General features: G+C 51.3%; 6 protein-coding genes and 1 long non-coding RNA gene across 30 annotated transcripts; 3 read left to right on the forward strand and 4 right to left on the reverse strand.

The window, feature by feature from the left end:
• Window positions 1–27,781: 27,781 nt before the first annotated feature.
• Window positions 27,782–37,177, forward strand: KAT5 (lysine acetyltransferase 5). 5 transcript variants are annotated; one of them, XM_033861080.2, is made up of 14 exons: window positions 27,782–27,980; window positions 28,080–28,146; window positions 28,472–28,540; window positions 28,627–28,763; window positions 29,027–29,209; window positions 29,299–29,373; window positions 29,483–29,557; window positions 29,909–30,157; window positions 30,231–30,320; window positions 32,247–32,387; window positions 32,468–32,561; window positions 34,449–34,608; window positions 34,743–34,824; window positions 34,918–37,177. In XM_033861080.2, the coding sequence occupies exons 1-14, from the start codon at window positions 27,969–27,971 to the stop codon at window positions 35,050–35,052; spliced, it is 1,569 nt and encodes a 522-aa protein (XP_033716971.1). In that variant the 5' UTR covers window positions 27,782–27,968; the 3' UTR covers window positions 35,053–37,177. The 5 variants fall into 5 exon arrangements, with proteins under 5 accessions (XP_033716971.1, XP_033716970.1, XP_033716972.1 ...); XM_033861081.2 differs by having other exon boundaries at window positions 27,785–27,980; window positions 29,054–29,209; XM_033861079.2 differs by having other exon boundaries at window positions 27,783–28,146; window positions 29,054–29,209.
• Window positions 35,544–36,755, reverse strand: RNASEH2C (ribonuclease H2 subunit C). The gene is made up of 4 exons (XM_033861084.2): window positions 36,584–36,755; window positions 36,198–36,394; window positions 35,998–36,117; window positions 35,544–35,675 (listed from the first exon to the last, which is right to left on the reverse strand). The coding sequence occupies exons 1-4, from the start codon at window positions 36,753–36,755 to the stop codon at window positions 35,649–35,651; spliced, it is 516 nt and encodes a 171-aa protein (XP_033716975.1). The 3' UTR covers window positions 35,544–35,648.
• Window positions 37,178–37,309: 132 nt separating the features above from the next.
• AP5B1 (adaptor related protein complex 5 subunit beta 1) lies at window positions 37,310–52,052 on the reverse strand. 4 transcript variants are annotated; one of them, XM_073809160.1, is made up of 4 exons: window positions 44,107–44,237; window positions 43,546–43,713; window positions 40,940–43,441; window positions 37,310–40,413 (listed from the first exon to the last, which is right to left on the reverse strand). In XM_073809160.1, exons 2-3 carry the CDS (start codon window positions 43,693–43,695, stop codon window positions 40,958–40,960), a joined length of 2,634 nt encoding a protein of 877 aa, XP_073665261.1. In that variant the 5' UTR covers window positions 43,696–43,713; window positions 44,107–44,237; the 3' UTR covers window positions 37,310–40,413; window positions 40,940–40,957. The 4 variants fall into 4 exon arrangements, with proteins under 4 accessions (XP_073665261.1, XP_033716976.1, XP_033716978.1 ...); XM_033861085.2 differs by lacking the exons at window positions 37,310–40,413; window positions 44,107–44,237 and adding an exon at window positions 51,935–52,052 and having other exon boundaries at window positions 40,818–43,441; XM_033861087.2 differs by lacking the exons at window positions 37,310–40,413; window positions 44,107–44,237 and adding an exon at window positions 44,311–44,590 and having other exon boundaries at window positions 40,818–43,441.
• A 114-nt stretch (window positions 52,053–52,166) lies between these two features.
• On the forward strand, window positions 52,167–63,323 carry OVOL1 (ovo like transcriptional repressor 1). Of its 4 annotated transcripts, none has more exons than XM_033861092.2 (4): window positions 52,167–52,300; window positions 58,881–59,098; window positions 60,759–60,948; window positions 61,136–63,323. In XM_033861092.2, the coding sequence occupies exons 1-4, from the start codon at window positions 52,201–52,203 to the stop codon at window positions 61,429–61,431; spliced, it is 804 nt and encodes a 267-aa protein (XP_033716983.1). In that variant the 5' UTR covers window positions 52,167–52,200; the 3' UTR covers window positions 61,432–63,323. The 4 variants fall into 4 exon arrangements, with proteins under 4 accessions (XP_033716983.1, XP_033716984.1, XP_073665262.1 ...); XM_033861093.2 differs by lacking the exon at window positions 52,167–52,300 and adding an exon at window positions 52,685–53,946; XM_073809161.1 differs by lacking the exon at window positions 52,167–52,300 and adding an exon at window positions 57,317–58,681.
• A 623-nt stretch (window positions 63,324–63,946) lies between these two features.
• Window positions 63,947–95,409, reverse strand: LOC117313307 (uncharacterized). Of its 4 annotated transcripts, none has more exons than XR_012333602.1 (3): window positions 93,769–95,409; window positions 86,469–86,756; window positions 63,947–64,192 (listed from the first exon to the last, which is right to left on the reverse strand). It is a non-coding gene; the product is annotated as an uncharacterized lncRNA (long non-coding RNA). The 4 variants fall into 4 exon arrangements; XR_012333601.1 differs by lacking the exon at window positions 63,947–64,192 and adding an exon at window positions 70,056–70,370; XR_012333604.1 differs by lacking the exon at window positions 63,947–64,192 and adding an exon at window positions 73,723–74,205.
• Window positions 95,410–95,530: 121 nt separating this feature from the next.
• On the forward strand, window positions 95,531–106,738 carry SNX32 (sorting nexin 32). 11 transcript variants are annotated; one of them, XR_012333606.1, is made up of 14 exons: window positions 95,845–96,010; window positions 100,847–100,951; window positions 101,302–101,412; window positions 101,533–101,654; window positions 101,851–101,974; window positions 102,134–102,238; window positions 102,433–102,538; window positions 102,701–102,776; window positions 102,996–103,035; window positions 103,793–103,879; window positions 103,959–104,144; window positions 104,220–104,305; window positions 104,631–104,848; window positions 105,453–106,738. XR_012333606.1 is itself a non-coding variant. In XM_073809168.1 (13 exons), the coding sequence occupies exons 1-13, from the start codon at window positions 95,975–95,977 to the stop codon at window positions 104,764–104,766; spliced, it is 1,320 nt and encodes a 439-aa protein (XP_073665269.1). In that variant the 5' UTR covers window positions 95,845–95,974; the 3' UTR covers window positions 104,767–104,988. The 11 variants fall into 11 exon arrangements, 9 of the variants coding, with proteins under 9 accessions (XP_073665266.1, XP_073665268.1, XP_073665267.1 ...); XR_012333607.1 differs by having other exon boundaries at window positions 105,551–106,738; XM_073809168.1 differs by lacking the exon at window positions 105,453–106,738 and having other exon boundaries at window positions 104,631–104,988.
• CFL1 (cofilin 1) lies at window positions 106,139–110,044 on the reverse strand. Its single transcript, XM_033861099.2, has 4 exons — window positions 109,580–110,044; window positions 107,368–107,675; window positions 107,031–107,107; window positions 106,139–106,800 (listed from the first exon to the last, which is right to left on the reverse strand). The coding sequence occupies exons 1-4, from the start codon at window positions 110,027–110,029 to the stop codon at window positions 106,688–106,690; spliced, it is 948 nt and encodes a 315-aa protein (XP_033716990.2). The 5' UTR covers window positions 110,030–110,044; the 3' UTR covers window positions 106,139–106,687.
• Window positions 110,045–110,330: the final 286 nt, after the last annotated feature.

Genomic DNA, 110,330 nt, shown 5'->3' on the forward strand with positions numbered 1-110,330 from the left:
TCTACAAGTTGATTCTATAATGTATATGGAAATGCAAAGGACCTATAATAGACAAAACATCTTTGAAAAACAAAGTTGGAGGAATTACATTACTTGATTTCAAATTTTATTTTAAAGCTAAATATTGGAATTTGATTAAAGAAGGTTTTTTTGTTTTTTTGTTTTGTTTTTGTTTTTGGACTTCCCTGGTAGCACAGTGGTTAAGAATCTGCCTGCCAAGGCAGGGGACACGGGCTCAGTCCCTGGTCCGGGAAGATCCTACATGTTGCAGAGTAACTAAGCCCGTGCGTCACAACTACTGAGCCTGCACTCTAGAACCTGCGTGTCACAACTACTGAGCCCGCATGCCACAACTACTGAAGCTCACGGACCTACAGCCTGCATTCCGCAACAAGAGAAGCCACCGCTATAAGAAGCCCACGCACTGCAATGAAGAGTAGCCCCCGCTCGCAGCAACTAGAGAAAACCCGGGCACAACAATGAAGACCCAATGCAGCCAAAAATAAAACAAATAAGTAAATAAATTTTTTTAAAAATAGAAGGGTTTTTTTTGAAGGACTTCCTTGATGGTCCAGTGGTTGAGACTCTGAGCTTCCACTGCAGGGGGTGTGGGTTCGATCCCTGGTAGGTGAACTAAGATCCTGCATGCTGCGTGGTTCAGCCAAAAAAAAAAAGAAGAAGGGTTTTTTGAAGTAAAAAAAAAAAAAAAAATGCTGCAGTAACCAAGAAAGTGGGATATTAGTATAAAAATATAGATAATGATATAAAGATATAGGTAAATGAAGCTAATTAGAGAGACCAGGAAGGGACCTACATATACATGGTCAATTGATTTTTGATGAGGGTACCAAGAAAATTCAATGTGGAAAGGTGAATCTTTTCAAAAAATGGTGCTGGAACAATAGGGAGGGAGAAACAAAACTGAATCCTTACCTCACACCATATACCATAAGTGGTTTCTTGTTTCTGCTGATATTCACTCACAGTAGTTTACTTTCATGTGTTTGGTGGTGGTTGTGAGATCAAACAATCCTGTAGGCTTACTTGGAAAAGCTTCCCTCCATGGAGGGTTTGTTTCTGCTTCTGCTGTTAGTTCAGTGGGGGCGGGAGCCATAGGAGCATTAAGTTCATTTTAGGACTAATTCAGCCTCTCTTGTGGGTTTAGCTCCAAGTGGGAGTCTCCAAATCAGTGTTTTAACCTTGTTCTTGTTCTGAGAATTTTTAGATGTTGGTCTAATGTTAATTATGTTTGCTAAATATTTTAAAACTACAACTTTATTGTCATTGTTGATAAAATTTCTGTTTCTACAGATGATTCACTTTGTATTAACATAGATTTCAATAAAAACCATTTAAATATTATCTACAAAACAATCTAAATATTTCTTTTGTTAGATCTGGTTGTTCTATCAGAGAATAAAACTAGTGCCTGAAACTCCCTGCTTAGGTAAAGCACTTAGAACCAAGTTATCTGTCAGTTCTCTGACATGTATGAGAAATCTCTGCACGAGTTATGGACTTAGTATCTGTTTCTATAACTCTCCTAAAATGACACCTTCCTTACCTCTGAATATCGTCCTTCCAGTGATAACTTTAGTGTATGAATCAAAATTCTATCAAACTAGAAAAGTGCACGCAGATATTTAATGAAGGCACTGTCAGACACTTTTCTGGCCAACCACCAGATGATTTACTTTACATGTGCTCTGTCCTAGTTCACTGGGCCCTGGGCACCAGCTCCCCCTCACTTCACCCGGCCATCTCCGGCACAGTAACAATAGCTAACGTTTGCTGAGCATTGGCTGTGTGCCAGATGTTGAGCTAAATGCTGTATATGGCTGATCCTTTGAATCTAATGCGTATAGCCAGCCTTTGAGGTGAGTGTTTTATCACTAGGATCTCCATATTACAGATTTGGTAATAGGTTCAGAGACATTGGGTAACCTGCCCAAGGTCACACAGCTTAATGGAGGGGCCAGGATTTAAATCCAATTCTGTCTGACTCAAGAGCTGACATCTTGTTGCAGGAACCTACCGCAACGTGACTCGGGAGCCAAGTCCTAGATGCAGTGGCTGGAAAGACCCACAGGGACCCTTCAGTTCTGCCTTGAAGCAAGTCATCTTCCCTTCAGGCCCACCTCTGGCCTCAACGTGGTCACTTCAGGCAACGGTATGCTCACAGCAGCTCTGTTTTTTCAAGGTCCTTTGTGATGTAGGGTCAAAATCTGTCTCCCTTTGGTTTCCATGAGATGGTCAGCCATCTGCCCATAGAGCCTTACAGAAGACACTAGCCTGCTCCCCACCCTAGGAAATCCCCTCAGACCCAATCCCCTTGACCCAAGCAAGGTATTTACTGTGGACCCACAATGTGCCTGGGACAGAACAGTGAGAAAGACAAAGTTCTAGCCCTGGTGGAATTGACATTTTAAAGGGAGAAATAAAAAGTTCCATTTTGACAGTGACACACTCACCCACCCACCCCTTCTAGCCTTTCTGGATCATTGCAGATTTCCAGATTCGAGACCCTTTGGAAATGTGGTCCTTGGTGAGGTAACCACACAAGGGACAGGGCCATGGGGCTGGCTGTGCTGATCCGGCATGAGATGCCCTGACTTGGGGCTTGGAGTGGCCATAGGTCCAGGGCAATCCCAGAGCTTCACTCTGTTCAAATCTTGGCAAAGGAGGAAAGAAAATCCTGCTGCTTCACTGCCATTCACCAAACAAGCAGGCAGCAAGACAGGCTCGATCCACTGCCCTCCCTACCCTCCCCAAACTCCGAGTTCCCCTTTCCCACCCCTGCCAATGTGTCCTGCACCTGCCCCGCCTTCCCTAGCTAGAGCCCACACGCACTTGTGACTAAACTCATGTTCTGCTCTTCTCCAGCCCAAAGTGTGCTTGCCTGTTCTCACTGCACTGGCTCCCCCTGTCCCCACCCCCAACTTCTCAGTTCCTCCCCCACATTCTGGCCTCTTCTACTTCCAAAATCTCTCTCCAGTCCAGCCATGACCCAAAACCAAGTGTTAGTGCCATTCCCTCGGACTGCACCCTTCCTCCTTATAGCTATTTGGAATAGGTGAGCACTTAAGAGAGCATCACAGGTCAAACACACACACACACACACACACACACACACACACACTTCCTTCTATCCGGTGATCCCTCTCTAGTCACAGACTCAGGACACAGTGGAACAGAAGGAGCCACGGTGCTGGTTTCCGGGTCATAAACAATAGATGTGGAAGAACAAATGCTCCGCTATTGAGCCCATCAACTTACCACCCTCCCCAAGGGAGATAATGAAAGGAGAGAAGAGAGGAATAGCAGAGGCTTCAGAAAGGAGCGGAAAAGTTGGGGTGTCCCCAGGAAGAGCCTGTGTCCCAGTCCCCACTGGCCTGCACCCTGGCTGAGGTGTAGAAACGAAAAGAGAACCCTGAGAGATTGAGTTGCTCACAGCCCTGACGCCTGTGTTGTGCTTCTGGGATGGAACCAGGGTCAAGGGTGTTCTCAAGGCTGATGGCCAATGGGAGGCCAAGAGTCAGTCTGAGGGGCTTCAAAGAGTCTCTGGGCATCATCAGGGATTGGGGCACGAGAGATGGGTTCCCCTGGCCACCAAGAGTTGTGTGATCTTGGCATCAAGAGCTGGTCCAACTGGACCAGCTGGAGTGATCCTGCTCTCAGGGTAGCGGAGGCCAAGATGCAATTGAAGGGAACAACTGGGGTTTACATAGGTGCCAGCAGGGACTGGATGGCTCTCCCTCAGTAATATTATCTCGCCTTTGTGGAGTGCTCATAACATGACCCTTCATGTGAATGAATCTCATTTAAATCTCTCAAAACAACCCCGTGAGATACTATGATTCCCATTTTACAGATGAGTGAATTGAGGTACAGAGAAGAGAAGATACCCATTCGAAGACACAGTACAGAAGTGGCAGGGCAGGTATTTTCACTTGTTTTTTTTAAGTCAATTTTATTAAGATATATTTGCCTACAATAAATGCATATGTTTTGAGTGTACAGTTCAACGAGTTTTGTTTCTTGGGTTTTTTGTTTTTTTTTTTTTTTTTGGCTGTGCTGCAGGGCTTGAGGGATCTTAGTTCCCTGACCAGGGATCGAACCCAGGCCCTGAGCAGTGAAAGCGCAGAGTCCTACTTTAGATGAATGTAGGCTGGTTCTTCAAATGTGTGGTATGGTGGAGGGCATCCATTTAGTCACTCTAGATTTGTGGTAGAAGGTCTACTGATAATACTTCTCATTTGGATGTGAATGTTTCTCAGATAATGAAGATTATCAATACGACTGCTGTTAATGAGATGAATGAACCTATTGATGAAATAGTACTTCATGTTGTGTAGGCGTCTGGAGAGTCGGAGTATCGTCGAGACATGCCAGATAAGCCTAGGAAATGTTGTGGGAAGAAGGTTAGGTTGACACCCACGAATATAATCACAGTGAATTTTTGCTCATGTTGAGTTGAGTGTATATCCTGAGAATAGTGGAAATCAGTGTACAAACCCCCCTCTAATAGCGAAAACAGCTCCCACTGAGAGCATGTAGTGAAAGTGTACGACTACATAGTAGGTATCATGAAGGACAATGTCTAATGACGAATTGGCTAGGACAATACCTGTCAGTCCACCGACTGTGAAAAGGAAGAGGAAACCTAAGGCTCACATCAGGGCTGGGGATCATTTAATATTGCCTCCGTGAAGTGTTGTCAGTCAGCTAAATACTTTTACTCCTGTAGGGATAGCAGTAATTATAGTGGCTGATGTAAAGTATGCTTGCGGGTCAACGTCCATACCTACTGTGAATATATGGTGAGCTCATACGATAAAACCTAAGAACCCGATTGATACCATAGCTCATACCATACCTATATATCCGAAAGGTTCTTTTTTTCCTGAGTAGTAAGTTACAATGTGTGAAATTATCCCAAACCCAGGTAGGATTCAAATGTATGCTTCGGGATGTCCAAAGAATCAAAATAAGTGTTGATATAGGACTGGGTCTCCTCCTCCTGCCGGATCAAAGAAAGTTGTATTCAAGTTTCGGTCGGTTAACAGTATGGTAATCCTGGAGGCTAGGACAGGTAAGGACAATAGAAGTAATAGTGCTGTGACTAGGACTGATCATACGAAGAGTGGTGTTTGGTATTGGGTTATGGCGGGTGGTTTTATGTTGATAATAGTAGTAATAAAATTAATGGCCTGGGCTTCTCTGGTGGCGCAAGTGGTTGAGAGTCCGCCCGCCTGCCGATGCAGGGGACACGGGTTCGTGCCCCGGTCCGGGAAGGTCCCACATGCCGCGGAGCGGCTGGGCCGGTGAGCCATGGCCGCTGGGTCTGCGCGTCCGGAGCCTGTGCTCCGCAACGGGAGAGGCCACAGCAGTGAGAGGCCCGCGTACCGCAAAAAAATAAAAAAATAAAAATAAAATAAAATTAAATTAATGGCCCCGAGAATTGAGGATACGCCAGCTAGGTGCAGAGAGAAGATGGTGAGGTCAACTGAAGCTCCCGCATGTGCTAGGTTTCCGGCTAAGGGAGGGTACACAGTTCAGCCTGCCTGCGCCGGCTTCAACTATTGATGATGCTAGTAGTAATAGGAACGAAGGAGGGAGCAATCAGAAACTTATGTTGTTTATACGGGGGAAAGCTATATCGGGTGCCCCAATTATTAAGGGCACTAGTCAGTTTCCAAATCCGCCAATTGTAATGGGTGTGACTATAAAGAAAATTATTACAAACGCGTGGGCTGTTACTAGTACGTTGTAGATTTGGTCGTCTCCGGGCAGTGTGCCGGGTTGGCCCAGTTCAGCGCGAATTAATAAGCTTAGGTCAGTGCCCACTATTCCTGCTCAGGGGCCAAATAGTAGTTATAAGGTGCCAATGTCTTTGTGGTTGGTTGAAAATAATCAGCGATTTATGAACGTAGGTAAAATGACCGAGCAGGCATTAGACTGTAAATCTAAAGACAGAGGTGGAACCCTCTTTTTGCCAAGTCCCCTGGTGAATGATCATTTTGAATTGCAAATTCAGGGAAGCAGCTTCAACCCTGCCAGGACTTCTCCCGCCTTTTTTTTTTTTTTTAAAGGTAATCAAAATTTTTATTGATTAACTTTTCTTCTTACCTGAAAGAGTAACACATGCATGTGATGAAAAATTTAAGTAGTACCAGAAGAGTCACAGTGAAAAGAAATCTTCTTCCCACGTATGATCCCCAGGGTGCTAGTTTATCTCCCCAAAGGCAACTGTGCCATATGCTAGGGTACTAACCTCAAATTAATCTATGGATACACACATATATGTATCTCCTATATTGCATATCTTTTACACAAATAGATACCTGCTATACATGCTGTAGTGCATTTTGCTTAAAATGTGATTTTTTTTAACATCTTTATTGGGGTATAATTGCTTTACAATGGTGTGTTAGTTTCTGCTTTATAACAAAGTGAATCAGTTATACATATACATATGTTCCCATATCTCTTCCCTCTTGCGTCTCCCTCCCTCCCACCCTCCCTATCCCACCCCTCCAGGCGGTCACAAAGCACCGAGCCGATATCCCTGTGCCATGCGGCTGCTTCCCACTAGCTACCTACCTTACGTTTGTTAGTGTATATATGTCCATGACTCTCTCTCGCCCTGTCACAGCTCACCCTTCCCCCTCCCCATATCCTCAAGTCCGTTCTCCAGTAGATCTGTGTCTTTATTCCTGTCTTACCCCTAGGTTCTTCATGACATTTTTTTCCCTTAAATTCCATTTATATGTGTTAGCATACGGTATTTGTCTTTTTCTCCCGCCTTTTTTTCTCGTGGCAGGAGAAGTAGATTGAAGCCAGTTGATTAGGGTATTTAGCTGTTAACTAAAAATTCGTGGGAAATGTATCCCTCCAATCTAGTGAGGATTTAGCTTAATTAAAGTGTTTGATTTGCATTCAATTGATGTAAGATATAGTCTTGCAGTCCTTATTGGGCAGGAATTAAGTAAATTGTACTTGCTTAGGGCTTTGAAGGTCCTTGGTGTGGTCTAACCTAAATTCCTATTCTAGGATTGACAGTATTGCTGTGAGAGGTAGAAGTATTGTGGATATTACGACTATAGTTGGTAGAAGGGTTGTTTGTTTCGTGGAGTCAAATTGTCATTTTATGTTGTTTGTAGAGGGGAATAAAGTTAGTGCTGTGGAGTAAGTGACCCGTATGTAGAAATACAGGTTGAGTAGTGCTGTGATGGCCATGAGTGTGGGTAGAATAATGGTATTATTTTTTGTTATTTCTTGAATAATCATTCATTTAAGCATGAATCCTGATAGCGGTGGGAGCCCTCCTACTGAGAGTAGAGTGAGTATGGTGAGGGTTGTGGTAATAGGTGTTTTGTTTCATGTCTGTGATAGTGATAGTGTGGCGGTAGTTGAGTTTTGAGTAAATAGCTTGAGTGAATGAATATAGTAGTTGAGTTTTGAGTAAATAGCTTGAGTGAATGAATATAGTGAGGATTGTTATGATGTAGATTAGCAGGTTTAGGATGGTTACGGTTGGGTTGTACAGTAAGATGGCCGTTATTCGCCCCACGTGCGCGATTGACGAGTAGGCCATGATTTTTCAGAGTTGTGTTTGGTTTAATCCACCTCAACCTCCGACTAGGATAGAGAGTGTGGATATGGTTACTGTTAGGTATAGATTAACTGATGGTGAGATTTGATAAAGGATTGACAGGGGTGCAAGTTTTTGTCATGATAGTAGGATTAGACCTGCGGTTAAGGGGATGCCTTGTGTTACTTCGGACACTCAAAAGTGGAAGAGGGATAGTCCTAGTTTAATAGCTAGTGCTATTGTTGTTGTTATGGATGCTGTTGGGCTGAATAGCTTTGTGATGGTTCATTGGCCAGAGTGCAGTAGATGAATGATGACTGCTATTATAAGTAATATGGATGCGGTGGCCTGTGTTAGAAACTATTTAGTGGAGGCTTCTATAGCTCGCGGGCTAAAGTTTTTTATTATGATGGGGATGATAGCTATTATGTTTATTTCGAACCCAATTCAGGCTAGCAATCAGTGAGAGCTAGTAATTACGATTGTAGTCCCTAAAATGACAGTTGTTAAGATAATAATAAAGATAACGGGGTTTATTAGTACGGGAAGGATATAAACCAACATTTTCAGGGTATGGGCCCCATAGGTTGTTTAGCTGAACTTACTGTAGATGGTAGTGTGATGTGGTAGCACGAAGAACTTTGAATTCTTAAGGGTAGGTTCAATTCCTATGATTCTAGAAATAAGAGGGCTTAAACCTCTATTATTTACTCTATCAAAGTAACTCTTTTATCAGACATATTTCTTATGTTTGTGGAGGGATACTTGCTGTTATGATGGGTAGTGAGACATGTCATATACACAAGGCTAGTGTCAGAGGTAGGAAGTATTTTCAGAGTAAGTGTATTAGTTGATCGTATCGGAATCGAGGGTAGGATGCTCGAATCCATAGGAAAGATGTTGTTAGTAATAGTGTTTTAACAATGACATTTGCTGTATAGAGTTCTGGTGTGTAGGGGTTGTGGAATGCTCCCAGGAATAGAATAGTTGTGAATATATTTATTATAATGATGTTGGCGTATTCCGCTAAGAAGAAGATGGCGAAAGGGCCTGCTGAGTGTTCTACATTGAAGCTGGATACGAGTTCTGATCTGATTCTCCTTCTGTTAAATCAGATGGGGCTCGGTTGGTTTCTGCTAGGGTAGAGATGAATCATATCATAGCTAACGGTCACGATGGGCAGAATAGCCATAGTTGTTCTTGTGTTGTAGTTAGTGTTGATAGGGTAAAGGATCCATTTATTACGAGTACTCATAGGAGGATGATTGCTAGTGTTACCTCATATGAAATTGTTTGTGCTCCTGCTCATAGAGCTCCAATTAATGCGTATTTTGAGTTGGAGGCCCAGCTGGATCATAGAATGGAATATACGGCTGGGCTTGATATTGCTAGTACGAATACTACTCCTAAGTTTACGTTGATGAGGGGGTATGGTACGGGCAGAGAGATTCACACTGTGAGGGCTAGGGTCAGGGCTAGGATAGGTGCAATGATGAATATAGTGGTGGAGGACGTGGCTGGTCGCAGGGGTTCCTTAGTGAACAGCTTGACTGCGTCGGCAAAGGGTTGGAGCCGGCCATGAGGGCCTACAATGTTTGCTCCTTTTCAGAGTTGCAAGTAGCCTAGGATCTTACGTTGTACTAGTGTCAGGAATGCTGCGGCTACGAGGAGAGGGATGGTGAGCATTAAAATGTTAATGATAAACATTTTTTTCGGGAGAGGGTTTGAACCTCTGAGTATAAAGGTTTAAGTTTTATGCAACTGGCGGCCTCTGCCACCCCAACAAAACCCTGGTCTCGGGTAAATTAGTCTGTGCTTATTAAGTTGAGATTAGAATCATTAATTGCTTTGAAGGCACTTACTTAAAGTGGGCCTTATTTCTCTTGTCCTTTCGTACTGGGAGAAATGCATGATAGATAGAAACCGACCTGGATTGTTCCGGTCTGAACTCAGATCACGTAGGACTTTAATCGTTGAACAAGCGAACACTTACTAGCGGTTACAACATTAGGATGTCCTGATCCAACATCAAGGTCGTAAACCTTATTGTCGATATGGACTCTAGAATAGGATTGCGCTATTATCCCTAGGGTAACTTGTTCCGTTGATCAATTTTTTTGATCAATAAGTGATACGATGCTTTGGCTAGTAGGTCTAGGCATTAATCATTCCCACCAGGGAATTCCCTACTCAATGAGTTTTGACAAACATATACAAACAGCCATGTATACATCCCCACAATCAAGATAAAGAACATTTCCACCACCCCAAAATGCTCCGCTGTGCCTTTTCCCAGTCAATCCCACACCCACCCCATGCCCCAGGCAATCAGTGGTCTGCTTTCTGACACTATTTTCCTTATTATTATTTATTTATTTATTTATTGGCTGTGTGGGGTCTTAGTTGCGGCACACGGGATCTTCGTTGAGGTATGTGGGATCTTTCGTTACGGCACGCCGTCTCTTCATTGCAACGCTCGGGCTTCTCTCTTGTTGTGGTGCGTGGGCTCCAGGGTGCATGGGCTCTGTAGTTTGTGGCACGCGGGTTCTCCAGTTGAGGTCCTCAGTAGCTGTGGCACGCGGGCTTAGTTGCCCCGCAGCATGTGGGACCTTAGTTCCTCGACCAAGGATGGAACCCGCATCCCGTGCACTGGAAGGTGGATTCTTTACCGCTGGACCACCAGGGAAGTCCCCTCTGACACTGAGTATAATTGCTTTACAATGGTGTGTTAGTTTCTGCTTTATAACAAAGAGAATCAGCTATACATATACATATATCCCCATATCGCCTCCTTCTTGCGCCCTCTGACACTATTAATTACATTCTTCTTTCCTAGAATTTCATAAAAATGGAATCATACAATATGTACTCTTTTGTGTCTGGCTTCACATGTCATCTATTGTGAAGTTTCCATTCAAATGTTTTGCTCTTCTTTTTTGTCTTGTTATTGAGTTTTTAGAGTTCTTTATACATCTGGATACCAGTCTTTGACTTTGCAATATGTGTATTGCAAATATTTTTTCTCAGTTTGTGGCTTGCCTTTTCATTTTGCTAATGATGTCTAAGAGTAGATTTTAATTTATTTCATCACTTTTTTTCTTTTATGGTTCATGCTCCTTCTGTCCTATTAAAGAGATCTCTGCTCATCCCAAAGACACAAAAATTTTCTCCTGCGTTTTCATCTAGAGAGCTTTATAGTTTTATAGTTATAGTTTAATAGTTTTAGTTCTACATTTAGGTCTATGATCTATTTTTTTAATTAATTTTTGTCTGTGTTGGGTCTGCGTTGCGGTGCACGGGCTTCTCACTGCCGTGGCTTCTCTGGTTGTGGAGCACGGGCTCTAGGTGCAAGGGCTTCAGTAGTTGTGGCACATGGGCTTAGTTGCTCCGAGGCATGTGGGATCTTCCCGGATCAGGGCTTGAGCCCGTGTCCCCTGCACTGGCAGGCGGATTCATAACCACTGCACCACCAGGGAAGTCCCTATGATCTATTTTGAATTAGTTTTTGTGTGGGGTATGAAGTAAGGATCAAAACCCATTTTTTTCCCAAATGGATATCCAGCTGTCCCAGCTTCATTTGCCTAAAAGGCTATCCTTTTCTCATTGAATTCTCTTGACCCCTTTGTCACAAGTCAATTGACTATATATATGCGGATCTATTTCTAGGCCCTATTCTGTTCCATAGATCTATGTTTTGACATATGTTTCTATTCTTTTTTTTTTTTTTTTTTTGCGGTACGCGGGTCTCTCACTGTTGTGGCCTCTCCTGCTACGGAGCACAGGCTCTGGACGCACAGGCTCAGCGGCCATGGCTTACGGGCCCAGCCGCTCCGCGGCATGTGGGATCTTCCCAGACTGGGGCACGAACCCGTGTCCCCTGCATTGGCAGGCGGACTCTCAACCACTGCGCCACCAGGGAAGCCCCTACGTTTCTATTCTAATGCTAATATGATCCTGTCTTGTAAGTCCTCTGATCGCATTCTTCTTTTTCAAAATTGTATTGGCTATTCCACGTTGTGCTGGTGAGGATATGGAGAAATTGGAACACTTGTGCACTGTTGATGATACCAGGGTAACACCAATCACTTTACAAAGTGAGTTGGGAAGTGTCCCCTCTTCTGTTTTCTCTCACCACATTAAAGATGTTGCTTCATGTCTTCTTGCTTGCATTGTTACCAACAAGGAATCTGTTGTCATCCTTATCTTTATTTCTCTGTATGTAACATGTCTATTTTTTTTTCCTGACTGCTTCTAAGCTTTTCTTTTTACCACTGGTTTTGAACAATATGATAATGATGGGCTTTGATTTTTTTTCATATTTTTTGTGCTTGAGGTAGGTTGAACTTCTTAGATCTGAGGGTTTATAGTTTTCATCAAATTTAGAAAAGTTTTTTGTTGGTGGTGGTGATAGTGGTGGGTATTTTTTAAAATAAATTTATTTATTTTATTTATTTATTTTTGGCTGCATTGGGTCTTCGTTGCTGCACGTGGGCTTTCTCTAGTTGCTGCGAGCAGGGGCTACTCTTCGTTGCGGTGCGCGGGCTTCTCATTGTGGTGGCTTCTCTTGTTGCGGAGCATGGGCTCTAGGGCACGCGGGCTTCAGTAGTTTTGGCACTCGGGCTCAGTAGTTGTGACACACAGGCTCTAGAGCGCAGGGTCAGTAGCTGTGGCTCACGGGCTTAGTTGCTCCGAGGCATGTAGGATCTTCCCAGACCAGGCCTCGAACCTGTGTCCCCTGCATTGGCAGGCAGATTCTTAACCACTAAGCCACCAGGGACGACCCCCCCTTTTTTTTGGCCTCATTGTGCGGCTTGCGGGATCCCCAACAAGGGATCCAACCCATAGCCTCTGCAGTGGAAGCTCGGAGTCCTAACCACTGGACCACCAGGGAATTCCCAGCATCTTTTTTTTTTTTTTTTTTTTTTTTGCGGTACGCGGGCCTCTCACTGTTGGGGCCTCTCCCAGTGCGGAGCACAGGCTCCGGACGCACAGGCTCAGCGGCCATGGCTCACGGGCACAGCCGCTCCACGGCATGTGGGATCTTCCCGGACCGGGGCACGAACCCGTGTCCCCTGCATCGGCAGGTGGACTCTCAACCACTGCGCCACCAGGGAAGCCCCCCAGAATCTTCTTTCTTGACTTCTAAACCACTCTTTCCAGAACGCTCTCAGATTCTCTTGCACACCCTCTTCCAGGCAGGTTTTCCATACTCTGCCCAGCAAAAATCCCTACTCTCTCCTTGATCTCTCCATCTGCTGAGGACCTCAGAAGTTCCATGGCTGTCACAAGGAAGAAAATTTGCATCCTGATCTCGGCCCATCCCTTGGGCAGCTCCCTTTCTGGTCCCCATTATCAGCTATTCCAAACATGAACCTCCATTTTAAAGCCTCTACATCCATCCACACCCTCAACAGAGCACCTGGTCTCCTGCTCCCCCGAAAAATAGAGACCAAGGAAGAGGTTCTCAAACCTCAGGACACCTCAGCAGTGCCAAAGCCCCATGATATCGTAAGATAAACTTGCAGTCTTTGATTCAATAAAATGTATTTTAGTGACTATTTATTGTACACTTACTCTGCTGGGCCCTTTATGTTCAATAGTTATTTATTTCTCACAAACACCAATTAAAAGAGTTGTTGTTATTCGCATTTTATAGATCAGGAAACTGAGATTGAGAGAAGTGAAATTACTTGCCCAATCATATAGCTAGTAAGTGGCAGAGTAAGGATTTTTTCTGGAGCATTAGTTTTATTCAGTGGTATGTTAAAACATTTTTAAGACAGACATAATTTCTTAAAACTTAAAAAATAAAGAAAAGTAAAGAAAAAGCAATGTAAAATAAATTCTACTTATAAAGCAATATTGAAAGAATTGAAAGTACCTCATTCATTACACTAAATGTGAGGGACTGGATACTTGCAATAAAAGGTAAACTGCCAGATAAGGTTAAAAACACCAAAGCAGCCTAAAAATATTATATTATAACCATCAGACTTGCTAAGAGAACTTAATGATTCCAGCCACTAAAAAGAGAGGATAATTATGTAACCTATAGAGGTACTAACTATTGCTACAATGGCAATCATATTATACTACATAAAATTATCAGATTAACATGTTGTACACCTTAAATTTCCACAGTGTTACATGTCAAATATATTTCTTTTTTGGTAGATTTTTATTTTATTTTATTTTTAAATTTTTATTGGAGTATAATTGATTTACAGTGCTGTGTTAGCTTCAGGTAAATATGTTTCAATTTAAAAAAAAAAAGGACCTGCCAAAAACACTGTGATATTGCCGTAACAACAGATATATGGACTAGTGGAATAGAATGGAGACCCCAGAAATAAACCCTCACATTTTGTTTTTGTTTTGTTTTGTTTTGTTTTGTTTTTGCAGTACGCGGGCCTCTCACTGTTGTGGCCTCTCCTGCTGCAGAGCACAGGCTTCGGACGCGCAGGCTCAGCGGCCATGGCTCACGGGCCCAGCCGCTCCGCGGCATGTGGGATCCTCCCGGACCGGGGCACGAACCCGCGTCCCCTGCATCGGCAGGTGGACTCCCAACCACTGCGCCACCAGGGAAGCCCAAACCCTCACATTTACGGTTAACGGATTTTAGACAGGAGTGCCAAGACCATTCCATGGGGAAAGGACAGTCTTTCAACCAATGGTACAGGGAAAACTGGATATTCACATGCAGAAGAATGAAGTTGGACCTTTACCTTACACCAGACACAAAAATTAACTCAAAATGATCAAAGATAAATCTAAATTTATCAAGAAAAGCACAGATCAATATGAACAATCATATTCTCAACATCATATTGAAAGATATTTTAAAAAATGGAACAAATAGAAAGCTATCCCAGGTTTTGGATGGTTAGACATGATAGCATAAAATGGTCCCTTGTCCCCAAATTAGTATATACATTTAATGCAATTTGAATTAGCATTCTAATAAGTTTTCTCTTTTAATTGGTTTAAATGATCGTAATGCCTATCTCAAATAATACAAGTCTAGGAATAGTCAAAATATATGAAAAAGAATAATGAGGGGGGCCTTGCCTTCCAAGAAAGGAACCATTATAAGCACACTGTAATCAAATCAACATGGTATTGGCAAAGAATTAGTTAAACAGATTCATGAAGCCAAATTAAGAATATAAAGCTGGGTCCCAGTCCATTTTAGGATTTCATATATAACACATGTGGAATGTTGATTTAGCAGAAAAGGAGGGCCTTATTACCTAATGAGAGGTGTCAGCACACAGCTCACTACCCATCCAAAAGAAAATACAGTTGGGCCTGTTTCTTACACCAGTCTCCAGAATAAATTCCAGAAGGATCAAATTCTTAAATGTAATGAATAACATAATAACAATCTTGCAAGAAAATTTAAAAGATGAGAAGAGGCCCGTGAGCCATGGCCACTGAGCCTGCGCGTCCGGAGCCTGTGCTCCGCACCGGGAGAGGCCACAACAGTGAGAGGCCCACGTACCGCAAAAAAAAAAAAAAAAAAAAAAAAAAAATGAGAAGACCCTCTTAACCAAGACTGGAAACCCAGAAGTTATGACAGGAAGGATAGGCATATTTGACTAAATAAAAAATTTAAATGTATGTATGCTAAAAGATGCTAGAGAATAGATTTAGGAAAAAATATTTACAAAGCAGAAGACAATAACAGGTTAATATTGCTCTACAAATCAAGGTGGAACAAAGAACACAACAGAAAAATGAACTAAGCATATAAAGAGGCAGTTCACAGAAGGAAAATTCCAAATGGAAAACAAAGGAAAAGATGCTTAAACTGACTGAAAGGTTGGGAAATGCACATTAAAATTATAATGCTATGCCACTTTACTCACTGGTCTGGCAAAAATTTTAAAAGACTCTAGCATCTGTTGGCTGGAGAAGATACAGGGAAACAGGAATTTCCAAGCATTTTTTGTGGAAATGAGATATGTTACTTAAAAAAAAAAACACTCAACTAATATTCAGCAAAATAGAAAATTCTTGTATCTTTCAACACAGCAATCCCACTCATGGGACTCCAACCCTTAGATCCTATAAGAGACTTACTGTAGCAATATTCATGTTGGCATACAACCGAGACCAAAGCAAAGACCCACAGGTAGCTGAATTCCACTTGTAGAATATTATAGCCATTAAAAAAGAGTGAATTAAAGCTGTAACAGTTGACTTGATGAGAGTCCCACGAGGTATTGCTGAGTGAGAAAAGAAAAGTGCATCTGGTACAGCACTTCTAGTAACTAGAAAACCAAACAAAACCCACATCCTGTGTATGTACATTTGCACATATTTACAATTATATGTAGGTTTATTCTTGATTATGAGAGTATTGGTAAAATATGGGAGATTACATAGCAGGGTGTTAATCTGCGTTATGGGGGGGTATTGGTGGTAAACATGGGTGAAGGGAGGGAGAGGTCAAGCAAAAAGGACAAAGGAAAATTAGACTGCATAAAAACATGTATTATGACCATGTATTCATCAGGTTCTCCAGAACCAATAGGGGATATAGATATATATTTACATATATTTTATTATATATATGTCTCTTCCTCCCTTTCTCTCTCTCTATTATAAGAAATTGGCTCACATAATTAGGGTGGCTGGGATGTCCCATCATCTGCAAGCTGGAGGCCCAGGAAAGCTGGTGGTATAGTTCCAGTCCAAATATGAAGGTCTGAGAACCAGAAGAGCGAATGGTGAAAGTTCCAGTCTGAGGCCGAAGACTGATGTTCCAGCTCACACAGTCAGTCAGAGAGCAAATTCTCCTCCTCTGCCTTTTTGTTCTATTCTGGCCCAACAGATTGAATGATGCCCACCCACAGTGGGGAGAGCCAACTTCTTTACTAGGTCTATTGATTCAAATGCTAATCTCATCCAAAAACACCTTCACAGACACACCCAGAAATAATGTTTCATCAAATATCTAGGTGCCCTGGGACTTCCCTGGTGGCTTAGTGGTTAAGAATCCGCCTGCCAATGCAGGGGACACGGGTTCGAGCCCTGGTCTGGGAAGATCCCACATGCCGTGTAGCAACTAAGCCCATGAACCACAAATACTGAGCCTGTGCTCTAGAGCTCGTGAGCCACAGCTACTGAAGCCCGCAGGCCTAGAGCCCGTGCTCCGCAACAAGAGAAGCCCCGGCAATGAGAAGCTTACGCACCACAACGAAGAGTAGCCCCCGCTTGCCGCAACTAGAGAAAGCCCTCACGCAGCAACAAAGACCCAAGACAGCCAAAAATAAATAAATAAAATTAAAAAAAAAAAAGACTAGTAAGTATCTGAAAAAGAATTTATTGCTGGCTCTCTGTAAGTGAATCAAGTGGATGTACAGCAGCAAGTAACACAGCATTGAAAATCAGCTGTACACCATTATAAAAATAAATTACAACAACAAAAAGACAGTGAGAGAGAGAGAAATTCTTACAGAATTCCTTCAGAGGCTGTGATGCAACCTGGACTGACCACATCTAGACCCACAGCTGGATGGGGCCTAAGGCTGGACACTCGTGGGGCTGAGAGGCTTGGGAAATGCAGCCCCTTTAGAGTAATACTGCCTGGCCCCCATTCCATGGGTCCCAAATCTCCAGGTGCAAGGGACCCTTCCTAGAGCTAAAACATGCATGGGACACCCAGAGGATGGTACACCATCTGATCGGGAAGAGTTTGGAAAAGGCACCTCATCTCCTCATCTAGTGGCCATTGGGTTCCCCCCTCTCCAGCCTCTTTCCTAACAATCTCCCCACTTGGGGAAGTCAGCACCTTCAACATCCTGTTTCGCACAGTTTGGAATTTGTCCGGATGATGAAGCGGAAGTGGGGGAACCAATGAGAGACTAGCCCTAGGTGTTTGGACAGGCACATGCCTCTCTAATTTCCAATCAGGAAGAGGAACTGACCAAAGGCTCAGCTTGCCCCAGAACCAGAATAGGGCTTGAAGCAATCCTGCTGTTTTGTGGCCAGTTCCCAAAAAAGCAAGTTGAAAAACGTAGCTCGGGGGCACTGCAATTCACAAACCTGCAGGGTTGTAAAGGATACCTATCCTCGAAAAATGTCTTGAGGTAAGTCATCGAAAAGAACTGTAAGCAAGGCAGAATTGCAGGAAAGGGATTTCAAGAGGTAGATTGGACTCACCCTTAAAGTACATGATAAGCGGGTGAGCCTCCCCAAGGATGCAGTTGGCCAAAAAGGGCGTATGCGTTTTTCCTGAATATATTCAGGAAAATATATTTGGCCAACCAAACAGGTGAACAATGCAAATCAACACTACAAAGAGGTGTCACTTCACATCAAAAAAGTGAAGAAAAGAAAGAAAAAAAAGAAACAAAACAAAAGAACAAAAAAAAAGAAAAAAAAAAGGAAACTGCCAGCCAATGCAAGGGACACAGGTTCAAGCCCTGGTCCGGGAAGATCCCACACGCTGCAGAGCAACTAAGCCTGTGCGCCACAACTACTGAGCCTGTGCTCTAAAGCTCATGAGCCACAACTACTGAGCCCATGTGCTACAACTACTGAAGCCCGCGCGCTTAGAGCCCGTGCTCTGCAACATGAAAAGCCACCGCAATGAGAAGCCTGCACACCGCAACAAAGAGTAGCCCCCGCTCGCCGCAACTAGAGAAAGCCTGCACGCAGCAACAAAAACCCAAAGCAGTCAAAAACAAATAAATTAATTTTTTTTTTCTTTTTTTTGGCGGTACGCGGGCCTGTCACTGCTGTGACCTCTCCCGTTGCGGAGCACAGGCTCTAGACGCGCAGGCTCAGCGGCCATGGCCCACGGGCCCAGCCGCTCCGCGACATGTGGGATCTTCCCGAACCGGGGCACGAACCCGTGTCCCCTGCATCGGCAGGTGAACTCTCAACCACTGCGCCCCCAGGGAAGCCCAAATAAATTAATTTTTTTAAAAATCTACGTGCCCTGTGATCCAGTCAAGTTGACACATAAAACTAACCATCACAGACCGTATATTCATTTATATAAAATTATGTATAAGAGATACATCTAAGAAACATTTCAAATTTAAAAATCTGCCCTCAATTGGAGCCGTCTCACCCCAGGGGCAAAGAGCTCGGTGTTTCTTCCCACTCCTATCAGGCATTGGTTGAGAGGAGCTTCTGAAGGTGTTCGTTTCTCCAACTTCCGGCCTTCACTGTGCGTGGGCTGGATACGTCCCTGTGGTCTGAGGAAGCCTCTATCAGAGCTGCAGGTATATGCAATGAGAGACCTTCCCCGTGTACAGAAGAACGTGGAGGGGAGAGGGGAGGGGCACGATAGCATCTGCTCCAGATATGTTGCGTTTTTGCAACAGCAGGCCTAAGTGGGGTATTGAAAACACTTAACCATGCTAGTTGTGGTTAAGGCCTATTGATTTTTGGATGCTCACCATGTACTGAATATGGTACCTGACCTGCACACACATCATCTGTAGGTGTAACCATTACCGTCCCTGTGATACAGCAACCAGTATCTCTCCACTGCTTCAGCAGAAGCTCTTCTAAAGAGATGGAACGGAGATGGGGTCCTCTGTGCTGGTGACATGCAGAATCGAAGGCAGGTGCCACATGAAGGAGATTGCTCAGCCTGACCAGAGACCCATATCCCCTAGCAAACACTTTATTAACACCTTTCGAGCCCAAATCCTTGAAGCTGATGTTGAAGGGTGGACAATGGCTTTTTTCTCTGCTAGCTACTTTGTATGTGGCCCATAAGGATGGTGACACTGCAGGAGATAGGGCTTTATAATGGTTGTGTCTAATCTGAGAATAGAAATACTTTTAAGCAAAAAAAAAAAAATATATATATATATATATTTGGGGTGAAATAAAAATTCTGAAAAGCCTTCACGAGCCCTCCATCTTCAGGATGGTTCTAGGTAGAGCTCAAGTTAACCCTACAGCTCACAAGACCACCTGACCTGCAAAGTGTGTTTATTAGGACAAATGGAGCAAACACCAATTAATGCTACCTGATAACAACAATGCAAGTCCACTATGGTGAAGTAGAATAAGAAAATGTCACATAACCTTTAAGGTGGCACACAGTTCTTATAGGATCACCTGCTCGGCAGCACTGCTGTAGCCACGCAGACCACGGCCCCAGTCTCTCTGCTGAGGTGCAGTCTGTGCTCCTAGGGTCCCTGCCCCACTGGCTCTGGGTTTCCAGGAGCAGGGCTGGCAGGGGTTTGGATAGTGGATTGGAAGGAAGGGTCTGTGTTTGAATGGTGTCTCTGCTAATGCTTGGCTCCGAGGCTTGGTTAAGTCCTCAGATTTCTGAGCTTTCGTGGTTCACCTGTCAAATGGGTACAGCACCTAACCCATTCACAGGGCGACTGTGGGGTCAGATTCATTCCTCCAGCAAATGTTCACTGAGAGCCTCTTTTGTGCAGGCACCTTTTCGGGCACTGGAGAAATTGGGGGCTTCCCTGGTGGCGCAGTGGTTGAGAGTCTGCCTGCCGATGCAGGGGACACGGGTTCATGCCCCGGTCTGGGAAGATCCCACATGCCGCGGAGCGGCTGGGCCCGTGGGCCATGGCCGCTGAGCCTGCGTGTCCGGAGCCTCTGCTCCACAACGGGAGAGGCCACAACAGTGAGAGGCCCGCGTACCGCAAAAAAAAAAAAAAAAGAAAGAAATATTTAATATTTAGAAGTTATCATTCTTAAAATGACAATGTAAAACATACAAAGCTTTCATTGCCCTGATACTCTTGATAACTGTTTCATAACTAGACCACATGTAAAGACCTTTGTTTCAGTTTGCATTTACCTTGGTCAAAATGGTGTCCACAAACATCTTCAACAATTTGGGTGTATATGTTCCTTTGTAAAAGCTCATCTCATCTTCTTCTTTTTTTTTTTTTTTTTTTTTGGCCATGCAGTTTGCGGGATCTTAGTTCCCCGACAACCAGGGATCGAACCCCTGCTCCCTGCAGTGGAAGCTCGGAGCCCTAACCACTGGACCACCGGGGAAATCCCTCATCTGCTTTCTTAATGAGGAAAATATTTTATCTGCTAGTCCTGATTTTGGTCTTGCTGTTGAAATCAATACTGTTAATTCAGATTTCAGATCAGTTTCTGGTTTCCTGTTGGAGTATTACATAACTTTCACAACTTTTTTTTTTCTCCTCTTAAAGCAGGGGTCCCCAACCTTTTTGGCACCAGGGACCGGTTTCGTGGAAGACAGTTTTTCCACAGATGCGGGGGGAGGGTGGTTTCAGGAAGTTTCAAGCGCATTACAACTATTGTGCATTTTATTTCTATTATTATTACATTGTAATGTATAATGAAATAATTATACGACTCACCATAATGCAGAATCATTATGGGAGCCCATAAGTAGAGCCCAATCACTGGGAGCCCTGAGCTTGTTTTCCTGCAACTAGATGGTTCCATCTGAGGGTGATGGGAGACAGTGACCCCCGAAGTGCATTGCTTATGTCCAATCTACTCTGTAAGATGCAGCTTGTCACTTGCCACTCACTGATAGGGTTTTGATATGAGTCTGCAAGCAATTGATTTATTATGGTCTCTGTGCAGTCAAACCTCTCTGCTAATGATAATCTGTATTTGCAGCCGCTCCCCAGTGCTAGCATCAATGCCTCAGCTCCACTTCAGATCACCAGGCCTTAGATTCTCATAAGGAGCGCACAACCTAGATCCCTCGCATGCGCAGTTCACCGTAGGGTTCGCGCTCCTATGAGAATCTAATGCCGCAGCTGATCTGACAGGAGGCAGAACTCAGGCGGTAATGCCAGTGATGGGGAGCTGCTGTAAATACAGTGAAGCCTTGTTGACTTGCCCGCCACTCATCTCCTGCTGTGTGGCCTGTTTCCTAGCAGGCCACGGACTGGTACTGGTCCATGGCCCAGGGGTTGAGGGCCCCTGTCTTAAAGTATTCACAAAGAACTGTAGCCTATAGTGAATATTTAAAATACTGGAATACTCCTGTGAACATTATTGGGTCGTATTTGAATAATGTAACATTTGAATCTTCCAGCAAGATTAGCAGTACTACACAGAATCCCTTGGTGAAATGACCAATTTAAGAACTTATTTTACTTCCAAAAGGCATTATTTCTTGAACACCATTCACAAACTTTGTATTAAGAATACTTGTATACAAATTTATTAATTTATATTTTAGTTGCCAGAATGACTCATTGATGTGGTACAGCCATGCAATGGAATATTATTCAACCTTAAAGGGGAATGAAATTCTGATACATTCTACAACATGGACAAATCTTAAAAACATTATTCTAAGTGAAATAAGCCATATGCAAAAAGACAGATTTGTATGATCCTATTTGTATGAGGTACCTAAAGCAGTGAAATTCTTAGAGAGAGAAAGTGGAATAGTGGCTACCATGGTCTGGGAGGGCGGGGTGGGGAGTTAGTGTTTTAATAGGTACAGAGTTTATGTTGGGGATGGTGAAACGATTTGGAGATGGATAGTGGAGATGGTTGCACAACACAGTGAATGTACTTACTGCCACTAAACTGTACACTCAAAACTGGTTAAAATGGTAAATTTTATGTTATGTATATTTTACCATAACTTAAAAAAAAAAAGACTGACTCACTGTTATCAGGGCCACAAATGTACACTCACAAAATGGTAACAGCTGCAAGAACCAAGACTAATTTCATCACGATGACTTCTGGCTTTCACAGTCCTATTTCTGCTTTTGCTTTTAACCTGACATCAGTGAGTTCTTTTGAAGCAGTAACGTCTCCACGTGGATTGCTAAGCCTTAACTGTTGAGGGAGAATTATAATCCTTTTTTTCTTGATTTTTTTCAGGATCAGGTCCAGCCATGAAACTTGTGGGGCCTGGTGCAAAATGCATATGCGGGGCCCCGTGTTCAAAAATTAAGAATTTTTAAGATGTCAACAATGGAGCATTAAACTAAGTGCAGGATCCTTCTAAGCTCTGGGCCCTGTGCAACTGCACTGGTCTTACACCCATGAAATCAGCCCTGCTCAGGATTCAGCAAAACACAAATTTATGAGAGATGCCAAGAAGGCGTTTATGCCTGGAAACAGGAGGTGTGAAAGGAGAAGCGTGTGGCCCAGCGGCTGCAGCGGGCACTGGGCCACCCTAAGGGGAATCCCCTTGAAAACAAAGCCAACCGACTGAGCTGGTGTATAAAGATGCCATCTTTGAGCCACAGAGTTGACCAGCTTTGGAGCTGCTCCAGCTCCAGGGAGGTAAGAACTCCAGTTTATTCGGAGTTTATTCTTTGTTTTCTGTTATTTACAACCAAGAATGTCCAACTGATGCATGTCTTATAGAAACGTCCTTCCTCATCCTTGCAGCCCCCTCTGGTTCCCCTCCAATCACTCTTCTTAAAAAAAAAAAAAAAAAAAAGGCTTCCCTGGTGGCGCAGTGGTTGAGAGTCCGCCTGCCGATGCAGGAGACACAGGATTGTGCCCCGGTCCGGGAAGATCCCACATGCTGCGGAGCGCCTGGGCCCGTGAGCCATGGCCGCTGAGCCTGCGTGTCCGGAGCCTGTGCTCCACAACGGGAGAGGCCACAACAGTGAGAGGCCCGCGTACCGCAAAAAAAAAACAACAACAGGGTGGAACTCCCTGGCGGTCTAGTGGTTAGGACATGGCGCTTCCACTGCAGCGGTCTGAGTTCAATCCCTCATCTGAGAACTAGGATCCCAGAAGCTGCGAGGTGTGGCCCCCCCAAAAAAAAGCTAAAAAAAGTTTTTGTTTTCATTTTAACTTTGTTTTTCTTTTTTTAACATCTTTATTGGAGTATAACTGCTTTACAATGGTGTGTTAGTTTCTACTTTATAGCAAAGTGAATCAGTTATACATATACATATATCCCCATATCTCCTCCCTCTTGCGTCTCCCTCCCACCCTCCCTATCCCACCCCTCTAGGTGGTCACAAAGCACCGAGCTGATCTCCCTGTGCTATGTGGCTGCTTCCCACTAGTTATCTATTTTACGTTTGGTAGTGTATATATGTCCATGCCACTCTCTCACTTTGTCCCAGCTTACCCTTCCCCCTCCCCGTGTCCTCAAGTCCATTCTCTAGTAGGTCTGCATCTTTATTCCCGCCTTGCCCCTAGGTTCTTCATGACCATTTTTTTGTTTTGTTTTTTAGATTCCATATGTATGTGTTAGGATACAGTACTTGTTTTACTCTTTCTAACTTCACTCTGCATGACAGACTCTAGGTCCATTCACCTCACTACAAATAACTCAGTTTCGTTCCTTTTTATGGCTGAGTAATAGTCCATTGTATATATGTGCCACATCTTCTTTATCCATTCATCTGTCGATGGACACTTAGGTTGCTTCCATGTCCTGGCTATTGTAAATAGAGCTGCAATGAACATTGTGGTACGTGACTCTTTTTGAATTATGGTTTTCTCAGGGTATATGCCCAGTAGTGGGATTGCTGGGTCGTATGGTAGTTCTAATTTTAGTTTTTTAAGGAACCGCCATTCTCCATAGTGGCTGTATCAATTTACATTCCCACCAACAGTGCAAGAGGGTTCCCTTTTCTCCACATCCTCTCCAGCATTTATTGTTTGTAGATTTTTTGATGATGGCCATTCTGACCGGTGTGAGATGATATCTCATTGTAGTTTCGATTTGCATTTCTCTAATGATTGGTGATGTTGAGCATCCTTTCATGTGTTTGTTGGCAATCTGTATCTCTTCTTTGGAGAAATGTCTATTTAGGTCTTCTGCCCATTTTTGGATTGGGCTGTTTGTTTTTTGATATTGAGCTGCATGAGCTGCTTGTAAATTTTGGAGATTAATCCTTTGTCAGTTGCTTCATTTGCAAATATTTTCTCCCATTCTGAGGGTTGTCTTTTCATCTTGTTTATGGTTTCCTTTGCTGTGCAAAAGCTTTTAAGTTTCATTAGATCCCATTTGTTTATTTTTATTTCCATTTCTCAAGGAGATGGGTCAAAAAGGATTTTGCTGTGATTTATGTCATAGAGTGTTCTGCCTATGTTTTCCTCTAAGAGTCATTTTAACCTTTCACGCAAACTCAAACTACCCTAAAGAATTGTGTATTTGTGCTGCTTCCAGTCCCTCGAGCCCTACAGAGTCTGGCTTTCTCTCACCCCCACCTCTGTGAGAGTGCCCCCTGAAGTCTGGGAGGGCCAGCCAAGTACCTAGCCCAGCGGGCATTTTCTTGCCCTTGCTGCCATCCATGCTGAGGATTCCCAGACCTGGGCCTGCAGCCTTGGACTCTCTGCCAAGCAGTCTTTACCCCCACTTTGATTTTTTGGTTTTTTTTAAAAATTAATTCATTTATTTATTTTTGGCTGTGTTGGGTCTTCGTTTCTGTGCGAGGGCTTTCTCTAGTTGTGGCGAGCGTGGGCCACTCTTCATCGTGGTGCACGGGACTCTCACTGTCGTGGCCTCTCTTGTTGCAGAGCACAGGCTCCAGACGCACAGGCTCAGTAGTTGTGGCTCACGGGCCTAGTTGCTCCGTGGCATGTGGGATCCTCCCAGACCAGAGCTCGAACCCATGTCCCCTGCATTGGCAGGAGACTCTCAACCACTGTGCCACCAGGGAAGCCCTTGGGTTTTTTTTTTAACACAAATAATTTTTTTATTTTTAAAGTTACAACCTACCGAGAAATTAACACCTTGTCAATCCAGAACAACACCGGCAACCATTCCTCATGCACTTCTCTGAGAATAAAAGTCCCCTCGGCTGGTAGGATGAGGCTTACGCTATGGAACCTTCTCTCCCACAGCCACGACCCCCTTCTATGACAGGCCCCTCCTACCCTTGTTCCCCCCACATCCCCACAACAGCATTCACCTGTCCCACCCCAGAAAGTGCCGCTCATGGTAACCGTTTGTAGAAAATGATTTTAATGGGTACAGCAAATACACTTTTTAAAAAGCCCTCTCTGAAAACCAGAGATGATGAAAATGAATTGTGTTCTTGAACTGTTTTTTTTTTAAGCCTTCACTGGGCCGAAAAGGTGTCATTCTGAATATTTGACTTTTGTCTTGGGTACTTGTTTTCCTTTAGATCCCCTGAGATATAAAGGAGAGCACAAGTCCGTTTTCCCAAATGAGTGAGCTGTTGAGCCCAGTGGGGCTCAGCTTCCGGCCCCTTTCCTGGCTCGGGGTCTTTCCTGGGAACCAGTTATTGCTTCCATGACACTGTGACAGGGAATGTTCCACAAAGGTCATGGGCCTGGTCACAGCCCACCTGCAATGACAACCCTGTGCTGAAAAACACACCAGCCCGAGAGCTCTTACCCAGAAGAAACATCTTCAGCCCTCAAGGTCACGGGCACATCATTAGGGCAGTTTAGAGGAAATGCTTGTTTACCCCCACCTTGAATTCAGCCAGCATTTTGATGAATCTGGATCTTTTAAGCACAAACATAGCACATACATTTGGAAAACAGAAGTCCATGTTCCTTCCTTCTTCTTTTTTAAAAATATTTATTTATTTATTTGGCCGCATTGGGTCTTAGTTGTGGCATGCGGGATCTTTCCTTGCGGTGCACAGGCTTCTCTCTAGTTGTGGCATGCAGGGTTTTTTTCCCTTCTCTAGTTGTCGTGCGCAGGTTCCAGAGCACATGGACTCTGTTGTTTGCAGCTCGCAGGCTCTAGTTGAGGCACGCAAACTCAGTAGTTGTGGCATGAGGGCTTAGTTTCCCCACAGCACGTGGGATCTTTGTTCCCTGACCAGGGATCGAACCCGCATCCCCTGCATTGTGAGGCAGATTCTTTACCACTGGACCACCAGGGGAGTCCCAGTTATCCATTTTATTTATTTGTTTGTTTTTTTATGGTTCCATATGGTTATTATGGACCATATGGTTATTTATGGTCTTCGTTGCTGCACGCAGGCTTTCTCTAGTTGCGGCAAGTGGGGGCTACGCGCAGCCTTCTCATTGCGGTGGCTTCTCTTGTTGCAGATCACGGGCTCTAGGTGCGTGGGCTCTAGAGTGCAGGCTCAGTAGTTGTGGCGCACGGGCTTAGTTGTTCCGAGGCACGTGGGACCCTCCCGGACCAGGGCTGGAACCCATGTCTCCTGCGTTGACAGGCGGCTTCTTAACCACTGCGCCAGCAGGGAAGTTCCAATTATTCAGTTTTAATGTGGATGGAGTCATAGACAAAACGTCAATGAATGAGTGTGGCTATGCTCCAACAAAACATTGTTTACAGACCCTGAAATTTGAATTTCATAATTTTCATGTGTCATATTCTTTTGATATTTCCCCAAGCTTTAAAAAATATAAAAACCATTCTTAGCCCACTGGCTGTAGGAAAACTAGCAGAGGGTTGGATTTGGCCTGCACGCCACAGTTTGCCTACCTGCCTATTTCCTTCACCTTGCAGGGTTTTTTTTTTTTTTTTTTTTTTGGTTTCCCAAAACACTTATCACTCTTTTTTTTTTTTTTTTTTTTTTTGCGGTACGCGGGCCTCTCACTGCGGCCCCTCCCGCTGCGGAGCACAGGCTCCGGACTCGCAGGCCCAGCGGCCATGGCTCACGGGCCCAGCCGCTCCGCGGCATGTGGAATCCTCCCGGACCGGGGCACGAACCCGCGTCCCCTGCATCGGCAGGCGGACTCCCAACCACTGCGCCATCAGGGAAGCCCATCACTCTTTAATAGACTAGATAATTTATTTTTTAAATATATTTACTGTTTGTTATCTATACCCCTCTTTTTTTCTTCCCAACCTCCAAGAATGCAAGCTCCAGGAGGAGGAGACTATTTTATTCACTGATGTATTCCAGGCTCCTAGAATAGGGCCTGGCACATGGTAGGCGATAACTAAGCACTTGTTGAATGTATAAATGAAAAATGTTGTAATTACTCTTATAATTAGCAACCTATTATACAAAACAACAAACCCATAAATCTTCCGTGACTCCCAGCCCTAAGGAATGAAGTCCACAACTTAGCGACGCGTTGAGTCCTTCAAGTCCCGGCCACTTCTCCAGACCCGCCCCCCAACTCCCGGCCGAGCACGCGCAGTTCACTCCCCGCGACGCATCGTTACGCCAGTAGGAGACGCCCCAGCCCGGCCTCCCTCAAAGCACTAACACCAGTCCCACGTGACCGGCGTCGCACCCAGTGAGCGTCACGTGACGGACTCAGTTTTCCTCCAATCGTTGTGCACGTTGTGGGGATTCCACCCAGGACCTGGCCTGAGACTTAAAACACACCATTCCCCCAGCAGCCAAACGGGCCGGCTCCGTCAGCAAGCTGGGCGGCGATGTCTCGCAAGTGTCCTCTCGTAAAGCCGCTTCGGGGAAGCCCGGGCCTACAACGTGTTCAGTCCCGGAAGTGACGTCTCCCAGAGGGGCCGGAAGTGGCAGTGGAGGGAGGGAAGATGGCGGAGGTGGTGAGTCCGGTGCCCGGGGCGGGGCGGAGGGAGCCAGGGGAGGTGGGTAGAGCCCGAGGCCCCCCAGTAGCCGACCCTGGCGCCGCGCTGTCTCCCCAGGGGGAGATAATCGAGGGCTGCCGCCTGCCCGTGCTGCGGCGGAACCAAGACAACGAAGATGAGTGGCGTGAGTGACGTCGGGGGGCGGGGCTAAGGAACCTGAGGGCGAGGGGCGGGGGAGAGTCAACCGAACCCAGGGGAGGGGGTGGGGCCTCTAGAATCCTGGAGCGGGCGGGGCGCAGATACTCAGGAGGGGCGTGGCTTTTAGCCGTTTGTGAGGGACCGGGCAGGGCTTGGAGAGGGGATGGCACTTGGTGACTAACGGGGGCTTGAGCGAGCGGTTCCAAGTGCTGGGGCTTAGGAATCGGGCCTCGTGGTGGAGTTCAGGTCGTAGGAGGGTGGAGCCTCATGGCCTGGTCTGTCTAAGGCCCTTGCCTGTGCTGTTCCCACAGCCCTGGCTGAGATACTGAGCGTGAAGGACATCAGTGGCCGGAAGCTTTTCTACGTCCATTACATTGACTGTGAGTTCTGGGCCGGGATGAGGTGGGGCCGCAGGGTTGCGGGGCAGCCTCTGGCACTCCTTCCTGAGCCATCCCCACTGCTGCAGTCAACAAACGCCTGGATGAATGGGTGACCCACGAGCGGCTGGACCTAAAGAAGATCCAGTTCCCCAAGAAAGAGGCCAAGACTCCCACCAAGAACGGACTTCCTGGGTCCCGCCCCGGCTCTCCAGAGAGAGAGGTGGTGAGTAGGTCCCCTGCTTCACCTCCTCTCTCCTGCCTCCTACTTTTCAAATCTCTTGGCCTCAGTGGCTCCTGGATGGGCTTGAGGCTGTGCCCTCCCACCCTGGCATCAGCTTGTGAAGGATGGGGGCCAAATTGCAGATGTAGTTTCCAGAGTCCAGTGGCTGTTCCTGTGTCCTTGAAAGGGCAGAGGGTGGGGTTTGATCACTCCATGCTGAGGGGGCCCTACTCCCCTTCCTGATCCCACCACCAACCCCGCCCCAGAGGAAGACCCTGGACCTATCTCTACAGCCGGCCTCCGCCCAGGCCAGCGGGAAGACCTTGCCAATCCCGGTCCAGATCACACTCCGCTTCAACCTGCCCAAGGAGCGGGAGGCCATTCCCGGCGGCGAGCCCGACCAGCCGCTCTCCTCCAGCTCCTGCCTGCAGCCCAACCACCGCTCAACGGTACCCTCAGCAATTCCAGGGACCTTGCTTTCCTCTCAGGTCCCACCTTCTCTACCTTCTGACCCACCTGTCCTGGTTTCTTTCTGCAGAAACGGAAGGTGGAGGTGGTTTCACCAGCGACCCCAGTGCCCAGCGAGACAGCCCCAGCCTCAGTTTTTCCCCAGGTGAGTCCCCCAAACCATCTCTTCTTCCCTCCCCTTCTTCTAACCTCTGGTAGCCCCTTTTGGGCTCATTTCACAGCTATGTTTTCTGTTCCTACTTTTTCATCTGCAGAATGGATCAGCCCGTAGGGCAGTGGCAGCTCAGCCAGGGCGGAAGCGAAAATCGAATTGCTTGGGCACTGATGAGGTAGGTCTGAGGAAGAGGGAAGCTGGGTGAAAAGGAGGGGACATAGGCAGGGCAGAGACTTTAGGGACTAGTTTAAAAATGAACAAGGGGTGCTGAGCAGAGATGGCGTTGGTGGGACTGGGAGTGAGGCGGAGCTGGTTCAGATCAGGCATTGGGTGATTTTTTTCTACATTCCAAATGAAAACTTTCCAAGTCTTGGTTTCTTTAACTGGAAAGTGGGGATTTTAGTACCTCCCCCAATAGGTTTGCTGTTAGGTTTGAACAAGGAAACCTGTGGAAAGGCTGTGAGCTGTAAAGTGCCCTGCTTGAATTGTCTCCTGTAACCTGGTGTCTTCCACCGGCCTTGGGCAGGACTCGCAGGACAGCTCAGATGGAATACCGTCAGCTCCTCGCATGACTGGGAGCCTGGTGTCTGACCGGAGCCACGACGACATTGTCACCCGGATGAAGAACATCGAGTGCATCGAGCTGGGCCGGCACCGCCTCAAGCCCTGGTACTTCTCTCCGTACCCACAGGAGCTCACCACACTGCCCGTCCTCTACCTCTGCGAGTTCTGCCTCAAGTACGGCCGAAGCCTCAAGTGTCTGCAGCGTCACTTGGTATGAGGGGTCCCAGGAGGCCATCCTCCTAGCAACCCCCCACCCCCGCCCCTAATTCTCCTCTCTTCCTCAGACCAAGTGTGACCTGCGACATCCTCCAGGCAACGAGATTTACCGAAAGGGCACCATCTCCTTCTTTGAGATCGATGGACGTAAGAACAAGGTCAGTGGCTGAGGGGCAGCGGGGAGTCCTTGTCGCCGGGAGTCTGAGGGAGTCGAGTGAGCAGCTTCTTCCAGCTCAGGAAAACACTGCCCATTGTGGCTAACATCTGTTCACCCCATTTACTGCATTCCTGCTGTAGGGCAGGTGGTGGGAGATACTGTACAAGGTGAATTGGACAAAATCTCTGCTGAGAGCTCACAGGGGAAAACAGACATGCTAATGGCTGCATAGATCCCAGTGTGATACGTGTCATGAAACACAAAGGGTGGGTTATCAGGATCCAGAAGAGGTGGACAGCAAAGCTTCACAGAGGAGGTAACCTTTGAGCCGTGACACAGGCAGTGGGTTCTGAAGGGCAGGAATGGATGCTGACTCCAGACATACTGCGGGTTCAGTTTCAGACCACCACAATCAGGTGAACATCGAAATAAAGCAGTCACACAATATTTTTGGCTTCCCTGAGCATATCAAAGGTACATGTACGCTGTGCTGTAGTCCGTTAAGCGTGCAGTAGCATTGTGTCTAAAAAAACAATTGTAGTGGTAACATTGAGAATCACTGGTCACCATAACAAATATAATAAGGAAAAAGTTTGTAATATTATTGCAAGAATTATAAAAATGTGACACAGACATGAAGTAAGCACATGCTTTTGGAAAAATGGCAGTGATAGACTCAATGCAGGGTTGCCACAAACCTTCAATTTGTAAAAAAAAATGCGTTATCTGTGAAATGCAAAAAAATGTGCAGAGACCGTGTAAAAGGCGAAGATCCTTTCTTCTGGCCGGAGGGCAGACAGGATGCGGCAAGGCTGTCTTACGTGGGACAGAGCTCAGGTGGAGGGCAGACAGGATGAGGCAAGGCTGTCTTACGTGGGACAGAGCTCAGGTGGAGGGCAGACAGGATGAGGCAAGGCTGTCTTACGTGGGACAGAGCTCAGGTGGAGGGCAGACAGGATGCGGCAAGGCTGTCTTACGTGGGACAGAGCTCAGGTGGAGGGCAGACAGGAGGAGGCAAGGCTGTCTTACGTGGGACAGAGCTCAGGGGGTGGGATTGAGGTCAGCTGGGAAGTGGGGACACTACAGGTTTGGGGCTTCAAACCTGCCTTAGTCTGGCTGTGGGGAGGAAGAAGGGCATAACCTGGAGGGACTTTAAAAGTGAAATGCCTCCATTCTTGGGGCCTGGAGGGCGGGGAGGGAGAGGCAGTCACCTAGACTGCCAGGGGACAGCTCTTGCTTGGGTGCTGGGGGGACTTGAGAGGAAGATGCTGCTTTAACCACTGTTAACTGTATTAAGTGTGTGGGCTTGGGTATCCAAATGGCCGTGTCCAGCAGGTGCTTAAAAAGCCAAATCTGAAATGCAGGAAAGTTGTGAGACTAGAAGTAAAGTAGCAAGATTAATAATTTTGCTGGGGCAGCCCTTGAGGCAGTTATTTTGTCAAATTCCGGAATTCTTTACCCCTGTTGTAGAAGAGCAGATCAGTTCTCAAGAGATGTGACTGGGGGTTGCAGAGTGTTGTTTTTTTGACAACCAGTTTCCTAAGACTGTCACACAGACAGAGCTTTTCTCATAATCCTTGGTCAGTCCTTCTTTGTAGGGACACATCAGTTTCTTGACTGGTAACTGGCGGAGGGCAGTGGAGGCTTCCAGGCCAGAGTTAGGTGGGGTATGGAGAGCACGAGTAGACCTGCCCAGCTCACCGGGGGGCGGGTGCTTGAACACCATCACACAGCTGAAACGTGGGCTCCTGGACACTAAGAAGGGCCCGTGCGCCGGACACACTGACCAATGGACTAGGTCAGGCCCCAGGGAGGAAGGCTTCTCACCTGTCAGCCTGGGGGACAAAGAAGCTTCAGGCTGACCCTGGCCCAACGGCCATGCTCAAGGCTGGGTACCCAGGGTGGTGACAGACCTTTTCGTTTGCAGAGTTACTCCCAGAACCTGTGTCTTCTGGCTAAGTGTTTCCTCGACCACAAGACGCTGTACTATGACACAGACCCTTTCCTCTTCTACGTCATGACGGAGTATGACTGCAAGGGCTTCCACATCGTGGGCTACTTCTCCAAGGTGAGTGCTCTTCCAGGCTGTCCTCAGTCCTGCCCTGAGCTAGGTCCCTTCCCTCACACTCACCTGCCTCTCTTTTCCAGGAAAAGGAATCCACAGAAGACTACAACGTGGCCTGCATCCTGACCCTGCCTCCCTACCAGCGCCGGGGCTACGGCAAGCTGCTGATCGAGTTCAGTGAGTACCTGTGCTGCTGGCCGGGGGCTGGGGGCAGGTCCTGGGAGGCCCAGGCCCCATCGCTGTCTCACGCACAGATGCTGCACACAGACATGTCGGGTTGCTGTGTTCTCAGCCCTGGTTGTGCAGTCCAGTCACCAGGGGAACTGGCTAGAAATAAAGATGAGACTCTCCCAAGGTTCTCTCCGTACTGGGGTGACTGCCCTGTTCGTCTGGACTAGGTTTTCAGCCCCTCATAGTTCCTTGGCCAAGGTTCTAAGTACCACTCAACTTTTCCCAATTCTGACTTGTCTGCTCCTGCCCAGGGCACGGGCAGAAGCCGAGTGAGCCACTCCTGCTCAGCTGTCTGGTCCTATGCGGTTATACACGTTCCTGGGCAAGGACCTGTGGTTTATTTTCCTACTTGTTCTCTGAGCCTTGGGGACAGCAGATGTCACGTCAAACGTGACTCACAGGGATCTGGCCTCTGCCCCTCATCAGACGTGAACTGTTCATTAGCCCCCAAGGCCCCCTCTTGCTTCCCAGCCTCTTACCGTCATTCCATTCAACTCACCACTCACTGCACCCTTGGGATAACCAAGCTCTGACCCGGGAGATGAGGGAGGCTTAGCTGTCTGGTGAAGACTTGGAGGCTTGACTTGATCACCGACATGTTCTGAGAAATTTTATTGGTATAGAAACATGCCAAGATGTGGTCACATCCTCAGGAAACCTTCTGCCTGAAGAGCAGAAGGTTGCTGAAAGTCAGTCTAGCCTTGGAGCTCAGCCCTCAGTGGAGATGGGATGTGTGTGGGGCCACCAAGGAAATGTGCTCAGTTGTGCCCGGCAGGAGCAGACAGGGCACTAGAAGCACCATTCCAGGCAGCTCCAGAGGGTGGGTCGGTTGTTGACTGGGAGGGGCTGGGAGCTCCTGCAGCTGAGGAGGCAAGTGTGGCCTCCAGTTGATCTGTCAGGACTCTGCATGCACTCCCCCCAAAGTTGAGTAAGAACTCAAGTGTGCCCCTTCCCTCTTCCATGCTTCCTTCCTCCAAAGCACAAGCCTCTCTGTCCTCCCCACCGGGCTGCTTGGTGAAAGTCACAGGAAGTTGGGCAAGAGGGTCAGACTGGCTGATAAAGATGAATCAAGGGGGAAAGGAGAAAGGGCTACGATCCGACACAAGGCTCGTTATGACTGAGGATAAAGAAGGGCTTCTAGAAGTAGTGGAGACATCTCAGGGCCCTGACGGGGAAATGAATACTGTCCAAGAGATGTGAAACCGCTCAGGGTTTTGCATGGCCTGAGGGTCTCACCAGGAACTGCCTGCCAGTGCCCAGTGGTCAGCAGGGTAGAGGAGGGCACAGCAGTCAGAATGGGAGGGAGAGAGCCACTGGAGAGGTAGCTACTGCTGAGGAATGGCCTCCCTCTGACTTGGGAAGTGCTTTGGCGCCCTTCTTGCTTCCTCCCAGCCATCCAGTCAGGCCAGCCTGGTCTTAGAGCAGCTGATGCTTCTCAGGTCACAGCTGAGGAACTGCAAGCATCCTCAGGCCTGGACCAGAGGTGGGGTCTTCCCCTCTTCTCTCCTCACATATCCAGGCGCAGAGAGTCTGGTATGACTGAGGCAAGTTGGAGGCACGCACTTTCCACAAACCATTTTCGCTGCACTCCCCGCATCCCACCTGTAAGCCCTCACTGGCTTCTAGTTGATTGTAGCTACTTCTCTCAGTGCCCTCAGCACACCGGTGAACCGTACGCTCACTAGTCCTTTACAAGGAAACTGAGGCACAGAACTACCACATGGCAGGCCCAGAATGGAAGCCATGCAGTCTACCTCTGCAACCTGCATTCCTAAACGATGGTTGCATAACGCTGTGATTGCTTACCCACCCCCTCCTGCTCCATTGCTTTAGGCTATGAACTCTCCAAAGTGGAAGGGAAAACGGGGACCCCTGAGAAGCCCCTCTCGGATCTTGGCCTCCTATCCTACCGAAGCTACTGGTCCCAGACCATTCTGGAGATCTTGATGGGGCTGAAGTCAGAGAGCGGGGAGAGGCCGCAGATCACCATCAAGTGAGCCTGGCCCTGCCTGCCCGGGGGTGCATGGCATGACCTGTCTGTTCCCGGGCTTTCTCACTCTTCGGGCTACTGGGGGCCTGGGGTGGAGATGTAGGCCCCCAGGGGACCTGATCTTTGCCCTCCCACAGTGAGATCAGTGAAATTACCAGCATCAAGAAGGAGGATGTCATCTCCACTCTACAGTACCTCAACCTCATCAACTACTACAAGGTAGGGAGGCAGGCAGGGGGAGACACGTGTGTGTAGGGGTGCAGAGAGCAGGCCCCACGTGGGCTGACCTGCCTGGCCCCGTCTCCTGTCCAGGGCCAGTATATCCTCACACTGTCGGAGGACATCGTGGATGGGCACGAACGGGCTATGCTCAAGCGGCTTCTTCGGATCGACTCCAAGTGTCTGCACTTCACTCCCAAGGACTGGAGCAAGAGGGGAAAATGGTGACCAGGCACTGCCCGTGGCAGTGCCAGCAAAGCCAGCAGAACTGCGGCTGACGGCCCATCCCTCCCCCACTGGGGTCTCCAAGAGGCGCGCCAAGGGAGAGAGGGCGGAGGACAACTCCACAAGGAGAGGACAGGCCTGGTAAAGGCCTGCTGGTGCCTAGCACCAGGGCGAGCTCAGGGCTCAGGTCAACTCCAAGGTCGGCTGGCCGCAGGCCCAGGCCTGCTGTGAACCAGGGACCAGAGGGAGCCAGGCAGCTGTGTACAGTGAGATGGGGGGTGCGGGTGGCTTGTATAGAGGACTGGTGGCTGTACAAATTTCTTTTGTAAAGTAGAAGCTGGGGGTGGGGTGGGGTGGGAACTGGCTGCAGAATTCTGGCCTCTCTTGCCCCACTGCCCCCTGGCAATAAATTGTTTCTATAGGTCAGAGCTGTGAAAGGTCCTTGTGGGAAAATGGGCAGTGCTGGATCCAAGGTGCTGGCGAACTTACAGGTGTTCTGTGAAGAGCTCCTTTATTGGGGTGATGGAATCAGGCTCCAAAGTGAAGAAGGGTTTACTGGGGTGAAGGGATCGGTGGCTTTCAGTTTCAAGCTCTGGTTCTCAGTCCTCGGGTACCTGTGCGTGAATCTGCAACAGGAATCACCTCTACTATTGGATTTCTGCAGTATAGTGACTGGGTGGCCCAGATCCTCAGGGGAGAGACCCAGCTGCTCAAAATCATAGCCCTTCTAGAAGGCCAGAGAAGAGTGGTGGGGAAGCCATGCTGCCCCTACCCAGTCTAATCCTCCAGTCAGACCCAGGTTCCATCTGCCCCATTGTTCTCCCCAGCCCCGAAGCCCCCAGATTCACTCAGGGACAAGATTCTGGACAACTTAGGAAACCACCTTGAAGGGGCGGGGGGGGGGGTTGGATGGGGTCTGGGAGGGAGGGGGCCCATCCATGTACTCACCGCTGCAGCGAGGCTGGGCCAGGTCAGGGCCCCACGCACTTTGGCATCGGGACCGGGGATAGTCTCCAGGCCCCACAGGGTGAAGCTGCTGAAACTGGCTGTGGCTCCAATAAAGCGGTCCTGGGGAAGGGGCCCCGGCTCAGCATCGAGGCCGCCGCTCCCACCCGCGCTCCCTTGCAACCCTGTACCCCCGTGCTCACGAAGTCGCGCTCCAGCGCCTCCGGGGGCTCCACGAGTTCCCGCTCCTCTTGCTCGTCATCCTCCAAACCCTCCGAGAAGTCCTGCTTCCCCAGCAACACCTCTCCCTTCTCTTCTGTCATCACATATCCCACGAGGCCGGGCGGCACCACCACCTCCTCGCCGCGTAGACTGCGGCCCCGGAACGACACTTCCAGTCCTGGAGGAGGCAGGCGAAGGGCCCCAGTGAGGGTCTGATCCAGGCCTACCGGAGCAAGCCCGGTAGCCGCCCTCCCGCCACCTTCGGTGGACCACGATCCCCGGGAGCCCTCGCGCCGCTCCTCGCGGAGGAGAGCGCGGCGCCGGCGCGGGGGCTGCCGGGAGCCGTAGTCCAGCCGAGAGCGCTCACCGTCAGGACCCTGGCGGATGGCCGGGGTGAAGAAGAGCCCCACGGGGGCGGGCCGGTTAACCAGAACCTCGCAGGGCAGAAGGTGCAGCAAGATGGGGGCGGGATCGCGCAGCGTAACAGGGCGCAGGTGAACGCGGCGCTTGTCGACGGCTTCCCCGTCGCTGCTTTCCATTGTCCGTCGCGACCCCGTTGCTCGCAGGCTAAGGCCAAAGCTGGCGCGTAAAGCGCGCGGAGCCTGTCGGGAGGCCTGGGGCAGTCAGCGCAGAGCCTCCTGGGAAGCGTAGGCTTCTCTGACGCTCCTCTGCAATACCGCCTGTGTTCGAGCCCCAGATTTTTTTCTTGAAAATTTTTTTCCAATAGTATATTTTTATTGTAAAAAATCAACACGATCCCTAAGAGTTCACTTTTTATATATTGACTGGTAGAGAGTGTTTTGTTTTGTGTTGTGTGTGTGTTTAACTAGGGATATCAACCCTTCCTCAAATGTATTGAAGATACTTTACCCAAGTTTGTCTTACAAACTTCTGTATTGGTCATTTTTATTACAGAGAAGACTTTTATTTTTTGTAGTCAAATATATAAGCCTTTTCGTTTCATGTCTAGTTTTCGCAGTACTCTTTCCCTTTTGACTTCTTAACTCTTCTTTAATGTTTATTTGTCCTGATACCCAACTTAAATAGATTTTGGGAAGTACTCTCATAAAACGAACCCATACGTAACTGGTAATTAACATTAAAATTGCATTTAATTTATAGATTTGAGAAAGAGAAAAGCATCCTCGGACATCCAGGAGCTGGCCTTGGTGTTCTGTTGAACATGAACAATTTCACAGAACATAGACATCAGACAAGGTCACTCTGTGATGTGAAGGATCAAAACAAAAACAAGATCATTCTGTAATCATGTGAACACTGACAAAGACACAAATATTGTCCAACACACAAAAATAATGAAAATCCCTCTATCTTGGATAATATAAGTTTCTGTTGCTACTTTACCAATTGCAGCTTTAGCCTCCGTATAGTTAAGATCTGTTAACATATCCCATCACAGAAATACTCCCACTTGCTGACAGCATCCAATCCAGAGAAAAGTCCTACTTCTTTAAACCCTCCCTCATATCCCCAACACAAGCCCAAATCCTAGAAATCCTTCCTAATCCCTTCTTACTGAGATACCCCACACTGCAAAACTAATAACTACAGATGTGTGCCTGGTGGTCTTTGGCTGGAGGGTATTGACAGATTGAATAGAATTTTGCTTTCATTTTCTACCAAGCATAAGATACATAATACCATTTATTTATGTCTTTTATGTCTTATCCGTACGGTTGTGAGGTTTTCTTCTTTTATACATATTTTAAAGTTTATTCCTAGATAGCTTATATTGTTTCTATTACAAACAAGATCCTTTTTCTCTTTTTTTCCTTGTACATTCTGATTATTATTTATCTATAGCAGAGGTTGGTGAACCTCACATTTGTTCTCTGACACAAGTACTCAGCTTTGTCATTGTAGCCATAGAGGGCTTCCCTGGTGGCACAGTGGTTTAGAGTCTGCCTGCCAATGCCAGGGGACACGGGTTCGTGCCCTGGTCCGGGAAGATCCCACATGCCGCGGAGTGGCTGGGCCCGTGAGCCATGGCCGCCGAGCCTGTGTGTCCAGAGCCTGTGCTCCGCAGCAGGAGAGGCCACAACAGTGAGAGGCCCGCATACCGCAAAAAAAAAAAAACAAAAACAAACAAAAAAAAAAACATAGACAATATGTAAATAAATAAGCATGGCTTATATATATATATAACTTTATTTGCAAAAACACAGTGGGCTGAAAAAAAAAAGTGGACTGGATTTGGCCTGTAGGCCATAGTTTTCAGAAAATCTATTGATTCTTATTTATGGCTGTACTGGGTCTTCGTTTCTGTGCGAGGGCTTTCTATAGTTGCGATGAGCGGGGGCCACTCTTCATCGCGGTGCGCGTGCCTCTCACTATCGCGGCCTCTCTTGTTGCGGAGCACAGGCTCCAGACGCGCAGGCTCAGTAATTGTGGCTCACGGGCCCAGTTGCTCCGCGGCATGTGGGATCCTCCCAGACCAGGGCTTGAACCTGTGTCCCCTGAACTGGCAGGCAGACTCTCAACCACTGCGCCACCAGGGAAGCCCTAAAAGATTTACTTTTACTTTATGTGATTATTTACATTTCCAAAATCAAACTACAAAGTAAGATCTATTTAGAGAAACCTAGTGTCTATTCCTGTTCCTTGCAAACAGTTCTCTCCTGCCCTATGTGATCTTTTAAATATTTTAGTTCATCTTTCCATTGTTTACTCTTTTAAAGTGTTAGCATACATTTATGTATATTGAATTCAATTTCCTAATATTTTTTTGTGGAGGATTTTTGCACCTATGTTCATGAGTGATATTGATCTGTAGTTTCCTTTCTCGTGATGTCTTTATCTGGTGTTGGTATTAGGATAATGCTGGTCTCATAGAATGAATTAGGAAGTGTTCCCTCTGCTTCTATTTTCTGGAAGAGATTGTAAGGAATTGTTATTCTTTCTGAAATGTTTTTTCACAAGAAGAATTCACCAGGGAACCATCTCGGCCTGTTGCTTTTTTTTTTTTTTTTAGGAGATTTTCACTAATTTTTGTTGTTGTTCATTTTAAGAAATTTTTTTTTCAGCTTTACTGAGGTATAACTGACAAATAAAATTGTTAAGATATTTAAAGTGTACATCATGATGATTTGATATATGTGTCACCTCACATTATCTATTATTATGTTAACAATATACAGTATTAACCATTATAACTATTAATTATTGATTCACTTCCTCGAGATAGCTCTATTCAGATTATCTATTTTCCTTTGTGTAAGTTTTGTTACTTTGTGTCGTTCAAGGAATTGGTCCATTTCATTTAAGTTATCAGATTGTGGGCATAGAATTGTTCATAATATTTATTATCCCTTTAACGTCCATGGGCTCAGTAGTGATGACCCCTCTTTTATTTCTGGTATTAATAATTTGTGCTCTCTCTTTTTTTCTTAGTTAGCCTAGCTAGAGGCTTATCAATTTTACTGATATTTTCATAGAACCAGCTTTTGGTTTCGTCGATTTTCTCTGAATTCCTCCTTTCGATTTCACTGATTTCTGCTTTAATTTTTATTTATCTTCCTCTACTTGCTGTAGGCTCATATTACTCTTCTTTCTCTAGTAACCTAAAGTAAAAGGTTAGATTATTGACTTTTATATCTTTCTTCTTTTCTCATATATTCATTTAATGCCACAAACCTCACTCCAAGTATTGCTTTCACTGAATCACACAGATTTTGACAAGTTGCATTTTCATTTGCATTTAGTTCAGGATATTTTAAAATTTCCCATGGGGCTTCTTTGACCCATGTGTTATACAGAAGTATGTTGCTTAATCTCCAAATATTTGGGAATTTTCCAGCTGTCATTCTGTCATGATTTCTACTTTAATTCCATTGTGGTCCAAAAGCAGACTCCTGTTCTTTTAAATTTGTTAAGGTGTGTTTTATGGCCCAAAATGTGGTCTGTCGCAGTGGATGTTCCATGTGCACTTGAGAACATGTATTCTTCTCTTGTTGGATACAATATTCTATAATCTTTTTTTTTTAATGAGTAACGTTCTTTATTTATTTATTGGCTGCGTTGGGTCTTTGTTGCTGCGCGGGCTTTCTCTAGTTGCGATGAGTGGGGGCTACTCTTCATTGTGGTGTGTGGGTTTCTCATCGCGGTGGCTTCTCTTATTGCAGAACGCAGGCTTCAGCAGTTGTGGCACGTGGGCTCGGTAGTTGTGGCTCACGGGCTCTAGAGGAAGGGGCCACCAGGCCACTGCAGCCTCCTCTGTTTCTGCCCATTGGTCCCTCGTCCTATCTAGCCTGAGCTCCCTGTGCAGAGACCCTGCAAACCTCTGGAGTTGAAAAGCACTGGCTCACAGGTCAGGAGGCCCAAGTCCAGCTTCACTCTCATTCCTAAATTGCTGGGTGGCTTTGAGCAAGGCTTTTCCCTCTCTGGGAGGCAAAGATGTGGATATTTTTTCTCCTGCCTCTTGGGCAGGGATTCTAGAGAATCCTAGTATATCCGGGCAGGAAGGAACTTTCATGCCCTGCAGTCTGCGGGTTCCTAGCTTGGAAGCTTTCCTGGAGCCTCTGACCCTCATCCCACTGTGCCTTCCCCCAACCAGGGCCCAAAAGAAAACAAACCAGTGAGGATTCTTAGCAAATATAGGGGGCTTTTTGTTTTGTTTTTACAGAAAGGAGCTACGGGGCTGTATCCTGGCTCTCAGCAGCTCTTCTTGGGCAAGAGCCTGCAAAGGCCGCAGTCCTGCTCCTACCTGTGCCAGCCCTGGGGCTCAGCCAGCCGCTGACAGCCCCCGGAGGTAGTCCCCCACCAGAGGCAGCACGGCCCAGTCATCAGTCCGCAGGGCCACAGGCACTCCGTCTGCCTGGGCTGCTTCCAGCCGCAGCAGCAACCGCGAGTCTGGGGGCAGACGGATGGCTATAAGGTAGCTGGTCGGGGGTTGGGCCACCACCACAAAGGGCTCCAGGTGGCGGGACACCAAGGCCTCCAGCCCATGTGGCCCTAGAGGGCACCACAAGCGACTCTCGGTGCCCTTTGGCAGGCAGGAGTCCCAGAGCTCCTCGAAGAAGCCCAGCTTGGCCCCCTCGGGGGGCTGGGGGAAAGGCAGAAAGAGGTCAGCGAAGTTCACAAGCAGGGGTGGCAGGTGAGCATGGCAGGTGAGGCCGCTGGGTGTGGTGTACAGGGCGCGCACAGCCAGCCTCGCGGGAGCCGGGCGTCGGGGCTGCAGAGGCAGCAGCAGAGGGCGGGTGGGGCGGCCGGGGCACAGGCACGGCACGTGCACAGCCCCCAAGGGTGCATAGAGCTGTCTTTCCACACGGAAGCGCAGTTCCAGAGAATACACCTGCTCCAGCACCTCCACCTGGAGCTGCAGCACTGGGACCGGGCCCTTGGCTCTGTGGGGACCCATGCTTAGCCGAATCGGGGCTGGGGCCTCCTGCACCATCAGCGCTGCAGCAAAGCCCTGGTTCTCGGCCACCAGTGAAGAGGCCAGTGCAGGTGCGGCAAGGGAGGGGCCCAGGGCCACCCCCAGCTTGGGCTCTTCCAGGTGGGCCAGGAGGATGTAGTAGAGGCGCGCGTGGTCCCGCCCATCAGGGTCCTCCAGCTGCCTGGCCAGGGCCTGCAGCAAGTCCGCCAGGCCTCCTCCAACACCTGCCCGCAGCAGGGCCCGGCAGACCTGTAGGAGGGCCTGCTGGAGGCCGCAGTCCGTGCAGCGAGCAGCTGCAGCCTGCAGGAAGCCAAGGGTGGCACTCTGGGCATCCCCATCTGCCACCCTTGCCAGCATCTGCAGGTGCCAACGAAGGGCCTCATCCCTGCCTGGCCTGGACACCACCTCCTGCCGCAAGACCACCTTTAAGGGTTCCCCCAGCTCAGGGCCCACCCGATCCAAGAGATCCACGAAATGGGGAGCCAGTGCAGGCCGGGCTCGGTACAGCTGGGCCAGTCCGTGGGTCAAGGGTGTCAGCACCACAGGTTGCCCGGCCAGGCAGCGAGCAACGAGGTAGGAGGCCTGGAAGCAGAGAGTGGCTAAGGCCCGGGGGCCACCATCCAGGGCTGCCCTCTGCCGCAGGCCAGCCAGTAGCTCCTCCAGGTACTGCCGGGGGCTCTGATCCTGGCCCTTTTCCTCCTTTTCTTCGTCTTCCACACAGAGGAGGCACAGCAGATGCAGGCGGGCCAGCAGGGCCATCGGGTCATGCAGGAGACTGGGCAGGAGGCCACGGCATAGCTGGAACCCCAGCAATAGCGGGGCAGCCTCCTCGCCTGCGGGGCCCAGCGGCCAGTTCTCAGGGAAGTTCAAGAGGCAGTGCAGGTAGAAGAGATGGGCGGGCAGGGGCAGGGCCGGGTGCTGGGCAGCCAAGGTGAGCCGGCGAAGCAGCAAGGCCTCATCCTGGGCTGTGAACAGTGCCTCACCGAAGGCCGCCTTCAGAGCCAGGACGGCGTGCAGCAGCGTCAGCTGTGCTGTGCCCAGCAGCCGTACCAGCTGTGGCTTGAAGAGCACTGGTGGCTGTCCCCGAAGACCCCGCAGGGCCCAGCCCAGCAGCCACAGAAGCTGGGCCTGGGCCACAGGAGTGAGCAGGTAGGAGATGTCCAGAAGCTGGGCCACGGCAGCCCGCAGCTCCCGGGCCTCCTCAGGACTGAGCTCCAGCATGGCAAGGCAACACTCCCCCTCCTCAGCTGCTGGCCAACTGGGTGCCTGGGGCTGAAGGTGGGCATCACCCTCCTCAGCTAGCATCCAGTTCCAGGGACCACCCTCGGTGGGACAGCCCCCAGCCACGAGCAGGCCCTGCAGGCCAGCCCTGGCCCTGGCCTGTATCACCAAGGCGTTTCGTAGGGCAAGTGCCAGCAGCAGGCTGAGTGGCTGTACAGCGGCCTCCTGCCCCAGCAGGCCCCGAAGCAGCCCCAGACAGCCCCCCAGCAGCCCAGGCTTGCAGCTCTCCAGCTCCCGCAGGCACTCCCACGCTGTGGCCTGCAGGGGCCGCTGTTCCGAGGCAGGACCGAAGCTTCTCCCCAAATCGCGGCCCGAGGCCAAGCCCAGCAGCAGGGGCAAGAGCCGGCGGGAGGCTCTTGAGGTGGGGCCCAACGCACCTCCTGCCGCCAAGGCTGTGGTGGCCGCCAGCAGAAGGGGCCGCCGCAGAGCCGAGGGCCGCGGGGGTAGAAGGACCAGGGTATCCAACAAGGAGGTGGCGGCTACTTCGGCCGCAGGAGCGTCCGGCCACAGCTGCGCTGGGTACTCCAAGCTCAGAGCCAGCAAGGAAACCTGGGGATAGGGGATTCTGGGTGGGAATCACGAAGCTGAGGTTCACGTCACGGCAGGCTGAAGGGACCACGTGGGCCAGGACACAGGTCACGCGCAGGGCCTACCTTAGTTGGCTCGCTCAGCTTCTCACTCCTCAGGTCGCTCAGCAGGTGACGACCCAGATCCTCACCCTCAGGACCTGCCATGAAGGCGGACGGGCTGGCCCGGAAGGTGCCCAGGCGCTGGGCCCAGGTTTCCCGGCTCGTGGGTCCCATGGTCAGGCACGCAAGTCCCTGCAGAAGAGCGAGGGAGGATCAGACGTGCGGCCTGGAGACGCGCGGGGCCCCAGGGCCGCCAGAGGGCGCGCGAGCCCCTGCGCCAACCCCGAAGGGGCCACTGTCACCCCAGGGCCGCCTAGCAGATCCAACCGCCCTCGGCCACGCGCAGAGGCCAGCGGGGACCTCGCAGCCGGGTCCCGAGATGAAACCCAGAGGTTTCGGGGGTGACGCTAGGGCGGGCCGCCAGGGTCCCCGGGGTGAGGAGGGCTGGCTAGCAGGGGCGGGGGTGCCGGGCAGGCAGCTAGCGCAGGGGTGCGTGCCGAGAGCTCATTAGGCCGCCTGCCTGCAGCCGGTACCGAAGCCACAGCACCGCCCCAGCGCCCGCGGTAACGGGTTGACCGCTCTCACCCTGCCTGACCCAGCGGCCGCTGGCGATCTGGCCGGCCGGCTACTTCCGGGCTGGCGGCGCTGGGCGGGGTGGGGCGGGGCGCGCGGCGCGTGGGCGGCCGAACTGAGGCGGGTCCCTCTCGGGGGCGGGGCCGTAACGGGGCCACCGCCTCCCCCGCCCTCCGGGCCGCCGCCCCCCCGCCCTCCCTGCTGGCAGGTGAAGACCTGTTGGTTTCGCTGGGGCTAACTGTCCCGCTGTGCGCAGGCCCCCCTTTCCCGGAACCGCCGCAGGCCCAGGCGTTGGCGGTGGAGTTGGGTGGGCCTGGGCTCCCGGATGCCAGGGTCCCCACTGCGTGCGGACTGCAATCTCAGGGCGCTCCGGCGGACAGCGGCCCGGGCCCCGCCCGCGCCTGCCAGACTGCTGAGGATGGCAACCAGCGCGCCCCGCGCCGGCGCCCGGGCGCGGCGCACCCTGCGCCAGCCGCCCGCGGCCCCTGGGGGTGACGCGGATTGGAGTCCTTGGGGCTCCCCTTGTGGCCGCTGGGGGGTGTACAAGGTGCGGTCCCCGGGCGCCCGCAGGAACTGCGCGCCGTGGGCCCGGCTAAACCGGTCGGGCGGGCGCCGCAGGGCTTGGCTTCGCTTCCCCGACGCCGGCCCCGGTTCCCCACCCGCTCGGCTTGGGGGCGCTGAGCCGGCGCCGGGGTCGGGGCAGGCGGAAGCTGCTGACCTTTGGCGGAGGCCGCGCCGACGGTCGGCTAGGGTCGCGGCAGCCAGGCCAGGGTAAAGCTGGCGGGGCCAAGTCCCAAGCTGCGATGAAACCGGAAAACAACGGGATGCAGACGTGAGGACTGGCAGGGTCTGTCCGGTCACGGGGCTCACAGCACGCTTAGCACGGACCGGGAAACTGAGGCCTTGCCGCCGCAGGAGATCTGGGGTCTGCAGTGCCCGAGCCCAGCACTCTTGACTTCCAGAGGGATGGAGCAGGGCTGTTTGGGGGCACTCAGAGGGCTGGGCCTGGGGCTCAGCTAGCAGCCCCTCCTGGGTCTAGGGTCCAGGCTGCAGACGCCCCACTGATCGCAGATTTCCAGGGTACAGAACCGCGGGCGTCCAGACCCCACACCCACAGCCCGCCGATCTGAGTAACGCCTCTGGCTCTCATTAGCCCGCTCTCAAGATGAAACAGGCCTGAGCCCCCATGCCATCGCTGCCAACTAGTTTCTCACCTTTCCCCGGGCTTGGCAGGCCCCTCCCCACCCCCTCCTGCTGCCCTCCAAATGGGAGGTGGTAGGGAGTGGTGAGGTAGAGAGACCTGGAAAAGAGGCTGTGTGCCCAGGGTGCCAAGGGGATGGAGACAGGGATCCACCCCAAGGGACAAGTCCAGCTGGAAAACCCAGTCCCAGCTCCTCTGGGCCCTGGCTCAACAGTTGACTCACAGGCGGCAATCCCAAACTACTTCCCTCTAGGTGCCTCAGTTTCCCCACCTATAAAATGGGAGTGATGACTTCGGCCGGAAAGGCTGTGGAGTGGGGCTGCCTGGCTAATTAAATCTAGGATGAAAGAGGCCAGGATGACAGCAGCCCTGGGAGGGAAGGCAGCTTGGAGGTAACAGGAGCCTGTCTGGTTTCCCTGTCTGAGGCCCAGAGGGTGCTGATAACTGCACATCCCCAGCCCTTATCACTTACAGGGAGGGAGGAATGATTATTAAACCCCTTTTACAGTTGAGGAGACAGGCTTCAAAGGGTCAGAAACTACAATGCTGGCTCCGGCCCCTGTTCAGCCTCTGACAGCCGCCAGCCTTTCTGAGCCTTTGCTCCTTGGGGCCCAGGGTCTGGAGGGAGGGAACCCACGTGTAGTTCTCGATGCTGTGGTGGGAGCATCCACATGGATTCACTGAGGCTTACAGCACCCTGAGGTACCTGAGGATGGGCACCATTCACAGAGAAGGAAAGGGAGGCCCAGCGGGGTGCAGTCACTTGCTCACAGTCACAGAGCTCCTAAAAGGTGGAGCCTGGGCTTCAGGCCACAACCCATTGCTATCCCTGACTTGGCCCTCCACTCACACAGCTGCCCTCAGCCTTCACCTGCCTGCCCAGATGTCTGCTCCCCTGTGGGAGGGTGGTGCTGGTACTGTCCCTGGCACAGGCCAGGCATAACATTGAACTCAGACCACCAGCACTGAATCTGCAGTCAGCAAGCCCACCCGCAAGAGTGACCTCCCAGCCGAGAGGGCCCAGGTGTGGGCTGCAGCAAGTGGCTGAGCAGGGAACTCCCCACTCAATGCCCACAACTCATTTCTTCTCTTTCTGCTGAGTTTCCATCCTCCCCAGGGCATCCCAGTTCTGTGGAGACACTAGGCACACTGAAAAAAGGGAAAGTCAGTTTCCTGAGTCTCAGTTTTCTCATCTGTAAAATGGGAGATACCCATCCTCACAGCACTAGGCACTGGGGATACAGAGATGCTTTAAAAAGAACACATCAATATGCAAATCCATAGAGAGCAGAATAGTGGGTTCCAGGAGCCGGGGGTTGGGAGGAATGGAGAGTGACTGCTAATGGGTACGGTCTTTCTTTTGGGGTGATGAAAATGTTATGGAAGACAGGGGTGGTGGTTGCACAGCTCTGTGAAGATACTAAAAACCACTGAATTGGGAATTCCCTGGCAGTCCAGTGGTTAGGTCTCCATGTTTTCACTGCTGAGGGTGCAGGTTCAATCCCTGGTCAGGGAACTAAGGTCCCACAAGCTGCACAGCACAGCCCAAAACAAAAAAACCCAAAACCAAAACAAAACAGAACACTGAACTGTACACTTTAAAAGGGTGAGTTTTATGGTATGTGAACTGTATCTAAATAAAGCTACTAAAAATGATGTTAAAAGAGGTCCCTTATGTACAGAACTTACACTGGGGAAGAAAGGAACAAACAAGACAAATCAAAATTTCATGGAATAAGAGATTCTGCAGGGACTTCCCTGGTGGCGCAGTGGATAAGACTCTGCGTTCCCAATGCAAGGGGTCCATGTTCGATCCCTGGTTGGGGAACTAGATCCCACATGCATGCCACAATGAAGAGTTTGCATGCCACAACTAAGGAGCCCGCGTGCCACAACTAAGGAGCAGACGAGCCACAACTAAGGAGCCCTGGAGCAGCAACTCAGGAGCCAGCCTGCTGCAACTAAGACCCAGTGCAACCAAATAAATAATAAATAAATAAATATTTTTTTAAAAGAGAGATGCTGCAAAAAAGAATAAGAAAATACGGTAATGGGACAGAAGTGACTGGGGGGACAACGATTTAGCTAGGGCAGTCAGAGAGGACTCTTGGAAGAGGGCACATCTGGCTGAAACCTGAGTAACGAGAGAGCCAGTCATCAAGTGGGGAAAAGCCTTCCGGGCAGAGGGAGCAGCAGAGGAGAGGCGTGAGCTGGGAACAGGATTTGGCCAGTTCAGTGGACGGAGGGCCAGCAGTGTGGCGGGCACACACACAATCAGTGAGACGGAAGAAGCACGGGGTCAGGCCAGCTGGGGCCAGAGCACGCTGGGCCCCAAGGACTTTATTCAGTTGCGAAGGATCAGGGTGGTAAACGTGGAGACGGAGGTGTGGGAAGATTCCAGATGCTTTGGGAGCTGACAGGACAGAACTCAGCAAGAGATGGAGGTGTCAGTGTCACCCACAGCACGTCACAGTTTGTCAGGGGCTTTGCAGCCTCCACGGGGCTACTGTCAAACAGAGCTGGAAAGGCCACTATTTGAGCCAAGCAGAGGCCTCGGTGGCCAGGGGCACTGTCGGCCTGCTTTAAGGCTGAGTCCATTTTCAAGGGCTGCTAGCCTTCTGGGCAAAAGTGAATCAACAGCATCTCTTGACAGCTCTGAGGAGCAGAGCTGGAACTCAGAGCCCCCCGTACAGACGGGGCTTAGCCCAAGTCCCTGGAGACTAAGAGTCCGGGGCAGCCTGACTCTAGGTCCAGTGCTCTGTTCTGCTTGTCCTCTCAGCACAGCTCCCAAAAGCCTTTCTGCCCCGAGCCGCCATGCTTCTAAGCCCCTGCCCCACCCAACCTCATCCCGGCTCTCCCCAGAAGCCTTCTCTGAGAACAGGTAGGAGTTGTTCCAAAACCTCTCCATCCGACTCCTGCCCTAGCTCTCCCTGGGCTGCTTGGGATGGGAGCCGAGCTCTAAAGGCGGCTGCCAGCCACCAGCCTTCGGGGGACATGGGCCTTGCCTGCCTGCTAGGGTTCTGCTTCCTTCACACCCCTGTCCACTGTACCAGCGGCACGGCTACTATGTCACCTGGAATGAGCACTCATGGCTCTGCCTGCAGCTGGCCCAGGCCACCATCCCCTCCTTCTTGGACTATGACGGTAGCCTCCTCACTGGTCTCCCTACTGCCACCCTCAGCACCCCTGCTCTGGCGACACACTCCTCTCCCCATAGCAGATCCAAGGCTTCCCACCACACTGAGCCTCACATGACATGACCGACCTGCCTCTCCAGGGTCAGTTCCTACACCTTCCCATCCCCTCATGATCCAGCCCCCTCGCCTTTCGGTTCATCACACACACACACACACAGGCGCCGCTCACTCCTGCTCTGGGGCCTTGGGGCCGCCTGATGCATTTACGGATCAGCCTCTTCCCTGCCCTGCACAGCTGGCCCCTACCTCTCGTTCAGATCTCAGCGCCCCTCTCACCACCCCATCACTAGTTAAATGTCCTGCAACACACTAATCATTTCCTTATTCTTTGTTTGCCTTGCATCACAGGATACCCAGTGCTAGCACAGAGTAGGTGTTCAATGAATATTTGTTGACTGAATTAAGGAGGGAGAGAACGATATCGAACTGGCACTGCGTGAACAGAGCAGAAGGTGCCTGCCCTCATGGACCTCACAGTTCAGCTCAGTGTTCACCCAAGTTCACACACATTGTCTGGTTCATGAACCACAGGCCACACACTGGCAGCCCACGGGTCCAATCTGTCACACGAATGTATTTTATTTGACTCATTCCATGTTTTAAAAAAAGCTAAGTCAACATTTAAAAACTGGTAGATTTCGGAGAATTCCCTGGTGGTCCAGTGGTTAGGACTCTGCGCTTTCACTGCTGAGGGCCCGGGTTTGATGCCTGGTCAGGGAACTAAGATCCTGCAAGCTGTGCAGTGTGGCCAATAAATAAATAAATTAATTAATTAATTAAAAATTGGTAGATTTCACACATAAATCTGGATTTCTGGTTTCCAAATGGACAAAAGTGGCAACGTTGGGTTTCTGTGCTTGGATGACATGCTTGTCACTGGCCCTTCAGATAGTCGCATTCTCCATGCCCCAGCCCCCATCTCTGAGAGTTAGTTGCCCTTTATCACACTGAACTTGCAGTATAGCTTTCCTCATAAGAAAGAAATTTGCTTCGTATTTATGTCTCTAGCAAATTTGGAGCATAAAAGGCTGAATGGGTCACATGAGTCAAGAAACATAGGATATTCATTCATTCAGCAAATATTTACTGACAACCCACTATGTGCCAGGCACAGCTGTAGATGCTGGAGATATAGCAGTGGGCAGTGTGGACGAATATCCCTCCCTCCTGGGGCCTCGATCTGTACACTGTGTAACTTTCTTTCCACAAGTGGAGACATTTGAGTTGTTCCCCCGATGAGAAAGACTGCCTGTGTCCAGCATCATCTACGAAACTTCATCAGAGTTTCCACGAAGCCCCTACTGTGTCCCAGGCCCTGACAGGGTCTGGTACAAGCAAAGTGCTCAATAAATATTTGTTGGGTGAATGAACTAAATTCACCTCTCTCCAAGGCAGTGTTAGTCAAACTTATTTGCCCAGGATATATTCAAAAGACAAGCAAGGGACTTCCCTGGTGGCGCAGTGGTTGAGAGTCCGCCTGCCGATGCAGGGGACACGGGTTCGTGCCCCGGTCCGGGAAGATCCCACATGCTGCGGAGCGGCTGGGCCCGTGAGCCATGGCTGCTGAGCCTGCGCGTCCGGAGCCTGTGCTCCGCAACGGGAGAGGCCACAACAGTGAGAGGCCCGCGTACCGCAAAAAAAAAAAAAAAAAGACAAGCAAGTAGCAGGTGCTCGCTTAATGTCAACTGAACAGAAGGGTCCAGGGTAAGAGTGGAGGGTTGACAACGGAAGCAGAGCCTGGGAAAGGAAGAGGAAGGGGGCAAACATTAGTGCCCCTGCCAGAGCTCACACCATCCTCACCGTGGACCCAAGAGGTAGATGATGCGATTCTCAGGTGACAGACGAGGATACAGCCTGGAAAGGAAAGCCCCTTGGCCAGACTCACAGGTTCCAGGAAGGAGCAGAGAAGGAGGCCCATCTGCCCCCAAAGTCCACACCTTCCCCACCCACCCAGGGAGTGCTCTACGGAAGTCCAGTGGGGGCACGTAAAGGGCCTCTGGAAGCCTCCCCCTTGAAAAACTACCTTCTTCCACTAGACGCCTGAAAGTCCACCATGAGCAGGCTGCTCCCTTCTGACTCCTGACTTTTGAACTGTGTGAATTCACTTATCAGATTCATTTCCTCCTAATCTGTCCCAGCAAACATTTAATATGTGAGAAAGGTGTATGTGTGGTAGGGACTCCACGGGGGAAGGGGGCGAGCTAAAAAGAGGGAGGGGTCCCATGCCAGCCCTTACTAGTTCAGCCGGTAAGAGAAGCCCAGTGGCTGAAGAGGCACAGTCACTGTGCCTCATGGAGGCCAGCAAGTGCTCCGCAGCTTCTGAGGAGGATGGGGCCTCCGTCCAGGAGGCGGGTCCTGGGCCTGGGCAGAGCGTGATGAATGGCTGGAGTGAGGGGTCCCAGGCTGCGCCTCGGCGAGGGCTGGGCTCTGGGGCCACGACATGAGCTCCCTGACTGCCGTGGCTGCGGCCAGGCAAAGTAAGTTGGTCCTCTGCCCTCGGCTCACCTCCAGTCTTGCTGCACCTGAACTCCGGCCATTTGGGACAAAGATGAGGGCTCGCGGGGGGCGGCGGTGTAAGCCCCAGTGACTAGGCGCTGGGGTCTTTCGGGGTCACGGTGGACTCGGAGCGGTTTAAACGCCCTTTCCTCTACGAAACCTTCCACACTTGCCCGGCCAGAAGGCGGGCTCTCCGCTTTGTATTACGGCCCGGAGAGGCCCGGCCTGCCCGCCCACCGGCCTGCGCGTTCCTGCGGCCCCGCGTGCCTTTCCGAACGGTGCCGGCGACCAACAAATACCTCCCTCTGGGCTGAACCACGAATTGCTCAGCCAGGCGTTTGGGGCCCGGGGCCGCCTGGGCCCGGGCCCGGTTCAACAAGTGTGGGCCGGGCCGCCCAGTCCCGCCCGACGGCTTCACGCCTCCCCAGGCGCCCGGGGCGCGCCGGGCCGGGCCCAGTCTGGCGAGTTCCACTTCATCGCCCTTAGAGCGTGCGAGCGCCGAATAACATTGCCCCTTCCCCTCCCTCCCCTCCTCTGCTCCCTTCGAAACTCCGAAACTCCGGTTGGCGAACGCTAGCACTCCAGCTGGGAGGTCCCCGGCGGGCAGCGGCTGGGCCGGCTGGGCAGCCGTGTGCTGGGGGCCCTGCGCCCGCCCCCTCCCGGCAACCCCGCCCAGCCCGCGAGGCCACCTCACCGGCAGCGGAATAGAAACCGGTTCGACAGGTAACAAATAGGTGGGTTGTCACCGTTATTTCCCAACGCATGCGCCGTCGCTCCCCGGGCCACTCCAAGCTAATTAGCTCAGATCAGCTCCCCCCCCCTCCCCGCCCCAGCCACCAACACACGCCGCTGCGAGCCAATAAAGCGTGAACCCGTCCGTCCTGCTCGCACTTTAAGACTTCCCGAGCGGACGCGAGGGACGCCAGTCGCGCCGGGAGGAGCATACCTGCCGCTTCCCCCGCCGCCCGGTGCATCTGGCTGAAGGGGACCTCGTTCAGACGGAGGACGGCGACAGCTCCGCGGAGTTGAAACGGGCGCGCGCCGTCCCGGGCACGGCCTCCCGGCGCAACGCGGGACGCTTTGGCGACTTCTTCTCCGACCTGCTCCCCCACCCCCCCCACCCCCGTCCGCCTCCAGCCCGGCCAGGGAAAGGTGGGACGGCTCCGGCTCTAGTTACGGAAGCGGCCGGTACCCGGCGAGGAGGGTTCGAAAATGCCTCGTGCGTTTCTAGTGAAGAAGACGTGCGTCTCCACGTGCAGGAGGAACTGGAGCGAGCTCCCCGACGAGGAGCGCGGAGAGATCTATGTGCCAGGTGAGGCGGCCAGTCCACGCGCCCCGAACCCCGCGCCGCCGAGAGGGCGGCGGGGCCCCGTCGAGCGGCCGGCGTGCGGGGCGCAGTGGCGCGGAGCCCGGCGGCCGGCGCAGCTGGGGCGCCCGATTTAATGTTTAAGCGGCCGCTGCCCCGTTAGCCCGCGGCGCGGCCGACCCCGGGCGCGGGGGGAGGGGAGGGCAGGGCCGGCGGAAGGAGCGGCCAGGCGGGGGCGGGGGTGGGCGCGGGGGCTGCCAGGTGGGGGCGACAGCCGTTCCCAGGACCCCGGCGGGGCGTGGGGGCAGGCCTGTCCGAGGCGCGCGGGCCCGCGCGGTGCCGCTCTCCCCTCCACCGGTCCGAGCCGCGGCGCAGGGGAGGCAACGGGGTGTGTCACCGCTCAGGCAACCTTCCACTCTCGTGCAGTAAATCCCGATAGCCGGGACTTTTATGAGGCGGGAGGAGGGCACTGGAGCGGTGCCACTTCAGGGGGCAGGGAGCGAGCTGGAGTTTCTGCTGAGATTTGTGTAAATGTAAGAGAAGACCCAGAGTTGAAGCCACCTTCATTGATCTCTCCCTCTCACCCACAACACTGGCTGCCAGAAGGTCCCCGTGAGGGTCGGGCAGGCAGGAGCTCCGAGCCGTGGGGAGCGCGAGACTGTGGGGAAGGCGCCGAGCTGCACCCCACTAGCCCTGAAGACAAAGGTGGGATCAGCTCTCACCTCTGTTAGAAACGCGCCTCCTTCGACCTTGCAGAGGACACCACTGAGCTGAGAGGGGTTTTAAGGAGCCCACCCCACAGCCAGGGAGCAGCCCCGGGGGAAGCTGGGGCACCCAGTTCATTTTCGGAAGACGCCTTGACAGCGTGGGAGTCAACTTTGGATGAGTAACCCCAGTTGTTTCTTCCTCCAGGAGCATCTTCCACGTTAGCCCCGAGACCTCTTCTGCGCCTTCGGTCCTCCCCCACCCCTAACAGAATCTTTGGTCGGGAGCCAGTTTCCTTCGGAACTCCCCTTCCCCAGGCCTTGGGGGTGGGGCGCGGGATGCGCTGAACACTCTGCCCAGCGCCTCCAACGGGGGAGAGGTTGTAATTAACCAACCGACTTTGACCTTTGATCTGCATGTTCCCCCTGCATCGCCCCGGGCCCTGTAGGAGAGTGGTGAAATAAGGGCGGTGAGGGGCCCTGTGAGGGCTCTTGCCTCGGTTTCTGTCCTGAATAAATTGTTGGAGACTGTGGGTGTAGTGGTGGCCTGACGACCGTCAGGATCCTACGGCCTACAGGGCTGGTGGGGTGTTTCACAGCTTAGCCTTATCTCAAGTGCCTAGGCCCCTATCTACAGCCTCCTTAAAAGGTCGGAATGCACCAGTAGTCCTGATGACCCCAATGGGGAAACTGAGACAGAAAGGGAAGTGCGCTGCCTCCACACCCGGAGGCGGATCAGGGTGTGGGCCCAGGATTCTGTGTATAGTTTCTTGCTTCTCCAAGTTCCCTGGGGAGTTAGTGATCGGTGTTCCACCTCCAGAAGGGCCATGTGAGGGGGTGAGGGACGCGAGCCCCCTTCCTTGCTCCTGCCTCCTCCCTCACCTGTGTCTGACTTGCTGCTTAGCTGCTCCTTGGGATCTGATAAACCGGACTTGGACTGTGTTAAAGGTGAGCGGAGCCTTGCTCGAGACTAGTGTGCTGTTATTTTTAGTTTTACTTCACATCCCAATCAGTAACAGATCATGTGTTGACTTTTACAAAGGACAAAGGAATTCCGTTGGTTCAAATCATTGACTTCCTTGCATCCTAGTGATTTTCCCCAGCACAGTTCTGGTGGCCATAGTGGGAGTGGCGGGGGAGACCTGCACCAGGGGCTGTCCCATCAGGGGCACAGGATGGTCTGTGCCACCTGCCGCTGCTGTCCAGGTGAGGGGAGCCGCTCACTCTGCAGGATCATCCCGGATGTAGGATGGGGTCTAACCTGGAGGTGCAGGTGACGGTTTGCCAGGGAGAGTCCTGTGGGCTCAAGCAAACAGTAGAAGTCAGAGAGCTTACTTTTGCCTCTCAAAGCCATGTGGCCCACTAGAGAGTTTTCCCACAGTTTTTGGAAATGAGAAAGGGAATGTTCTCGGGCCACGCTCGGGTGCCTCAGATGGCTAGAGGGTGGGGAGTGTGTTTTGTGGTGGCCTGTCCCCTGACTGGGCCATTCCATCACCAGCCGACCGTGACCCTAAGAGCCGGCTGGGCACGTTTCCTTCACCCCACCTCACAGACTCAGCACGTTGTGACCAAGTAAGCATTGACCCCATCCGGTCCCACTGGGAGAGGCACCGGGAGGGCTGGGGAATGAAGCGTTTGAGGTCTGACCTTCCCGCCAGGGCCCTCTGAGACCCTTAGAGCAGCAAAGAATGCCTGGAAAGAAAGTGTTTACTGACTGAAGATCCTGGGCCCCGGCCTGGCAGCTCTGACTCCAGGGCCCCAGTCTGACCAGCACTCCAGCCTCTTCTCTGAGGCACAATTCTAGAGGTTTCCCACCCTCAGTCCCCTGGGCCTCACTCTCCTCCCAAAGCTGAGGGAAAAGCCCAGAAGTGGGCACAGGGCCTGGAAGGCTGCAGGGGTGGGCAACGGCACCACTCACGCCGGGAGCACTGAAAGGGTTCATGGTTAAGTTGCCACCTGTTTGGCCCTCGAGCCCCTGCCCTCCATCTCCCCTGGCATTTCTCTTTCGTTGTGTCATTATTGACTGTGGAGTGCAGGGACAGATGCTGGTTTCTTGACGATGAACCCAGGCCCCTGTACCCAGGGGCTAAATTCCATCTCCTGGAACTAAGGGGAAGCTCCAGGAACGGGGAGGAACGGGGAGGAAGCGGGGTTCTCCAGGCCCCTGCTGAGAGGAATCTCAAAAGGCCAGGAAGGCACTGGAGGGCAGACCAGGCCTGGAAGCTGAATGACATGCTCCAGCCATGAGCATCCTGGGGCCTCTTCCCTACCCCCCATCAAAACCGCCCCCCCCACCTCCCCACTTCAGACGGAGCGTCTGCAGTCCGTTCTGCCAGTTCAGCAGCACATGCCTACCCCAGGGGGGCAGCCAGGCTGAGGTGCGCGGGACCGGAGCGTCCTCAGCCTGGCTCTGACTAGGCAGTGTGGGCACCTGGGCAGCTCTTTCTGGGCCGAGTTAGAAAGGCTGAGAAAGTCAGCTTTGGGCCCCAGAGTACACATGTAGGGGCGCGAGGGAGTGGAGTTGGGGAGAGATTATGCCTCTGACGGTGATCATTCTGATTCCTGGGAAGTGCTGGCAGTGAGGGACGCGTCTGCCGAGCTCTCCAGGGCAGCAAGGCTGGGAGGGTAGACAGCCAGCCCACGGATGGGTGCGGTGGGCTAGATGGGACTCCTAGCTGTCCCACAGGGTGCCGTCACCCAAGCTGCCAGGCTGTTTGTCCCTAGCTTGGGTGACCTGAGGCAGAATCCTGCCAGACTGTTTGTCCCAGAAAGAGAGCAGGTGAGGCCGAGTCCTCTGGGCACAGGGAGGACGGGAGCAAAGCACGGCCATTGTTGATGTCAGGCTTCTTCTTTAACTCTCTTCATGCTCAGCAAGTATCGTGTGGCGTCCCACAGGGGTGCCAGCCCCGTGCTGCACGGGGGGGAGGGAAGGAAGGACGCAAACTCAGTACGGCCCCGCCGGTTGCAGCGTCCACCCTGGTGTGAGGCTGAGGTGCACGGGGTTGGTTAACTTCACTGTGGACGCGGTATGAGGAACGGTTGGGAAAGGGGGGAAAGATCCTGCCTGAGAGAAGAACTTGGCGTTCACAGAATGGAAACGACAGGCTGAGAGATGGGCCCGTTGTGTTTCCAGGGCTGCCCAGCTCTGCCAGTTGGCTGGCACTGGCTCCCTTTCAGGCCCCTGTTAGCTGACCTGGGGGCCGGAGGAGACGGGCACAGGGGACCCTGCCCTTCCCGATAAGGGTGCAAGACCGCCTAACGCCAGCCTGGGCTGTGCTGACACACTGGGCTCCCCCGCCGCCCCCCTGCCGCTTCCAGGTCGGCAGCAGCCCCAGCCCGTGGCTAGGTGTCCTCACGTCTGCTTCACCCGCTCTCCCCAGAGAGCCTAGGGCCAGGCCTCGTGCCCAGCCCTGGCCTGAGGCCTTGGATAGGGTAGGACCTGGCACCCTGTCTGGTATTTGGGCCAGGAGCTTTCAATCCAAGAGAGAGGGGACTTGCTGAAGGCCTCGGGTGGGAAGCTGCTCTGGGCCCAATGCCCACAATGTCATCCAGGTGGAGGCATGTTGAGCCGACAGAAAGGGAACCCGTGCAGCCCCTGAGGGGGTAGGGAGAGGGCCTTGCCACACTCCTCAGCTGCGGGCGGGCGATGAGTAGCCACAGCGGCCGCCACCTTGCCGGAAACATCTAATTAGGGGACAGAGAGTAGCACAAGCAGGGCCCAGCCAGTTCTGCTCGCTGCCGCTCGGTGCCGCCCAGGGATAGGCGCGGCGGCAGGACCACGCTCCGGGGGTGGCAGGAAGACGGGTTTGGCGGGGCTGGTGGGATGAGGCAACCGTCCCCACCCTGACGGCCTCACCTGCCCCTCGCTCGGGAAAAGCGGCACAGGGGCAGAGCAGGCAGGCCCGCTCCCTGTCCCCGGTTCCCCAGCACTGTCATCTCAGGGCTTCTGCGGAACGGGAGAGGCAGGCCTGCGAAACAGTTCCCCCCCTAAACCTGCTTAGGTCCTCAGAACCCTCACCATGGACCCCACTCTAGTGGAGGCAGGGAGCCAAGGGTGACAACTCGTTTGAGCGCAAACCGGTTAACCCTCACCTGTTGTCACTCTTCCCTCTGCTGCTCCGGGTGCAGGCTCTGAGGCCCGGCTCCAGCTTTTGGGAGCCTTGATCTCGCTCTCTGATACTGAAAGACAGAAGCGGGTAGAGGTTCCTGTTTGTCTCTACCTGGATTGAGAAATGGAAATTGTCATCCAGTTTTGAATTCTCAGCCAGGATCTCCAATAGCTGGTAATCCGGCATAAACTGAAGCCGCCAACACTCTGACACGCCCACCCTCTGGCAGCCCCCATCCCTGTACACAGACGGCCGTCACTGTGGGAGGATGGGAGCGGGGGAGGGGGGGGGCTCTGAGAGCTCCGGCCTGACGTCCAGCCGTCCAGGGCTTGGAGAGAGGCCAGGCCAGGGCCAGGTGCTGGTGAATCAACTCCCGGAATGAGGTGGCACGTTAGAGTCCCCGGACGGACAGACAGACGGCGCCAGTGCCAGCAGAACGGGTTTGGGTGGCGGGCAGGCGCATTCTTCCCGTCAGAACTTTGTTGTGTTTGAAGGGGGCGAGAGCGGGGGCCTCTCCCGAAACTTGGGTGCCTTCATATTCGCCCTTCCTCCATTGCTGTGTCCTCTGCTTCCAGCCTTGCCCGCTGCATCCTGCTGGGGGCCGCCCCTCCCTGGGACCCCGTCCACTGTCTCACCGGCCGGGGGCTGCAGGCGCAGGGGCCGCCTTCATGGTTCTGAGACCCTAAGTCAACCTGCTAAGTCCCTCTCCCTGAAGCCCACTCATCCTTTCCTTCCTGTGCCCCTCTTGATTTTTCCTTCTGAGGCTTGGAAAATGTTCCTAGCTTAGCCTCTTTGGGAGAAAAATACTGACCAAACCGTAACATTAGATTATTTGCCTCAGCTCTGGGGGTTTGAGACTTGTCTCCTCTGTGTCACTCGGGAGAGCTCCCCTCCTGTCTAGTCAGGACGAGGGCCAAGCCTCTCCAGCCCTGTTTAGCGTGAGGTGTCTGCCGTGGGGAGCAGCGTGTCAAAGGGCTGCCGGTATTGCTGGTATCACTGCAGCTGCCGTGCGAAGGGCGGGAGCCCAGCCCTCAAAGCGCCACAGCGACCAAGCAAGTGAGCGGTCCCTGCTCTGGGGGAGGCTTGCGTAACAGCCGGGCAGGCTGCCCAGGAGACTGTTAGGCTGCATCCACCTGCTGCTCCCTGACCTCCTCCCTGCCCTGCCCCACCCGGCCTGCTCACCTGCTAAGCTGGGCCAGCGGGAGTGGGGAGCCTGGAGCCCCAATGAGCTGCAACGTCAGGGACAGACCACCCGGAAGGAGAGAGGGGTTAGGACCACCCGTTCCCCACGGCCAGCAGCTAAATCTGCCTGGAAGAGAGGCTCGGAGTGGCGCAGACCACCGGGACCCTTCTGGGGCAGGGATGAGTCCCTGGGTCCAGGGCCTCCAGTGGTGCCCTTTGTCCCTGCAGGAGCGTGGATGAGGCCTGGAATCCAGAGGGACTGGCCCAGGTGGGGCAGGCAGACAGCTCGGGAAGAATAATTGGCAGGGCAGCTTCGGTCCTCCCAGTTCCGCTAAGACACAGATTACTCAGCGGGCAGGCCTGTGGGCCGTGGAGCTTGGCTGGCGTCACCTGTAATTACCTTAATGGGGTGGGGGGAGGGAGGTGCGGCATGCAGTGGGCTGGGGGCAGCCCTGCTCTGCCACATGCCTGCAAGGGGTGGGACAGCGGCTCCACGTTCCAGCCAGCTAACCGCCAGGGAACCTTCCGGAAATCCCGCGCAATTCCTTTTTCTCCACCAAGCCCCTCACTTGGCTGTTCTTCTCTTCCCAGTCAGCCTAGGCTTCTGCCCACCACAGCCCTACAGGGAGCCAGAGCCATCAGTGGCCGAACCCCCTTCTTGCCCCCTGGCTTTGGACATGAGCCTTCGGGACTCCAGCTATAGTGTGACCCCAGGACCCTGCGTGGTGGCCCAGCTGCCCTCCGAAGACACGAGCCGCCTGGCAGAGCCACAGAGCAGGGACCATGGCTTCCTGCGCACCAAGATGAAGGTACTGACCCTCACGCTGTCTCCAACGGCCAGGGGCATGTGTATCCTCCTGGGTCCAGCCCACGAGACGTGGCACAAATGAGACTTAAGCAGAGATTGGCCTTGGATCTGGGTCTAGGTTTCTGCAGAGAAGTGAACCTCACTGGAGCACGGACGGGGGTGGCAAAGAAGAGAAGTGGGTCGGAAGTGAGAATGCCCTGCGCTGGGAAGAAGCAGTGAGGTTCCAAAGACGCTTAACTCTTTGGAGTCCTCTCTGGGGGTTGTTTAGCTTCATTTCGGGTCTTGAGGGGAGGCACCTCTTTACACAGAAGTCCTAGGAGAAGCGGGGAAGCGTGAGCCTGGCTCTGCAAGCTGGCCTGGGCCTGCGTCTCCGCCGCCTGAGAGTGAGGTCTGGAGTCTGCTCGGTGGTCGACTCCCTGCGCAGGTGCCCGGCGGCAGTCTCCGCCTCGCCCAAGTGTGTGCTTCCATCCCGGAGCCTTGCGTCTGGGGCGGGGCCTGGTGAGCGCCCCCTGCTCAGCAGCAGAGGCAGGAAGGAGCTCACAGGAATGCCCCTGCTTTCCAGCGTGCGAACAGCAGGGCTGTCTCTGGCTGGGCCTGCATTCCTGAAATCTCCGGGATCTGGAAGCAGTCATCTAGAGGAAGGGCTCCCGTGGAGCTTTCCTATGAGCCAAAAGACTGAAGAAAACTGGCCGTGCAGTGCTGTTCCCGCCTCTCTTAACTGCGGAGGCCACATGTTGTAACCAGAGGGGAATCGCCAAGACATGTGCTGGGCGGTTGGCTGGGGAGCTGACACAGTGCCCCTGATCCCCGAGGGCCCTTCCTCCCACCCCTTAATCCCAGTGGCTAGGGAGCGCGTGGAGAGAGCGAGCAGGGGGCACAGGACAGCAGATGTGCCAGAGGAGCGAGTCCTGACCCCAAAGGGCTTGCTTAGCTAGCAGCAAGGCATTTACCCGGTGCCCGAAGGCATGGGGTGATGGGGTGCGCCCGGTGCCCAGGGAGCTTGGGAGGAGTGGCCAGCGACAAGGCCACCACAAAGCACAAGTAACCTCTGAACATTCACAGAGGTAGGGCGTTGAGGCCACGTCTCCACTTCTGAACAGCTGTTCCATAATTACAAAGAAAATGAAAAATGTTTATAACCAAGAGAGTCATCAGGGTGGCAAAGGGACTCAGACCAGACCACGTCAGGCTCAAGGAAGGCCAGGGGCGGGGCTGGCCTGCGAGGGGACTCCAGGCTCCTAGCGGTGGCCTCAGCCTGGGAAGGCTGCACGGAGACCGCGTCGTGGGCACTCTTCCCTGTCCTAAGGCTTAGAATGGGAACAGAGGGCAGAAACTACAGAGAAAGGTTTGGGCTCAGTGAAGGGAGGACTTTCTAACAGGTAGAGTTACTGAATCGGGCTGTTTCTGTGGGGAGATGGCCACAGATGGTAAGGAAGGGGCTGGGTGGCGGCCCTGCACAGAGACTCAGGAGCCCAACAGGAGGCGGACCTTCCTTCCAGCTCCACCACCAGACCTCTGGGAGGTCTGGGCACAGAGGTGTGGCCTCTGGGGTGGGCACCGCCCTCCTCACGTGGCTGGGGGCTGGTGTGTGTGTCCTCGCAGTCTGCCACCTGCAGCCCCAACTCCTGGGTGTCCGTCACAAACCCCGTCCTCGCCCACAGGTGACTCTGGGGGACACTCCCAGTGGAGACCTGTTCACCTGCCACATCTGCCGGAAGGCCTTCACGTACCAGCGCATGCTGAATCGCCACATGAAGTGTCACAACGACGTCAAGAGGCACCTCTGCACCTACTGCGGGAAGGGCTTCAACGACACCTTTGACCTGAAGAGGCACGTGCGCACCCACACTGGTAAGAGGAGCCCGCCCGGCGGAGGCCGCGGCCTCGTCCGCCGTGCTGCTGTCCTGGGCCCTGGGGGGCCTGGGAGCTCTGGGCAGACGTCCTCCGCGGTTCGCTGGGGAGCTGGAGTCGGGCGGGCCTCCGGGCGCTCCTCTGCCACGGAGTCGGGTCCCTGACGCCGGCACTGCCCTCCCCGCAGGCGTGCGGCCCTACAAATGCAGCCTGTGTGACAAGGCCTTCACGCAGCGCTGCTCTCTGGAGTCTCATCTCAAGAAGATCCACGGCGTGCAGCAGAAGTACGCATACAAGGAGCGGCGGGCCAAGCTGTACGTGTGCGAGGAGTGCGGCTGCACATCTGAGAGCCAGGAGGGCCACGTCCTGCACCTGAAGGAGCGCCACCCTGACAGCCCGCTGCTGCGCAAGACCTCCAAGAAGGTGGCCGTGGCCTTGCAGGACACCGTCACCTCCCTGCTGCAGAGCAGTCACCACCTCTGAGCAGTGGTGCCCTGACTTGGGCAGCCCCGAGAAGGCGAGGGCCGCCTCCCTGCCGCCCGGCCAGCCCGCCCTCTGCGGCCTCCTGCCTGAGCGCCGGTGACCTGGCGTGGAGCCCGTGGGCACGCATGCTCGCTCGGGCCGGTGCTGACCTCTGCTCGCATTTGCGTCGGTGTTTGGGGGGCAGAGGCCACTCTGAGCCCGGGCAGACATGTGTAACTGTGGGGCGGGGCGGGGCGGGGCGGGCCAGGGCTGCCTTCGATTTGAAGCAGCTCGGGTCCAGAGACAGGACTTCCTTCCCAGAGGAGGTACGTGAGGGCGATCCTGTCGTCCTCTGCTTTTGGAGCAGCGGGGGGATAGGGGGCTGCTGGTCCCCCGTGGACGGCAGAGTCAGGCGCCCCGGCAGAGGGCACCCCTGCAAACAACAGCCGTGCAGGAGCTGGCGGCGGCCCGCCCGGCCATGTTCCTCGCGCTCAGGGCTGCAGGGGCGCTGCAGGGCGCTGCTCTTCGACAGGGAGATGCACGCGTGTGCACAGCCGTGGACGTGCGCGCACGCGGGAGGCCTTGCCATATATCACCTCATTTTTAAGAAATCAACTACAAGGTGCCAAGGAGGTTTTATTTCCTTTTTTAAAAGATGACATATGTACAGATAGTAATATATATTTTTGGTGCCAATGGCGACTGTTTTAAGAGAGGGTGGAGCTGGCTTTTCTCCTCCCCACGCAGTTCTATTTATCCTGGACGTTTCACGCCTCCTCTGCGCCTTGGCTCTGGGGTGGCTGCCCTGACCCACCCCTCATACCTCCTGAGATATTTAACCTAAGACTTTCCTCCAGCCCTGCCTGGAGGAGGCTGTACTGCTCTCTGTTCTCCCTCTTCTGCCGGGACAGCCGTCACATCTTCTGCTCTTCCCTCCCCGTGTCTCTGCCTCCCTCCCACATCCTTTGAAGGCAAGTCTCAGGGTGACCGAGAGCCTCCTGATAACAGACCTTTTGCGGAACAACTCACCATTCCGGAGATCCGGGGTGGGGGGTGTCCAGCTGCGGCCGCAGGGGTAAGCCGGTTGGGGTGACGAGTCTGTGATGCGCCCAGAGTCCACTGCCTGAAGTAACAGCAAGAGTGCGGGGCCAGGCTGCGAGGCCTGCTCTTTTCCTGGGAGAGTCAAAAACCCTAGGACGGGAACAAAAAAATTGGGACAGAATAATAACCAGACATGTCAGAAACTTCTGGAGGGAGGACAGTATTAGATGGTTAACAAGTTACATTTGTAGCCCTTTTTCTGAATGTTTGGCAAATGGCGAGGCTGGGTCTTGCGCACCTAAGGAGGGAGCCACCCCTGGGCTGGTTGGCTCCACCTGAGGGACTCTGCCAGGCTCCCTTGGCTGGGCTGGGCTCCCTGCTAAGAACACGAAAGGGGTGTGGGTCGAAAGGGAACGACGGGCAGGGGCTGGAGCCAGCCTGCCGAAGAACGAGAAGGCACACTCGAAAGAGAACACAGAACAGAGCAGGTGAAGCTGCCCCGTGAAGCCAAAGCCCAGGCGGAACCAGCCTTGGCCTCTCCTGCCCGGAAGGAGCAGCGACTGCACAGTCCCCGGATGCAGGGAAGGAGCCTTCTCTGACCTCCCTCAGAACGTGTATGGATTGTTCTGGAAGACTCTCGTTTTAGTTTACTTTAGAGTCTGTGGGAGCTGCTGTATTCTGGAAGGTGTATAGCATGAACTAACATTCTCTGGAAGCCTTGTCTTGTTTACATTTCTGTATCCCTGTGTTCATTGCCTGTTCATTGTTCATCTCTGTGTTCATTGCCTACCTGAGGCAGTCACAAAGCTCTGTGCTGTCTGTTTTATAACTTGCCCCTCAACTATCAAAATAAAGAACTATCATTTTCTGTGTTTCTGCTTTTTTGTTTAATAGACCTCGTTTTTCCACCTGCAGGGAAATTAATCAAAACAATTGATGCATTCTAGTCAAAGCTTTACCCTTTTACAGGTAGCGATGGCCCTGGTCAAGACAAGAGCCTGCTAGATCAAGTGGCCTGCCCACGGTCTGGGCGGTCAGTGCCTGCTGACCCCAAGGCCGCGTGTTCTGCTCTTCACGGTGGCATCAGGCCCTCCCCTGGCTCCTGCAGCCTGACTGACTCATGGCTCTCCTCCAGCGGGTGCAGTTACTTGGGGTCCAGTCTCTTCCCCACACCCTGCCAGGACCACAGGAGGAAGAGCCACATTCCTAAATAGTAGGGCGCAAAATACCCGTCACTTCTGGGCCAGACACCTAGCTGTAGGGATGGTCACACCTGCACAGCACTTGTTCTGGGCCAGGCACACTCGTGTTTCATGCGTATTAGCTCCCTTGAACTTCCAGCCACCCTATGAGATGGGGGCTGCTCCCCACACCCGGCAGAGAGGTTAGGCAGCTGGCCCCAAGTCTCATGACTAACTAGTAGTGGAGCTGGGCTAGAAACCAGACAGCCCGGCTCAGGGTCTGTGCTCAGAAGCACGCGCACGCCGCCAACGGAGAGGCCGGCAGATGGCCTCGCACCTCTAGGCAACTCAAAGTAGAGGGAAACTTAGAGATTACCTGGCTGTGCCCATCACCTACCCAGGATCGCCTGGGGAGACCTGATCACTCTGGGGACCCTGGTCCCTGAGTCCCAGTTCAGCGTTTTTTCGTCATGCCCCCGCCAGGGGTGGAGGAGGGGCTGCCAGGCCTGGGCCCTTGGCAGATGTCCCGGGAGGCGTGAGAAGAGTTGGTAGTCCTGCTGCTCAGGAAAACATTGATCTGACCTCTAAGGCTCCCTGTGTGAAGCCAGAGGACTGGAAAGGGCCCCAACCCCTCCCTATGTCTCTTTAAATAGCTGGACGCAGAGGATTTCTCCTTATCTCCAGAAGCCTCCCAATGTGAAAGGCAAACCAAATCCTATTTTTACATGTCCCAAGATGGGCAGAGCCCATTGTTGGGAACCCAGATGATTAACTGCTATGCAAACTTTAGGGGGAGCAAGCTTTCCAGGAAGCCAGGGATGGGGGTGGGGAGAGAGTCCCCGGGGCTCCCTCTAAGCCACGCCTCAGAAGGGCTCAAGGACCGGACACCACTCAGACGGGGTCAGGCCAGCAGTCACATGTTGAGGGCCCGTAATGATCTCAGGACTCTGCAGGATGGGTGCCGTGAGGGAAACGAGAACGGTGTGGGTACCCTCCGCTGCCTGGGAAATAGGCGGCAGCCCCGCAGAGGGAAGAGATTAGCGCAAGTCAATGGATAACTAAGGGTAAATGGTGTGGCCAGACTACGAAGGCTGTGGAACCCAAAAAGGAGGCTTTTGCATTTGAAAGAATGAAGACTTCTTGGAAGAGGTGGGCTTCAGCTGGGCTGGAAAAATGGGAGAGTCTGAATAGAACAAAAGGGGAGGGGAGGGCTTCCCTTGGTGGCGCAGTGGTTGAGAGTCCGCCTGCCGATGCAGGGGACACGGGTTCGTGCCCCAGTCCGGGAGGATCCCGCATGCCGCGGAGCGGCTGCGCCCGTGGGCCATGGCCGCTGAGCCTGTACGTCGGGAGCCTGTGCTCCGCAACGGGAGAGGCCACAACAGTGATAGGCCCACATACTGCAAAAAAAAAAAAAAAAAAAAAAAAAGGAGGGGAGGTGTTTCAGGGAGGGAAAGAGGAGGATCCGACCCAGAAGAGAGGAGGTGTGGGCTCTGGGGCCGCAGGGGGCCTCACCCGTCCCACCAACAATCCGACAATCCGGATGTTGTCATTCATTCAGCCACACCACTGTGTCTTTTTGAGCCCTGCCCAGGTGCCAACAAGAACTGGTAACAAAATAAAATTCTGAGAGACAGGAGAGCTGGCTGGGACCTAGCAAGACGTCCGGCCTAATGGAGGATGGAAGGAGGGTCCTATTTATACAGCTAAAGGCAAAGCAACCAAGTGCACGGTGGGCGGAACTTTACAGCGTCAGGAAGTGCTGTGAAGGTTTATACTTTATATTTTTATGTATTTTCTAATGTTTTTATAATGAGCATATATAATTTTTACAATCAGAAGAAAATCGAGTTATAAAACAATTCAGGGCTTTTAGTCAACTTGAAGTTCAACACGTCACTGGGGATGGGGCGGCCCAAAGAAGCACTAGTGTGACCCTGGATGACACCAGAAGCGTGGCGTCAACAGCCGAGACTGCCCTCTGCCTGCCTGGGCCCGTCACCAGTCCGTGGGTGGCAGGAAAAGAGCAGTGACGGGGCTTGAGGCGCTGCCCTGTCTGGGGCCATCTGTGTGGCCTTGGGCGAGTGACCTAACTCCCCAGTCTCCTCGTGTATAAAATGAGGTGGGTTCCCAAGTTCAAACACCCCTTCTGTTCTAAAGGCTTCATGTCTCTACGCCCCCATCTCAATAACATCCTTGAAGAAACTCCCTGACAAACTGCAGCAGAGACGAGGAAGTGTAGAAGGCTGAGAAGGTGGCTGAGGGAGTGGGGAGCACCACCCACACGGCTGCCGGCTTGAAGCAGGGAGAGAGGCTCATTCCGGTGGACCCAGCGGGCAGAACCTGGGCGGAGAGGTGAGCATCAGAGGGGCACAGCCTCCACTGCAGGGAGCCCTGGCACAGCTTAACGTGGGGCAGTGGCTTGGGAGGGAGGCGCCCGGGCATTGTCACTGGGGGCTGCTGGCTGGGGCTGGGAAGCCATTCGTTAGGAATTTCTACAGGGACTCAGTAGCGGGGCTGGAGGCTGGACAAAATACAAGACTTTCCAGCCATGAAATTCTAAGGGGTCAGGCAGTGGCCGTGACTTCCAGGCCTAATCCCCATTCCCAAGAAGGCAGAGCCTGGGTGGAAATGCTAGTGAAGAGAATGGAATGGAAAAGGAAACCCTGGAAGGGGTGGACCAGTTGGGAGGCTGGGCTTGGGGGGTGAAGACCTGGTCTTGGAAGGGCTCCCCTGGCCCGTCCTCTGGGGCCACCCAGGACACCCACCACTCCCTCAGGCGGTGGTGGTCTCGCCTCACCCAGGATGTTCCGCCCTCTTCATGTCCAAGACCAATCTGCCCTCCGCTCCTCATGCCAGCCCCCTTCCCCAGTTTCTAGAGTCTGTTTTGATCTTCCATCCCTCACCCCGCAGGCTAACAGCTCCCAGCTTTCTGGTTCCTGTAACCCATCAGTCAGGCCCTCTCAGTCCTCCTCTGGGACGGTCCTCCTTGCCTGGCAGCCCCACCCCCTGGGCGGCAGGCTCGCTGACACGTGGGGACTCAGGTCCGACACCGGCAGGTGTGGAGATTCTGGTCCTGGGCAAGGGTGGTACATTGAGAATTATAATGTGTCTTCCAGGTTCTGTTTCCTGAACGTAAGAGCTCCGTAACAAGGGACTGATTTCCTTTGTTCCTCACTTGTTCTCTCTACATAAAATGAGAATACTTCTACCCTATCAAGCTTTGAAAGTAGAACACAAAGCTGGCGTCTAAAAATGTGTTCAGAGATGTGAGGGGTAGGGAGCCAGCTGCACTGTGTAACCGGCCTAAACCTCAAGCAGGAGTACCCGCCTGTCCTCAGAATTCGCCTGTGACTTAACGCTTGAGGGCGGCTGGCACGCCCCCTTCTCCCACCCCCTCCCACCGCCGCGGAGAGGAAGCCGGGGCAGGGCTGCTCAGGGCAGAGAGCAAGAGAGCTCTGCGTCCAGGCTGCGGGGCCACACGGCCTGTGAGGTGACAGCAGCACGGGCTCGTTCCACAGAGTAAAGGGACCACGGCATTCAGGGTGGGAGACCAAACCGAGAGAGGCTCAGGGCAGTGAGAGATGCCAGGGTCACTTACTGCTAAGCCCCGTGCTCCTGGAGTCGCGTCACTGGCCCTTTATATTATTTATTTATTTTTTAACGTCTTTATTGGAGTATAATTGCTTTACAATGGTGTGTTAGTTTCTGCTGTATAACAAAGTGAATCAGCTATACATACATATATATCCCCATATCTCCTCCCTCTTGCGTCTCCCTCCCTCCCACCCTCCCTAGCCCACCCCTCTAGGTGGTCACCAAGCACCGAGCTGATCTCCCTGTGCTATGGGGCTGCTTCCCGCTAGCTATCTGTTTTACGTTTGGTAGTGTATGTATGTCCATGCCACTCTCTCACTTCGTCCCAGCTTGCCCTTCCCCCTCCCCGTGTCCTCAAGTCCGTTCTCTCCGTCTGCGTCTTTATTCCTGTCCTGCCCCTAGACCCCGGCCCTTTAATAGCAGCTCATCACCGCCTGCATTTACTGAGCTTCTACTACTTGTGGTGGGCAGGCACCAAGCTGCGCTTCCCTCTGACATCACTAATCCCCACAACCACCCTGGGAAGTAGCTATTATTGTTCTTGTTTTTAGACAAAGAAATTGAGGCTCAGGGAGATTAAATGTCTTGCTCAAGGTCACACAGGCTCCAGTCTGAGGACTCTCAGGCTGGGGCTCCCGTGTCTCAACCCTCCGTGATCATGAGATGCGAGAGCCTTTCCCTTCACGAGCACCTACTCTGTGCCAAGCCCCGTGCTGAGGCGTTGGGGATGCAGAGACGAATGGGGTCCCTGCGCTCCGGGGTTTACCTTGTGGTGGGGGAACTGCACTAGTGGGTGAGAGCCGAGGAAGCAGGAAGGGGCCCAGGCTGCCCTGAGCTCTGCCCTGAGCAGAGATCTCTGAAGCTCCCAAACGACCGACCCCACGTCCGCAGAGTTGAGGAAAGAGAAAGGAGGGAGAAACCCTGACACGGACGAGCCCCCACTACCGTCTGTCTGGTGATTTGTGCACTAGCCCCGAGGTCTAGACTCTCCAGATGAGGAAGCGAAGCCTAGACAGGTTAACAAGAGGCCAAGGCCATCGCGGCCACCTGGCAGAGCAACCACTGCGCAGGCACCCGACTGGAGCTCCCCAGGCTCTCACTGACGGGCATCACATGGTCTTCGTGGGAAATGTGTGAAAATACAAGAAAAGAGGGTTCTGGAAACTCCAAAACTCCTCCGCGAGAGACCAAGGGGGCCAAAGGTGTTGGGGTCTAGCTCCTGCCACAGAAATGTTTGTGCCTGTTACTGTCCCAGCCACAGCCAGCTTCCAAACATTCCAAACCTGGAGAAAGGGCGGGAGGGGAGATGCGTGGGGCATGGAGGGTGGACCAGGACATTCCAAACCCATAGGAGCTCGGAAGTGAACTCCCAGCGTCCGCCCCGTGCCCCCCGCCCTTCTCCCTGCAGTCCCAGCTTTCCCAGGAAGTGATCTTGCCGCTAAGAAACTCATCCTGTCCTCACCACCTCGGCCTGTCCAGTCCAGCCGGCTCCTGCCTGGCCCCTCCGGGCCTTTACCGCCTCTGGGGGGACTCCAGGTAACAGGCCCAGGGAACCTCCCCCTCCCCACGCACAGCGGTTAGTTGGTAAAGGAGGCCAGGGGAACTGGTGGGACTGGCGACCCTTCTGCCAGCGGTAATAACGGGGCAACTGAGACTCAGGAAGCGGAGGGAAGGCTGGCGGCAGAGAGCCCTGCATTAGGGCCTTGCTCAGAAGCAAGAGGGGCCCTTGGAGGGTGGGTTCTCTGTTCCTGCTGTGACAGACCCAACCAGTACTTCCTGCCCTACCTGACAAGACAGTCTCCGCTGATGCTAAGACCCCTACATGGTCTCCTCCCCCGTCCTCCCAGGGGTTCTTTTTTTTTTGTTTTAATTACTTAATTTTTTTTTGGCTGCGTTGGGTCTTCGTTGCTGCGTGCGGTTTTTCTCTAGCTGCGGTGAGCGGGGGCTACTCTTCGTTGTGGTGCGCGGGCTTCTCATTGCGGTTGCTTCTCTTGTTGCGGAGCACAGGCTCTAGGTGCGCGGGCTCAGTAGTCGTGGCTCGTGGGCTCTAGAGCACGGGCTCAGTAGTTGGGGCGCATGGGTTTAGTTGCTCCACGGCATGTGGGACCTTCCCAGACCAGGGCTCGAACCCGTGTCCCCTGCATTGGCAGGCAGATTCTTAACCACTGTGCCACCAGGGAAGTCCCTCCCAGGGCTTCTGAGAAGTTCACATTAGGGTTTTCTGATGGAACCTCTGGGAGGCCCACCATCACTCCCAGGGCAGTGGCCTGTGTAAGGGGAGCGGGTGATGAGGTCCTGGAAGTTGGGGTGGAGGGATGGGGGGCTTGGTGCCCAGGGGGAGAGGAATGACATTGCCTAAGGAGGCCAGGGTGCTTCTAGGGGTGAGCATTGGAGGAGGAACCTTCTACAGAGTTTGCTGTGTTTGTGGGGAATTTGTTAAAGAAAAAGTAGAGGAAAAAGAGCAAAGCATCCACGGCCTGGTCGGGAGATTTGGAGGAAAGCAGTGTGCACCCGCATTCAAGATGGTGCACGAACAGGTAGTATCAGGGACTTCCCTGGTGATCCAGGGTTTAAGGATCGGTCTCGCAATGCAGCAGACACCGGTTCGATCCCTGGTCGGGGAACTAACATCCCACATGCCGGGGGGCAACTAAGCCTATGCGCCATAACCAGAGAGAAACTCACAACTAGAGAGAAGCCCGTGCGCTGCAACGAAAAGATCCCTTGTGCTGCAACTAAGAGCTGACGCAGCCAATAAATACATAAATAAATATTAAAAAAAAGAGATGTGGTGTCAAAATTAGATTTTGGCAGATAAAATTTTAGCCTTAATATGAAGAGTTCTTCCATATCAGTAAGGAAAAGAAAACGCGGACCACTGAAAACTGCAAATAGTATGGATGGGCTATTCACGAAAGAGCTTCAAATGATAAAAACCATATAAAAATAAACTTCAGGGCTTCCCTGGTGGCGCAGTGGTTGAGAGTCCGCCTGCCGATGCAGGGGACACGGGTTCGTGCCCCGGTCCGGGAGGATCCCACGTGCCGCGGAGCGGCTAGGCCCGTGAGCCGTGGCCGCTGAGCCTGCGCGTCCGGAGCCTGTGCTCCACAATGGGAGAGGCCACAACAGTGAGAGGCCCGCGTACTGCAAAATAAAATAATAAAATAAAATTTAATAAATAAATAAAATAAACTTCACTCATAATCAAATAAATAAAAATTAAAATCAGATATAGAAGTCTATCATAAAACTGGTTACAACAGTGAAAAAGTAGGAACAATGCAAATGTTTACCTCTAGCGTCCATCCAAAATTATAATGAAATATTGTGTATCCACTAAGTATGATTTTATGAAAGCATTTACTAACAGGAAAATGTTTACAATGTATTAAGTTTAAAAAGCAGATTCTAAAGCAATGTTATGCATAGGCACATTTTCCATTTCTGTAAACACAAGTAGGTCGACATGTACAACATAGAAGTTGTGGAAGACCAGACACCACGACGTGCACAATACTAAGTTATTCTTCAATGGTGGAATTATGACTCTTATTTTCCTCTGTTTCGTTTGTCTATATTTTGTGCTTTTCTACAATGATCCCATATTGCTTTCGTTATGAAAAGAAACCTTCTTGGAGACTTTGAAAGAGTTCTTGGCAGAGGGAATGTAAAAATCGTTGCTTTCTGTATACACTTTTCACCAAGAAACGGAGAGTCTTCTCCCATTTGGTGATCAGAGTGGGGGTGGGATGGGAATGGGTGGGAGGAAGGCTGAGGTCCAAGGTCAGCTGGGGCTGAGGAAACGGATCCAGGAATCCCAACTCTGATGTTGCTCTGAAGCCCCCAGGGGCCCACGACCTTGTATAGAAGGCACAGAGGATTTGAAGTCAGAGAATGTGAGCGGATCCCGGGTCCACCAGTTGACACAAAGGAAGCCACTTTATCTTTCTGAAACTCATTGTCTAGAAAGTGGAAGTAACAGTAATGCAGGATTATTATGAGGATCATATGAGACAATTATTTTCTTTGCAAGGTATAAAGCCCTAATCGGGGACTTCCCTGGTGGTCCAGTGGTTAAGACTCCACGCTCCCACTGCAGGGGGCATGGGTTCGATCCCTAGTCCATGGAATTAAGATTTCAGCACGGCTGAAAAAAAGAAAAGCCCTAAGCAAATGTTAGATGTTGTAGTTAATAACACTGATCAGCCTGGGCAAGAAAGCTGGCCATCTGCTGTCGTCAGGGCTGTGCTGGACATGCGGGAGTTGAGGGGTAAGTTCCCATGTGGTTCAGGAAAACTTGGATTTCCCAGTCCATAGTCATAGCATATAAAAATAAAATAAAAATAAAACGAGCTCGGAGGAAAGTGTTCGGGGACCCACTGTCTGCTCTTTGAGCAAAGACTATGTAGCCAGTGATAAGAGCTCCCTGGTAGTCCTGTGCTGGGCAGTGGAAAGGAGGAGAAAACAGCCCAAAATGCAGAGGTCTCTGACCCCCTTCACCCAGAGTTGTTTACTGATGTTCTGGCAAAATGCTTGGGGGCTAAGGTGGGTGGACCAAGGATGCCACAGTTTGTCATCTAAGGAGACTGGGAGAGGCTGGGTGGCAGTTCCGGTTAGATGGGTCCCCACCCTGCACGAGATGGGGGAAGCCATGGCTTCTGGGTGGAGGTGGCAGGCACACCCATGAATCATAAGCCCCTCTTGTTCAGAACCCGTGAGCTGGTTCTTACAGTGCCGCTCACGGCTTTCACGAGGGATGGGCCCAAAAGTTTCCAAAGAGTACCACTTTCTTCATCCCACTAGATGAACGGGATTTACTGATCAGATGACAAGCTTTCTAATACTGACCACATTCGAAGACTTATTCTTGACTGCCCCTCCCCAGCTCCTCCAAATGAGATGCTTCATCTTCACTCTTCTTCTCTTACGTTTTTGCTCCTTCTACCATGCCTTTCCTTCTGTTTACCCCCCTTTTCTGCTTCGGGGTCATTTTTTAATTTTTTATTTTATTATTTATTTATTTATTTTTGGCTGTGTTGGGTCTTTGTTGCTGTGCACAGGCTTTCTCTAGTTGCGGGGAGCAGGGTTTACTCTTGGTTGCGGTGCGCGGGCTTCTCATTGTGGTGGCTTCTCTTGTTGCAGAGCACAGGCTCTAGGCGCGCAGGCTCCAGTAGTTGTGGCACGTGGACTCTAGAGCGCAGGCTCAGTAGTTGTGGCTCGCGGGCTCTAGAGCGCAGGCTCAGTAGTTGTGGTGCACGGGCTTAGTTGCTCTGCGGCATGTGGGATCTTCCTGGACCAGGGCTTGAACCCGCGTCCCCTGCACTGGCAAGCGGATTCTTAACCACTGCGCCGCCAGGGGAGCCCCTCGGGCTCATTTTATTGCTCCTCCTCTCCTCGCTCCTCCGTTTCCTGCTCCTTCTCCCCGTGTCCATGTCTCTTTGGTTCTGGGTGCAGCCAGCATCTTCACCTGTGCTCTTGATGCCACAGACACTCACCACTCGGAGCCACCCGACGCCAGGGTGTCCTGAGCTACAGCGCAGAGGACAACTGTGTGATGAGGCCACGCAGATGGCCGTTGGTAGTAGCGGGTGGGGGGGGGCTGCCCCCTCCCGCAGGAGCCACCAAGCTGGCAGGTTCATGAGCTTCACTCCTCTCCTCCTCGCTAGTCCCCTCCTCAATTATCCAGCAAGCCTTTTAAAATCTTTCTGTAGCTGAGTTTTTCTCGTGATACTCCTGCCAACCCTACTCCCTGGCCCCCAGGCCCCTCCGCCTTCTGCGGAAGCCTCTGATGTACCCAGGCCTTGCTGGTGCCGACATGCCCTGGACTGAAAGCGCCGCTCGACTGTGGTTTCGCCTGGTTAAGAGTCACAGCCTCCTGCCTCCCCCGGGGCAGCGGGGAGCGGCCAGCAAGGACAGCCCTGCGCTCCCGCTCAGCTTGGCTGCCTCAGCTGCCTCCCTCCCATTCTAGGCTCTTCTAGGCTTTCTTGTTTATCCCCGCTCTCCAGCCAAGTGCCAGGATGGGAGTTTTTCCTGTCTCCTTCATCCCTTGGAAACTCACGCCACTGTATTTTTTCTAATCTGAATCTCTTTTTGAAATCTCCTGCCCAAGGGGTTTCCCAGAGCCTCCCAGTTTTGAATCTGCCTGAGGTTTACAGCACACCCAGATCAGGAATAGAGACGTCAGGGGGCGACCGGATCTGACACTATGCCCTGAAGACACTCCTGTGCCCGCGACAGTCACTGGACTAGTGGCACCTGGACAAACAAATCTATTCCCTCCTTATCTCCCATGAAAAAAGAAACCAAGTAGGCTCCAAGCTGAGAACAAGGACTGGCTGGAAGGCTGACGCCAACTCGGCCATGTTCCTCCCCTGGGGAGACGTGGGGGACTAACCGCAGGTCTGGCCTGCACGCAGGGCGATGCTCTCCAAGCAGCCCCATGGAATTCTCTGCCCCCAAAGTGTCCAGTCCCTCTCAGGGGGCCATTCCTCAGGAATATGCATCGTAGCTCCCCATCCGTGACTGAATGGGGTGGATTTCTGGCCACAGGGATCCTAAGCCACGGGCAGCCTCAAGAACAAACACAGAGAAGTGGGTCAGTGTTTTCTTGAACAAGTGAAAACGGGTTGTTCTCTGCATACAAAGGTGACCCACCACCTGCCTGGTAACCTGAGAGCTCTCTGTCACCAGCAAAGAGGGTCAGCCTGTGGTCCCAGCCACGGGCTATGCTTATTCTCCAGAGGAAGCTGAAGGAAGAGTTCGGGGCTAAATTGGCAACCTGGGTCTCTGCATCATGTTCTAGCTAATTTTATTTTCAAAATCTATTCAAAGCCCCAGTTCTGCCTCTAATTCCCAGAGAGCCAATCCTTTTGTCCAAGTGAGCAGAGTGAGATCCAGACATCAAGCCAGCTTCCAGAGGCTCTCGTCACCCTCTCATTGAAGCGAACGCTGCCAACCGGAACTAAGCCTCTCTCTGCTCCTATAATTTGAGACGAGAAAACATTGATGCCACAGCAAGTTCCTGCTCTTAGCACCTGGTGTCCCTGTTGCTTCACCTTGGTTCAGTGCAAAGCCTTCAATGACTGGTGGCAGTCACACCACAAAGGAGAGAACTCTCTCTCCTTCCCTCCTGCACCCCCCCACCCCACCCAACCCTCGCGGGCCAGGGCAGGAGCCCAGCTCTCCTGGAGGAAGGGTAAGTGTCGGGTAAGGGTAAGGCAGAAGGATGATGGGAGTGCCCCCTGGTGAGGGGCAGGGAGGAGGGGCCTCCTTTCCCAGAGCACGGCCTGGGCGGAACATCAGATCCCAAAACTGTGGGTTGTTGACCTCGCCAACATTTTCTTAAAGCTCAGAATTGCTCAGAAAACGATCACACACATGCACACAAAAACACTAAGGGTCGCTTGACATCACATTGGCACAGTGGCAGGAACACAGGAGCCATCCACTCACGGCTGTGAGGCTTGCCATCTCCCTTCTTTTTTTTTTTTTTCTTGCGGCATCTTAATTCCCTGACCAGGAATTGAACCCAGGCCACTGCAGTGAAAGCACTGAGTCCTAACCACTTGGCGGGAACTCCTCGTCTCCCTCCTTTTTAACACGTTGGCCATCACGCCTTTGTCAATCCCCAGTGCAGGACTTTGCAAATTTTGTCTGCTAAGAACACCTTTTGGCAACCCAATGAATGTTCTATTCCCTTTTAGTGAGTCTAATTAATTAGCATCATTAAACTTCTCCTGTCGTGCTCCATCTCCGCGATCTCTCTCAGCCTCTGCTCTGTCTCTCGTCAAACAGCTGCCAGGCTCCTCTCAGCAAGGATTTAATGAGCTCCCACTGGACTCTGGGCTTACTTCTGCAACCACCCCCCCTTTTTGTCTCTAGAAGATTCCTTTGTCCTTGAGGTTCTCCTGCGGGTGAATAACCCTCATGGGCTCAGTGATTCCTCCTCTGGGGACACAGATCTAATATTCTTCTCATAAGACACGCAACTCCTTCACCACCCACGAGGGAAGGTGGTTCAGGAGAAGCCTGACAGTGACAGACCGCACAGGCTTAGTGGAGACATGACCCGGGGAGCGCTGGCATGGGGAGGGCCACCTGCCCAGCACAGCTGCCCTTCAGCTGCCCTTCAGCCACGCTCCTGCTGCAGCAGGTCACAGTGTCGCCAGCCTGGAAGGGACAACAGTATCTCGCTTACAAAGGCCTGTGGTTACCTTGATGTTGCCCGGTCCCTGGCTGTCTAACTGGCTGTGCTGAGTGAGAGCCCCCAGGAAGGTGGGGCGTCCCTGTGACCTCCTGCCAGAATTGTGACACCTCCACGCACAAGGGAGCGGGGCTCACCATTTCTCTGCCACCCCATCTTTGGAAACATCTTGTAAAAGTGCATCCGAGGAAACAATCTTTTCACTCTACCTCTTATTAGTTCCTGGAACAGGGAACTGTGCAGCCCGGCAAGTCACGCCAGAGATGGCGGAGGGCTCGCATGATGAGGGGACACAAGGGGCCAAACTACCATTTATCCCACTTCCAGGGATGAGACTGTCGACGCCGAGGTCAGGAATGAGCAACACTGACCCACAGTACCATGGGGTGCTGTGTCCACAGCATGTCCTCCTTGCTCTCAGGCACCACCTCTGGGGCTGCCGACGGAAGCCCTAGACTGGAGACTGGTGAACTGACCCAAGTGTAACAGAGAGTCAGGTCGTGCTCTTCTTGAAATACTTCCAAGTACTTTATGACAACGGTCTCATTGACCTGACCAACATCCAAGAAAGGAAAGAAAGAAGGGAAAGGGAAATGGAAGAATAAGCCTTCTCATTTCATCGAAACAAAAGTGAATGGTTGGGGGGACTTCCCTGGTGGTGCAGTGGCTAAGGCTCCACACTCCCAATGCAGGGGGCCCGGGTTTGATCCCTGGTCAGGGAACTAAGATCCCGCGTGCATGCCGCAACTAATAGTCTGCATGTCGTGGCTTCCCTCGTAGCGCAGTGGGTAAGAATCCGCCTGCGCATGCATGGGACACGGGTTCGAGCCCTGGTTCCGGGAAGATCTCACATGCCACAGAGCAGCTAAGCCTGTGCGCCAGAACTACTGAGCCTGCGCTCTAGAGCCAGTGAGCCACAACTACTGAGCCCGCGAGCCACAACTACTGAAGCCCGCATGCCTAGAGCCCGTGCTGTGCAACAAGAGAAGCCACCGCAATGAGAAGCCCATGCACTGCAACGAAGAGTAGCCCCCGCTCGCCGCAACTAGAGAAAGCCCACGCGCAGCAACAAAGACCAAACGCAACCAAAAAAAAGAGTCTGCATGCCACAACTAAGACCTGGCACAGCCAAAATAAATAAATAAATAAGTAAATAAATAAATATATATATATATTTTAAAGTGAATGCGGAGGGGGAGATTTGGGGTGAACCAGCCACTAGTCACCTGGGAACTCAGTGAAGAAGTACAAATGAATTAAAAAACCCTGACCCCAGCCCCATGTTTCCAGCAAATCAGACAGATAGCTGATAACATGCGTGGATGTGTGTGTGTGTGTGTGTGTGTGTGTGTGTGTGTGTGTGTGTGTTTGTGAGAGAGAGAAAGGGAGGGAGGGAGGGAGGGAGGGAGGCAGGGGTCCTCTCTGGTAATCTGCCAGTTCAGACTGACTTTAAAAGATGGGCTGGGGCTTCCCGGGTGGCGCAGTGGTGGAGAGTCCGCCTGCCGATGCAGGGGACAGGGGTTCGTGCCCCGGTCCGGGAAGATCCCACATGCCGTGGAGCGGCTGGGCCCGTGAGCCATGGCTGCTGAGCCTGCGCGTCCGGAGCCTGTGCTCTGCACCGGGAGAGGCCACAACAGTGAGAGGCCCGCGTACCACAAAACAAAACAAAAACAAACAAACAAAAAGATGGGCTGACTTTGACCCCTCTGTGCTGGAAACGGTACCAAAGCACAAATCCCCACCCCCCCCCAACCCCCCTTCCCCAAACTTTATAAATAACAGAGACACTCACTAGAGTAATTAGAAGAAAGAACTGTCAGCCAAGTGGTTTAAGAAGGTGTGGCTGGAAGCATTCTGTGTGTTTTCTCTAAAGCAGGACATGTAGACAGTCAAACACACGAGTTTAATGAGCTTATGAATTTGGAGTGACTCTTCACATCTTACAGTGAGGTCTGGGGTTCAGCTATTTCACCTCTGAAATCAAAGAGGCTGCTCTGGGGTTCTCATCCCTGAACAATGCCTCCAGAGTCTGTGCCGAGGATTTCTTCCTCAGTTTATCTTCTTTTCCAGGGTAACTGACACAAACAATTCAGCCCCCAGTGTTTTTGCAGGGGGAGGTAATAATTCTTGGTATTCAGAGATGTTTTCTGATGTTTTATCTCTTTCCTTCCCTCCTTAGTCTGCCCCGAGCTACCTAAAATACTTCAATCAGCACCGATATCCTTTAGGAACTTACATGCTTCTTATAAGAGACAGGTGCTCGTCCTGGGTAACTCCTACAAATGCGCAAGGTTCTCCAATGCTCAAGTTCCAAGCATTCTAATCTCAGTACTCATTGTTTACTACAGTGCTTTTCTAGCCTTTTCTATCGACAGTATTTCTAAACATTAATTTAATTGAATTTAAAAGACATTGTACATAGTGTGCTACAATTTGGCAAACAAATAATGTCAATGGTGTCCTGCTGACAGGGTGAGTCTAAGGCGGGAAACAATGCTGTCAGCAGTATTGTCTCACATATGACTCCAAGCCCAAAACAGCCACAGGGCTCCCGGTGAGGGAGGCACACGTGCGCGATGTCATTCATCTGGGGCCTCGCTGCCCTGGCTGGATCTAAAGGTGATCTCCCGCTCCAGGTGGTTTGTTCTGCAGAATTAACACTTGGGGTGCCACTTCAATATTTTACTCTCTGTCTGGTGCATGCCGGCCTGGACATGAAGACAGAGTAAGCCTGTAGCTGAATACTTTGTTACCTCTTTTTTTCAGAGCCCCAGGACAGCATTGCTAATATTCAGGGCTACACATGACCTTGCTGCCCTCACCATGGAATAATCTGTTAACGAAACAGATAGACAGACAATCTCATAACCAGGGCCACTACATATACTCCGACTTACGCCCTTGGTTCCATTCCTTTCTTTTTATTTATTTATTTATTGGCTGCATTTTGTCTTAGTTGCGGCACGCGGGATCTTTCACCGCGGCCCACGGGCTTCTCTCTAGTTGTGTCGTGCAGGCTCCAGAGCGCGTGGGCTCAGTAGTTGCAGCGCGTGAGCTTAGTTGTCCTGTGGCATGTGGGATCTTAGTTCCCCAATCAGGGATTGAACCCACGTCCCCTGCATTGGAAGGCGGATTCTTAACCACTGGACCACCAGGGAAGTCCCTCCATTCTTTCCTAAGATTATTTAGAGGGAATTGCTCACTGGCCAATAATGCAGAATTGTTCTCCTTACACCCCAAGGTGGACTTTTTGTCCACAGCCACCCTCAAGTATCCCAGAGCTTCTGTCATCTGCCCCAATAGTCTGAGCCTCCTCTGTGCACTTTTGTTTTCCAGACTCTGTCATTCTCATGAGTTTTCCTGTGCTTCTGAGGATATAACCAAGACAAAAGAGATGCCCCAATCCTGTGCACACTGGATGAATGGGTAAAAACTTTAAGATAAGGGAACTGTGGAGAAACCTCGTAACATCCTAAGGATTCTTGGTGCAAAAGTTCCCAATGCCACTCTCCCACTACCAAACCAGCTGGAGACACAGACCTGCCCTTCCCCAGACTGATTTAGCTCGAACAGAGAGCCATCTAAAAGCTGTGCTATCTCCCTCCCAACTGAATCAGTGCACAACCGGTTACCTCCCTGGACTCCTCGGAGACATCACCAAGCAGAAATCCTTTCTAGGGGTGACAGCACCCTTTGGGAAGCCTAGCATCACCCGAGAGTGCCGCCCCAATCCCTCTGCCTTTGGCAGGTTCGTAGGTGGACTCAGAAAGGGTCCTGAGGAGTGTCCTGGGAGGTAGCAGCCCAGGTGCGAGTGAGGAACTGTGCCCAGGGGGCAAGGAGAAGGCCTGAGAATGAAGGAGCTTCCAGAGACGCTGCTGCACAGGTCTGAGCTGGAAGGCTGAGCTAGAAACTGAATGATGAAACAGAAACGCATGCTTAGTGACGATCAAACTCCCAGATTAACTCAGCTTGCTTGCTTTCTTTTTAAATTCATCTCTGTAGCATCTGTTTCCCTCCAGGCACGTGAAACTTTTGCTTTCTCTCTTCTTGTTCAGTCCACTTCCAGAGGCAAGAGGAGTGAGAAGCACTGGCTTCTGATTCTGCGCCAGATTAGGTCACAAGTGGATGTACCGTTCTCCTTACACGCATCAAATCTAACCGATAAACACGTTGATCTGACAGTCACTGAGTGCTCTGAATGAGGAACCACAGCGGCGAGGAGCTGTGAAAGGCAGTCTCTGCTTTGAGGAGCTCCTGTGGGACCGATCAGGCCAGCATGGCCATACCTGGCTTTAGGCACCTGCCCTGAAGTCTGCACAGGTCAGATTTTTCTAAATGGAGGTCTCAGCCCTTACTGCCTCACTGGGTAATCAGACCCTTTGTTTTCATATAAGACTCATCTTCCACTGATAACAACTTTTGATAGTTAGCCTCTGGTTTTTCTGTTCTCCCTGCTACTTACGTGCCCCAGAAAAATTTCATATTTAAATAAGTCTAAGCATGAATCTCTGGTAAAGTGAAGACTGTTTCTGCAAAAAGGGTAAGTCCTCCCAGATTTGTGTGCCTCAGCTGGGACTGGCACAAATCTTTTTTTTTCTAGAATTGGTCTCCATTGCATGTTCCATTTTCTTTTCATCTTTGATTTTTCTTTTTTTAATCAAGAAAGAAGAAGTTGGCCACCTAAACTGAAAAAAAGGTAGATAACCAATTTCTGTCTTGCTGCATCAGAAATTCTTTCAGGTCCTACAAATGCAGGTAATTATTACCAAAAGACTTGCAGTTTTAGGGAGGAGGAGGAATTCAGCATACCCCGACGAGTGCAGGGACTCGGGGCTTCACAGCCTGGGTAAGGTCATTCCTGAGGAGATAACATCTGTCACACTGCTAACAGGCCTCTCCAATGACCACATTTTCAGAACTGAGAATTGGTGGCAGTCTGACGCGTGGCCTGGCAAAAGGCCAGTGTCTTCTGTCTCAGAAGCTGAGATTGTCCCAGAAAGCTGGTGCCACATGGCTGCCCACAGCACAGTGCGAAGAAACCTCTCACTGCTGCACTCAGCTTAGTAGGTGGACCCAGGGATCTCTCAATCGTTTCACCCCTCAGTTCTCTCCCGCTGCCCACTCTCTTGGAGTACGTTCAAACAGTACTCCAAACTGACCTATCCACAATTTTCATTTTTATTTTTTCCCATCAAATCAGCGCCTGTCCCCCCCCCCCCTTTAAAAAGAGATATGTCAGCAGTACATGAACATAACTTCGCCTACTGATTCCCAGCAGGAGGTGTTTCTGCTCTCTATCGGACTGGCTCTTTCCAGATTAAAAAGTAATTCTTCCAAAAGAAGGTTTTATGGTTAAAATTAAACCACAGTCCAAAAGCTATTAGAACCTGGACTTTGGACAAATGCTAAAGACGACAGTCCTGGCCATCTTCCAGACAGAAGAGAAAAGAGACCCACTAGAAGGAAGAAATCTTCAATGATCACATAAAAAGGCTAGGTAAAATGTTGGAACCTGTTCAACCACCTTCAGTTAGAAGGTACTTTTTAACAACATTAGGAAAGCGAAACTAGCTGTGGGTGGGGTGGAAATGCTGCCAGGTCATCCCGCCTCAAGAAACCCCAAGATTGTGCCTACATGATGGACGTGCTGCAGTGGCACCACGGTGGCACCGCTGCACCACGTGGCCATGAGGATCACACTAGCATTTTCTGGACTCCTGCCTGGGGGGCTCTACCAGTGTTTCGGTGATCACTAGCTCATCACTTGAGGTCACTTGGGTTACTAGCCCTGATTTGTTATTCCACAGCATGATTAAGAAACAATCATCTAGGAAAACACAGATGCACACATCAGTGTGCATGAAAAGGCCCGAGGGTGCTGAGAGCTTGCTGGGTCAGGCGTCTCGGTGGGAGGGTGGGAGGGGAGTGGGCAGGAGGGCGGGACCCGGGAAGGTCTGGCGAAATGACTCCGAGGCCAGCCTAGCAGCACCTCCCCTGGAAGGCTGGGAGCACGCCATCTGGGCTGGGTGGATGCCGACCAACCCGGCGCGTGCCTCCACGTCTTCTTCCAACCAGGTGTGCGACTGCCCTCTATTGGACAAAATGCTTTTCCATTTTGCCGGACAGATGGCTGAAGGGAAACATTGGCTATAAGGGCCGCCAGTTGGCATTAGGCAAGGCAGGACCTTCTAAGTCTCAGTTTCCACATCTATAAAATGGGAGTCATGGTAACAGTATCTGTCCTTGAAAGGGTTGTTATCAGGAGGAAATGAATGAAGTACCACTGTTTTCTACCTTTGCCTGCCTGCTCACTCTCTGCCCTGACATCATCCAGGTCCCTTTCCTGAGATGATCTTTCACTCCAGTGTCTCTGAACCAGAGGCACGATGATAAAAACAATATAGTCATGTTATTCTAAGCTCTAATAGCTAGTGGCATCTCACTTCTGGTAGCTTTAATAACTTCACAAATGTTTTAAACGTAATTTTCAAAGCATTTTTTCTTATAAGCATTTATATCATAATTTAAATCAATTTTCTGATAACTTATGTTCATTGTCTAAATCCCCCAGTGGATTATGAGTCCTCCAAATGCAGGGACCTGTGTGTCCTCTGTAACCCCAGGACCTACCTACCTACCTACTGCACAGCAGATGCCTGATAAACAATCTGCTGAATAAACACATAGATGAATCATAAGAACTGGAGAAGGCCAGCCAGGAAGGGTGGTCAGATATGGGGAAAAAAGTCCTTTTTCAAGAGTGGTGACATAAACTAATATTAAAAATGAAAAGGCAGGGTGATGACAAAATTTTGGAACTAAAGAGAGGTAGTCGTTGCACAACAGTGTGAAGGCACTAAACGTCACTGGATCATACACTTTAAAATGGTTAATTACACGTTATATGAATTTCACCTCAATAAAAAAAATGATAGGGCGGAATCGTAATATAATAATTACGATCCATGATGATTGAGACATTCTACAAACACTTGATAAGTCGATATAAAGAGAATAACTTTGATACAGTGCCTGATGGTTTACGTAAATGTTTCCACATAAGTGATTTCATCTGTTCCTCACGACAAGCCCATGGACTTGCGGAGGAGGAAACCGAGAAGTGCAGAGGTCCCGGCAGTGACTTCTGTTCCTCTGACAGGCCAGACGCACTCGCTACTGGGAGGCGCTGTCCGCGAGTCCTCCTGCCTGAAAAGGACTTCCTCCAAAAAGGACTTCCTCCAAAAAGGACTTCCTACTTCTCTCTCACCTCCATCTGGGCCCCACTTGGAGAGTCACCCCAACAGAAAGGCCTTCCCCAACCACCTTATCTAAAAGAGCAGCCCAAACACCCGACTCTTGTCATTCTCTCTCCCTTGCTCTGCTTGGCTTTTCTTCAAAATTCTTAGCTCATATTACATATTGACACGATTTTTCTGTCTCCTGCTTACAGTAGCGTAAGCAACAGAACAGGGATATCTGTCAGTTTTGTTCTCTGTTACAATCGTGACTTCTGGAATAGTGCCTGGCAAATAATAGATGCTTGATAAATATTTGTTAAGGAATGAATAAGGAGTAGAATTTTACCATGAACCTGGCTGGCTCTTCTGGGGAGCCTAGGCTTTTTAAGCCACACCACAAAAATGAAACTGTCATGTGCCTGCGATACAATACCAGTTGTTATAGTGGAAGCAGCTGCATTGCATGGAGGGATCAGCTCGGTGCTTTGTGACCAACTAGAGGGGTGGGATAGGGAGGGTGGGAGGGAGACACAAGAGGGAGGGGATATGGGGATATATGTATACATATAGCTGATTCACTTTGTTATACAGCAGAAACCAACACAACATTGTAACACAATTATACTCCAATAAAGATGGTAAAAATAAATAAATAAACAGAGAAAGGTTAAAAAAAAAAACCAGTTGTTAGAGCACTATGACAAAGTGCTACGTCGTTCAGGAATGAGCCCCTTCGTGCTCCTCTTGTCTCCAAGGGTGGGGCACCTGTCTGTTGTATCTCTGGCTCAGCACAGTGCCAACCACCTAGTATGGGCACTTGTCCATACGATATCAATAAAACATGGTGGATTCTGGGCAATACAGTCGAGAATGGAAGAACTGACCACAACACGCGTCTGGGACCCACCCTGGGAGTGTACACCGGGGAGTCTCTGAGGAGGAGAGGAAGGAGGAAGGAGAACGAGCTAGGCAGGGGGTCAGAGTCCAAGGAGCACCAGGGTACGGCCTCGCAAGCCTTGAGTAATCAGGGTACAAATGGTTCCTGAGACCAAATTGATCTGCAATGCCAACCTTGTACAATTAATTCAGGCTCTCAGGGAAAGCTTGCAGGGCTGGCCTCTTGACAGTTGGGTCAGGGTGGTCTGACAGGATGGGTGACCCTTGTGAGATGGACAATGAACCTCTGAAACCCAGTGGCCATCCCAGAATGGTACCCAGTGGCCTCTGAGAGATTCGTGCCCAGCAGCAGCAGCTGCCTTTCTTCAGCCTCTGAATCAGGCAGCCAGGCATGGTGGAAAACTGTCTGGGCTCACACTGATTAGGGGCCAAACTCCTGAAGCTCTGGTGTCAGCTCTGTTCCTTGCACCTGTTTGAACCTGTGTCTCTAAGTGCAGTTTTCAAATTGCGAACAAACTCACACAAGCATAAAAATCTATCATTTGTCCAAACTGACTGCTGCCATGGGCCTTGTTGCATCTTAAATGGAACAAAATATTTAACATGGACAGATACCTGTTTGCCATCCTGTGCCTCACATTCTAAGTTAATGGTATGGAAACATGTTTTCAACTTTTAGTAAAGTCGTAAAACCTTTTTAAAATGTTCTGGAATTGAATTTCTGCAGAGAATTCCAAGCTATGTAAGCTACGATACACACACACACACACACACACACACACACACACACACATTTTCTCTAGAAGCTTTCTTATAATACGTCCAAAGTACACAGCTCAAAATTCAAGCAAATTATTAATTACAAAACAAATTAAACAAAATAATCACAGCATGATTTGTATAGCTGCCACTACTTTGGCCATTTTCCATGGGATGATTGATATTTCATTTTAATGGGTGCTGGTGTCAGGAACCATGGCCATTCACCTTTAGCCTACACTGCCCGTATGTAACCGTCCTCCCTGTGGGCACTCAAGCATGGGTGGGGATTTAGTTTTTCTCAATTCCCACAGCATGAAAGACAAAACAAACAAAGCAAAACACGTTACTGTTTTTATCTTATATTACCTAACATTCAAAAAGAGTATTTGGTCATCAATGGAGGCCTCAGCTTGACACGAGATCAAATGCACAAGCACAGCTTGGCATCAAACTGGACCAGCAAACTCGGGCACCTGCAAAGGTGGGCAGGGACCCCAGGCAGGCAGACAGGCTCTGGCCAACTGCAGAGCACAGGAATGCAGACAGGCAGCAAGGGTTGCCATATGGGCCCAGGGTGGCCAGATCTTCTTACTTTTCAAGAAAAACCAGAAACCCAGGTTTTAATATGAACTCTAGGGTTTTAAACATTAGCAGTTCATTCTAAAAACTGCTTTAAGAATATTCTATCCAAACACTACACGTCTGTGGTTTGATATGGTGCTTGGGCAGCCTGTTCCTGAATCTGGGGAGTAGTAGGTGGTTCCAGTGGGTTCCAGCCCGAAGCTGCCACTCATTAACGGCTCCCTGGTTGGTTGCTTCACGTTCCTCCCTTGGGTTCAAATCCTTAGGTTCAAAGTGACGTACCTGCCTAGTCACTTTGATTGACCAGTCCAGGTTCCAACTTCCTCATCTATAAAATGCAGATAATAACACAACCCCGCTCCTATGGCGATTATGGGAGTAAAGGGGATCCTGCAGGCAAAGCACCTAACTGCAGAGTAAGCATTTGGTGATAGATATCAGCCACGATTAGCTGTAAGCTTGGTGCCTCCCTCCTCACTGTCACTCACAATTAATCAGCAAATCCCGTTAAATAGGTCTCCTAAAACCCTCTCCAGTCTATCCTCTTGTTTTCATCCCTACTTTCTGTGCCGTAGTTCACAGCCTCGTCCCCTCAACCCTGAACTGTTCCTTACATCGATCTAATGGACACACCTCCTGCTTTACTGAGCAGGGGACTCTGTGCCGGGGAGCTACTTAGTGTCCCACTTTGACCCACCCTCATACTGCACCCAGCTGATTCGATCTCTTGGCTCAGCAAATTACTTAAAGCAAAGATCTGCTGGCGTCATTCTCCCTGTCACCTGCAGAACAAAGGCCAACTTCCTTAGTCCTGCATTCAAGGTTGTCCCCAGGCTCTCCCCCAGCTCACATCCTACCAGTCTCTATAATCCTCTCTCTGCTCCGGCCACACCAAACTACTTTTCTCGTCTTTTCCAGAACGAGCCACACGGCTCCTAGTCATCATACATCAGCAACACTATTCTTTCTGCTTAGAATGTTTGTTTCTCTTCTTCTCACCCGTCAATCCCTTCTCACCCTTTGAAGTCCAGCCTTAAATGGTCATCTCCACCATGAAGCCTTCTCTGATCAGCCCCCTAACCAGCCCCCAGAGTCAGGCCCTCCCTCCTCTGCGTTTCCCACCACACTAGTACCTCTGTCCCTTCAAGCCCATCACACAATGTGTGGTAACTGGCTTACTGAGACATCTGTCTCAACGTGAGATAGACAGGAGGCCAAGGGCAAGAACCTGGTCCCTTATATCTGCTGCATTCCCAACTAGCACATGGTGAGTTTTCAGTGCTGGCTGAATGAATTAATGGGACCAAGAGGGCATTTGAACAAAAGCCAAACAATGAGTCACTTTTAACACAACCTGTTGTTAGAAACAGGGATCTTTGGGAATATGCAAAGAAACAATAATAAAAATACATAAACTCACTCAGGAGCTCTCAATTGCCTGTGATGTGTGCATTTTGGTTAAGCTTAGTAAAAAAGGATATTTTATATATATATATATATATATATATATATATATGTAAAGTTGTAACTACCCAGATGATTGAAAATATCTGCACTTACAAAGCGGTGTCACAGTTTCTTGATCTTCACTTTTTCTTTCTGTGGTCTTGGTGGAATGCATCTGATATTCCAGGAGAAAATGTAATCCAGCCAAAGAACAAGTCTGATTATTTGGCTCACAATTTATATACAGCGAGGCGCAATCTGAGAGACAGACCCACACAACCGAAAACTGCTCATCTTGACCTGGTGCCTGTGCAGGCTTCTTACAAGAAAGGCAACAATTTCTCGGTACTCAGATAATCACCAGAGGAGGCCAGCAGTGGATGGTCTTGGGAAGGCAGAGATCTGGGAAAGAAAATAAACATCATTTTTTTTGGCATTTATGTTCGTAAAAACTTGTCTCTGAAGCGTTCATTCAACAAGCATTCACTGGGACTTCCCTGCTGGTCCAGTGGTTAAGAGTCCGCACTTCCACTGCAGGGGGCGAGGGTTCCATCCCTAGTCTGGGAACTAAGATCCTGCACGCCTTGCGGCAGCCAAAAACAAAATTTAAAAAACAAAACAAACAAAAACAACAAACATTCACTCAAGGAATGGAAGGGTGGCTCCACGGCCTCACTCCCCGCCCCCCAAGCAGGATGGCAGACCTCGCTTTGGCAGCCTAGGAGAACAGGTTGTGGGGTTTGGCTAGTAAGAACGGAGGCAGCTCAGCAGAGTGGTTCCCCATGCGGGTCTGGGGTCAGGCTGCCTAGGCTCAGGGCCTGGCCCGGGGAAGTTTCTAGTTGGTAGAGCTGACAGAGTGATAGTTTTATCTCAGAGAGTTTTTGGAAGGAATAGACGATAGAGAACACGTAAAGTGCTCAGCATGGTGCCTATGAGATGATTCTGATTATTATAAGAAGTCAGTAAATGTTAGCAATCCTCATTTGTTAAAAAGATCCTACTAATAGGCTTGAGCCTCTGCAGCTTATCTTTGCAACTCTGCCCACACCTAATATCTCTACTTTATTGTCTTAACTATGAGATCAGAGCTCCTAGAGAATGGAAGAAAGAGCAAGCTATAAACTTCTGGGCGATAACTAAGCAGAAATAATGGAGCCAAGGAGAAGAAAACAGCCCACGTACACTGACCACCTGGTTGTGTACAGTGGCTCAAGCATAGAATAGATCTGGATGCTTGATGGCCATACTTGAAGGGAGATAACGAAGGGGCATGCCTTCGAACTGCTGAAGGAAATTCCTTACCTAGACGAGCCTAGGCAAGTGTGGAGTAAGACATTTTCAGGCATTTGAGCCTTCAAAAAGTCTGAGATATTCTAAGGAACAGCATAAATTATTACAGTAGCTTCTCAATAGATGTTAAATAGTATTGAGACAGGTAAAGTCACTGAATGTGAAGGACTGATTCATACCACAAATACATGCTGAGTGCCTGTGATGTGTTGGTTACACAGTGGACTAGAACAAGTAACCCAACAGACATACGTCATTCCTTCATGGAGCTTACATTCTAGTGGGGAGAGATAGATAGTAAACAACCACAGAAGCGAAACTCCGATTCAGATGAATGCTCCAGAGAAAGAAACTGGGCCAAAAGCCCCAATTTTGGGGTATACCAGAACTATAGCTGATAGAACATCCAGCTAAATGACATCATCTAGACGCAATCAGATAAATCCAGAATGTTGGCCATCTATAAGAATACAGGTCAGAATTCGTTAAAAAGTCAAAGTTGTTAAAAACAAGTGGGAGATTAATGTAGATTAAAGAGTTAACAATCACATTCAACATGTGAGCCTTGATTGGATCCTGGACCACAGGAAAAATTTTATAAAACATATTTTGGGGACAAGGAAGGACATTTGAATATAGATTGAATATTAGATGATATTAGGGAATTATTATTATTTTTTTTTATTTTATTTTTTTTTTTTTGCGGTACACCGGCCTCTCACTGTTGTGGCCTCTCCCATTGCGAAGCACAGGCTCCGGACGCGCAGGCTAAGCGGCCATGGCTCGCGGGCCTAGCGGGATCCTCCCGGACTGGGGCACGAACCCGTGTCCCCTGCATCGGCAGGTGGACTCTCAACCACTGCGCCACCAGGGAAGCCCTATTTTTAATTTTTAATTTATTAAATTTAAAAAAAATTTAATTTGCTTAGGTATTACGGGTATGTAGGAGAATGTCTCTATTCTTAGGAGATATATGCTGAAATATATAGAGATAAAGCAAATAGGGCAAACTGTTACCAACTGCTGAATCTAGAAGAGAATATTTAATTGTCTATTGCTCTAATCTTTCAACGTTTCTATATATATTAAAATGTCCAATATAAAAAATTGGATAGGTCTTCCCTGGTGGCCCAGTGGTTAAGAATCCGCCTGCCGATGCAGGGGACACGGGTTCAAGCCCTGGTCCGGGAAGATCCCACATTCCACGGAGCAACTAAGCCCATGCACCAAAACTACTGAGCCTGTGTTCTAGAGCCCGCGAGCCACAACTACTGAGCCCACACGCCACAACAACTGAAGCCCACACGCCTAGAGCCCGTGGTCCGAAACAAGAGAAGCCACTGCAGTGATAAGCCCACGCACCGCAACGAAGGGTTGCCCCGGCTCGCCACAACTGGAGAAAAGCCCGTGAGCAGCAACAAAGACCCAACGCAGCCAAAATATATATATATATATATATATATATATACATATAGATATATGTAAAACTGGATAAAAAGGAATGGAGGAGAAGTAAGCATAGATAACTTTTTGGAGGAATTTAGCTGTGAAGGGAGTGTATTAATTTCCTAGAGCTGCTGTAACAGATTACCACAAACTCGGTGGCTTAAAAGGACAGAAATTTATTCTCTCACAGTTCTAGAGGCCCAAATCAAGGTATTGGGAGAGGCCACACTCCCTGCAGAGGCTCTAGGGAAGAACCTATTGTGTGCTTTCCAACCTCTCATGGCTATTAACATTTCTTGACTTGTGGCTGCATCACTCCGGTCTCTGCCTCTGGGGTCACACTGCCTCCTCCTCTTCTGTGTGTGTCTGATCTCCTTCTGTCCCACTCCTTATAAGGACACCTGTGCTGGCATATTGGGCTCACCCAGATTACCCAGAATAAGCTCCTTCTCTCAAGGTCTTTAACTTAATCACATCTTTTACCATGTAAAGTAACATTCACTCTTCTGCCACAGGGGTAATATTCACAGGTTCCTGGGATTAGGAAAGGAATATATCTTTTCGGGTCACTTCTGTGCCTAGCACAGGGAGGAAGAAAAATGGGACAGTAACTAGAGGGGAACATGCGGCCAGAAAAGGTTTTGTTTTGTTTTGTTTTAAGATATGAGAAATTATAGCATATTTGCAATAACTGATATGGAACAGTTTGTTGTACACTGCAGTAGCAGTACAATAATACAATTTATTTGTTCATCGTGTTAGCCACTTGCACACAGGAAAATTCATAAAGAAAATAGCAAGGCCATCATCAAAAAGCCTACAAATAATAAATGCTGGAGAGGGTGTGGAGAAAAGGAACCCTCATACATTGCTGGTGGGAATGCAAATTGGTACAACCACTATAGAGAACAGTAGGGAGGTTTCTTAAAAAACTGAAAATAGAGTTACCATATGATTCTGCAATCCCACTCCTGGGCATATATCTGAAGAAAACTATAATTCAAAACCATACATGCACCCCAATGTTCACTGCAACACTATTTACAATAGCCAAGACATGGAACCTAAATGTCCATTGACAAATAAATGGATAAAGAAGATGTGGTATGTGTGTGTATGTATGTGTATGTGTGTGTGTGTGTGTGTGTGTGTGTGTGTGTAATGGAATATTACTCAGCCATAAAAAAGAATGAAATAATGCCATTTACAACAACATGGATGGACCTAGAGATTATCATACTAAGTGAAGTAAGCCAGACAGAGAAAGACAAATTTCATATGATAATGCTTATATGTGGAGTCTTAAGAAAAAGAAGAAGAGGGCTTCCCTGGTGGCACAGTGGTTGAGAGTCCGCCTGCCAATGCAGGGGACACGGGTTCGTGCCCCGGTCCGGGAAGATCTCACATGCCATGAAGTGGCTGGGCCCGTGAGCCACGGCCGCTGAGCCTGCACGTCCGAGCCTGTACTCCGCAACGGGAGAGGCCACAAGAGTGAGAGGCCTGCGTACCGCAAGATGAAAATAACAGTTACTCTTTGAGAATTTGATTAAGAGCAATGAAAAGGTAACAGAGGAGAACTTTTGTCAAACATGGCAGATTGAACAAATATATATGTTTATCTCCAAACCCCACCAAGATGAAAATAAAGGAATAGATATGGTATAAAACCACAAAGACAAAAGGAGCAGGAGAGCAGACAACAGTGGATCAGAGAGGTCAACAAAATTTTGGAGATGGAGGGGGAACTAACTTAGCAGAGTGTGGGAAACTGGGACTTAAAGAGGAGAATACAAACCAAAAGAGTAACAGTTCACTCTACTTGTCCCCCCAAAAGTTCAGGACCTGAAGGGACCAGATACTTCAGGTGGAAGGAGAAAGTCATGGAGCTGAAAACAGGGAAATTGATTAGAAGTCTGTATATAAATCAGTTAAACTCACAAATCCCCTCTTCAGGCCTTTTTAGCCTGGCAATGACCCCTTGCGGGGTATCAGAGGGTTTATTCTTTGGAGAAATTGAGTCTTCAAAACATTGACTCAGGGCCACCAGGCACAGCTGAAGGTGGTGGTGAGCACTGAGCTGAAAACAAAAGGACTGGGTGAGAATAGGCACGCTGAATGTTGGATCCAAAACCCTATCCCCCTTGCCCTGCTGCCAGAACCTCAGCAGTGGTGGCCATGCAAATGATCCCCAGACAGGAGACTGGAGAACCTTCTCCGGAGAAACTGAAGAGTTCCTGCAATGTGATCTACAGATTCTGACATTTGAGGGTACCCACTAAAAAACCCAATTCTCCAGTCACCTTAGAATGAAGTGCATCAATTAACAAGCCCCATCTGTGCACCTAGAGTTTCCAATTAGCTCTGCTCAGCGTCCTGTTCTTAAATATTAATAGACAAATATCAAACATTTGAGGAAAACCTCCAACAACACACACACACACACACACACACACACTCACACACCAGAAAGGGTCGAAGGGAATTCAGAGCAAACAATGTGAAAACCAGAAGAAAACTTAAAACCAGGAAAATTCCTCAGAGAGCTAAGAGCACATGTACATGAAACAAAAACAGAAATGCTATATGTAAAATAAGAAGCAATCACTGAACAAGAGAGTTAAAATTAAAAATCCAATAGAAAGGATAAGACAAAGTTAATAACATTTTCTATCCAGAGAGTAGAAGAAAAAGAGGGTGACATAAGTAGAAAAAAAAAATGAGTATAATGCAGGCTCCCACACCCTGAAAATCACAGAACATGGGGTGAGAGTGCAGGATGGGCCGTGGCGTGGTAGAAAACAGGTAATTTACATATGAAAGGAAAACAGATCACATCCATAGAGTTTAAAAAAGAAGAAGAACAAAACTGTACTTTTAAACAGCAGCACTTGGAAGTTAGAAGAGTGTGCCTGTGAAATTCTAAGGGAAAAACATTGCCAACCTAGAATCGCACACCCAGTTAAACTATCAGTCAAATATGAGAGAAGAGTCAATATTTTCAGATGGATAAGTTGTTACAAAGTTTACCTCCCGTGGTTACTTTCTTTGGAAGCTATTAGATGATGTGGTTGACCAAAATGAGGCTGTGAAACAAAAAAGGGGAAGAAGATCTAAGATCCATGCAGTAGGAGAACCAACACAGAAAAACAGAGAGAAGTGTTAAGAAGCTCAGGAAAGCAGCTCTGGAACAAGCCTAGAACGAGCCACCCTACACCAGACCCAGAGGACAAAGGACTCCAAGAAGGAAATTTCCAGGAAAAAAAAAAAAAAGGAATTGATAGATTATCTGTTAGATTTGACTATACGAACAAAATTATGGCACAGAGTTTAACAGCACTTTTGGAGATGGGAAAATTAGGTAGGGGTGTGTAGAAAACTTAACAATTAAAAAACATGAGGCTATTATAAATTTGTGTTATGAGACTTATGATATGATGAAGTTTCTACCCCTTAGAAATTGTATAGACTTTAAAAAGTATGTGGAGGAGAAAGGGTGACGTATTCCTTTCATCCTAAGTATCCATGACTGCTTTTTGCCACCTCTTAGATCCCTACCCAAGAGTCTTGATATTGATGCCTTGACACTAGATACTCAGAGAGTCTTCTCTCTTCCCTGGGGTGACGATGGATGGTGGATGACATGTGGAAGACATCAAAGAAAGCCCCAAAGGAGACAGACACAAGGGGAAAAGTCCATGTGATTAGATGCATCATTAAAAGTCAAAGATGGAAATAATAATAATAATACAAAATAATTGAGACCACTTCAAATTCAAAGTTGATGTGGAGGTAAGGGGAACTTGTGGAAATGGTGATCATGGTGAAGTGATTAAAAAGGTGGAGCCCAGGGACTTCCCTGGTGGTCCAGTGGTTAAGAAACCCAGAAGCGGGTTTGATCCCTGGTCGGGGAACTAAGATCCTACAGGCCGCAGGGCAACTAAGCCCACACGCCTCAACTACTGAGCCCGCATGCTCTAGAGTCTGCGTACCATAACTAGAGAGCCCACGTGCTGCAACGAAGATCCCTGCATGCCACAACTAAGACCCGATGCAGTCAAATAAATAAATAAATAAATATTTTTAAAAAAATAGTAGAGCCCGGGAATTCCCTGGTGGCGTAATGGTTAAGAATCCGCCTGTCAATGCAGGGGACATGGGTTCAATCCCTGGCCCAGGAAGATCCCACATGCCGTGGAGCAACCAAGCCCATGCGCCACAGCTACTGAGCCTGAGCTCTAGAGTCCGTAAGCCGCAACTACTGAGCCTGCATGCCACAACTACTGAAGCTCACGAGCCTAGAGCCCGTGCTCTGCAACAAGAGAAGCCACTGCAATGAGAAACCCATGCACCGCATCGAACAGTAGCCTCCACTTGCTGTAACTAGAGAAAGCCCGCGCACAGCAACGAAGACCCAAGGCAGCCAAAAAAATAAATAAATAAATTTGTATATATAAAAAAAAATAGTGGAGCCCAGCAATTATTCTGGATACAATCTGGGGGCTAGGTAGAGGGAAGATTAGGGAGGCTGGGCTCAGTCCAGATATACAGGGCCCTGCGAGAGGCCTGTCCCATTAAACTGTAAAATTGGCTACATGGGAGAGGAGGGTACAGAAATAGTAAAGGAAATAACTTTAAAATCCAACAAACATAATCACTATTATGGGATTTGGCTTCTTACTTTTTTTCTTCACTTCTTTATTTTCTTATCTCTGCTCTTGCCTTTGTCACTTTGGAGCCCTTCGTTATTCTTTAGGATCCTCTCTCAGAAACTGCACTCCAGCCTGCATCTCTGTCCACAACCTCCATGACCTATCCTTACCCTGCTGTACCTTTCCATTTTTCTCACTGTGCATTCTCCTACGTCTCATAAACCCAATCATGTGTTAAGCTAAATCCTTCTAGCCTAACCTAAATCCATTTCTCAAACATTTCTCTATAAGCTCCTCAGTCACAGTTCTTTTCCAAGAAACCAATGTCCACTCTTCCTCTACCTATCAACACATTAACGAATCTTCTCTTTCTTCTCAAAATGTTCCATTTCCCTCTTTATCACTCTTCTTCACTTCCTTTGGTCCTGGTCTCCGCCTTCATCCCCAGGAGCTCTTCATTCCCACTCTCTCTTCTCTTAGGCAAAGATGCTCTCCTTTCCCTCTCATATTTACCCCTTCAGGGTCAGTAATGTTCTGCTTGTCTCTAATTTCTCCTCTCTGACTTGCAATACTTCCCTTACCTGCTTCTTTCCTTCTTTACCTTAAATCCTTCATCTGCCTCATTCACTGGTACCTTTGTCTATAACCTTTCTCTTCCATAGAAATGGATTCATCAGTATTATCATTCACTTCATCCAAGACATCCTCCTCAACCCTCACCCCTTCCTCAATCTCTTCATTGTTCTCCTCTACCTTTTCAAAAGGAATGTCCATCTCAGCATCAGTAATTTCTATCAATCTTTCATCACCAGTAACTTTCACTCTTTCAATTTTCTCTTCATTTATGCTCCCCATTCTTGAACCGTCCAATTTCTCTCCACTAGTCCCCAGCTTCTGTCCCCTGGATCCCCGCCTTTCCCCGCTGAACACCAGCTTCTCTCTGCTCAACCTCGGCTTCTCTCCACTCGACCTCAGCTTCTCTCCACCTGACCTCAGCTTCTCTCCACTTGACCTCAGCGCCTCCGCATTCTGCCCTAGTTCGTATTCTCTGGATCTCGAGTCCTCTCCACTGGTTCCCACTCCAGTAAACTTCAACCTCTCTTTAAACCCAGGTCCCCCCCTAGACCCCGCTGTAGTCCCTGCATTCTTAGATTCAGCCCCTATTTCGTGTCTGACTTCTTGCTTTCCCCACACCTCCTTGGAGTTGTCTTTCCGCAAACCCGCGGAAGCCTGTAATGCACTTGCTACACTGCGCACTCGTTTCACATCCATCCTTCCCTGACTCCGGCCTGACTTTCCTCTCAAGACTGCCTTTTCCACATCGTCCAGTCTCCGGTCCTCAGACTCAAGCTTCGGGTCCCACATCCTAGGCTTTTGCGTGTTTCTACCCAGGAGCTCCATTCTCTTCCCGATCACGAAGAGCCCGTTCCAGGGCATCCACAATTTTTCTCGCATCGTCTGCGCCCCTCTGCTTCCAGGCTCCAGTTGCGACCGCCCGAGGGTCCGCGCCTGGCCTCGGGCGCCCTGGCCGCGGGCCCTGTCGCGCCCCCTCGCCGCCCGTTGCGGCTTACCCAGCCACTCCCTCATGTCCCAGAGCGGACGTCCAAACGGAACCCCTTTCTCCAAAGACATTAGCCCTTGTCCTCGTCCCTAGTCCGCCCCTCCAAACCAGCTCCCCCTTCCCCTCACCCACCCCACCCTTCCACCCAGCCCTCTGGCCTGCCGCCCCGCCCACCGCCTGGAGGGCACGAGACTAGGGTAGTGCGCACGCGCAGGCCGCGCCAGGCCGTTAGAAGGCGCGGCCCAGAGGGGCGGCGGGCGGGAGTCAGCCAGCCTGGGGCGTGGGCTGACGCGACAATAGACCTCTGCGATCCTAGAGCCCCCCCCCGGCCCCCGACTCCATTCTCCAAGCTGTGGGCTGTTCCCGGCCCTCTCAGTTCCGCGCTGCCCCTTAAAAGCTGGGGCCCAGGCACAGGAACGACAGGCGTTGCAGCCAATGGCGTCCCGCACGGTAAACCTGCTACCCAATCGAAAGGCGCGGCTGCGAGGGAACGGCGTGGAACCACGCCCGGCTCCAGGTGACTCCTTGGTAGGGAGGGGAGAGTGCCTCTGTCAGCTGATAGGATCCCCACTGGGTCCGTTCCTCGGGGCGATTTACCGGGGACCAACCTACGGGAGCGCGCGGGCAGTAACCCGCCGCGGAATTCTTGTGTGCTGTAGTCGAGAACGAGAGTGATGGAGGAGCACCTAGAGGCTGGGAAGGAGAGCAAGGTACAGAAAGGATGCAAACACCCTCCCAACCTTCACCGCACTCCATGATACCCAGTGATGCCCAATCAGGGAATGGTGTGTGTGTGTGTGTGTGTGTGTGTGTGTGTGTGTGTGTGTGTGTGTGTGTGTGTGTGTGTGTGTGTGTGTGTGTGTGTGTGTGTGTGTGTGTGTGTGTGTGTGTGTGTGTTCGTGCCCACGCATGAGCTAGAGAAAGGCGAGACCTGAGCAAGGGGGTGGGGCGCTTCCGTGGCATCAGCATGGGGGCTGGTGAGGATGTCAAAGGAGGCAGGGTTTACCGTGGCCCCGACAGATGGAAAAGGACCCGTCACTCTTACTCATCCCCTTCCCAGGACCGACTCATGCTGGTTTGATGGGGAAGAAGGAAGGATGTTAGGGATTGAGAAGGGGCTGGAGTACCCTCCTCCTTTCCCAAGGTGGGGGAATACTGTTCAGCACTAATGGCTTCACTTGTGTATCTATGTTCATGTAATCATGAGACCATTCATTCTTTCCTCTTGACTTCATTCAACAAATAGTTTCTGAGCATCCTTGTGCCAAGGATGGTTAGGGGTGGGGCATACAGAGGTGCACACTTTTAGGGGTAGGAGGAATGTGCCTAGTGGACTGTGACTGAGGATAAGGATGGAGCAGCTGTGGTTCATCTTTGAAGTCCCATCTCCCTCAAGCAGTTACCAAGCAGGAAGGAGACAGGGGACTTGGGGACCTATTGCACCAATGAGCCAGACTTTGGGGGTGGGGGGCAGTTGGACAGAGGCAGAGCCTGCCATGGGGGTGTCGGAGAAGCCAAGAAGTGAGGAATGGGGATCAGTGGAATTTGAAGAAGTGAGAGGGGTGAGAGACCAAAGTATGGAACAGAAAGCATCTGTTTCAGTGTTTATCTATGTTCATATTCATGGTTAAATTAGTTAACACAGGGACTTCCATGGCGGTCCAGTGGTTAAGACTTTGGCTTCCAATGCAGGGGGTGCAGGTTCTATCCCTGGTGGGGGAGCTAAGATCACACATGCGTTGTGGTCAAAAATCCAAAACATAAAGCAGAAGCAATAATGTAACAAATTCAATAAAGACTTTAAAAATGGTCCACATCAAAAAAAATCTTTAAAAAAATTAGTTAATATATATAAAATGCTTAGACCAATGCCTGGCATATAAGTAGAGCAAATATAAGTGTTAGCTATTATATTACTATTACTGTTACCAGTAATAGTGGATGCTATGTGTTCTAAGGATATACTGGGCTGTCAAACTCATGGGTGCACCCCTAACCTTTGTAGATGCCAGACTCTTTGAAAATCTGTTATTAGACCATGTCCTCCAGAGTAATCATTGGCTTCTTCAAAATTCTCCTATAAATATAGAGAAATGAAAAGAGTAATAAATGAATATGTAAGTAAAAATATAACAGAGAAAATGAAATAACATAAAATACTTGAGTAATCTAACAGAAATCAAGAAAGAAAGAATAAAGCAACTATACTCCAATAAAAATTTATTTTAAAAAAAAGAAAGAAAGAATAAAGGAACAAAAAACAGATGAGATGAAGAGAAAACAAAAAGTAAGATGGCAGGTTTATAGCCTACTATATCAGTAATTACAATAATAATGAATGGAACAAAAAGTACAGTTAAAAAACAAACATCTGGGCTTCCCTGGTGGCGCAGTGGTTAAGAATATGCCTGCCAGGGCTTCCCTGGTGGCGCAGTGGTTGAGAGTCTGCCTGCCGATGCAGGAGACACAGGTTCGTGCCCCGGTCTGGGAAGATGCCACATGCCGCGGAGCGGCTGGGCCCGTGAGCCGTGGCCGCTGAGCCTGTGCGTCCGGAGCCTGTGCTCCGCAACGGGAGAGGCCACAACAGTGAGAGGCCCACGTACCGCAAAACAAACAAACAAACAAAAAAAACCTGCTATAAGGACATAGAAATATTGAAAAACTGATGGAATATGTACACTATGAACACACTAACCAAAAGAAAGCTGGTGTGGCTTTATCAATTTCAGACTGGAAGACAAGAAAGAAGTATTACTAGAAATAAAGAGGAACATTTTATAATGATTAAAGAGTCAATTCAACAGGAAAACACTCCTCAATTTTATGCACCTAATAACAGTTTCAAAATATGCAAAATAAAAAATTACATATGCCGCAGAGCAGCTAAGCCCGTGCGCCACAACTACTGAGCCTGCACTCTAGAGCCTGCGAGCCACAACTACTGAGGCCTGCACACCACAACGAAGAGTAGCCCCCGCTCGCCACAACCAGAGAAAAACCGCACACAGCAACCAAGACCCAACGCAGCCAAAAATAAACAAATAAATAAATTTATATATATATAAAATTACTGAGAAAAATTAAAGAAGACCTAAATCACTGGAAAGATATTCCATGTTCATAGACTGGAAGATTCAATATTGTAAAAACGTCTGTCCTTCTCAATTTGATCTATAGATTCAATGTAATCTCAATCAAATCCCAGAAAGTTCTTTGGGGGTAGAAAATAACAAGCTGATTCTAAAATTTATGTGGAAATGCAAAGGATCTACAATAGCCAAAATGATTTTGAAAAAGAACAAAGTTAATTCTACCTGATTTCAACGTTGCCTGTCAATTACAGTAATCAAGAGAGTGTGATATTATCAAAAATACAGATATATAGATCAGTGGAACAGAACAGAGAATACAGAACTGGTCACACTTATGAGGTCAATTGATTTTCTACCAAAACAAATCAATAGTGAAAAAATAGTGTTTTTAAACAAATAGTGGTAAAATCACTGGCTATTTATAGGGCAAAATTGAATCACAACACATACCTTACACTGCATACAAGATGAATCAAATGGATCATAGACCTAAAACTGTTAATTTCTAGAAGAAAAAAATAGGAGAATATCTTCATGACCTTGGGGTAGGAGTGCTTCTTCAAGAGTACACAAACCACAAAAGATTGATATGTTGAGCTTGTAAAATTATAAGCCATTAAGAGAGTGAAAAGGCAACCCACAGAGTAGGAGATATTGGCAAAACGTAACTGACAAAGGGCTTGTCTCCAGGAGATTTAAAGAGTTCCTACAAATCAATAAGAGAAAGATGATCTGATTTTTAAAAGAGTATGGCAGGGAGGAGCAAAAGACATGAATAGGCACTTTACAAAAGAAGATATCTGAATGTCTAATAGGTACATGAAATGGTGTTCAATATCATTTCTCACCAGGGAATACAAGTTAAAGCCACTATGCACTATTTTTTTAAAAAAAGATGTATTTATTTATTTGGTGGCACTGGTCTTAGTTGTGGCACGTGGGATCTTCGTTGCCGTGCGCGGGATCTTTGTTGTGGCATGTGGGATCTTTTTTTTTTTAGTTGCGGCATGTGGGATCTTTCAGTTGTGGTATGCGGGATCTAGTTCCCTGACCAGGGATTGAACCCGGGCCCCCTGCATTGGGAGCATGGAGTCTTAACCACTGGACCACCAGGGAAGTCCCCACAATGCGGTATTACTGTACCTCCACCAGTAAGGCTAAAATTAAAAGGACTAACAGTTCTAAGTATTGGCAAGGATGTGGTGCAACTGGAACTTTCATTCAACGCTGGAGGGAGTGTGAATTAGTACAGTCACCTTGGAAAACTGTTTGGCAGTATCTATGAAAGCGTTTTAAACACATGCCTACCCTCTGATGAAGCCATTCTCGTACCCAACAGAAATGAGTACTTAGGTCCCTCAAAAGATATATGCAAGAATATTCATGGCAGCTTTATTCATAATAGCCCCAAACTTGAAATAATCCAAAAGACCACCAACAGTAGAATGGATAAACTACGATACGGTCATATGATGGAACACTACACAGCAATGAAAAAGAAACACTGCACTGAATGACATAGATGGGTCTCACTAAAGAACATGGACACAAAATAGTATATACTGTGTAACTGCATTGATATGAGGCTCAAGGCCAGGTAAAATTAATCTATGGTGCTAGAAGTCTAGGAGTGGCCCCACAGTGTCCCAAATAAGTGCCAAAGCCTGTGAGAGGAGAGAGGGAGGCGTCTGGGTGTGAGAGGTGGGCCGGTGTCAGTTTATATACTGGTGAGTAGTACTTGAAGGGAGAGTGGCTTCTGAGCCTCTGCCTCTCTCCCTAGTACCTCTTGGCACAATGGTGTGGACATAGCAGGTGTTCACTAAATGCTTGTTGAGATAGCTCAGTGTAAGGATGAACTAGTAACTTGGTGCCTCAGGGATCTTTTCACTTAGAGAAAAAATACAAGTGCTTGGCCTCCAAGTCAGTGCCTCTTGGTACCAAACGTAGTGAATGGAATGGTCTCAGGAGCCCCTCAAAAGGGGTGGGACCATCTTATCCAGCTCACTTTACACCTGGTGAAAGGTACCTGAGGTAACCAGCTGAGAAGGGGTGGGCCGGTAACTGAGGAAGTGCATGGGGTTTGGAACCGAGAAACTGTTCAAATCTGGCCCTGCTGCTTTGCACCTGTGTGATCTCGGCCAAGTTATTTCACCTCTCTGGTGGTCACAGCTTCCAGGCCTATCAAACAGGGAGAGTTCTGCCTACTTCAGAGGATGGCAGGGTGGGAAAGTGTCATTGTGAATCCCTGAGCAGTGACTTATCAGGATCCCTCGGGGGGTGGGGGGGAACAGCGGGGGGTGGGGGGGAACAGCCGGCGACCCCAGGGCGTGGTGGGAGTAATGCTGCTGAGGTGGGCTCTGCAGGAGGACCAGAAGCCTGCGGCGAGGATGGGCGGGGGGGGGGGGGGGGGGGGGGGCGTGGTCAGTCATGTCAGGGACCTCCCTTCCCCCACAGCCCTCCTCCATGTCCCCGGACCTGCAGGGAGACAGCTCCTTACAGGTGGAGATCTCTGATGCCGTCAGCGAGCGGGACAAGGTGAAATTCACTGTTCAAACCAAGGTGAGGCTGCGCCGGAGCAGGGGGGGTTCAGATGGCTGCTTCAGGAGCCCGGCGCGCGGATGCCCGCGTAGCCTCTGGGCCCGGCTCCTCAGCCTGGCTCTTGGCCCCTGGCCCTCTGAGAAAGAGGGCATCTTGTCTAGTCTCGTACAGCCTTTGCCTGCCTAAGGCCCCAAGTACTACCATCCCCTGTCCACCCTCCTGAGGGTAGTCATGGACGCGTGAGCCCCAACTTGGGCCTCCCCTGGGATGTGGGATTGGGGAGGCCCGAAAGTGGGTGCCCAGGAAGCTTGGTGGGTGTAGGGTTTGGGCAGGGGAGGAAAGACACCTCAGCTAGGTTCCCTGGCTTCCAGAGCTGCGTCCCTCACTTCGCCCGGACCGAGTTCTCAGTCGTGCGACATCATGAGGAGTTCATCTGGCTACACAACGCCTACGTGGAAAACGAGGAGTACGCCGGTCTCATTGTGAGGAGGGGCCGGCCTGGGCACCGGGGGGCGGCCGGGAGGCTGGGCCAGGCTTCGGGGTGCGGGTGACGGCCTTCTCAACGATGAGAGGACTTCCAGCTCTGTCCCTCCTTGGAGCAGATCCCCCCAGCCCCTCCAAGGCCAGACTTTGAGGCTTCAAGGGAAAAACTGCAGAAGTTGGGTGAGGGAGACAGCTCTATCACGCGGGAAGAGCTTGCCAAAATGAAGGAGGAGCTGGAAGCGTGAGTGCCGCCTCCCGTTCCTGTCTGTGACAAAGCCCCAGCCCAGCCTCTCCTGACAGCCCCAGGGTTTCTCCCCTGACTGTCCCCCGTGGACGCTTAGGACCCTGCTCCTCGCTCCAGGCCTGCCGAGGGGGAAGGGGGCAGGAGGGGGGAAGGAGCCAGGGAGGGCCCGCGAGCTGCCTGCCATCCTCTGCAGGGAGTATCTGGCCATCTTTAAGAAGACAGTTGCGATGCATGAAGTCTTTCTGCAGCGCCTGGCGGCCCACCCCACCCTGCGTCGAGATCACAACTTCTTTGTCTTTTTGGAATATGGCCAGGATGTGAGCTGGGCCACAGAGCTGGGGTCCCCCCAGGGGTGGGGGGCAAGGCTCTAAGTGGGCTCAGGCCTCTTATCTCACCAGCTCGGCAAGTGGTATATGACCGGGGTGGGAGGTGCAAATGCCCACCCTGACGTCACACCCTCCCCACGTGTGCCTCAGCTGAGTGTCCGAGGAAAGAACAGGAAGGAGCTCCTTGGGGGGTTTCTGAGGAATATTGTGAAGTCTGCAGATGAAGCCCTCATCACTGGCATGTCAGGGCTCAAGGTGACTTGGGGGGCCCCCTCTCTGGATTCAACCCAGGGCCTCAAGTCCCCAGCAAGGATTGAGACCCTGGGTCCCTGTGGGAGGGAAGCCACTGATGGGGCCCTGCCTAGAGGGAGATTGTGCCACGCCCAGGAGCCCGAGACTGCACTGCTCCTGGTGACTCGGTGTGAGTGGGTCCTGTCTGGCTCCCTTAGGAGGTGGATGACTTCTTCGAGCATGAGAGGACCTTCCTGCTGGAGTACCACACCCGCATCCGGGACGCCTGCCTTCGGGCAGACAGAGTCATGCACTCTCACAAGTGTACGCAGGGCCCCAGGGGCCCTGGATCCCCCCCAGTGGCCCTACTCCCCAGGGGAGAGTAGAGAGCAGGAAATGCCCTGTGTCTGTCCATGGCCACAAACACCAGGGGTGGGACTTGATGTGCAGACGAAGGGGCTCTGATAGACGGCTCTTCCCCAACAGGCCTGGCAGATGATTATATCCCTATCTCAGCTGCACTGAGCAGTCTGGGAACACAAGAAGTCAACCAGCTAAAGACGTGAGGACTCCCTCTTGCTCCTCTGCCCTCTTTCTTTGCCTGTAATACTGTGTCTGTCCATGAGGGGTCACTCCATGGAAGCCTACTATCAGCTCTAGCGGGAGATGCAGAAGCTCCTCTTGGGCTTTGGGAGAGAAAGAGAGGGAAGGTTCACCAGGGCAGGGAAGCTTTAAGCAATCCCTAAGACCCCTGCCCTAACTCCTCCCCGCCGCCTCCTAGGAGCTTCCTCAAATTGGCAGAGCTCTTTGAACGACTAAGGGTGAGTACTGCCTTCTGTGTTGAAAGGCCACCCGATGATCCTTTGCAGGGAAGAGAGTGTCCCGGGAGAGGGGAAAGCTCCAGGGTCATTTTGGATTGTTCAGTGATAACTTGGACTCACTCTGCAGACTAGTTTAATGAGAGATGGAGTGGAGACAGGGATCCAGCCTCAAGTGTGGGTGTGTGGTGATGGGGGAGGAGGTGGGAAGTGGGCTTGGCGAGGCACTTACAAGGATGTGCCACGTGCCTCTGGCAGACTGTTCTGTGCTGCCAGCATCCTGCCCCAGACACGCTCTTCCTGAACTCCTCTCCAAGAAAGTCACCAGAGTGTGCCCGTCTTCCTAAAATGTCCGTTGGACCCCATCTCTTCCCTGCTCAGGGCCCTTCAGTGACCCTATCCCTCCTTGAAACTATCCAAGACACAAAGCCCCAAGTCCCTAGCTTGCATCTTAAGCCTGTTGTGATCTGGCCCACTGCTGCCCAAGTGCCCCACTGAACTTATGGTTCCCTGAAAACATACCAGGCTTGCACACCTGCAAAGCCTTTGGCTGTCGTCTAAGCCCTGCTCAACCCCCAAGATCCAGATCAGATGCCACCTCCTCTGTGAAGCCTTCCCTGGCCTGCTCCCCTGAACCACAGGGCTTGACATAGCGTGGGTATCAAGTGACCCTACTTGGTATTTAGATGAACAGCAGCACTCCCAGTCCTTAGCTGCCCCCCCACCAGCTCCCTCCCCAGCCTCCACTTTCCTGATTCAGAAACTGGAGGGCCGAGTGGCTTCTGACGAGGACCTGAAGCTGTCGGACATGCTGAGGTACTACTTGCGCGACTCACAGGCAGCCAAGGTGAGAGGTGGCCCCAGAGCAGACCTCAGGGCTGGAGCCACCAGGGAGGGCGGGCAGGTAGGCAAGGGCCGTGGGCCAGGGATCCTGTGCCCCTGCCGGCCCCAGGACCTGCTGTACCGGCGGCTGCGGGCGCTGGCAGACTATGAGAACGCCAACAAGACACTGGACAAGGCGCGCACCAGGAACCGGGAGGTGCGGACCGCCGAGAGCCACCAGCAGCTGTGCTGCCAGCGCTTTGAACGCCTCTCCGACTCAGCCAAGCAGGGTAAGCCCCACGGCCCTGGAGCCCCTGCCACTGCACTGCTGACTCTGCCGGGGTCCCCATTCCTCTCTTCTCCAGAGCTCATGGACTTCAGATCCCGCCGCGTCTCCTCCTTCCGCAAGAACCTCATCGAGCTGGCGGAGCTGGAGCTCAAACACGCTAAGGTGAGCCCTCCAGCCTCACCGAGCCTTCTTGCTGCTTTCCTGGCCTCCCACCGCTGGGCCTCTAGGCCCTTATCAAGTGTCTTGGCGCATGGGGGGTGCGGTGGAGCTCGGGGGGAGGTCAGGCTGCCAGGAGCAGCCCCAGCTGTTCAGGACCACAGTTCCCCATTTTGGATCAGGACCATTCCCTTCTGTCATTGGTAGTGAGGCCTCAATAAATGGTAGCTGTTATTGCTGAGGACAGGGGTGGGGACGGAGGGGCTACCCAAGGTGGGGTAACAGAGGGGGTAGCAGCAGATGGGAGCCATCAAGAACCTCTCCTCTGCAGGCCAGCACCCTGCTTCTCCGGAACACCCTTGTCATCCTCAAGGGGGAACCTTAGAGCCACCAGATTGCCCCCCGACCTCCCACCCCAGCAAGATGCCTCCTTCCCCACCCCAGGAGCCACTCACCATGCCCCGTGACTTCTCAGGGCAAGGCCTACCCCTACCCCAAGGTGCCAGGCCCTGCAAGATAGGGCAGCATGGGCACCACACTTGGCCACAGGTAAGCAGAGCCCTAACCTGGGGAAACCCAGGGGCCCTGACCTCCCTCCCCAGAGGCTATGGGGCAGCCTCAACCCACCTCTGGCCCCTGAGTTCATTTGTCTCCAGCTTGTTCACAAATAAAAAGCCTGGTTCTGTAGCAAGGAGGCTTGCTTGTCCTGACTTCCCAGTTGGAGGGCCCACCAAGTACATCCTCTATCGGGGCACCATGGTAGAAACCAGATCCTGGGGGAACACGGCGGGGGACACCCCTGCAGTGTCTTCAGCCGCTTTTCAGAGTGCCAGTGGTGCTCTCTGTGGGAAGGTACAAGACCCAGAACTTGGAATCCAGGAGCAGTCTTCAAGGCGTGCCACCACCCCCATAAACCCTGGCACAGACCACGCATAAAACGAATTATAAATCCTCTACACCCATTTCCTAATCAGTAAAATGGAACTACCCCTTCCTGCCTCCCTACCAGAGATACTGGCCAGCTCCAAGGCACTAAGGAACCAGCTCTTTAACTCCAGGCTTTTTTTAGTTGATGGCAGGAGGGGGGGAGGGGGCAGGGTATAAATCCTCCATCACCACCACCCCTAGGGCAACACTTCCACCTTACCTGCAGGGCAGGCGAAAACCCAAAGCACAGGGCTGGAAAAGAGCCCACAGCAATGCCAGCAAGAAGCGTGGGGCTCCAGCCAACACTCTCTTGGTTAAACACAGGAAGGTGGAGCCCAAGACACCTGGGTCTGAAGTCCTGGACTCCACCTGGCTGGCCCCACCCTGGCCCCCAGCCACATCTGCAGAAGGCCAAAGACTCAACCTGGCTTTGGACTCACAGCAGCCACTGGACCCAGCCCTTATAAATGAGTCAGCCATCCAGGGGAGAGAGCAGAGCCAAAGACCAAATACTGAAAGTGGAGAAAAAGGTCAAGAAGCAACCAGTAACTTGCAGTCTCGGGGCCCACATCTGGGCAAGACTGCACAGGGGATCACAGAATGGGCCTCACTGTCCTACTGCCCACCTGGGTCAAGGCAACAGAAGAAACCAGTTCAGGGATTAAGCCTCTCTGTTCAAGGAACCCCTGCAGCCAGTAGCAGACACACCCTGGCTCAGCTACCTTCCAGGCTGGTGCCAACTATGACGCCAGGATATAGAGAGAGAACTGTCAGAAAGGAGACTCAGCTAGTCACTGGCGCCAAATGAGGGCGTGTGGGGCTGGCTGGAAGGAGGGTTAGGGAAGAGATGCTACACATCCTCCCAGCCTACCCGCTCCCAAGGTCCCCTGGGCCCCAACCTCCAAACAAACATCCCATTAGTGAGCCTTTTTATTGTTGTGTGTTTTTTTTGTTTTTTTAATTGAGGGTCCCTTACTGGTCCTGCTTCCATGAGTGGCTGTGACCAGGGGCAAGGGGGAGGGGAACCAGGTGGCGCAGGGAGGGGTCATCTCCACAACATTCCATTTATACACAGAACTAAACAGACAAGCACAGAGTCACTATTGTGGTTAGAAGTTGGCAGCATGGGAAAAGGGAGGAACAAGGGGGGAACTGGGGTGTCGTTAAAAAAAATACAGGTCCCCCCCAAACAGGGGTTCCTGGGGGGAACTTGGTCTGTTTCAACCCAAGAGGAATCAGAAGATCAAAAGCGGTTTGGGAAGGCCAGAACCGTCAGGGATGGAGGGAAGAGGAGGAAGGTCCAGGGGGTGGGGGGGCTGTTTGGCAACTGGGGTGAAGGGACTGCCCTCCCCCTGCTGGGTTCCCCCCAGCCCCTCCGGTCTGGCAGGAAGGGGGCAGCCTGCAACCCCCATGGGCAGGTCTGGGGCTGCCAGATGCTCCAGGCAGGGGGCTGGAGGGGGCTCACAAAGGCTTGCCCTCCAGAGAGATGACGGCGCTGCCCCCCAGCTTCTCTGCCAGGGTGCAGCGGTCCTTGACCTCCTCATAGCAGTTTGCTTGCAATTCATGCTTGATCCCTGTGGAGGAGAAGGGGGAGCATCTGTGAGAGGGAGCTCTGGGGCGGGGGTGGGTGTGCTGCAGCTGGGAAGGAGCCAGCAGAACAGATGGCGGGATAAGGCTACATCCAGCAGGCAGTGAAGAGGAGACAGAGAGAGAGAGAGAGCTCTCCTCCACCATGCCGTCCACCCCACCCTGCAGCCAAGGCCTGAATGCAAGGGCTTACGGCACCACCAGCGCTGGCCCTTACCCGTCAGCTTCTTCTTGATGGCGTCCTTGGAGCTGGCGTAGATCATTTTGCTCTTAAGGGGTGCACACTCAGGGGCCCTGGAGGGAAACAGAATCAGAGAACTTACCGCAAAGCCCCCTCCTCCAAGTCTAGCAAGTGCCCTGAAGCGATACAGGACTTCCAGAAACCCCTGAGCTGGCCCCTAACATTCAAGCTTTTATCAAGTTCCTCACTGACAGGCATTTTATTACAACACCCTCCCCTGAAACGCACACCTCTGGGTTAACAAGGAGCCACAGACCTTCCTGTCCTGGGAAAGCAGGGTGGGGCAGAGCTACGGCCTGCAGGAGAAGCTCACCAGAAGATGAACACCAGGTCCTCCTTCTTGCTCTCCTTGGTCTCATAGGTTGCGTCATAGAGGGCGTAGCGGCAGTCCTTGTCTGGCAGCATCTTGACAAAGGTGGTGTAGGGGTCGTCTACAGTCTGGCCCACATCACCTACCAGGATCTCCTTGCCCTCCTCCAAGATGATGTTCTTCTTGTCCTCGCTCAGGCAGAAGAGCACCGCCTTCTTGCGCTTCTTCACCTCCTCTGGTGTCGACGACTTACGCACCTTCATGTCGTTGAACACTTTGATGACCCCATCAGAGACAGCCACGCCAGAGGCCTAGAGGACAAGCCACACGCACCTCATAAGGAACAAGTTTCTGGGACGTGCCCTGAAGTCCCTCCTTTGCTTTCTTAGGAAATCTGTCTAGATGTCAACAAATATAGTCCTCAGCCCCAAGAGATCATTAATCCCCTTCCCAAGACAAGTATCACTAGTTTCCCACCCAAGTCACTGTCAAAGGATCAGATGTGACACAACCCCAGAAGAGCCGCCACAGAAGAGACCTCTGATCACATAACTCAACACCATTCCTCCCCACTCCGACATCCTGCAGGCTAGATTAAAGACCTGTGAAAAGCAAAGTCTTGGCCAAGATGTGAACCCAGAATTAAAAGAACCTACAGACGCACGGTACTCAGTCTCAGCTTTTGCATAGTGCTGACTCAGAACTTCACAGAGAGTAGAAAGGGACCCAGACAACCAGGTCATAGTCATCTACGAGAGAACCAGGACCCACAACGCTAGAGGAGTCACCAACGGTGCTCAACAGTTCTAGCAAGCCCATCAGAACTGTTCAACGCAGTTATCACACAAGGTATCCCTTTCTCTGCTGGAGTCTTCCTACAACCAAAGGAAGAACAAACCCCTAATTACGGCCCTACCCGACAACTCCCTGTTCTCCGGAAAAAAATGCAAGGCCCCAAAGGTCGCTGATAGAAGTTAGCAGTCCAAACTCAAAGGCCCAAACTCAAAGAGCTCCGTGAGAGCTCTTTAAACTTCTATTCTGGGTCGTATTGGGGTCCACCCTAGCCAGGAATGGGGGTGAGACTGTCCACGGTGAAATCGGCCCCCGCTCCCGGAACTGCAGAGGAAGCCGGCCACGTGATTGAGCCGCTTCCGGAGTAGGCGGGGAAAGGAGACCGGCTAGACTCAGCCCCCTCCCCGAAAAAAACCCGTACCTAGAGGAAGCAACACCTCCAGGGCCTCAACCCTAAGGAAGCGCCCTTACCGACAAGCTTATCGCTCCCCTGCGCTGCGGGCCTGGACAAATTACCCAACCTTCGGCTCTCGCAGCCCTCGGGCCGAACACAGGGGACGGGGTGGTTTCCGGGCGGTGCCCGCCTGGGTCACTTCCCTAAACTCGGCTCCACCCTCAGGCCCCATCCTGGAAAGCCGACAGCCCCGCTGGTCCACGGCTTCGGGCCCAGCAGCCAGGCCGGACCGTGTGCGCACGCGCCGGCCGACAGCGCCGTTCCAGCCTCCGCCGGGTGTAGTCTGCGAACCCAGCTCGCCTTGTGGGCTCGCTAGCTCCCGAGCACGGCCGTGATCTCCGCGCTGTCCGCTCTGTGCTGTGCGGTGCAAGTCTCTAATCCCAGGCGCCTGCGCCCGGACCCGGACACCCCCGCATCCCCGCTAGCCGCGCCGCCCCCGCCCCTTGCGAGCATCCCTGCCACCTGCTCTCGAGACAGACCCGCCTGAGAGGGAGGGTGACGCGGAGATAGGAACAGCCCCTGGGTGGGGCGCGCGCGCCGAGACCGCTCGCGCGCTTTTCCTTCGCCGCCCCCGGGCCAGGTTTGGATGCCGCGTGCTCCCGTCGAGCGCGCCCCCGTGAGCCGACTCTCTTCGGCCCCGCCGCGGCGCGCGACACCGGCTGCTCAGCGAGGGACGGGCGCGCGCGCCCTGGACCCCTCCCCCACGGCCCTTGTCCGCGCGGGCGCAACAGCGGGGTGGGGGAGGGGAAGGGAGTCCAGGGGGCGCGCGAGCGACGTCCAAGCCGGCCCTCACCGGCGCCCGCGGGCGCGCACGCGCGTCCCGGCGCCGCCCGCCCCTCAGCACGAGACCCTCATCCCGCCCGGGGAGCTGGGGGAGGGGATGCCGACGTCGCTCCCCCGTTCCCTTTAGCGCGCGCAGATGATCGACCCGCAGCCGCCTCCCCTCCGGCGCCATGGCCTGCCGCTCACCATGTTTCCGGAAAAGAAAAGGAGATAGCAAGGAGAGCCAGAAAAGACAAGAGCCGCTGCAGCTGCTGCCGGGATCCGACTGAACGCGGCCTCTCCCGGCCCCTTCCGTTTAGTACGAGCCGCACAATGAGGGGCGGGGCGGGCTTCCGGCGCTCCCCCCGCGGGCCGACGGGAAATGAAGTCCGAGAGTCCTGCGCCGTCTTCGGGCTCGCTGGGTAACAGAGTCTTTTTCACCTGACGGCCTCCCTGCTCCACGTTGCATACTGGGAAATGTAGTTCAAAACAGCCGAGAGAGGCGGGGCTATGGCACGGAGAGCGCACCCGTTGGTCGAATTTCCCAGGAAATGCTCGGAGCTGAGCGAAGGCCTCGGCGTTGGGTAATATGACCTGAAAATGAGCCCCGACTTCGCGCTCTCTACCTCGGAGGGAAACGGTTTTCCTAAGATCCATCTTGGCACTATCTGGATCCTTTGGTCTGAAAATTTTCAGTGAGTTAGTATTTTGGTTTTCCGAATTGAAGCACCTATTCATTGGCCTGGAATCCAGCCCTAGAGCAAGGAGAATCGCCAGTATAAGGCACCTTCTATCCAATAAACATTTGTTAAGCATCCTCCATGTGTAAAGCCACTCTTGTCTACTGAGAAAAGGCCATATGCAACGTCAATAAAATAAGAGAAAAAAACGCAAGGGAAAGGCTACGAGGAAATCTTTGAAAATAGAGATTTGTACTTGTTTTTAGGGTGTTTGGCAA

This window comes from Tursiops truncatus, chromosome 8, assembly GCF_011762595.2.
Source record: "Tursiops truncatus isolate mTurTru1 chromosome 8, mTurTru1.mat.Y, whole genome shotgun sequence".
NCBI classification, from domain to species: Eukaryota; Metazoa; Chordata; class Mammalia; order Artiodactyla; family Delphinidae; genus Tursiops; species Tursiops truncatus.

What these genes read in the sequence shown, in the direction of transcription:
- KAT5 (XM_033861079.2), top strand. Translation starts at nt 27,969, where the DNA reads ATGGCGGAGGTGGTGAGTCCGGTGCCCGGGGCGGGGCGGAGGGAGCCA. An exon ending in AGACAACGAAGATGAGTGGC is followed by an intron (nt 28,147 to 28,471) that starts GTGAGTGACGTC and finishes CTGTTCCCACAG; the next exon opens with CCCTGGCTGAGATACTGAGC. An exon ending in CTACGTCCATTACATTGACT is followed by an intron (nt 28,541 to 28,626) that starts GTGAGTTCTGGG and finishes CCACTGCTGCAG; the next exon opens with TCAACAAACGCCTGGATGAA.
- RNASEH2C (XM_033861084.2), bottom strand. Translation starts at nt 36,755, where the DNA reads ATGGAAAGCAGCGACGGGGAAGCCGTCGACAAGCGCCGCGTTCACCTG. An exon ending in CATCCGCCAGGGTCCTGACG is followed by an intron (nt 36,395 to 36,583) that starts GTGAGCGCTCTC and finishes TGCCTCCTCCAG; the next exon opens with GACTGGAAGTGTCGTTCCGG. An exon ending in AGGCGCTGGAGCGCGACTTC is followed by an intron (nt 36,118 to 36,197) that starts GTGAGCACGGGG and finishes CCCCTTCCCCAG; the next exon opens with GACCGCTTTATTGGAGCCAC.
- AP5B1 (XM_073809160.1), bottom strand. Translation starts at nt 43,695, where the DNA reads ATGGGACCCACGAGCCGGGAAACCTGGGCCCAGCGCCTGGGCACCTTC. An exon ending in AGCTGAGCGAGCCAACTAAG is followed by an intron (nt 43,442 to 43,545) that starts GTAGGCCCTGCG and finishes CCCTATCCCCAG; the next exon opens with GTTTCCTTGCTGGCTCTGAG.
- OVOL1 (XM_033861089.2), top strand. Translation starts at nt 58,754, where the DNA reads ATGCCTGCAAGGGGTGGGACAGCGGCTCCACGTTCCAGCCAGCTAACC. An exon ending in TCCTGCGCACCAAGATGAAG is followed by an intron (nt 59,099 to 60,758) that starts GTACTGACCCTC and finishes CCTCGCCCACAG; the next exon opens with GTGACTCTGGGGGACACTCC. An exon ending in GCACGTGCGCACCCACACTG is followed by an intron (nt 60,949 to 61,135) that starts GTAAGAGGAGCC and finishes CCCTCCCCGCAG; the next exon opens with GCGTGCGGCCCTACAAATGC.
- SNX32 (XM_073809165.1), top strand. Translation starts at nt 95,975, where the DNA reads ATGGAGGAGCACCTAGAGGCTGGGAAGGAGAGCAAG. An exon ending in GAAGTCAACCAGCTAAAGAC is followed by an intron (nt 102,777 to 102,995) that starts GTGAGGACTCCC and finishes GCCGCCTCCTAG; the next exon opens with GAGCTTCCTCAAATTGGCAG. An exon ending in AGCTCTTTGAACGACTAAGG is followed by an intron (nt 103,036 to 103,792) that starts GTGAGTACTGCC and finishes TTCCTGATTCAG; the next exon opens with AAACTGGAGGGCCGAGTGGC.
- CFL1 (XM_033861099.2), bottom strand. Translation starts at nt 110,029, where the DNA reads ATGGATCTTAGGAAAACCGTTTCCCTCCGAGGTAGAGAGCGCGAAGTC. An exon ending in GACCTGGTGTTCATCTTCTG is followed by an intron (nt 107,108 to 107,367) that starts GTGAGCTTCTCC and finishes GTTTCCCTCCAG; the next exon opens with GGCCCCTGAGTGTGCACCCC. An exon ending in CATCAAGAAGAAGCTGACGG is followed by an intron (nt 106,801 to 107,030) that starts GTAAGGGCCAGC and finishes TCTCCTCCACAG; the next exon opens with GGATCAAGCATGAATTGCAA.